Source organism: Oculina patagonica, chromosome 14 (assembly GCF_052425735.1).
Source record: "Oculina patagonica isolate OP01 chromosome 14, crgOcupat, whole genome shotgun sequence".
Classification (NCBI taxonomy): Eukaryota; Metazoa; Cnidaria; class Anthozoa; order Scleractinia; family Oculinidae; genus Oculina; species Oculina patagonica.
In genome coordinates, this window is record NC_135771.1 from 3813642 (window position 1) to 3928106 (window position 114465).

General features: G+C 39.4%; 16 protein-coding genes and 3 pseudogenes across 18 annotated transcripts; 11 read left to right on the plus strand and 8 right to left on the minus strand.

Annotated features, from left to right (window-relative positions):
- The first annotated feature begins 300 nt into the window (after positions 1-300).
- LOC144638296 (L-rhamnose-binding lectin CSL3-like) lies at positions 301-6286 on the plus strand. 2 transcript variants are annotated; one of them, XM_078497523.1, is made up of 5 exons: positions 301-353; positions 2374-2466; positions 3448-3701; positions 4519-4812; positions 5446-6286. In XM_078497523.1, exons 2-5 carry the CDS (start codon positions 2415-2417, stop codon positions 5464-5466), a joined length of 621 nt encoding a protein of 206 aa, XP_078353649.1. In that variant the 5' UTR covers positions 301-353; positions 2374-2414; the 3' UTR covers positions 5467-6286. The 2 variants fall into 2 exon arrangements, with proteins under 2 accessions (XP_078353649.1, XP_078353650.1); XM_078497524.1 differs by having other exon boundaries at positions 330-353; positions 2380-2466.
- A 1281-nt stretch (positions 6287-7567) lies between these two features.
- Positions 7568-15044, plus strand: LOC144638293 (L-rhamnose-binding lectin CSL3-like). Its single transcript, XM_078497520.1, has 5 exons — positions 7568-7677; positions 9746-9834; positions 12054-12307; positions 13514-13813; positions 14904-15044. The coding sequence occupies exons 2-5, from the start codon at positions 9783-9785 to the stop codon at positions 14934-14936; spliced, it is 639 nt and encodes a 212-aa protein (XP_078353646.1). The 5' UTR covers positions 7568-7677; positions 9746-9782; the 3' UTR covers positions 14937-15044.
- Positions 15041-16601, minus strand: LOC144638305 (histone H1-like). The gene has a single exon (XM_078497538.1). The coding sequence runs from the start codon at positions 16495-16497 to the stop codon at positions 15931-15933; it is 567 nt and encodes a 188-aa protein (XP_078353664.1). The 5' UTR covers positions 16498-16601; the 3' UTR covers positions 15041-15930.
- Positions 16602-18063: 1462 nt separating this feature from the next.
- Positions 18064-18538, minus strand: LOC144638333 (histone H3). The gene has a single exon (XM_078497563.1). The coding sequence runs from the start codon at positions 18536-18538 to the stop codon at positions 18128-18130; it is 411 nt and encodes a 136-aa protein (XP_078353689.1). The 3' UTR covers positions 18064-18127.
- A 512-nt stretch (positions 18539-19050) lies between these two features.
- On the plus strand, positions 19051-19396 carry LOC144638368 (histone H4). The gene has a single exon (XM_078497592.1). It carries the CDS (start codon positions 19051-19053, stop codon positions 19360-19362), a length of 312 nt encoding a protein of 103 aa, XP_078353718.1. The 3' UTR covers positions 19363-19396.
- A 1519-nt stretch (positions 19397-20915) lies between these two features.
- On the minus strand, positions 20916-21367 carry LOC144638346 (histone H2A-like). Its single transcript, XM_078497574.1, has one exon. The coding sequence runs from the start codon at positions 21355-21357 to the stop codon at positions 20977-20979; it is 381 nt and encodes a 126-aa protein (XP_078353700.1). The 5' UTR covers positions 21358-21367; the 3' UTR covers positions 20916-20976.
- A 258-nt stretch (positions 21368-21625) lies between these two features.
- On the plus strand, positions 21626-22230 carry LOC144638348 (histone H2B pseudogene; annotated as a pseudogene).
- Positions 22231-29435: 7205 nt separating this feature from the next.
- LOC144638265 (phospholipid phosphatase 1-like) lies at positions 29436-37569 on the plus strand. Its single transcript, XM_078497486.1, has 6 exons — positions 29436-30400; positions 33187-33308; positions 33935-34138; positions 34969-35026; positions 36441-36617; positions 37423-37569. Exons 1-6 carry the CDS (start codon positions 30194-30196, stop codon positions 37567-37569), a joined length of 915 nt encoding a protein of 304 aa, XP_078353612.1. The 5' UTR covers positions 29436-30193.
- A 354-nt stretch (positions 37570-37923) lies between these two features.
- On the minus strand, positions 37924-41877 carry LOC144638373 (protein PET100 homolog, mitochondrial-like). Its single transcript, XM_078497593.1, has 4 exons — positions 41836-41877; positions 41078-41164; positions 39582-39614; positions 37924-38583 (listed from the first exon to the last, which is right to left on the minus strand). Exons 1-4 carry the CDS (start codon positions 41866-41868, stop codon positions 38488-38490), a joined length of 249 nt encoding a protein of 82 aa, XP_078353719.1. The 5' UTR covers positions 41869-41877; the 3' UTR covers positions 37924-38487.
- Positions 41878-41945: 68 nt separating this feature from the next.
- On the plus strand, positions 41946-63508 carry LOC144638136 (epidermal growth factor receptor substrate 15-like 1). 2 transcript variants are annotated; one of them, XM_078497328.1, is made up of 27 exons: positions 41946-42021; positions 42649-42693; positions 43840-43929; positions 44778-44825; positions 45249-45344; positions 45766-45861; positions 45957-46004; positions 47236-47337; positions 47816-47989; positions 48970-49069; positions 49301-49364; positions 49883-50054; positions 51101-51198; positions 52279-52351; positions 52937-53035; positions 53456-53518; positions 53639-53686; positions 54153-54230; positions 54319-54390; positions 55048-55242; positions 55592-55672; positions 55816-55867; positions 56620-56720; positions 57440-57503; positions 58064-58137; positions 62049-62199; positions 62990-63508. In XM_078497328.1, the coding sequence occupies exons 1-27, from the start codon at positions 41986-41988 to the stop codon at positions 62995-62997; spliced, it is 2328 nt and encodes a 775-aa protein (XP_078353454.1). In that variant the 5' UTR covers positions 41946-41985; the 3' UTR covers positions 62998-63508. The 2 variants fall into 2 exon arrangements, with proteins under 2 accessions (XP_078353454.1, XP_078353453.1); XM_078497327.1 differs by having other exon boundaries at positions 57440-57527; positions 62990-63507.
- On the plus strand, positions 58554-61801 carry LOC144638258 (proline-rich transmembrane protein 4-like). The gene has a single exon (XM_078497477.1). It carries the CDS (start codon positions 60097-60099, stop codon positions 61051-61053), a length of 957 nt encoding a protein of 318 aa, XP_078353603.1. The 5' UTR covers positions 58554-60096; the 3' UTR covers positions 61054-61801.
- A 4598-nt stretch (positions 63509-68106) lies between the features above and the next one.
- LOC144638332 (histone H3) lies at positions 68107-68608 on the minus strand. Its single transcript, XM_078497562.1, has one exon. It carries the CDS (start codon positions 68580-68582, stop codon positions 68172-68174), a length of 411 nt encoding a protein of 136 aa, XP_078353688.1. The 5' UTR covers positions 68583-68608; the 3' UTR covers positions 68107-68171.
- A 423-nt stretch (positions 68609-69031) lies between these two features.
- LOC144638367 (histone H4) lies at positions 69032-69484 on the plus strand. Its single transcript, XM_078497591.1, has one exon. It carries the CDS (start codon positions 69110-69112, stop codon positions 69419-69421), a length of 312 nt encoding a protein of 103 aa, XP_078353717.1. The 5' UTR covers positions 69032-69109; the 3' UTR covers positions 69422-69484.
- A 988-nt stretch (positions 69485-70472) lies between these two features.
- Positions 70473-70938, minus strand: LOC144638340 (histone H2A-like). Its single transcript, XM_078497570.1, has one exon. The coding sequence runs from the start codon at positions 70919-70921 to the stop codon at positions 70541-70543; it is 381 nt and encodes a 126-aa protein (XP_078353696.1). The 5' UTR covers positions 70922-70938; the 3' UTR covers positions 70473-70540.
- A 303-nt stretch (positions 70939-71241) lies between these two features.
- Positions 71242-71752, plus strand: LOC144638349 (histone H2B pseudogene; annotated as a pseudogene).
- A 536-nt stretch (positions 71753-72288) lies between these two features.
- LOC144638273 (R3H domain-containing protein 4-like) lies at positions 72289-78693 on the plus strand. The gene is made up of 8 exons (XM_078497497.1): positions 72289-72476; positions 72983-73158; positions 73755-73873; positions 74411-74546; positions 74767-74849; positions 75796-75881; positions 77565-77620; positions 78053-78693. Exons 1-8 carry the CDS (start codon positions 72400-72402, stop codon positions 78154-78156), a joined length of 837 nt encoding a protein of 278 aa, XP_078353623.1. The 5' UTR covers positions 72289-72399; the 3' UTR covers positions 78157-78693.
- Positions 78694-80094: 1401 nt separating this feature from the next.
- LOC144638114 (RB1-inducible coiled-coil protein 1-like) lies at positions 80095-101792 on the minus strand. Its single transcript, XM_078497294.1, has 26 exons — positions 101403-101792; positions 99537-99666; positions 98296-98377; positions 98023-98108; positions 96996-97111; positions 94037-94123; positions 93796-93916; positions 93335-93391; positions 93150-93201; positions 92325-92562; positions 89767-89832; positions 89182-89268; positions 88475-88574; positions 88291-88372; positions 87826-87884; positions 86069-87710; positions 85336-85516; positions 84441-84501; positions 83951-83990; positions 83547-83587; positions 83388-83435; positions 82830-82897; positions 82299-82426; positions 81344-81359; positions 80980-81031; positions 80095-80577 (listed from the first exon to the last, which is right to left on the minus strand). Exons 1-26 carry the CDS (start codon positions 101468-101470, stop codon positions 80506-80508), a joined length of 3780 nt encoding a protein of 1259 aa, XP_078353420.1. The 5' UTR covers positions 101471-101792; the 3' UTR covers positions 80095-80505.
- A 2107-nt stretch (positions 101793-103899) lies between these two features.
- On the minus strand, positions 103900-106332 carry LOC144638205 (S-adenosylmethionine synthase pseudogene; annotated as a pseudogene).
- Positions 106333-106608: 276 nt separating this feature from the next.
- LOC144638097 (sodium leak channel NALCN-like) lies at positions 106609-112494 on the plus strand. The gene has a single exon (XM_078497242.1). It carries the CDS (start codon positions 106633-106635, stop codon positions 111877-111879), a length of 5247 nt encoding a protein of 1748 aa, XP_078353368.1. The 5' UTR covers positions 106609-106632; the 3' UTR covers positions 111880-112494.
- The last annotated feature ends 1971 nt before the right edge of the window (positions 112495-114465 follow it).

Sequence of the window (114465 nt, forward strand, 5' to 3'; positions counted from 1 at the left end):
TAAAGTACGGTATTTTGAATTTTGTCACGGTATTTTGAAGCGAAGATCAAAATAACAGTTTCCTTACAGAAAAACACAAAAGGAGTAATAAAGCCCCTAAAATAAACAAGGATGGTTTCAACTGACGAAGGTAAAGACAGATTACGAACGACAAACTTGAAAACAATTGCCAAGTTTTTTAAGTTGCGTTGTCTATGACGTAGCTCCTTCAAGTAATCACTTATGTTACTGGCGGACTGTCAAATGACTTTCATTTTATTGGCTGATAAAGCAATAAAGCACACGGCCGCTGTTGTGTTATTCCATTACTTCGAGAGCGCCCTGCAGCGATAAAGAACACAGATACAGTTTGGGTAAGTTGAAAGTATTAGTTTTTGCCTTACACTCGATCCGTTCACTAGAAATCGAGCAACATTAACTTAAGTTGAACAAAAATCGAGTACCAGAGTAATTTGAATCCTATTGCGTTATTTTCTACCCTTTTTTCAAAACTAAAGACGTAAGTAATTATCCGTGATAACACCAACAACAATTTTATATCAGAGCCTGAGAAAATGAATTTCAAAGTTCACAAGAACCATGTAAACTATAGGTGAAATCTCACGAAGTGTAGCTATTTTGAAACTTCGAAATTGTTTTCGATGTTTGGTGATGTAAGAAATGATTTCTTTAATTTTGATAAGGTATTTGAAACAGTAACACGGAAGTTTGTAAAAAGATGTAAATAATATTGGTACATAATTTTGGTGCCATTAATATTCGAAGTCCTGGCGGATTCCGTCCTAATTTCAAAAGAAGAATTTTATTTCAGCAGTCTCATTGGCTTTAAAGAGCTTTGTGACGGGAATTTTGCGGATTTTTGGTCTAAATTGTTGTAAAATTAGTGGTAGGCACCTTAATTAAACATTATCTTCGAAAATCAAAAGTAATATATAACCTTAGCGGATAGAAATCAAGCTACGGCTATATAATATCGATATTTCGAAGACGCGCGGAAACAACTTGAAAGACTTGAAAACGTTTGCCGAACTATTTCAATTTGCAATCCGTTTCCATCTGAGCCATCCGCAGCCAAAGATGCTCGTTAACAGTTAACAGTGCTCTAATATAGCAATTTTTAATAGAAAAAATAGACCATTAGTTTTAGGTTTCCTGCAACACGAATACAACTTTTGGCGGTTCAAAAATCAGTTAAAATCCGTGACATGATAAACCACAGCATTTGTTTTACTGAATAGTAACATTTAAATTGTGCTTCGAATTAGCAAGAGATTTTGGAATTGCAAATACAATACCGGCCAGAAAAAATAAATTTTAAAACCATAATAAATATACAACTTCACTAGCTTTCAGTACCACAATAGTCTTATTAAACACTAAACTAAACAGGCCTTGACAAAGGAATTAATTTAAAAAAGACTCATTATCTCGCTTCGTGAAAGCGTCTGGGTGTGTCCCTTATCAAAAAATCTGTAGTGCATATAGTTTCGTGCCAGAAAACATGCGTTACAAATTTAAGGAAAACTATGGTTGTTGTCGGTCTTAAGCTCGCCATTATCTTAGTTTTTTTTTGTGTGTATTGTTTTTAACATTTTCCCTATCCGTCATTATTTTGTGTTTTAGTTTCAGTTATTGTTTCTCTGTTGATTTTGTAGTTGTTTCTTCCCATGACAAGCTTACACCTACCAATACAGGCCTTCGATACAATATTTATACACTTAACTACAAGAGAACAAACTACCCAAGAGGTCAATATGTAGTGGTGTTTTTCTAGCTGACTTATGAAGCAAAATGCACGAAATATGCATATTAGTGAGGTCGAATATACGAAACTTAAATATATCGCCACAGAATTAACAAGATTTATATTTCACACGTTTTCATGTATATATTTTTCTTGTCCATTGCTTCTCTCTTAAGGTGAATATTTTGTATTGCAATCGTGGGACTTAACTGTATACTTTCTCACAAAAATGGAAAAATCATGCAAGGGCGTAGAAGGAGGATCCTGGGGTACCTGTGACACACCCTTTTTTGTGAGATAATATTTTAAAGCAACAATATTCAAAGCTTATAATTCAGGTGGTGAAAACGCGCGAATCCGAAGTACAACATTGCATCTATGTAAATCTTTCTTTACCAGTGCTAAATACTATATTTATGCAGCTTTTTTACAGGGTTGTCCTTTCTCACACGCTCAATATCTGCTCATCCGAAAAATGTTACCTTTAGGAAAACACAGTGTGGATGTCGACATGACCATCAAACTTTGGATGTGACAGAGTGTGCCCCTCCCCCCTTTGAAAAATCCTAGCCACGCCCCTGACACGAGGGATGTTTGAGTAACAGCTGATTTCCTGATTTTCATTACAGATTCAGTTTAACTGCACAACAGGTCCAAGTCACATCTAAAGATGTTGCGTTTGTTGGCGTTTTGTCTCGTTGCAGTGCTATTTGGTAGCACAGGTAAGAAAAATATAATTATTTTGAGATTGTTTTGACGTCTGTTCAATTTTTTTATGTTCCCGTCCACTATAACAGCCTAAACTCTGCAGTTTTAACTCACATCGATTTCCAAACAGCTTCCAAACATTCAAGTTAGGATAAATAGATAAAAATAATGATTATAATAATGGTAATGATAATAATAACATTTATAGTAATTTAACATTGATGATGATGATGATGATGATGATGATGATGATGAATAGTAAGCCTTTATTTCAATAGGATGACTCCATCAGCTTTTACAATAAAAACTGTTAAAAAGTCGCCAAAAGCCTTACAGTGTACCTGAAATGGAAGTTAAAAATATTAAAACATATAAGAATAATAAGATTTAAGCTAAAATTATGTTGCATGTGTATAAAATCGAAAGATTTAAAAATTATATATTATTTTGAAAACAGGTATAAATTTGGCAACCGGTATAATAACAGAGAATTTACACTTAAATCTACAATTTAAAAGCAGTTTAAAAATTAAAAACTTTTAATCAATGTATGAAAGACGACGTCAGCATACCCGCAAATCTTCAAAACTACATTCATAAGAGATCTTTGGCAATCTGCAAAGAAACTTCAACTTTTCGGTACACCAAATTGGAAAAAAGGATACTCCCATTTTCCTCCGTGAACAAATCAATTCTTTTTTAACTTCGTATCCCATTAAAAATAAAATCTATTCAACAAATCAACAAAGATCACTTTAAAATTAATTTCTGTGGGGTGGAGGTGGGTATAAATCCCATTTTCCCAGCCCAAGTTTTGCCCAAATACCATTTCACTGCCTATGTTTTCTCAATTTGTTTTCTGTGATTCCCATTTCCAGTGACCAAATTCCAGTCCCACTGACCCAAATCCCATTTTTACAATGAAAATTTACCAAATTCCCAGTTCCCGTTTTACCCCTTCAGGCCCCTCTCTGTAACATTCTCTGTATTTTCAGAGGGATATTTTCGCCGAGTTTGTGAAAATCAGGCGATGTCAATTAACTGCGGTCCAAGGGTTATCAACATCCTGAGCGCATCGTATGGACGCACTCGTCAGGGAGTTTGTGGAAATGGAAGAACCACGTACTGCCATTCCGGTACTTCAATGAGGGTAGCCATGCGAGAGTGCAATGGGCTGCATAGGTGCGTTCTGTACGCTAGAAACTCAGAATTTGGAGACCCGTGTCGTGGCACCGTTAAATACCTTGAGGTGAGTTCAAGATTGAAGTATTAAGAGCGGTTTTTTTGGTTAGTTTGAGCCACCATTCGCGGCACTGTGACACCAAACAAAAATACTTATTCTCTGAATCACACGGAAACTAACAATAGCAACCTTAAGGTATATTATTATGTAGCAAACTTTAATTTAACATTTTTATGTAAGCTTATGTTATCACCTCCCTCTTTCCTTATTCCTAAAGTGAATATTGAGAATTTCTTACAGAAAGGCAGTCAAACTTTGTCGATGTTGGATTGATCAATAGTAACTCTTGGTGCAGCAGTCTTGTTTTGGCGCGAATATTTTTTGGCGCGAAAATAAAAAATAAACGTGTTCAGTCAATTTAACGCGCACTTACAACAAAACAAAAGCAAAGCTAAAGCAAACAAACTTGAAAATAAAAGGTGCTCTATACAACCAAAATCATAAAATTTAGATGTTAAATAACCTGTGATCAGGCGAATTTTTGCTTCTCTTTACGTTGTTGTGAAAAAAATAATTATGCTCTATTTTTGGCGCAACGCGACATACAGTGATACAGAGGAATTGACCGCAGTGAGAAAAAGTTTGAAATGGGGAAATTCGGACTTGAATTGTCAGCGCCATTTTCAAAGCAATTTTTTTTCGTTTGGGGCGGAATAGCCTGCAAAGCAGGCGTATTTAGTGAGCATATTCGAATGCATTTTGATCGGGCGCCATCTTGGATTCTTACTCGGGAGAGGACGGAATGAATTCCCGCGAAAAAAAAAATAAAACTGCATGAACATTTGACAAACAAGTTGCGCTTATTGTATCATTCATTGCCTAGGTGTCGTACAATTGTGTGGTCTCATCCAGTCCAGAATACCTGCTGCGGATCTGCGAGGGTCGCTCACATGCAATCCATTGTTATGGCGGCAAAAGAATCTTCATCATTTCGGCGATCTACGGCCGTTTGACTGGTGGACATATCTGTGGTGGCCCGGTACGAACCACATACTGCGGTGCTCCGCATTCGCTGACTAAAGTGAGGGGGTATTGCCATGGAAGGCCGTCTTGTGTCTTGCAGTCCAAAAACAGCGTCTTTGGCGATCCTTGCCGTGGCACAAAAAAGTATATAGAGGTAAGATCTTTCAATCCAACGGTTTTTTTTAATATTATTGCATGTTTTTTTCCTAACGGATTGTCATTAACTGAGAATTTGCTGTTTTTCGCCCTTTATCTTGTTCTAAGACCCCTGTCCCCTACCCCGAATGTAAGCTCCCATCCCCCCTCAAAAGAAAAGGATGTAAGCGCGCCCCCTCCCCAGAAAAAAAATTTAAGCGCTCCTCTGTTGTAACCGAAGGGTAACTAGTGCTTTTTACCAAGATTTCTTTTCTTTGGAGAGATTAAAAAGGAAAAATAACGTATTAAAATGCTCTATAACCCCCCCCTCCCCCCTGGTGGGCTTATTTCTTTTTCGTACCATTGGGAGCGGATTTATTAGAGACAGGGGGCTTTTTTCAAATCGTACATCAGTTAAAGTACACATAACAGAAATAAAGTGGACTCTTCAATGTTTTAGTGCTTTTGATAACATATTTTCATAAAATAGCAACAAAAATAAGTAAAGGGGGCTTATTAAAAAAAATTGAACTTCGAGACGGGATTCGTATTAACCGGGGGGGGGGGGTTAATATCATTTTACAGTATTTCCTCGCGCGAAGAATTAAAATAAATTAAAACTAATTGTCCAATTTCTGTCATTTTGTAACAGGTTAGATACAGATGCTACTAACCCGACATGGTCTGCAGTGCGTCAAAAAACAAGAAGTTTAGTAAAAAGAAAAATGATCAAATGTAGTTTGTAGAGTTTCCTTGAAGAGATCATTAAACTTCTTTTTGACGCTAGTTTGTCTCCTTTACTCAATTTTTTTGGGCTTATTATTAATTCTTCAACCCGAACGTGAAATATCTCTTTTAATGGTAGATCTGAGAAATTTGTGCTCATCATAAACACAAGTTCTCCAAATTAATGATTCTCTTCGCCAGCTTTCTTGACAAACAGAAGTAAGATCTTTCATCCTGAATGAGAAAGACTACACGAGAGGGCGTTTTGAATGATTTAAGTAGCAATGGCGTAGTGGTTAGAGCACTTGCTTCCCACCAGTGTGGCCCGGGTTCAAATCCCGGATCCGGCATCATATATATACGCAGGTTGAGTTTGTTGTTGGTCAGTCGTACGTGCTTCGAAGGTTTTTCTTCGGGTTGTCCGGTTTTCCTTTCTTCACAAAACGCACTGAACACTGCCAAATTCCAATTCGATCTGGAAGCAGTGGACGAATAGCCCGACACTCCGTGGAAATGCCTCTGATAATTCTTACTCCCAGTTATCTATTTATTTAAACCATTGGAGGGGTTGTTAGCCCTTCAAGCTTTACGCCAGAGCTCCGTCTGTTTACCCAGTCACGAGACCGGGCTACCCAGGGTGCACCACGAGGAGGTGGAGCTGGCTTGGGGCGAGAGAGGCGATTAGACAGTCCAGGACTTACGGAATGCCCAGAAAGTCAAACGAACTGTGAGCGAACCCACAGCTCGCAAAGTTGCGCGTCATCGCCCCCTTGCACCCCATGAAAATTAGAACCAGAGTTTGAATTCTCGCCTTCTCTCTTTGTTGAGCGTTTGGCCCGGGCTTAACAATTTGTTGCTGTTGTTATCAGCAATAAAAAGGCTGCCAAGGAATGAAATGTCGAGTTAGGTTTTTTGGACTTACGCGTGTGCAGATTGATAAGGGCACGTTGAATGGGTAACTTTATTTAGTAATCAAATATGTTTAATGACTGACAATTATGGGAGGCGCGGTGGCCTAATGGTGGTCTAATGGTTAGTGCGCTCGACTCCGAGTCGAACGGCCCGGGTTCGAACCCTGGCCGGGGCGCTGCGTTGTGTTCTTGGGCAAGACGCTTTACTCTCACAGTGCCTCTCTCCACCCAGGTGTATAAATGGATACCGGCGAATTTACTGCTGGGGGGTAACCCTGCGATGGACTAGCATCCCATCCAGGGGGAGTAGCAATACTCCTAGTCGCTTAATGCTATGGAAACCGGGATAAGCTCCGGCTGTATGGGCCACTTGGCTCGGACACAGTCTAATTACAACAAATGCCGACAATGCAATAAACCTATCACAGCTCAACCATGCAAAAAAGTTAGGTTTTTATTAAGTTGTTAGATTGTAAAGAATATTTAATGAAAACCTTGAGTTTTGTTTAGAAAATTAGACTGACTAATTTCAAGGGCTGGAATTTTTTTAGTTTAAACAACAAAAACATACTTTTCCACCCACTATTCCGAGCAGGTATCAGTGTTTTATTTTCGATCTGTTGTAATACAAAAATCGAATAACTAATATCCAATACGAACAGCGAATATTTAATTACTAATTTCGTCTAAACTGATCATATTTATACACATAGCAAAAAGAAGAGAATGATAAATATGTCGCCCACAAAGCGATTAACGAGATCTCATTGTTTATATTTTATTAATCAAATACTTCATAACATATAACAGAAAAGACTTAATTGCACGTTTATTTGTTAAATACCGAACCATTTAGCCCACAACCCACCATAAAACCAGAGAAAATGAAGCACTCTTTCTAATACCCTCCTATGGCTAATTTTAAATTTAATTATAGAGAATAAGTTAATTGGATAAAATGTTGTCGAATTAATGACACAACCCTTAAAACTAAACGATACGTGAATGTCTAACGGATTATTTCTCGTTAAAAAGTCACATTATTTTTCTGGCTAATTTTAAATTTAATTATAGAGAATAAGTTAATTGGATAAAATGTTTGTCGAACTAATGATACAATCCTTAAAATAAACATTCTATAAATCTCGAACAAGCTTAAAAAGCTCGTTTTCCGGTTAGTTCCATCACATCACAACTGATCTGGTTGCGCCTTTTTCCAGCGATAAAGAGAATTCTCTTGATATAAGGTAAGAATATTGCTGTCTTTAATATATCCCCTGCAACTACTTTTAAGTTGATCATGAACAGAATAGAACCTGGAAAAAAAGAAGTGTACGACAATGAAAAAAGCTCAATGTTTGCTGTTAAAAATCAAGGATTTTTAACGGAATGAAGAAAGGCGAAAGCTTGATTTATATATGCCATTTTACAAATCGACTTCGGGCCAACTTCTTAAGACAACGTAGAGAGACATATAAGCTTACAAGCATGTGTGCATTTAGTTGAGTTGGCGACTTCATGAAAAAGATTTATACAGTTAACGTACACCAAAGCCCAAAACTAAGGTTCATGGTCGTTCATGTTATGAAGGTGTCCGCATTAGTGAGGTATAGATTACACTGTTATATAAATTCTGCCAGGGAGGGGGGTACTCCCATAAATTTCGGATAGGGGTGTGCCGCGAAGGTTCTTAAACCCTGAACCTTTTTAAGTATAAAGAAAGCGATAATTGATACTCTTTTAACGGCCCAAAACCGAAAAAATAACACCCTATTCGAGAGTGGGGAAGCGTTCCGTGACGAACAAAAACAAAGGGCTTTCGTTTGAGGGCAGAGGAGAACAAAGGAATTTGTATGAGGAAAAGGGGGATTTTATTTCAACTGGAATCAGGGAGACGATTCTATTTCATTTTGTGATGAACAGGGAACATGTTAACCCCGCTTGTGTAGTTTTTAGCGCGCGTTTGGGAAACGCGAAATTAAAGGCGACGGACGGCCACGCGGCGGGCGGTGAGAGTGAGGATCGAGCAGGCGCCTGACCGGAACCCACCTAAAGGCGTTTGCCACCCACAAGTAAAAAAAATTAAAACTACACCGAGTTCGTGATTAAACCACGGTGGTCGGTTGCTAGGGCTTTTGCTCCCGCACCTTCCAAAACTTAGAGCTTTAGGCCATTGACAGAAGTAGAATGCATCGAATGTAACGAAACTTGGCAGGGAAGTAGGTTGATAAATTACCTATTTATTCGTGTTTATTTTACCTCATGCGACTGCTATTGTGACGTCAAATATGATGTCCAAATTTGGCATCAGAAGAAAATTCAGGAAAGAAATGGTAAAAAATGATATAAGTTTTCTGCATAGAATTCTATGCTTTTTGGTGAAAACCCCATCTTAATCGGATAAAATGGCGTAAAGTTACAGGTAATTAAAGAAATTCAAATTTCCCGCCACATGACCATATATGGACAAACTTAAGGGGTGATTAAACGCGAAAACAATAAATGTATGCGTAACGGAGAAAAGACAATGCTGCATAAAATCAAAATCGCAGTTTTTTTAATTTAGTATATGTGGGGCTATGACGCGTATTTCGTCACGAATTACGTCATAATGACGTCACAATGACGTATTTCGTGACGAAATACGCGTCATAACCTCACATATGCTAAATTAAAAAAACTGCGATTTTGATTTTATGCAGCATTGTCTTTTCTCCGTTACGCATACATTTATTGTTTTCGCGTTTAATCACCCCTTAAGTTTGACCATATATGGTCATGTGGCGGGAAATTTGAATTTCTTTAATTACCTATAACTTTATGCTATTTTATCCGATTGAGATAGGGTTTTCACTGTTAATATTGTTTTTCAGTAACAAAAATATCTGTAACGTTTTGAACACTGCTTTACAGATTTTTAATGTTGTTACTAAAAATAGGTGTCACTTACGTCATCATACTTTCAAGAAAAGCCGAAATACCTTTACAATTGTAAAAATTTAAAGAAAAATTTGCTGCAATTAATATGGTCTAATGTCTTGCTTCATTTGAAATATAAACTTCTCCTCTGTGAGCCGAAAAATAAGTTTATGAATCTTGCGGGGGAAAAAGCCCTAGCAACCGACCATCGTGAACGCCTAGTATCGAATAAACGCCGGGTCTCCAAGGTGGAGATGAAATAAGGCCTTTGAGGTATTTGTTTGGGGTATAATAAGCTGTGGAAATATTAGCAGAATACATGTTTGTCAAAAATAATGAGGAATAATAAAGGAGTTGTGATTCTCTGTAACTGCTAAATTTCTTTTACTATTACAGGTATAACAGGTATTACAGGTTCAAGGTACAAGGAAAGATGTTGCGTTTGTTGGGTTTTTGTCTTCTTACAGTACTATTTGTCAGTGCAGGTAGAACCCAGTGATTCCTGTTCTCCGGGGGGTACTCTAGATATTTTTGGGTGGGGGTGTGCCGCTGGGACTCTGAAACCCTTACCCTATACTAGACCCTGTTCAGCTGATTTCCCAACTCTTTACTAGACTAAACACCGAAAATCGCTAATCTACCCCAGACTTGTCGTTTTCAGAACTGTGTATTTATTTGTGTTTTTAATGGAAAACCATCTGTCAACGACGTTGCCGCGATGATTTTATGTACGTTTTAGAAGGCCTCTTCCTCTTCCAAGTTTCTATTCCTATTCTGGACTTATTTCCTCATACTACTGATCAGTTTTCCGGCAAATTCGAGGCAAATAATACCCTATTCTAGACCAAAACTGTCTGATTTGTATACCCTATCCCAGACTAAACTGCTTCACAGCAGCACATATCTATAAAGTTCATATATGGGAGTGCCCCCCCCCCCCCCCGGACCTTTTCTATTTTGTTCACCCCTGCATCGATGCAACAGCTTTACTGTATAAACGCTAAAACCTTAATCATAATGTTTATGAAATTGTCGTACAAGTACTTTTGCTAGTTACTGAACTAAAATCACGTGATATAAAACTACATCAGTAAGAACCCCCGGGGGCTCCCATATAAAAGGAAAGAGGATGTTCGTCGCTAAGCTTAGGGGTGTAAATTTTTCTGGTTATTTTGGTGTTTCCTACGGAGTTTAGGACAGAACGCCCTTTTTAACGGTGGGGAGTCTCATTTAGGGTTGCACAGGAAGAAGTAAACGAGCGGTCATACCAATTGGGAATAAAAAAAATGATATCAATTAGTGGTCAAAAACGTTTGAGCGGCGCCCAGATTGGTTTCCTTTAGAGGTTTATAATAATTCAAATCTTCCGACGAGCATTCCCCCTTTTTCAAATGGAAGTCTTCCCCATCCCTGGCAAAAGTCAAGATCTGGGTCTATAGATCTTGGACACAACTAGTTGAAACAAACCCATTTCACATATTTTTCACAAATTTCCTCACTTGCAAGCGGGTTAAAATATTTTATCCCCCCTCTCCCCCTACTCAATGTTGTTTCTTGATGTTTGCGGTTCGAGAGGGTTTGTTTTGAAAACACTACATTATTAACAACATTAAAAAGCTCAGTATAGCTTGCTAAGATCTCCAGCCATCATATTCATCAGTTATCTTCTGTAGCAGATTTATTTGACATTTTGTAAAAAGAATTAATATAATGGAAATAAAGTTGAGAAATGGAGGAAGGGGGTTGCAAAACTAAACTAGGTATGTTACCTAAATTAGTGGAAATTTGCTAAGTGTTTCAACAGTTTTGTCCAAGATTGATCGTAGATAGGGCTTTGCACAAGTTGCTCGAGATTTCCCAAAACTTGCTGCCTCCTGTCGCACGGTTTTTTGTTTCTTTTTTTTTTTTTCTTGCTATTAGTTTTTTTGTTTTTCTTTCTTGTAAATGTAAATTTGTGTGACAAAGAAAGTAAACTAAACGAAACGAAACGAAACTTCTCTAAAAGTTGCTCCAAAAAATCTCCAAAACGTTGCCTTTAAATAAGAATATTCTCCAAATATATGCAAAAGATTGCTAAGCGTTTTAGGCAATTTTACTGCAACAGAAACATCTAAATAACATTTTAAGGCCAAAATTCGTTGAATTACAAGGATTTCTTTCACTAAAGAACAATCGTGAAGATACCGATGATCCGAAAGTTGAAGCATCCTCTGACCTTCTTCGGAAATCTTAGCTTCGGCAATTTTGTTAATCTTCGGAAAAGTTCGAAAAATGCTCGCAAAACCTTGGTATGGTCTTCGAATAACACTCGGACAATCTTCAGACTGGAGATTGTGAAAAGTTGCTCAAAGATGAAAAGTTGCCGAGCAACTTGTGGAAAGCCCTAATCATAGATCTGAGTCTTATACGTGATAAGAAATAGTACAGAAATAGAATTTTTTAAAACACATTTTCCCCTACCTATTGGCCCTTACAAAGTAACAAACAGTAATTTTAAATGCACGGCTAGTACGACGACACTTGTATTGGACAATTTATTTGGCCGATATTTCGACTAGTCAACTAGTCTTCTACAGGGCCAGAGCTGGAGTGAGATAAAACTTAACGGCTCCTATACAAAGCCCATACAAAGCCCATGCACAAAGCCCATGCTTTAAAGTAACAAAGTCCATGCTTAATTTGAATAATTATCTGTCATTTCTAGAGGAACATCGTCGAGTTTGTGAGCACAAAGTCATGACAATAACCTGTCCTGATTCAATGGAAATCAATATTCTGAGCGCATCCTATGGACGCACTCAGCAGGGACTGTGTGGAAGGAACGGAAACACAAAGTGCCATGCCGGTACATCGATGAGAATTGCTAGGCACGAGTGCCAAGGGCAACCAAGGTGCACTCTGCACGCTTCAAATACTGTCTTTGGAGACCCGTGTGTAGGAACCTTGAAATACCTTGAGGTGGGTTCAAAATCAACTTCTCTAGAAATTTACAATTTAAAGCGGCCTTCACACGACAAACTATTGGCCAACTCGTGTTGGCAAACTCGAGTTGGTGTGCGTGAACGACGCAGCAACGGCAAACAAGTTGGCCAACTGTTGGCGACAAAATAGAACTTGTCTCTATTCTCACCAACAGTTTGCCAACTTGTTTGCCAACTGTTGTTGTGTCGTTCACACACACCAACTTGAGTTTGCCAACTGATGAGTTTGCCAACTTTAGTTTGTCGTGTGAAGACCGCTTGAGGTACCCTCGTCCTAGAGGGCGGGGTCCTCTATATGAAAGGCACGGGGCGGCTTATCGGGAAACCTAAATTAAACTCCTAAAGGAAACCAATCTGGGCGTGGTTTAAGCGTTTCTTTTACTCTTAAAAGATAACCCAGACGATTGCATTTTTCATTTCTTCACTTTTTTCGAGGACTTAATGTATTGGCGTTTTGTCCAGAACACCCTAAGTGAGACAAAAAATCGTAATTCACATCAAGACGACGAGCTTCCCCGTCCCTATCACGTGGAATACCCCCACACCCCCCGGACTCACGCCCAGGGGTTTTAACTGAGAAATAGATAAAAAAGAGAATACCTCTGGAACCAGGGTACAATTGAAGCACCTGTTGGCAAAAACGATAATCATAACACGCACAACGCACACAGCACAACACACCTCCGGTGCTTGATTGTAATGCAGGCTGGCAATACGACATTTGGAACCCTCCTCTGCAGAAAACCTGGCTACGCCCCTGAGTAAGTAACGCCCCAAACGAGAGTCTGTCCGCTAAGCAAAACACTCAGCCAAATTAATTACTGTAAAACTCCGGTTGTAAGCCTTTGGCTTATACAACTTCGTAAAGGGTTTTGTGCGTGCTTATAAGCGGAGGGGCTTATATCCGGGAGGGCTTAAGCAGAGTAAAAAAAAAACGTTTCGAAACGAACCACGGGAGTGTTGATCAAAATACGTTTTTAAGTTAAAAACGCATAATAAAGCAACATTTAGCCCTGTTCAGTACTGTCATCCAGCATAGGAGGGGCTTATATCCGGGGGGCTTATAATCGGATGTATTTTTTTGTTTCCAGGTAGTTGGGCTTATAGCCGGGGGGGCTTATAATCGGAATTTTATGGTATTTCTTAAAGCTGATATGTTGTTTCATTACAAATCCATGCACAGATAAAGTACAAGTGTGTGCATAAAACAGAACTTTGTGGTGAAGGTTTGCTGCTGAGGGTTTGCGAGGGCACGAGACAGGCGATTCGTTGCGAAGCTCCAACGAAAATTAACATCGTGTCGGCGAACTACGGTCGTTTGGATCGCGGAAACTGTCCTGGGCCGATCAAAACTGACAACTGCGGAGCGGCGGGATCGCTTAGTAAAGTGAGGCGCGATTGCCAAGGAAAGCGGGAGTGTGTTTTACATGCGACAAATGGCCAGTACGGTGATCCTTGTGTTGGCACAAGGAAGTATATAGAGGTAAGAATCTTTCAGCACAACGAATTGTAATTGTATTTTGTACTTTTTACTTTGTTTTACATAGGAGCCGCGGTGACCTAATGGTTAGCGCGTTGGACTCCGGATCTCTCTCCTCCGCAGAGGCCTCTTATTTTTTCGTACGGGCTGGGAAATGGGGAGAGGTGAAAAGTAAGCGCGCGGAGCATTTTTCGTTTTTTCCCCTCCTCCCACTGAACGAACCCCTGTTGAGGAGAGAGACTCCGGATTGAACGGTCCGGGTTCCAGCCCTGGCCGCGCTTACTGTGTTGTGTTCTTGGGCAATACACTTTACCCTCATAGTTCCTCTCTCCGCCCAGGTGTAGAAATGGGTACCGGCGAAATAATGCTGGGGGGTAACCCTGCGATGGACTAGCATCCCATCCAGGGGGGAGAAGAAATACTCCTAGTCGCTAATGCTACCGAAACCGAGATAAGCTCCGGCAGCATGCGCCACTTGGCTCGAGGCTTACCTTTTTTAAATTTATTTTAAACTTTCTTTTTATCCGATACTCCATAGAAACTCGTAGATTACGTTGCCTTTGTGTCATGGACATGTGAAGATGAACGAAAAACAATTAGAGAAATGTGGTGTGAATTATTAAAGAAAGAATAAAATAACGAAACAAGATTTATTTACGTCCATAAAAAGACGGTGACGCTCGCAGGAGCCGTAAGAGAACTTCGAGTTTAATTGTAGTTTACTTTGAGAACTCAACTGTGGAAATTTCTTTTCACTTCGGTTTTTCTCAGTCCATAAAATTAGAAAAATACTTAGCTGAAAGGTTTGTGAAACACTTGCTCTGCAAACCTATGGAAGCTGTTTGTGATTAGCGCGGCGTTATGGCCAGCATTGAGGCCGAAAAGTATTAAATAATCCCGTCAATAGATCAGTTTTAGCGATATTTTATGTTTAATAGAATAGCCACTGGGTTATGCTAAAACAATAAGGCTGCTAACCCTTGGTTTCTATTTCTTCTCATTTAAATCTAATGGATAGGAAAAAGTCTTTTCATACCCTCTTTCCTTCTAGTGGTAATAAAACTAATCGTTCATATATTTCATTTTAAAACAGGTTCGATACAAGTGTGAGTATCAATATAAGTGAGAGACAACATGGTCTGCCGTGCGTCGAAAACTAAAAGATTATTAACCTTTAATGATGATCAAATGTAGCTTGTAGAAATTCCGCAATTAAACTTCTTATTGACGGTCACTGTTTATTAGTTTATTATTTTCTCTGGTCTAAAGCTCTAAATATTTACTCTCCTCGCTGGATGCCGCAAAGTTCTTTAATTGTTCGTTCTGAGAATTCAGTGGTACACCACCTATTCCCCGCTAAGCCGCCTGTTCTGTAGGCTAACTTGATGATTTCTTTCCCGTCCCCCTGCTCCCTTCCACAATCTGATTAAATTGATTAATGGGCTATAAAAAGCAACACTCTTTCTTTCCCAAACAGTTTCTTTTGTATTCTCCTTCAAGCGCGCTTCTAATTAATTCTTCATCCAAGAAAAGACGTGGGGTACTGGGGAGAGTGAAACATAACGCGCGCAAATGCGTGCGTGGTTATCTCTCCCTTTTGTATTATGGTCCATCAGGGTTCAGGCTTTCGGATCGGACGATTATCCGAACTATTATAAAATCTATATTGCTCAAAATGACCTGAATTAATTTTTCCGCTATTCGATTGGAAATGTATCAGTGCCTGCCACAACAACTTGCACGGATGTTGCAGGAAATTTAACTTTTCATAAACAGAGACGTTCAAACTCACTTTAGTTTACATGATGTTTTCCAACTACTTCAGAAACCCATAGCAAAATAAATTGGGCAAAAAAATTAAGAGCTTAGAAGAAACAAATGTTCTTAGATCAGGTAGGGTAAGGAAGATTTCGCGCTTGCAAATGAAAGTAAACGGGGGATCACGGCAATGAAATTGTTAGACTGTCCACAGCCCTCAATTTTTTTCGATCGAATGAGCGCGGGGAAAGAACGGCGAGAGAACTGGATTTTGTTCGTGCAATGTACTTCGTTGATCATTACTTTTTTGTATGTGGTGGCTCCTAAAAGAGCCGTTTTGTTTATTGAAGAATCACCGCAATTTACTTCTTAGCGGTCTTCTTGGCTGCTGGCTTCTTGGCGGGCTTTTTCGCCGCGGGTTTCTTAGCCGCTGGTTTCTTGGCTGCTTTCTTGGCGGGCTTTTTGGCTGCGGGCTTCTTCGCTGCTGGCTTTTTAGCTGCGGGTTTCTTTGCTGCTGGTTTTTTAGCCGCAGGTTTCTTTGCAGCCTTCTTTGCCGCTGGTTTCTTCGCTGCCTTCTTGGCGGCGGGCTTCTTTGGTTTGGCGGCAGGCTTCTTCTTTGCAGCGGGCTTTTTCTTCGGTTTCTCCGCCGGCTTGGCTACCTTGAAGGAACCTGATGCACCAGTTCCCTTGGTGTGCACAAGTTTTCCACTGGTGACGCCTCGCTTCAAAGCCGTCTTCAAGTGCGAGCCGACCTCACCAACCTTGTAGTTGGCTTTGATGTATTTCTCGATGGCTTGGCGGGAAGAACCGCTTCGCTCCTTCAGCGCCGTAATGGCAGCCACGATCATCTCTATATAAGGTGGATGTGCGGCTGGCTTTGCCGGCTTTTTAGCCGGCTTCTTAGCTGGGGACTTTGCTGCTTCGGACATGTTGCAATTATTAGAATCTTGTTATCACTTCGGACTGAAGACTCGAAATGTTCATTTGAATGTGCAAAGTGAAGTATATGCGCTAAATGCGGACCACCGAGGAAACAAGGCCGAAGAACATGGCGTCGTCAAATTCTGTGCTAGTTTACTCGACGTTTTGTTCAATAAAATCTTCTACTTACAACATTGATTTAATGTAAGCCTTACAATATGTAGTCTGGGTCTTTCTTGTGGTGCATTTGTAAAAATTATTGGATGAAAATCTGTCAAAGATTGAAATTTTCTGCATAAAAGATTTCAAAGCAGTATGATTCTAATGAACACTTCGCCTTAACAGCAGAATAACTTGAGTTGAGTTCATTATTCTTCATAAAATTGGGCGTTCTAAGAAAGAATTAGTACTAAGCCTTAGGTTTCTTCAACAAAATTAGACCTTCTTTGTATTCCCAATGGTTGAAGTTCTTTTTAGTTTGAACAACAAGGACAAATCTATTTTAGTCCGCCATTTGTTTATCGCTTCGTTGAATTCCCACCGAAAAATACTTTTCATGTATTTAAAATAATTAAGCATAGGAAATTTGGGAAGGTATGATAAATTGCTAACAGCAGCGTTTACGAACAGTTTTCGCAGAGATAAACAGTGGATAGACAGCAATTTACTCGCCAGATACCCAACGTTCACTTGTTGCATTCACCGAACGTCGCCGATAATCTAATATGGCCTGACCGACCAGGCTGATAATCAACTTGAACAGCACAAATCTATCTTTGCTATATTTCTTGTCATCTGTTTATTTGAATTTGTATACAATAATGTATTCTGGAACAGTTCAATGACACTGAATCTGAACTACTTCGTTCATTTCCATTGTTGTAGCGCGTGGCAAACAATTTGGCGCAATTTGCATTTAGTTTGCGCCAAAATCAGTTGAACTACTAAATGTCTATACTTTGCCAGGATAAATCACTCTTAAAGTTAGCTATACATTGTAAGAATAATCTTTCAAAAACGTACGAAACTAAACCAGCCATAACAGTATTTCTTATGCACCGTGCTTTCTGGTGATGTTCTCTTAGACGAAAATCTCAAACTGTCGATGTGTCCTGACCGCCAATTTTTGAAGTGACTTTATAGTTATAAATTGTCCGGTGTCTAATTCAAGTTTTCGGTCTGTGTGTAAGGTACATGTTATTAAGGTTACAAACATGCATGTACATGTAGTGGAGTTCAAAGTAGGGAAAGGTAAATTCTGAATGGTAGTAATGTTATGGAGAACGAAGTCCCGCGCTCGCGGTAGGCAGACACTCGAGAACATTAGCCGTTAGAACGCGCGCCAAACTGACACAAAATGATGCCGACTTTACAATTTGAAATGGGAAAAGCGGTTACAACAAAATGTTCTCCAAAACCCTTTGGATGCTTCTTTCAATTTGAGCGATGATTGAATATAAAGTGAATAGCGAAAACACTTCTGTTTTGGTTCAGATTGATCTACATCTAAAAATCGCTCGTGCTTGGAGGGAGATAAGGGAGGGTGTAGGAATGACTTATAGTAACAAGTTGGTCATTGCTTTTATTGATTTGGTGGCTCCTAAAGGAGCCGTTTGTTTTGTGAGGGATGTAATCCACTTATGCTCGCTCTCCGCGGATTCGGCGGGCCAACTGAATGTCCTTGGGCATGATGGTGACGCGCTTGGCGTGGATGGCGCACAAGTTGGTGTCTTCAAACAGACCAACGAGGTAAGCCTCGCTAGCTTCTTGAAGAGCCATCACAGCGGAGCTCTGGAAACGCAGATCGGTCTTGAAATCTTGAGCGATTTCTCGCACAAGACGCTGGAAGGGCAGCTTGCGGATCAGCAGCTCGGTGGATTTCTGGTAACGACGGATCTCACGAAGAGCGACTGTACCAGGCCTGTAACGATGAGGTTTCTTGACTCCACCGGTGGCAGGAGCGCTCTTACGAGCTGCCTTTGTGGCGAGCTGTTTTCGTGGTGCTTTTCCACCAGTTGATTTACGAGCAGTTTGCTTGGTACGTGCCATCTTTGATAACGACAAAGGTAAACGATTATGGCAAAATAGCTAAGCAATCCATTTATACCTGGCGCGGTGCTTTCTGATTGGCTAAAAACTATGAGATTTGATTGGCTCGATATGAAAACTGTGAATAATTTCACGGATTTCTGGTTATATTTCGATCCGGAGAAACTTTGAAGATACATTTTCTGAGGTATTGAACAGATTACGGTTTTAAAATTTATCATTTTAGAGTGGGACTGCAAAAATTTCCATGTGTAAGTGTTGGTATGCAACGTTATCAACTATTTTTTCAAATACATACATAAAGCAAACGCAAGTTGCTGTATCATGTCAGTATGTAGATATATGTTTTATGCTAATATTAACAGTATTAAGTTGACCCTTGGCTCTGTTGTCTATCTTGACCAATCAGAGAGGGAGAAAATAACTGTGTTTTCTAAGAGGTCATTCTTGTCCCTTTATAAAGCAAAGAACTTCGCTATGTCGGTTATTCTGTTACACAAGTAGCAATCAACATGTCTGGTCGCGGTAAAGGAGGCAAAGGTCTAGGAAAGGGAGGCGCCAAGCGTCACCGAAAGATTCTTCGTGATAACATCCAAGGCATCACCAAGCCAGCCATCCGTCGTCTTGCTCGCCGTGGCGGTGTCAAGCGAATCTCTGGCCTAATCTACGAGGAGACTCGTGGTGTTCTTAAAGTTTTCCTTGAGAACGTGATCCGTGATGCTGTGACGTACACCGAGCACGCCAAGAGAAAGACTGTGACAGCCATGGATGTGGTGTATGCTCTGAAACGACAAGGCCGTACTCTGTACGGATTTGGCGGGTAGACTGCACTGCCAACTCAAACAAACGGCTCCTTTAGGAGCCACCAAATCTTTCAAAAGTCATGATCAATATATCTCCCCAATTATTATTAGCTGTCATATTAAATAGCGACAAAGGCAGTAAGGTCGAAAAATACAGAGGTACAGCCGCAATAAAATCCACTCGGATGTTGCAAAGCGAACTACAATCCTTTGATGCGCTTCGCTCGCCGCTCTTGCGTGTGACCCAGAGGTGAGCAGTAACTCATTTGTAGCGTTCAAATATGAAGACTTGGAGTGAGTGCACGTAGGTTATTACATCCTCTGTTATTACGGACATAACTTTTCGCCAACATCAAAATGGCTTGAGTTACTTTTAAGGAATTCGCGCAGTATATAGTGAAAATAACTTGTTAAAATGCACGCGCAAAGTGGTGTAAATGAAAAAAAAATTCGCGATATCTGCAAAGAACGAAGAAATTTGTATGTACAGAGGTCGCTACAAAAAGCGGAAAGCGAGTTCGTTACAAAAACAGCCGAATTTTCAAATTGGCGCCTCTTTTATGTCAGCGTATCCCGCGCGCACTGGAAAATAAAGAAAAAGCGCTAAAATTTGCATTTGTTCAGAAGACACGAGTATATAAGTAGCCTGCGAGCAGGCTCTCTATTCGCTTCGCCAACTCACTCGCGCCTTTGCCCCGAATATAGAGCCTGCTCGCAGGCTACCGTAATGATTCGATTTAGCGCCCTCCTTCAAATAAGCGCCCCCTTCCGAATAAGCGCCCCCCTTTGAATGTGTTTTTGTCAATAAGCGCCCCTATTCCAATAAGCGCCCCCCTTCCAATAAGCGCCCCCATTCTAATAAGCGCCCCCATACGTATAAGCATAGATAAACTCATGAACATTCACCATACCGTTCATGTATATATTTTACTGCTAAAATGAACAATTTTTTTAAAAGTAACTGAAATTTCACCAACTTGTTACTGTTACAGTTTCTGTTATTGTTAGTAATTTTTTAAGTTTTGTTTTGAACATTTGGTTGTTTTGCAAAAAATTAAATAAGCGCCCTCTCCCGAATAAGCGCCCTGTCTCGAATAAGCGCCCTCCCTTGAGGTGCCAAAAGTAAATAAGCGCCCCGGGCGCTAAATCGAATCATTACGGTAGTTCATAAGCGGGGTATAATTTTAAGCGGAAAGCGAGTTCGTTACAAAAACAGCCAAATTTTCAAATTGGCGCCTCTTTTATGTCAGCGTATCCCGCGCGCACTGGAATATATTAGCATCATAAAGAAAAAGCCCTAAAATTTGCATTTGTTCAGAAATGACACGAAGTATAATTTTAACGGCGGGAAAGATAATTTAACTTGGGGTGGGATGTCTACTTTTCCCTAGGACTATTCCACTTGGAACAAGTCGGAAAATTTCTATCCCGAAATTGCCGCAATGTGGGAGAACTTCAATATCCCGATTATTTGCTATAAGCGGGTGCGATGTATCTGTATAATTAAACAGTGGTATATAAATATAAAAATTAACAAAATATTTGTCAAAAATTGAAGAACTCATTTTGTTGATCGTGACTTTTATAACATTTGGTGGCTCCTAAAGGAGCCGTTTTTTGTTTGTGAAAGCTAATTTATGCTTTAGCTTTCTTCTCGGTCTTCTTGGGCAGAAGTACAGCCTGGATGTTGGGAAGAACACCTCCCTGTGCGATGGTAACACCGGCGAGCAGTTTGTTCAACTCCTCGTCATTACGGACAGCCAGCTGAAGGTGACGGGGGATGATTCTTGTCTTCTTGTTGTCACGGGCAGCGTTGCCCGCCAACTCGAGGATCTCAGCGCTCAAATACTCGAGCACAGCAGCCAAGTACACTGGAGCACCGGCGCCAACACGCTCTCCATAGTTGCCTTTGCGGAGAAGACGATGGATACGACCAACTGGAAACTGAAGCCCTGCTCGGGATGAGCGGGTCTTGGACTTGGTGCCCTTAGCTTTTCCTTTACCGCGACCAGACATGTTGAGTTTGAATTTACCTTCACGAAAAAAATGCGCGCCGAAATTTATGTGCCGTTATTCAAGTGTGGAGGATCGAAATACACCAATCAAAACTTTCCATTTGACAAGGTAAAACAAAGACTCCATGTGGTATAACAAACCACATGCATATATGACCTCGAAGGTCATATATACATACTAAAATAGCCAATCAGTAATCGAGAATTTCGATCCGTATGTTAATCGATCTTTTACTCATTCTACTATAAATACAAGATTCATCGAGTTGTCAGGCATTCATTTCTGACTACAGACATGGCACCCAAAGTTGCAGGAAAGAAAGGCGAGAAGAAAGCCGGTAAGGCAAAGGCCTCGGCTGAAGGAAAGAAGAAGAGAAGGGGAAAGAGAAAGGAAAGCTATGCTATCTACATCTACAAGGTGTTGAAGCAAGTTCACCCTGACACTGGTATCTCCAGCAAAGCCATGGGCATCATGAACTCGTTTGTCAACGACATCTTCGAGCGCATCGCCACCGAAGCTTCCCGCCTTGCCCACTACAACAAGAAATCAACCATCAGCTCTCGCGAGATCCAGACCGCCATCAGGCTGCTTCTGCCCGGTGAACTGGCCAAACACGCCGTCAGTGAAGGAACCAAGGCTGTGACCAAGTACACCAGCAGCAAGTAAACTCACTTTGTGGGTTTCCCACCAAAACAAACGGCTCCTTTAGGAGCCACCAAATGTTATAAAAGTCAATGACCAATACAGCTCGCTATCTATCAAGCCCAAGCGCTATTAACTTCAGTATGATAAAATAATCCCGCAAGTCTTTTGCAACAAATGTTTGTGCTAAGTTAAAACCGCTCCTCTTTTTCTAGGCTTTCTCCGAATGTGCATTTTTTTACCGCTATTTATATAGCGGCTCTAAAGAGAATTCAATTTTGAATTCTCGTCCTCGATCAATGAAATGCGAAGTAATGCATGACCGTAATGATAATAATAATAATTTGCTAATTTATATAGCGCATATTTTCATGTTCTGATCAATAGCGCTTTACATCTTATGAAAATAAAAATAAAGTTATAGATTATAAAAATACTTCTTAAAGTACAGTAGAACCCAGGCCCGAGTAGAACCCCGGTAACTCCTAGACTCCCACGAAGTTACGGTGTACGATGAGTATCATGCGTTAAAATCTTGAAAAGTGACATGAAATCTGGAAAAACACGAAAAAATCTTGAAAACAAAGTGAAAAATCTTGAAAAACGCGAAAAAATCTTGAAAAACGCGAAAAAATCTTGAAAACGCGAAAAAATCTTGAAAAACGCGAAAAAATCTTGAAAACGCGAAAAAAATCTTGGAAAAAACGAAAAATCTTGAAAAACGGTAAAAAAATCTTGAAAAACGCAAAAAAATCTTGAAAAACGCGAAAAAAATCTTGAAAACGCGAAAAAGCTTGAAGATTAATAAAGGTCAAATGAGATATTGATCTCACGTGAGACGACGTGCTTGCATGTTGAATACATGTCTGTTAGGCCAAACACTACTCCCTTTGAGCTGTTTCGGTAAAAGTATTGGTTGAGATTTGCGTTTTGGAACTCAACTAACTGTCTCCATTTTTTTATTCGTTTTGTCTCGTTACTTGCATCCAACAAATAAATTCTATTACAGTTTGATTACTGCATTTGAAGTCTCCAGGATGCGGTAACGATGATCTCTTCTGGCAATTTTTTTATTCTTAAGCAAGACTCGAGTTTCGGTTCTTCAGTGGAACTCATCAGTTGCTCCTAAAGTCTCGTCCAATTATTTGAAATCATTCGATTTGCCGTTTTTGTACAAATCTCAACACCCAAGCTAAGGGGAGCTTGAAAAACTGAAATAACTCACAATGCTTTGAGACTGCATTACCCTTGAATGTGTAATGATAATACCGATATCCTGTGTTTGATTGACATGTAATTTTATACTCTAAGATAATCGAATATATCAACCACGTTCTTGTATGATTACGCCCAGATTAATAAATGCCTTGAGCTAGTCAACATTACTTCTTCATGCTTCATGCTACTTCTTCGGGGCGATGAGTGAAACATGATGTACAAGCGTCGTAGTTTCGAGCGCACATATGGAAAACACGGAAGGCGCGAGGAAAAAATCGAGGAGGCGCCTGCGTCTCCTCGATTTTTCCTTGCGCGGCCTTCTCGCACTCTTTAAATGTCCTTAAAAACGATAAGCATCCGTGGCGAGTTGCAAGAACTGGAATTCGAGTTATCGGGGGTAAATTTGACCCAAATTTTGATCAAGGGAAACGAAATTTTAGTTCAAGTAAGCAGGGTTTCGAGTTATCTGAGTTCGTCTCGACCGAGTAAAAATGACTGAAAAGTAGGGTGACCGGTTCGTAAATTTTCTTTACTTTTTTACTTTCATGAGATTTTAGAACCTCATCTGAATACCGTCATAAAAATATCTCTTGAAGTGAAATTCTCCCAAAATAAATATTATACACAAATGCAAAAAAAAAAAAAGAAAATAGTCAAAATGAAAGTGATGCCCATGTGCTTTTCTATTTCAAGGCAATCAGGGTTTTTTTTCCATTTTGGAAAGTTGGATTTTGAATGGCAGTTTCGCGAGATTGATGTTTAAACTGAAGGTGACATTAATTAAGCTGGCCAAAAAAATTTTGATGTGATTTTTTATGACAGCAAAATAAAGAAGTTTTCGAACTAAAATGATAATGATAATGCATTTATATAGCGACAAGAAGCAAGGCTGACACTAAGGTTTTTTCATTTCTACGTAGTGTCAGCCTTGCTTATCTTGTCTCTGTATTTTTATTTTTGGCTGATTAGAGCTGTCGCCAGCTCCTACGTACACTAGCAGCATTTTTGTCCGCGGTCCCTTGCTTTCTATTGTCTCATTTATATAGCACATTCATTTTTTTATATGTATGTGTTCAAATGCGCTGAACACATACTGTAATTTACTACACACAAAGGCCAGACGCAACACCGGGAGCTTCGTGCCCTTTGCGGGGGGGGGTTTTTTTCCATTCATTGCGAAAAGTGTGTGTGTTCTTTTACGTCCCCTGCTATAGGACTAAAGATACAGACGGGAGGTACGTATTTATCGTCCTTTTCCGAGAAGACTAAAATGTTTACCCATTTGCCCTCAGTGTTGGTCTGGTCTGGAGTTCGAACCCACGACCTCCCGCACAGCAGTCCGGCGCTCTACCAACTGAGCTAACCGGAAGCGGAGATGTTTAATTATTAATTATGCAAAGATGTTTAACTCTTGGCTTTTCTCAGTCGCTTAAAATAGATGTCGATTGCTGTTACTTTGACTTATAAAAAAAGTTTAACACAAAATAAAGACACCATAATACATACGTATTGTCGACGCTTTTATTTCTGCTAGATACGAAGGAAAGGAAAATATCATATTTTGAAAGACATTCCGGGCCGCGAGCACTAGGAAGTACCATAAAATTTCGATAACCCTTCAGAAAAAGGGAATAATTTTAAACCCCAGTTTCAAAAATGAAATTTTTGGGTTCATCTAAAGATATAGAATGGGTTTGTACGTTATTTTTTATTGAGGGGGAAGTGGAGGGAAGGGGGTTATTATATTTTGCGCCCAGTGCTCAAATTTATTCAGAGAGTCATTTGGAGTTTTCTATGAAAGAAGGGGGTGGGGATTATTATCGGGGGAGGGAAATTATTATTTGAAGGAATTCTGGGTTTCAACCCATTGGTGGCTGTTCTGGCCAAAATTGTTCCACTTTTGACGTCATCATCTTTGACCAAAAAAGGCATCATATAATCAATCTCTGCAGGAGCAAAAGATCTTTCCAATGAGCTTGAAACACAAAATGTAGTAGTTTGAAGCAGTTTTGGCTCATATCTGACCGGAAAATGCCAAAACTGTCGACAAAATACTTTTCAAAAATCTCCAGTCTCTCCAGGGGTCAATGAGTTTAAAGCCTGTGGGTCTAATAAGAGGGGGTGGGGGTGGGGGATTGCCTCTGGGATTGGAGGCATTATTTTAAGGATGAGGCTTATCGAAATTTTATGGTTATGATGTAACTACTAGGAACTTTAGTCACGGCATCATTTTCTAGTTATGAAGGTACAGTATTTACAGTCTAGTAGCCATGCGTCAAGCGGCTTGAAATGAAAGCCTATTTACTGCCATGCGCGCGAGCTTTCTCTCGCCTCTCGCGTGTCCTCCTTTCTTCATTCGCTCCCAAACTGCTTGGCCTCAGCGCTTGAAGTCTTCGTCATCTCCTTAGAAAGGAGTGACCTTGTTATTTTTTAATCGAAACCATCTGCGAGACGTTCTCCCGCTCTTCTGTGCGTTGGCGTTGTTTGCAACATCCACGGGGTCTTCCTCAAGAGTCTCATTCCCGGCGGTTGAACTGTAGCGTGACGCGGCAGAGGACAGCCTTGAATTCTCGCTGCTGCTGCTGCTGGAGCAGTTATCAGAGCTGCTGTCACGGCAGTCTTCCACGTCTACGTGAAATATTCTTGCAATGGCTTCGTCCGGTCGGAGATCTGCAGGACCGTTGTTGGGGTCTTTGAACACCCTTAATCGCATCGACTTTTTGATCCTCTTGGCTAGTCGTATGCTTCTGGCGCGCACCAATTGCTCAAGTCGTGATTGTAGTTTTTCTTCGGCCAGTTTCTCTTTTTTCTTGAGAACCTTGGAGTACACCTGTTGCCATTCGGACGGGCGTGGTGGCGGCAATGAAATGTTGGGTGTACTGTGGTGGCCAGATGTACCAGGACACTCATTCGCGCCCGCCCCATTTCTAGATCCACCATTACCACTGTCTTCTTGTTGGAACTGGCGCTCATTCCTCGAGCTAGAACAAGCCGGGCTTTCCACTGGTGCTAACGAGCGAAAATGGACGTTATTTTGCTGCCCCAGTCCAGTTATTTTCACATTCCTGGGCAGACATGACTTTCCGCGGACCTCAAAACTCAATTCTTCTAGATCTTGTGGATGGTCGACATCACACTCATCTTCAGACAAAAACGACGATGTACTTGGCTCCTGCGATGTGCTTGAAAACGACTGCTTGTCCGACTCGATGTCAAGAACTTCAACGCTAGAAGATACCGCCGCGGTACCCACAGGATCCTGTCTTATTTCCAACGGACATTCACATGAGCCCGCGGTTGTGGGACAGTTAATACGGATGTCAACGACTGGTGTTTCTTCTATTTCTTCACTTTTTTCATTTTTCCCGCCTTTCCCTTTTCTGCGGTTTGAGCAAACTACTGAGTTGCAGTTCCCCATTGTAACGCAAATCGTATCTCGAAAGAATACCTCTTCTCTGATAGCTTGATTGTGACGCAAAGATTATTGGCGGTTGACGTATTCTCGATTAGTTTCACGCGCGCGCTGCCTCGATTTGGATCCAAATGCGCCTTTCTTCCTCCCATCATCCTTCGCGTCTTGCAATTTGCGCTAAAGAGACGACTGGGTACGAGTCAGCTGTAAAGGTGTAAGTTATAATACATAAGTTGTACTAGCCTGCCGAACAGGCACGCGAAGAGCAAGGGAAAATAAATATCGATCCGCGCTACTCGCGCGTAAAAGATATGGGTCCAACGAGATCATACCAGCTAGGTTGGAAGAGTCTGGTGCTGACCAAAAGAAATGCAGAAATCGGATGTTCTCCTCCGGATGCTGCTTCAGCATCACACCAGCACCAGGGCCCCACCTCCCGATGTTTTGATAGGTCGAGCCACTTTGAGCGAAAACGGAAATCTAAAAAGAAACGGGTTTTAATCAAATGCACAATCTAGTATTCGCGGCCATTTTACTCCACTCAAGTTTAATGCAAACAAACTGATATCTTATAACGGTATGGTTAAACTGTGAAGCGCCTCAAAGACATTCAGTTGAAAGTTTGTCTTCGTTTTCTAGCGCTAAATGTTTGAAAATCGAGACGTTCGGAATACTACCCCTTTAATATTAAATCATTGGAAATCATATAACGTGTTTTGAACTCAGATGTGTTCATCAAACCTATATTCTCTCAAAAGCATAAAAGCGTCCATTTTCAGTTCTAGAGTAGAGGAGTCATAACTTCACAGCTTCTTCCCTCACAGAATTCACATTTATCAAGATGGCGGACTTTTCCGATCAGTGCTTTCAACTTTCACTCAACAAATCGTTCTGAGAGAAGAAACATCCATGTTAATAACGTCAAGGAACCACGCCTCTAATTAAGCCTTTTCCTCAATTTGCTTGCACTCAGTTTCCTTTACTTTTTCGGGATGGTTACGGAAGCGGCCGCTGGTTAGGAATATCCGGCATCACTCAGTATACCCTCCTTTTCACGACTTCTTGCTGTTAGATTACTCGTAGAAAAGGTTTCACGTTACAGGTAAATAAACCGCTTTTCCGAGAAAAAAAATTAAACGCGCCATTTTGCGGCCTGATGTTCAACAAACTGCCGGGAATCGGCGGCCGGGAGAATATTGTGAATTTTGCCAAGAAGCTAAAAACAATTAATCATTATATTGCAAAAACCGAGCGGTACGGGTTTGAGCCTGGCCGGGGTCATTGTGTTGTGTTCTTGGGCAAGACACTTGACTCTCATAGTGCCTCTCTCCACCCAGGTGAATAAATGGGTACCGGCGAACTAATCCTGGGGGGTAACCCTGCGATAGACTAGCATCCAATCCAGGGTGGAGTAGAAATACTCCTAGTCGCTTAATGCTACAGAAACCGGGATAAGCTCTGGCCAGCAGGGGCGTATCTAGCCTATAGCTATATAGGCCCGTAGGCCCGGGCCTACAAATATTTTTGGCCCGCTCGTATTTTTAGAGAGCAATCCTCAAGATGAAATAGAAATCAATGTGCATTGTAAATATCGCAAAGACGTTTAGAGTAGCCAAGTGATAGGTTTCGTTAAAGACAAGTGCGTTTATATATTTGGCAATAAGTGAAAGTTTGCCCATTCTCTGTACTAAAATGTCAAAATGTAGGTGCTGTGAAATTGCACTTTTGAGGGTCTTTATCGGTAGGATGTCCCCAAACGCCTTCCCCCCCCCCCCCCCCATCCCCCACCAAGAAGCGGCCAGGCCTACAACTCTTCAGAAAGCTGGCTACGCCCCTGGCCTGTACCGGTCACTAGGCTTGACGCAGACTTTACCCTTAGGGGGAATGCTCAGAATTTTCGTTAGTGCTACCCAAACAGCGTGTATTAGAAGTATTAAATGCAAAGTCATGCTGACAACTGATTAAATCGAGTCTTCCAACTGATCAGTCCAAGATAAAGTGGTTTCCTGCCTTCGACAGGTAAATATAACACAGACTACAATCCTCCGGTCCTGGTGGGCGTTTTTTAATTGGTTTAACCACTGTAGCTGTACTGGCAAAAAAGACAGCGTAGAACATTGATGGAAACACGCCCGTGAAATCTTTCAGTTTAGCGCGCCGTTTGATTTCCGAATATTTTTCACTTGTTGAGTTGGGCAAATGACACGCCTCTTTTGATGAAAACTTCAGTTTCTAACGAGTGATGACCCTAAAGTTAAAAATATCACAAAAACAGTTAAATCATTTATTAAAAATTCCGACAATTTTGCAAAGCCGTCTTATCAGAGCCACGCACTTTTTCGCAGGGTAATTTGGGCGATTTTACGTGTGGTCTCGGGTTAGAGATAAAAATCACTCTGTTTTTTTTTTAAATCATAACTCGTTGGCATAAAAAGCGGAAAACGTTTTTGAATATTTTTGCAAATCCAATCGGATATTGATCAAAGACAAGTCACCGGAAAAGAGGCAGTTTTACGTGATTTTCAGAAGTCCGTTATAAATTCAGCTCAGCTGCTTTTATTTCTAAATACGTTTTAGATTGTTTAAAGATGAGAGATCAAAAGTTGAACCAAGAAGTATGGCGACTTTACGATAAGTTTAATTTGATTAGAGTTCTGCAGAGTAAAGATAAGTTCTAAGATACGAATATTGTACTTGGTTTTGTATCACGTTTCTAGGTACTTAAAGTTGTAGCTAATCACAATACCAATACTGGTTATTTCAATTCATGTGTAAAAAGTGAAAGTGATACCAGGTATACTAAATTGTGATACTGTAATTTACGGACTGCGAAACAGTGCAATGAGCAATAAATGCCATATATCTCACCATGCCATGAAGACAAATCGCTTATCGCACACATTTCCTGGGAGTAAACCCGATATTAACGGAGATCCGGGGCGCCTTGTATTGTATTCAGGCATGCAATTTATCAAAAGGTTCCGGAATTTGTTTTCTCTGACTATTCACGTTTTATTTATTTTGATACTGTGTTATAAAACTCCGCTTGGGAAATATCAGGTCTCTCTCTGCATGCACCAGTGCTGATATTTGAGTTGCGTGCTGAAATAACGTTTGTTGCACGCCGGGGGGAGCTCTCCTATTTACTTCGTGGGGGTTGGCGTTTCTCGTTGTAACGTCCCAGTCAGTATCTCGTCATGTATTGTAGACTTGTTGGGTACAATTAGGGGTACATAACAGAGAACTTAATTTCTTATTGAGATAAGAAGGCAAAGCATTAAAACTAAATTTACGTGGACATTTGGGAGAAGAAAGAAAGACAATAATTGACCTCCTTACCCTCACCCGCTGGGGTCAACTTTCCCTCCGCTGAGGGACATTCCATGTAATCTTACATAACCAACTGTAAAAACGTGTATGTTTCTAATGATTTGTCAAAATCACTCATCAAATGTAAGTATTAACTAGTATTTGCGTTTGAGATCAACGCCACACAGCGTAAAATTTCAGAGTCCCGAATCTTTAGCGTTGGATCAGAAAAAGCAAGCGCTTGCTGGTCTCAAAATGTTTTCAGGAAAGTTTTCTCAAGTCGTTGACTTAGCGTGCTTTCTGATCGTTGGGCTTGTGAGCGCGCTGTTGGGACTTGTGATTCCTCCATTTAGACGCGGGTTTTTCTGCGATGATGACAGCATTAAATACCCGTACACAACTAAAGAAACCCTTCCCACATGGGCGTTACTTCTAGTCTCAGTGATTCTTCCAGTTGTTACGGTAAGTAACTGTATTCAATGAATTATAATAGGGTTTAATTTAAATATGTCTAGTTAATTGATGTCTTCACGTTTCATTCACAACAATAGCAACATTATTGAATCCATTGTTGATTCTCGCTGTTGGAAAGCTTGGGAGTAGAGATTCGCTTAGAAATGCATTAAAGCTTAATATCTGACTCAGTTGGCCAGTAAAATGTTTTTTTTTTCTTTTATAAGACTAGTTACACCTTTAACAATATCTGACAAAAAGACAATCGTGTCTAAACAGACGATTTCGAAAGCTTTACTCGGTTTGACATTTCCTGTAGTCAGTGTACTCAAACACATCTTTCGTTTTCCGGTTTACCCCTAACATCTGCTTTATTTTTATGCCATTGTATTCATCTAAAAACAGTGATCTTGTTTAAAAAATGTTATACAATGTTCACGAAATTAACTGAATTAATTTAAAAAGTGTGTATTGAATTTAAAATATTCATGATCACTTTGTTATATCAACATTGAACCACGCGACAGCGCACGCAAGAATTATTTATACCTTAACTATTTGAAGAATTTCCATTGCAATAAAGGCCCATTTTATAGTAAAAACGCATAATCCGTCTGGATAAAATTCTAGCTAGTGAAAGTGTCGCAGTTTAGTATAAAGACGGACACGAGGCATGAATTATACGCTTTTGTGCGCCTCGGCATGAGCGGCAGAATATTAACTACAGGGATTAGCCCGTCTGATAGTTCATTCTGTCTTTACACAAGACGTATAAAACAACAATTAGTCGGGACGGATTACTAAACATTAAACATAAAATCGGTCATTCTTTTAAAACGGTGTTTAAAAAGCGTGCAGCTATTTCTCTGGGGGTGGGGGATGGGGGTGGGAAGGAGAATTAAGGAGTCTGTCGCAACATACCAATTTATCGTATCCAACTCTCCAAAAACAGCCCAATATTGTAACACTTGATCATTTCAGTAAACACTTCAGTTCCATTACAATACTAACATAATATTGATGAGCAAAATGGGACTTAAGTTAGGGAAGAAAGCAGATTCCTTTTCCCAATTATATGGCATAATAAACAATTTATCAGCAGTGAAAAACTTTTGAAAACAATTTCTCAAACTCATTAATAATTCATCAAATTAAAACAAAGGAAATCATAACCTTGAAAGAGGTTTGGATAGATATTTACAGTTTTATTTCTCTGGCCATATACTCCGGATATATAAAACACAAGAGACTGTAACTCCGCTGCTCATGGTATTCCCAACTCTCTTCTCAGTGTTTGGATATTCCGATGAAACACTGTGTCTTGTGTTTGATATATTACATATAACGTACAGTCCGTTTTCAGACCAAATTTTAGGTGTGGGAATAAAAGGATCACTTAGGGTTTTGCCCAGGGGGGGGTACTCCGGCTTGTTAATGACGGGGATGATCGAAGGATTTTTTTGGGTTTGAAATTTTTCGATTCCGGGATTTTTTTGGGCTGGAAAATTTGGCGAGTATTTTTTTGGGTATCTTGATTTAGGGCCTGTTTACATGGAAGGCGGGTGCCCCGGCTAACCAAGTTACCCGGCTAACCGAGCTACCCTGGGTGAGCCAACTTTTCATACGTTTCCTAAGAAAATGTATTGAAGCCTTAATTTACATGCTAGAAGGGTAACCCGCCTTGCCGGGGCACTCAGTTTACTTGCCCGGGGCACCCTTCTAGGCGGGATAGCTTTTTGCCGTGTAAACGGTTATGCCCGAGCAATCCCGGCCGGGATAAGTTTTCGCGCGTGTTTTTAAACTAAATTTGAAGTTAATGGCATAAAATGTATAAATTCTGGACCCAAACAGTGCTATTTGATCAAAATTTGTTTTATCAGTCGGCTGGAAATATTTCTTTGAGCAACAGCTAATTAATTCGAAATTTTCGTGGGAATGATTATCCTTATTCACGACACAACAAATTTAATTTCAATTTGGCGGCCAAATACTGTTGAATTTCGATTGAATTTCGTCAAAAATGAATGCAGTAAATTTCTGAGAACTTGTACATCAAATTAAAATAAGTTTGAAGACGAAAAGCCTTGATTATTCAGTAAAAAGACATATTTTTCTTCAGTCATTTGGAGCTACATTTTCCCACGCCGTGACACGCTTCAATGACGCTGTCTCAACTCGGGTAGAAGGGCTGTGAATTCTGCATGTAAAGGCGGGCTAGGTTTTATCCCTTCTAGCCGGGTAACTCGGTTAGCCGGGGCACCCTCCCTCCATGTAAACAGGCCCTTAGATAGGGGATTTTTTTGGGTATTAAAAATGAACTAATGTGCCTTGGCGTATTAATGGTATGATAAATAAACAAAACGAGCGTTCTTTGTGTTATTTTATTGCACCTCCTGCCAATTTAGGGGTAATTTGACAAGGGATTTTTGTGGGGGTTATTTTTGGTTCAGGGATTTTTTTGGGTAATGTCGGAAGACTTTTTTTGGGTCCTGAATTTTGCCTCCATTCGATCATCCCCGTCATTTACAAGCCGGAGTACCCCCCTGGGGGTTTTTGATGTGACATTAACACAAGTATTGTACAAGCTCTAAAACCATATATCACCTCTCCCTCTCTTATACCCCCCCCCCCCCAATAGAATTTCATTTTTTTACAAGCCCTTTTTCTATTTAAGCCCTCTGGAGAGATAACCTAGTTTGTTAAACCATTTATGAACAGAAAAACAGAAAACAATATTATTTGCTTCTGCTATATTTTTTTGTAGTTGTCTGACCACCACATAATTTTATTTGCAGATTATCATTTGTGAAATAGCAAGACATTACCAAAGTGGCAAAAATATCAGAACTGAGGACTATAAGGATGCTGATGAAAGTGCAACATGTGGACCATACACCAAAAAACCATTATTCCAGAGGTAACATAAAAAATAAAATTGAAAACAAAAAATAACTCCTTTCCCTACAAGTTGAATTTCAAGGCATCTAAATTATGCAAAATTACTTAATAAGTCTTGTAATGCCCATGGGCGCATCAAACAGCAAAAAGAGTGAATAAATGGTATTGTACTATAAGTAGGGAAGGGCATCCATGAGTTCAGAGACGGATCTAGGGGGAGGGTGCAGGGGATGCAACCCCCTCCTCCGAGATGACTTGCAGCTTTCTAATACAACTGGTATTCGATCTGTGAAGAGTCAGTTATGCCATTCCTTAGTGGTGCACCCCCTCCTAATAAAAATCCTGGATCCATCCCTGAAGTTGTTTGAAAACTGAGGGGTGAAAAGAGGTGGTACTCCCATTTATACCATGCCATAGAAAATACAGCCAATCAAAATTCAGGAAAGCTGTTGTACATTTGACTGTATTCAACCAAACCTTCCCATTGTGCACTGCGATTTAATTCTCAATGAAATCTAGTAAGAGTATTTTCTATGGCATGGTATAAAATAGTAACTGTTACACAACACTTTCTCTTGGTTAAAACATAGCCAGGTGAACCACCGTTCTGTGTACCACTAACCCATTTCCTCCCTCTATTTTCAGGTTGTATAAACTAACATCTGTGTTCCTGTTTGGTTCTCTGGTCAATCTCCTCTTTACACTGGTTGGGAAAACATACCTGGGTGAATTGAGACCCCATTTTCTTGCATTATGTAAACCAAACATGAGTCTGGTTGACTGCAGTGAGGGATACATTACAGACTACGAATGTACTGGCAGTGATCTTGCTGGGCTTGAAAAAGCAAGGTATGTGAATGATGCTCATACTCAATCAAGAAGGGCCTAGTACTGAAGGGGTAAAATGGAAATTGGGATTTGGCAAATAATTGTCAATAGCAAAATGGGATTTGGGCCCAGGGGGGGGGGGGGGGGGGGTACTCCGGCAAATGACGGGGATGATCGAAGGATTTTTTTGGGTTTGAAATTTTCGATTCTGGGATTTTTTTGGGTAAGAAGATTTAGCAAGTATTTTTTTGGGTGACTTGATTCAAATAGGGGATCAAAAAACAAACTTAAGTGCTTTGGCTCGGCCTTGGCGTATTTATGGTATGATAAATACCAAACGCGAGCGTTATTGCCCCTCCTGGCAACTTAGGGGTAATATTTGACAAGGGATTTTTTAGGGGTTATTTTTGGTCCAGGGATTTTTTTGGGTAATGTCGGAAGACTTAAGGATTTTTACAATTTACAAGTCGGAGTACCCGCCCTGGGGATTTGGGTCAAAAAACGATGAAAGTGGGAAATGGGATTCTGAAAAATTTGGGTAAAATAGGCTGGGAAATGGGATTTGGGCAAAAATATTTGGGCTGGGAAATGGGATTTTTAACATTCTCCCCATCCTCAAGACCCTCAATAAAAATGTTCTTTTGCAAGTGTGATGGGATTTAGGTAAATAGATACAACATTTTAAACAATGTTGCTGGTTCTTGGTAGCTGGGGGTTGGTGCTTTTGTGATGGGAAATGGAGTTTACAGGGACATCATCCATAGGCATATTATTCCCATCAGTTACTCCCATTTATGTCTACTTTCTCTTGTTTTCATTAACAGCTAATTAGCATCCTTATCTTTTTTTAGGAGATCATTTCCTTCAGCACACGCATCTTGCTCTATGTATGGCATGCTCTTTTTGGTGGTAAGTAGCGTTTAGAACACACCAAAAACTCAACCAACCCAACCAACCTCAACAGTTGATGCCAAGGGAACATTCCAGTTACACATTCCAGTCCATTTACTTTTAACTGGATTTATTTCAAATCCCTGGTATAAGGTTGAAAATAAAGTTAAAGAGTGGCAGGGGCGGATCCAGGATTTTTCAAAGGGGGGTGGCTGTTTACCATTTGTTTTTGTTTTTTTGGGGGGGGTGGGCTTTTAGGCAGTTTTTTGAAAGTGGGAGTGCAAATGATTTTGGATGTGAGGCCCATATATTTAATGGAGCCGAAGGCTCCATCCCCCTAGGAGGGTCTGGGGGCATGCCCCCTCAGAATTGAAAACTTGAAGCCTCTTAGACGTGATTTCCGTGATTCTGAGCAGCTTTATACAGCTTTCAATTAAGTTATTAAACCACTGTTTTTCCTTGAAAATTTGGCAAAATATTCTTTCTTCAACTTACCTTGAGTTATATTTCCGAGAAAAAGTCTAGTTCTTATGAAATGAACAGTGATTGAAATTTAAAGTTGACAGGTCACGAACTTACAGGAAAGAACAGATATGCGTTTTTTGCTCACCCACGTGCGTGAAAAGTTTTTGCCCTTTGCAAAGTGGCCTGGGGACAACATTGGCGACTTTGCTTGTTTGTGAAATCGCTTCAATGAGAAAAAACCGGTACAAACACTCGCTAAAAAAGATGTAAATGGAGAAGAAAATCATTCCAGCAAGGCTAAAACAACTGGATAATCTAATGGATTAACTCTTGAAAGTTAAGAGGAATCTAATTTTTTCAAATTATACACACATGTTTTGTTACATTAAGCCAGAAGTTCGTAAAACAGGCTGTCGAAAATCTCCTATTTTTGAAAAATGGCCCTTCTTTACTTGACTGTGAAAGGTGGATGGACATTGTCCTTATTTTCTATTTTAATATGTTTATTTTCATTTTTCTGGTGGATCAAGGGGGGTGGCTAGCCACCCAATCCACCCCCTGGATCCGCCCCTGGAGTGGGCAACACTGTTGTGGTGTTTTGAGATTCAGCCTTAGTCTCCAGGCACAGTTATGTAATGTTCAATAAATGAGCAGCAGTGTTTTATCAAGTTTAAAACACGAGGCGCAGCCGAGTGTTTTAGACTTGATAAAACACGAACTGCGAATTTATTGAACGGCTTAAAAATCTTCTGATGTAGATCAACTCATTCTTGCACTACAATATTTAAATTTGGGTTTATTTTGGCCTAGAAAATTGGACGTAAAGTTTCGCCGTGTCTTTATCAGATATAAAGACACTCATTAAACATTAATTTTCTTTTGTATTTTCTTTATGAATTATTAATGAGTTTTTTAAGGTCAGTTTTATTTTAAAACTAATCTTTTATTTTGTGCTTTCTATTTGAAGCTTTTCTTCGAAAAACTCACAGCCAGAGACAGAGGTTCCTTTCTAAAGCCTTTCATCCAATCTGGATGTATCATAGTATCACTATTCTTTGGACTGTCCAGAATAAGAGATCACATGCATCATTGGCATGATGTTTTGGCAGGATTTTTACTTGGCGGAATCATTGCAATCTATGCAGTAAGTCACACCTAGCCCACTACATAGGTGACTTTGGCTGACTGAGGAGGCAGCGTGGCCGAGTGGTTAGTCGAGCGCCGGACTTGAAATATGGAGATCCTGGGTTCAAGTCCCGTTCTGACCACTATCTGGATTTGTTCTCAGTCGTCCTGAGTTCAAATCCTCGGTCATGCTTGTAAATAGCCAACTGGTCTGCCTCCTGTCAGTTGGGATTTTTAACCATGTTATGTTTATTTAATATATTATATTTGTTCGGTATTTGTTTCATATACACGGCCCACAAGCTTCTAGCTTTAAACACAAACCGTGTATAAATAAAGTTGCTTTACCTTTACCTTTTACTGGAGATTATGCCGCCAGCCCAAAACAAAATTTCAGACCTGTGTGTTACACCAAAAAAATCTCTTTTAATTCCTCCCCCCCCCTTTATTTGGCCCCCTGTCCACGGCTTTTGCTCTCCTCTTCTACATTATCATTTATGGCATATTTTGATGCAAATGATCTTGTGCATGATTAGGAGATGTTCAAATAAGAAAAGTGTCCTAATCACTTTTTTGAACTGATTGATTGATGAAATGCTTGTAAAATTATGATAACATAGTTTAGATTCAGTGAGATTTAATACCAGATATGAAAATGAAAGTTAAAATTTCTCTAGTCAGAGAATAAATTTAATTCCCTGTCTGTTTTTAGCTACCTAGTAACAGCTACTTCTTAGCGACAATGCTTCAGTCCACAATTTTATATTATTTTATCTTTCATGTAACCCTGAGAGTTTTCTATCTTTGCTCTTTTCCTCAAACAGGCCACTAAAGTCCTGAAGTTGTTTGACGAAAGTCAACAAACATCAAGAACTAGTATCAAGCGTCGAGACACAATCAGGAGCTCTGAGGAGAACTGTGAATTTGTCTTGCATTCCCCAGATAGACTCATACCCACAACACCACGCTAACGAGGGTGCTAAGTGACCCTCCCTTTGCTAGCAATAATTCCTCACTTTTTAGTGAGAGGAAACAGTTTCTTGCCAAAAAGAAATATTTGAGATATTTTCTAATTATTACAAGAATTGCAAGATATCCAAAGATTATGTAGTTCCCTTTGAAGCCATTATTCATGTCATGGCACAATGCTTTTCCTCACTAAGTAGAGGGCTGCTTTAGGTGATCCAAATAATGGTCGTAAAGGGAAGATGCATTATGATTGTGTTTTGAGATAACCAGAGGAAATAGCTATTAAATTGTTATGTAAATGAGCTGGCTTATTGCTTTTACACACTTTTGTAACATTGTAACACATAATTCAGTCATATTGACTGTCATGTGTTATTGTTTTTAATACACAACTCTTTGTCTTATACTTGTGCCCAAATAGGGTAAGGACACCACTAGAATAGTCATCTTAATAAAATATTAATACACAGAAATGTCCAATGCTACTTTACATAATTTAACAAAACCTAAACTTATACTAAAAATAAGACATCTGTTTGCAGTTTTCATAATAATACAAGATACTATCTAATTAATCAAATACTATAACAAAGTGGATTTTACAAAAGTTTGTGGATTTAAAGACTGAATAAGCAAAATATTTTTATACAAAGAAAAATTTCCATATAAATTATATCATAAAAAGTGCATAACCAAAAAATTATATAACCTAAACAGAAACAATAAATTTATGGGACTGGTATTATTTTAATAGTTTTATAAACAAGGCAATTGGTAAGCTAGAAAACGTGTATATTGTACATTCAACTATTATTTACAGTACATTAAATTTGTCATGTGACAAAACAAATGTCCAATAAATAAAGAGGAAACATTTTTGTGGAATTGTGTGTTTTGTACATTTTTTGGTAAAATCATGATTAAGACTCTGTCTTCTGCTGGGCCTTCTCTTTTCGTCTTTCTTCTAAGATTTTTTCTCTGGCTTTAAGCAGACCATCTATTGTTGTTGGAGGTTTCTGTGCAATAAAATGGGAAGCTTGCTGTCATAAAAACGTTTGTATTTTCATTGTCAAGGTAGCAAATTTTGAGCAGTGGAAATTTGACCTGATGGAATTCCGTATTGATACATTGCCTTAAAAACTTAACTAGAACCCTGTGTAATAACCGCCGCCTGGTTAGCTCAGTTGGTAGAGCGCCGGACTGCTGTGCGGGAGGTTGTGGGTTCGAACCCCAGACCAGACCAACACTCAGGGTCTTAAAATAACTGAGGAGAATGTGCTGCTTTTGTAATTACATCTGCAAATGGTTAGACATTCTAGTCTTTTCGGAAAAGGACAATAAACCGTAGGTCCTGTCTCCTGTATCTTCAGTCTTCTAACAGGGGAGGTTAAAGAACCCACACACTATTCGCAAAGAGTAGGGCACGAAGCTCCCGGTGTTGTGGTCTGGCCTTTACAATTGTATCTTAAATTACAGTATGTGTAAAGCGCATTTGAACATATATATATGGAAAATGCATTATCATTGGCACAACACTTTGATACAAGATGTCAACATAACAACAACACACTTCACTGTACCCCCTAACAGCGTTTTAAAGGAAATGTACAAGAAGTAAAATTAAATCAGGGTACCAGCTCCCTGGAATAACTAAAGGCTAAAAATGTCAGGGGCCTGGATTCCTGTTGGTGGTGGTGGGGGACTCCCATATATGGGCTATATAGGTGTGTGCCACGGGATAAAAATAAATTCAATGTTGATATCACACATGCAAACATAACACTAGCATCCATAAGCAGCAATCTTTTAGGATAGACCAATCTATGGAGATTGTCATTATTATAAGGAGAGATAATAGCCAAGTTCTATCTTTACTTGACAGTTTTCGAAAAAAAAACCTTGATGACCAGTTCTGAAGAGGTTTTCATGTCTAGAATACCAGACTCATTACTGATCGATAACTGTGGTGAAAACTAAGCTCTAAATCTACAAAAAAAGCTCAAAATAGTCTCACATAGCACTTATCCTCTGGTGGGTAGATCTCTTTCTGTAAGACAAGACAGATATGAATGAGCAACAAGATTAGAACAAGGTCAACATGGGATATCCAGAGGCGGTTAGATGGTGTGCTTTCATCACCATGGCTTTGTCTGGTTGACTTCATCTCATGTTAATGAATTGTCAGTTGATCTTCAAGGAGGGAGGGCAAAATTATTGGGTTCAGGGCTCGAGACTAACGGTAGCCAACTAGCCAAAGACTACTAAAATTTAGGTTTAGCATTCCTACTAGCCACTTTGGCTAGTGGAAAACTCGGAAAAGTCAACAGTTCTTGATAGAAATCAATGTCTGACTAGTGAAACATTACTTTTGGTTAGTTAAATCTGACATGTCACTAGCCAATAAACCAGTGAGTTAAAAAGTTAGTCTTGAGCCCTGGGGTTACTGGCAAATAAGATATACTGTAACATGATATTGAATGAGGCATCTCAGTTGGAGATATTTGGCTTTGCTTTTCTGTTTATATTTGAATTCAGTGTTTTGGCATTTCTACGTGGTAGTTCACTTTTGTACTGGGGAATGAAGTACAGAAGTGTTGAACTATTTCTTATGACCACACAATATGGACACTGCTATATCACAGACAGCTTTACATGGTCACAAAGAAACCAACTTGCTCAAAGCGCCCCATTACAGTATCTTGTTATAATAGGGGTGTCAAATAATAAATTCAAGACTTTGTAGGAAAGGGAGACTGATGTCTTTTCCACAAGTCTGAGGCTTTCTTAACCTTACAGAAGAAATAAATATTCCAAGAAGGCATCGCAGAAAAAATTGAGACGATGAGACCATTGAATTTGACTAAAATTCTGTGAGATGCACATTTTTTATAGAACATGCATTTCCTATTGCTGTCTTCTTAGGTTTTGTTGAAAGGAGGGGGGTGAATAGGAAAACGGATCGACGGATTTTGACTATATTTTGGCCCGGATTTCGGATTCAGAGCATACTTTTAAACGGATTTTCGGATCCTCCAATGGAATTTGGTCATTAAATTACAACCGATCAACAGATTCGGTCATAAAATTGTGGCAGATCGGCGGATTTGCCCTATTCACCCCCCTCTGAAAGAGAAAACTCTTTTTTCAAATCTACTCATGAATTGCAATGATACTGCAAAATACTGTAGTATTGGTACGAGTCGTTCGTACCACGTTGTTCTTGTTACGTGTTCTCGTCATAGATAGGAATGTATCCATTTCATTGAGAAATACACTTTAATATCGACGAGCATTCTCACTTAAGAATGACGAGAACATGTAACAAGAACAACGTGGTACGAACGACTCGTACCAGGCCCCTATCGGGCAAATCATAGTCAGTGTCCAGATCTCTCTCTAATTATATCATTCTGCTCTATAGACCCTTCTCTAATCTAGTTATTACTAATGATCGCCAAGGAAACTAGAACAACTTAACAGTGTACAAAATAACAAATAATTACTTCCCACCTTTTTCTGTGTCATGTAATCTTCATATGATCCTGGCCAATTGAAATAGAAGAATACAGCGACAGGAAAAAACACATACAAAACAATCTGTGAAATATTAAATTTTTTAGATGTGATTATTAACTGTAAGATTAACTCCTTGGCCATAACTGCAATAGCTCTTTGATCGCCATTTATATGGGAGGCCTGATGGCCTAATGGTTAGTCTGCCAGACTCCGGATAGAGCGGTCTGGGTTCTCTCCCGGCCGAGTCATTGTGTTGTGTTCGTGGGCAAAACACTTCGCTCTCATAGTGCCTCTCTCCACCCAGAAAGCAAAATTCCTATTGCAAAGTCCCCACAAAGTCACCAATTCCCCTCCTCCCCCACCCCCCACGCCCTTTTGGAAGCTGATGACAAGTGCATAGCACACTGTCAGCATTGGGAGATTTCCGCAGAGCACCCTACATTAATTATGCATACAAATATTCCATATAATCCTTCACACACGAACGGCAGTCATAATTAATGTAGGGTACTATGCGGAAATCTTGCCGAGCCAAAATATTGACCAACGACAAATTACATAATGTGCTATTAAAAATTGGCACTATCACTACTCCGACCCAGGGGTCATTAAAAGTCTCAAAATAGCTCCACTTTTTAGAGCAACATGAATATTAATTTTGCAATACCCCACCCCAAACACTAATATCAATACACAAGTAGCTACAACTCCCCATAAGGCTAAAAAATATAGGAAAATCACAAAAATCTTACCCGGCCTAGCTCTATCTTCGATCCGATCGCCATCTTGGACGAAGAGACTGGAATCTAATCGCGCAGGAACCTTTTACGCATAAACTAAATGAAAGCGAACCGCTGTGATAATGATATGGATTTGAGCCCGCGGTATCTCCGGACATAAACATGGCAGTCCCAGTCGGTATTCCAGCGCTTTCACAGGTTTGTGTTGTCTTTTCTCGCGTATCGTAAAAGAATCTCGCAATTGTAATATTTTGCGATAATTATCCATATTTCCTCTTATAGTATGACTCTGATTTTACGGGATTTCTGTAAATTTACTTTCCTATTTCAAGCTTTCTTTGATACGATTTGTAGTATGGCAGATTTGATGGGCGATTTTAGCTGTGGAAATTGAAAAGGCGCATTAGGTGATTGTTCGTAGCTCATTCTTTTCACCTCGGGATGCTTCAAACATTTTGCTTGATTTAGAAATGTGCTTTGATACATCTCGGAATCGTGAAGTAAGCTGCAATGTTGCTTATTTACGAACCATTCGGTATATTAATCGAGTATAGACACTAAGTTGTTTTCATTGCCCATTTCTTCTGAAATTTACAAAACAGACCCTAAGAGTAAATTACAGCTTATTAAAAACAAGTTTACTTACTATTCATAAATCGAGGCATATTTTCGTTTCCTTCTAAATTTAACGTGTTTCTTTCGTGACATTTGACTGTTAAAATAAATCTTGAGATCTACATAGGTAAAATATTTGAGATTTTATCTTACTTTTAAGAACAAACATGCATTTTATTTTAACTTCCGTGGCAATGATTTTATTTGTAGCTGTCAGCGGGACATGCGACTGTCTACGAGAATTTCTTTAGACAGGTAAGTTCTTTATTATATTATTTCTTTTTTTAACCGCCTCACGTACTTATTCTCTTGTGTGACTGAGTTTTATCTTGGCGTGAGTTAGTGCAGGATCTCTTCTCAATAATTTTGATTTTCTGGAAGAATTGATACATAACGCTTCTCTTTAATATTTACCAGAGTTTATACACCAAACGTTGACGTTGAAAAGGCTGAGTTACTTAAAATATAATATGTCGATTTTCTATTTAGCAAATGTTTAAGAGGAAAGCAGGGCTGTTGTTGTCATGTTGTACAATTGGGTTAAATATTTAATTAATTAATGGAAATTTAATAAAATAATACAATTAGATGGCTACATTATGCACCCCTGGGAGACAAAGTGTAAGGGTGTCAATACTTATTATGTCTATAGTCCACCCCAAGTTCAGCACCCCTCCCTAAAGGTGATGTTACAGAAAACACCTTTTATTGGAACATTGTTTTAGCAACAGTATGTCACACAAGTCGATTTTTGATGCAGCTAACTGCTTTAAAAATTTTTACAGTAATGTTGGAGGTTTTTTAAAGCAGTACAAAAACCTGCAACTTGCATGTAACCGCTACAAAATGTTACATTAAAAATCATTCAGCACATCATCTTACACGACACTGATTTTAAACGCAACAGTGTTGCGTTGTCATTAAAAATCACCCCATGTAATGTATCATTAATGTATCATTAATGTATCATCTTCCATCCCTTCCCCCCTGACTATTTGTGGTTAAATTTACATGCATTTTCCAGTCTCATATTTATTGACATAAACTGAAACATACGAAAGTGAAAGACAAACTGGTTTATACCATTGCTTGCATCTAAGCTTGAACACTCCCTGCCAAAACATGATCTAATTGGGTACCAAACCTGGCATGATTTGTCATCAAACGTTGAAGTTTAGCAGACCGTAACAGCAACTTTTGCGCTTAAAATGCTCACCATAAACACTGAGTACAGGCGAAACTTTACACCAGAAGTGATTCAAGTGAATCTGCAAATGCATATCAACACAGGTTTTCGCTTAGATGCAAGGGATGGTAAAATTTAAAGCCAAATTATAATGATTTTAAACTGTGACATATAGATTCTTAAATTATTTTTTCTGATATCATGTTTGACAACAGGCAGATGTGTCAAATACTGGTCAAATAGGAGCATCTGATGCTGCCGCCTTCCTTAAGAAGTCTGGTTTAAAAGAAGGAGTTCTACATAAGGTCAGCATAGCAGATTGCTACAGTTGAACCTACACAGTTGGTCACCTCTCATAGAATTCAGACAGGATAATCTTTGCGTATAGTAAAGTGTCTGTCATGTGGGACTTGTAGCATAACTTTAAGTCCCATTTAAATGCATACAGCAATTCTAAGGGGAAAATTAGACGGTACAATTTTGCCTACGATTATTGCATGCGGCACAGTTATGTCACGACCACAACACAAATCATGACGTATATTAAGTCAGCTACCACATCCTTACGAAAGACACGCACCATGTAAATTGGCCCAAGGGAAGTTGTTAGGTTTGATTTCGACAAATGGATTTGTGTCCTTATTAAATCATGTATTGGGAAGTTAAGTTGTTAGTGTCTCATACTTGGATACCTTCCTCAACCAGAATAGCCTGGAAGTTGTTGCCCTGCCAACACACAGACATTGTCACAGACATTAAACCAGGCTCCCATATGTGGATGCCAGTCATCTATGATGAGCCCAACCGTAATACATTTCTTTACAATTACAACTATTTGCTTTTAATAAAATGGATATACATGTATTTAGCAATTCTGTACTAAATTATTTGTGACACTGTAAATGAAGAAACAAATACTACTGACAAACAAAAGAATCCCAACTGGTACCTGGCCAGCTACAGTCAACTCTCGTTAAAGCGGACACGCTTGGGACTTCAGGGCTTTTACCAAAAATATTATTAGTGGTAGGGCTGCGGGTTTGAACCCGGGACCCCCAGATTTTAGAGGAGTTCACTATAACCATTTTTTCTTCTAATCCAGAAAGTCAAAGCTACCTGCCTCAATAAGACAATTCTGTTTTTTTTTTAACAGATCTGGGAACTTTCTGATCCACAAGGGACTGGATTTCTAGACAAACATGTAACTATGTGTAAACACTTTTTAACTTAGTGTCTTGCTGCATCCCGGGATGCAAATTATTTAATAAGTAAATCATTCTTTAATTTAATTATCAGTATACATGTGTAATATATGCGTATCATTTGGCGTGCTTGATAATTATGCGTGCCTCGTTTTGGTGTGCATCTTGAAAGTTGTTCTTTAGAGCTGTCAAGCCTAAAGTTGTGTTTTAGCAATGGAATTAATTGAAGAAATACTCTACAATGTGCATGGCAGTAAACAATGAATTTTATTATAAATTTACAAAGCTATGTTAGAAAAGGGCTTGCAGTTTGGTGCATATAATTTGTTATCAGAGTAATTAAATGTAGATCACATATTTTTAAAACTTTGCTTCAGGTAAATACTAATTATAATAATCTCAAAACTGTTTTCAACTGGCAGAGATTTTTCTTGGCCCTGAGACTGATTGCCTTGGCACAGAATGGTAAAGACGTCTCTCTGTCAAATCTTATGTTGCTTGTTCCAGCACCCAAAGTGGTAAGTCTGTGATATAGAATAAGAGCCTGCCTAAGTGCATAATCTGTTGAGTTGTATTACGCAGGAATTTTTAAGAACACCAGAGAAGTGCATAGAGAAGCATGAGGTGCAGTCAAGTGCTTCTCGCTCTTCTGAAGTGTTCTTTAAAATCCCCCAGTATTTATATTACTCAGTAATTTATAAGGAGCAAGGTTTTTAATTTCTTTTAGAAAAATGTTAAAGGTCATAAGCCACATGCATTATAATAATTTCAAAAATTAAAGCACACATACATGTGACATAAGCAGCATGCTTTATGGAACTATAATGAACTCAAATTGACCAATCATGTAGTGCGCACAATTTCTGGACATTTTGTAATTGTAATATTTCCATTATATTTATAAATACATAGTTGATTCTTTTTATTAACAATTTTTAGGGTGATGTGATACTCCCCGCTGTACCTCCCCCACAAGAGAGTACAGTGTGGGCAGTAAAGCCAGCAGAAAAAGCGAAATACGACAACATTTTTGAGGTATGTCAAACTTCCCTTTTTGTCATCTTCATGTCATCATTACTTTTGTAAATTTTGTTTTATTAATAAGTAACATTATTTTTATATGATTTTAGGGGCTAAAGCCAGTTAATGGTCTACTTCCTGGAGATAAAGTGAAACCTGTAAGTTGATGTTTTTAATACTGAATTTTCTTACTGGTCTCCATCATAGTACTAGCTGGAAGAATTTAATTAATAACATCAAATGACTTAATCGCTGTTTGAGTGCAGTGTGGGCAGGACAAAAAACCCTTGTCATGCAACTGGGAGCCATGCCAAGCCGCCCCACTCAGCCTGATGACCTTTATCAGCACAACCATAGGTAAAAAAAAAGGTAAAGTCTGTCTCTGAGCCATGAGGCTCATACAGCCAGAGCTTATCCTGGTTTCCGTAGCATTAAGCGACTAGGAGTATTGCTACTCCCCCCTTGATGGGATGCTAGTCCATCGCAGGGTTACCACCCAGCAGTAAATTCGCTGGTACCCATTTATACACCTGGGTGGAGAGAGGCACTGTGAGAGTAAAGTGTCTTGCCCAAGAACACATCGCAGCGCCCCGGCTAGGCCTCAAACCCGGGCCGTTCGACTCGGAGTCGAGCGCACTAACCATTAGGCCACCGCGCCTCCCACGCACAACCATAATCCCCTGCTATTTTCATTATGTACAACAGTACTTAAACTGGCTAAAAGAAACTGAGAACAGAAAAAACTATTGGATCTAATTTTTCAACTTCGAAAAACATCAAATGACTTAATCGCTGTTTGAGTGCAGTGTGGGCCGGACAAGCAACGGCAGATGGCAACAAACAAACTACTCCTTGGAATGAGCCATGTGGCCCGAAACCTCCCCCCACCCCCCACCCTGCGCATTAGACCCTAGACTCCCAGCTGTGTACAAGGCCCAGGGGGGGGGGGGGGTACTCAGGATTTCAAGTGAAGGGGATGATCGAAGGATTTTTGGGGGTTCGAAATTTACGATTCCGGGATTTTTTTCGGTAGAAAAATTTGGCAAGTATTTTTTTGATTGAAGTAGGGATGTTTTTGGGTATTCAAAACAATCTAAAGATTTGTGGAAGTGTTTTGTCTGCATAGTTCTGCGAATAAAGTACAAACAAATGTGTTTTGCTATTGATTTTTTTTGATCTAGGGATTTTTTTGGGTTATGTTGGAAGCCCTAGGGATTTTTTGGGTCTTGATTTTTGCCCCCATTCGATCATCCCCGTCATTTGAAAACCCAAGTACCCCCCCCCCCTGGGGTACAAGGAAATTGGTTTCTGCCTCATTTGTTCCTTGGCCGGCTAACGGCCACACTGTCATTTAGAAAACTGATCTTAATTATTTCAATTGTACTGCAGGTTCTTTTAAACTCTAAGCTTCCGATTGATGTTCTTGGTCGTGTCTGGGAGCTTGCTGATATTGATAAAGATGGCATGTTGGACAGTGATGAATTTGCTGTGGTAAGGAAAAATAAATTGTGAAATCATTAATTAATTTTCTAGGAAAGCCTGACCAGAAAATGTAAAGTGAGATAGGTACCCATTAACCTGAAGATCCAACACAAAAAGTTCAAATTTCATTTTTACAAAAATGTGCAGTTCCGTAAATTATCCATACCTCCCCCACGGAAGGGATTTTTCCTAAGAGCCCCACCCCCCACCCCTCTGGAAATTCCAATTAAGCTTCATACATTTCCTTTATGTTTTTAGCCTTTGAGACCCCCCCCCCCCCCAGGAATTTCCAATCCCTTCTGTCAAGGGGGGGGGGGGGGGAATAAGGATATTTTCTGGAACCACACAATGTTCGTCACTCTCATTCACCCCCATTATCTACCCGGCCTTGGTTCTCCAGGGATAGGGAACATGTTGTACACCGTCTGTTTGTGTTTTATATTAACGTAGGCGAGTCTATGTTGATTGAATTTTTGCCATGTTTTAGGCAATGCATCTGGTGTATCGTGCTCTTGAGGGAGATCCAGTGCCCCTCTCACTTCACGGCAAAGTCATTCCTCCATCAAAACGGAAGTTAAAGCTCTCGTCATCAGCTCCTTCCTCGCCATCTCCCAAAGGACTCACACCACCCTCAATCAGCAGTTCTGTTCTCTCTGTCACAGTGAGTTGATAATTATGATGACATTAGCTGAAATCTTTTTATTGTTAGAAGGCTAGTTGAATGGCCAATTTTGAGTTTACCAAGACGGCTGAATAAAAAGATGAAAGATGCATAAATTTGTACAGGGTTAGTCTCAATCTCAAGTAAAATATTCACAAGTACTAAACATAAAATAAAGTGCTCAATACATAGGAGTTCATGTTCTCACTGATATTTTTGTGAAAATTTTTCTTGGGATCAAGACTAACCCTGTACAAATGCATCTTTAGTGTCTTTATTCAGCAATCTAATTACTAGTTAATTGAAAACTTGACTGTTGTTGTAAACTTTCTGTTTGATATAAACGTTCTGTTTGTTTCTGGTGTTTACTCATGCAATTGTTCCATTTGCTATGAGACTAAAGTGGTTATCACCTTGTAAATATGGAAGTGTAGCCAAGTGGTAAGGGTGTTGGACTTGTATTTAATCCAGAGGTCGCAGATTGAAGACCTCTTCACTGCCCCTATTGTAACTGGATTTGTTGTTGGTAATCCTGAGTTCAACTCTTGAGCTATGCTTTGCAAGGCCTGGTTCACACTAGCGACATAAAGACATAACAGCAATGTCATGCAAATGCAAAAAAAACTTTACGTTGATGTTTCATGTCACTAGTATGAAAAACATAACATAATGACATAGTTGGAACATAATATAATGACATAAGCATAACAACATAAGGTAAGAACAAAACTTTTCTTTATGTCGTTGTCTCCATGTCATTATGTTATGTTATAGTGTGACAGGGGGGTTTTGTTTGGGGGGGGGGGGGGGGTAATAAAGTGTGAACCAGTCCTAAGAAGCTAACTAAGCACTGTGCTGTCAGTCAGGATTCTTGACATGTTATGTTTAGTTGTAATTATTATTCTATTTTATATTATAGTTTGAGTAATGGCCCCCTATTAGAAGCTTTGAGCTAAGTGCATTGCATTTTTTTGTTTCAGACTGCACAAGAAACCACTTGGGTAGTAACAAGTGCTGATAGGTTACGGTATGACGCCATGTTCAAGCAAGCTGATAAAGATGCTGATGGACTTGTTTCTGGTATTAATAATATTATTGATATTTATGTAATAAACTTCACTTTAAAGGGTGGGAGGAAGGTGCGGCAGCCTGATGGTAGTGCTTTTGCATCAGGATCCAACCGTCTAGTTTATTAGCCTTGGACAAGACACCAAATCTTTTTTGAAATCTCTGGAGATTTCCATGGCATCTGAAAGGCCTTTATAAAATATTTAGGCATGTAGACTCATGCTTTTGATTTCTGCCTTGTAGGGGAGGAGGTAAAGAGCATCTTCATGGCATCTGGATTACCACAACAAGTTCTTGCTCACATTTGGTAAGCCTTCGATTTTATTCCATCGATACCAGACTCACTTATAAATGCAAAATTTGCAAATTAAGTTTAAGTCTGTTTCAGTTCTGGGTGTAAAAGCAGGCTGTTGGCTTATCATTGGTGGTATTTTCTTCCCCAATCTGTTGCAAAAAGCAGTACTGACAAATACATGTAAACAATTTGAGTCATCTTACAACTCTGTTGCTGTTTTGCGTGGTAAGACAGATTGAATTGGAAAGTGGAAAGAAGGATTGCAACATCTTACAACTCTGAACATTATTGTTTTGTGTGGAAGAAGGATTGAATTGTTATAAGAGATGCAAAACTTGAATATAAGGAACAATTTAGTTAAGAAAATCATTGCACAAGGGTGACTTTCACTGGTTGTAACAAACAAAATATTATACATTGAATGTGTTCATTCCATTGGCATTAGATACACTGAACTTGAAAAGTTTTGCTTTACTCAGACTGTCTTGCTTCCTATAACTAATGCTTAATGATATTTCTTTGCATTTAAGGGGGCTCTGTGACATTTCTAACCAAGGCCGCTTGAATTCCGAGCAGTTTGCATTGGCCATGTATCTCATTCACCAAAAAGTTATGGGTGTTGATCCACCTCAGACCTTGAGCCCAGAGATGGTACCACCTTCCATCAGGAGTGGGGGTGCTGTTACACCTGCTGGAGGGGAGGTAAGGTCCCGTGTTTGTTTAGATAGGTTTTTCATGTGCAGTGTACTTTGAGGATCCGGGATTTGGCTTATTCAAAGACCGAGATCTGGGATTTTAAATGGAAAAGGGAGCGAGATTTGGGATTGAAATTATGAATGGGATACATGAATTGGCCATTTTATGAAGCAGGATTTGGGAAATGCCACTTAAAAGAAACTACTCAAGATCAGGAAAGTCGGGTGACAAAAAAATAATTTACTTGTAGAGAAAATCAAGTTGTGATCTCCGTGAACGTCGCAAAAAAAGCTGCACAAAGCGTTTATTGTGACTTGCACAAGTTACCTGTGTTTTCCACATGCCAGTTACATGGAAAGAAAGAAATAAGCTTATTGTCGGTGACCGAAGAATTCAAGACCAGTGCTGGAAGGGAATATACACTTGTCCAACTGAAAGGCCTTTTATCGCCGAGACAAGGAATTATTAAGAGACAATAAATGGTTGGGATTGGGATTGGGTGATAAAAACCTTCAGGATTACAGGATTGAGGCAAAATTTTAGCCAGGATGGCATGATCGAAAAACCCTGTTGGGGACCCTCTACTTTCAGTTTTCAGAAGCGTGGTGACTTTAATTAATGGTTAGCACCCAATCCCCAGGGGGGGGTACTTGCAGTATACATGACGGGGGGGGATCCGACGGAGCTTTATATTGCGAACCCAAAAAAATACATGAGCCTGAAATTTTACACCCAAAAAAATACCTGACATCAAAATTTTCTACCCAAAAAAGTACAAGACCTAGCACCTCTATACTGATTTATCCAATAAAACAGACTTTAAGACCTAAAAAAATATATGACAGATCTCTTGACCCAAAAAAATACAGAGGGTGTAAATTTTCATCCGAAAAAAATACGTCGGACCTCCCCGTCATGTATACTGCAAGTACCTCCCCTGGGACCCAATCCAGGGGGAGTAGAAATAATCATAGTTGTGAACTTATTACTTGTCTGTTGTACATTGTATTGAAATGGTATTGATTGAGAAATAAGATGATTTTATTTAACAGGAAGGTACAGCAGCAGGGAGTGCAATTTCAGCCCTGAGTGATTTTTCTGCCATCAAAGAACTTGACAAAATACAAAAAGAAATTGAAGATCTCGGAAGGTTAGTGTGACAGGTTATGTATGGTATGTTCATGGATTATAATAATAATAATAGTAACTTTATTTATCCTGGTAGACCGGTCACTCAATCAAAGAGATTGACTGGTATCAATCGGTGACCAGTATAAAATTACAAGCATAAAATTTACAAAGCATAAAATTTAAAAGCATTAAAAATTACTAGCATAAAATTTACAATTACAAATCTAAAAAGTGTGAATTATATACAAAAATTTAAATTTAAATTGTACACGTGTGATTTGCACAATCCATGTTCATTAGATGAGTGAATGTTTTGCCTTTAAATTGTGCAAGTGTTGTGAGCTCGCGAATCTGTCTTGGCAGTTTGTTCCAGGCACTCGCAGGAAAACTTGGCCACATTTGGTCTTAACTTGTGGTAGATCTAATAGTGTTGGATCTCTAAAAGATCGAAATTCTCTCGTCGTTTTTGTTCAACTGCTTAGGGCAGATTATAAATTATTATATGTTAAATGGGGTAAATGCAATTAAACATAGTTAACCAACATGCAGTCAGCTGTCTTAGTAGTTAGCAGTTCCTAGCTCTTAAGGCCTGGCCAAACGGAGACGCAAGTGAATGCAAGTTGAAAAATTGCGTTTACTTGCGTCTCCGTTCGGCCAGGACTTGCGTGCACTTGCGTTGACTTGTGATGACTTGCGTTCACTTTGGTCGAGATCAAATTTGCACGCAAGTCAACGCAAGTTTTTCACTGTTTGGCCACCAAACGCAAGTCAATGCAAGTTTTGCTGCTTACTTCAAATACTAAATTGCAGCGCACGCAGTAGCATTTAAATGGCTTTTTCAACAACGCGTGCCTTGCGATCCGCGCCCCCCGCCGGGGGGGGGGGGGGGTTTTCGCAATGTTATTGTATTTTACCAAAATAAAATCTGACTATGTTTTATTTGGCTTTGACCTTTATTCTCAAACAGCAAAAAAATAGACTGTTTTTTATATCCCAATCTGGATTCACTTAAAATATTTGTCTTTTTCTTTTCTTTTTTGGAATCTCTGCATTTTGTTACATGCAAGTCATACTAAAATCAGTTCACTTCCTTTGACAGGGAGAAAGCCAGCTTACAGCATGAAATTGAGGAGAAAGAAGAAATGATCAGACAGAGAAATGGAGAAATACAGGTGTGAAGTCATGTTTTTGATGCGCCTTTTCTGTAATGTCTTAGAAATTCCTAGTATGTGGTGCACCATGTTTCTGTGGGAGGCGCGATGGCCTTATACTTAGCCTGATGGACTCCAGACAAGTGTTCCAAGTTCGAGCCCTGGCCGGGGCATTGCATTGTGTTCTTGGGCAAGACACTGTACTCTCATAGTGCCTCTCTCCACTCAGGTGTATAAAAGGGTACCGGGAAATTTAGTGCTGGGGGTAACCCTGCAGTGGACTAGCATCCCATCCAGGGGGAGTAGAAATACTCCTAGTCCCTACTGAAACCGGGATAATCTCTGGCCTGATGGGCCACTAGGCTTGAACAGACTTTACCTTTTACACCATGTTTCTGCTTGAGGGACTCAAAAGAGCAGGGTCTAAACAAAAATGTCTTTTAAATGTCTTTTTAAAGAGAAGGGGCTAAAAGGGGGGCTTGCATGTACAAAAGGGACTCAGTTTATAAGTTTAAAAAGTTTTGAAAGAAAGGTAGAAAGTGAGTGATTTGAACATGGAGGCTAGATAGAAAAGTTACAGTATTTCTTTATGTTCTTTATTTGCAGAATCTACAAAGTGAGCTTGAGAAAACCAAAATAAAGTATCAGGAATTAGAAAAACAAAAATCAGATTCGCAAAGCAAACTTGATGATTTAGACAACGAGGTAAGACTGTTAACTAAACATTCAAAGGTCGGCATTTGTTTTGCAGTTTCATTTATTTCAGTTGTGCAATTTATTTATCATTACAAAATCAGCATGTTGTAATTAGTTTAGTCATAATTCAATTTTAGAAATATTACGGCAGAACAGGGGAAGATGGAAAAGATCACTGTATTATCAGTATTTACCCTGCAAAATTTCATTTGTTTGTCTCAAAAAGGTTTAAAGCAGCTGTGTTTCGATTATTAAAATTTTTTGCGATGTTCTGTGAGGAATAACGTTGTGTGACGACTCTGTGAGGAGTAGTGTTGCGTGACGACTTAAATAACGGTTGTGAGGAAGCTGTATGTTCCCCAGCGTCACGCAAACGTAGGAACTGTTAAGCAGTCTAAATGTTTTTTCGTTTACTTCTTTGTTTAACAGAAAGCAAAATTAGAAGAAATGCTGAAGGAATTGAAACAGAAATGTGATGAAGAAACAAAAACGGTGAGTTAGTTAAATAAACTTGCTACCACTGTTTATGGTGGAAGATGAAAAAAAAAACCTTGAATGCAGCGTTCTGGAAGGATATAGACTTAATTTCTTTTTTTGCACTTCTCTTTTCAGATAAACAGTTTACAAGTACAGATCTCGTCATCAAGAAAATCAGCCTTGGTAAGTTAGTGGATATCTCTCATTTCTGCAATCTTCACCAAAACGTCAAAACAGCTACCTCCACAATTTGTAATGAATGCCCAGTATAAAGTACAGTAAGTTGACATAGTTTGTTGTTGGTTCTTATCCTCGCTCTAAGGATTTTTCTCCCTGTTCTTTGGTTTTCTTCCCTCCACAGAAACACACACAAAACACACTTCTAACACAACACTTCTAAATTTCAATTCAATCAGGGAACAGTGGATGCAGAGCCACTTTGTGGAAATGCCACTGCAAATTTTAATTTATGTTATGGGGACTGGCATTTTAGGTTGTGACTTTTTAGCCCGTTTTAATCTCTTCCAAACTCTATCATGAGCTTATTTATTTTTATTGAAATATTATACATGCACCCTTTCAGAGATGTGTGACTGATATAAAGCTTTAAAAAACGAAAATGATAAATTATATATTTTAACTTTGTCAGCAACAAGAAGAGGAGCTTAGCCAAGCGAGGGACGAATTGAACAAGCTTAGAGAAGAAGAAACAAAACTTGAACGAGAGGTAAGTTAATGTTTGACAGGAAACAATAAGATTTTTTTGCTTTTCATTGAAATTGTATTTCTTTACAAACTGAGGCATTTTTTCACAGATCGAAGGAAGTAAAGAGCACTTAGAGACGGTACAGAAACAAATTAAATCTGTTCAAACAGAAATTTCGCAGGTACGTATTTAACTTAGATTGAAAAACAAAGTTTAACCTTGCAAATTATACGCAAAGAATAAAGCAAAACAACATGATTGTAACACAGAAGAATTGTTTGTCATGTGTCTTGTGGACCACTCATTGATATGTTCCTGAGTCCTTATAGCTGTGTTAGATTTTAAGTTTTTAGTAGTCAAAATATTGCTTTATTGTTATACACTATTCACACCCTACTTATTTTTCAACGCAAAAGAGCACCGAAGAAAGAGCGAGCTGGAAACACGAGGGGGTAGGGGTGGGGATCCTCGTTTACACCCATGCCTCTTCTACGTTAATTTAAGTCGTGTTATTTTTTATGAGCGTTAATTTATAAGACCTTAATTTCATTCCAAATACTGGACACTGTCCAAACACATATAGGAACTAGGAAACAATAACCTCTTTTCTGTACACTATTTTCAGTCTTTTTCAATGTTATTTCCAATTTATTCTTGATTTCAGAAGAGCGGTTCATTTGTATGTGGGTCACTCGCTATTAATTTAATCTTCGCCATGGTAAATTAAACGTGCTACGAACATCATCAAAGTTTCAAGAACGTTCAAACCACAAACCTTACGTAAACCACGAATTCATGAAATTCACAATTTTGAACCTGACTTTTATCTCTTTCTTAGGCTCGATCCAAGGTGTCCACACTGGAAGAAGCAAATAGTAGTTTAAACGCCAACATAGCACATTATAATTCACTGATGAACTCTAACAGTTTATCCAGCGGTCCTACCCCCATTCCTGATTTTAGTCCTCTGTCTGATGCGTTCGAAATGACACCAACCCCTTCAGAAGCGGATGCTATGAGTGTCAGAGCGACGGTAAGTCGTGGAAATAGTTAACCGTATAGCTTAATTACTTATTTTTTTGCTACCTGATGTCTGTTGCAAAACGAAAACCAAAGATTACACTTTGTCGGCTAGTGGCGCAGTAAACCAATCAGAGCACGAGATTTTCACGTGGAACAAGTGGCAAGCGCGGGAAAAATCACGAGAGCAAAATCACGTGTTTTATTGATTTGCACCTGATTGGTTAATCTGAACACGATTCACAAGTTTTGTAAACATGTTATCTCAGTAACTGCAAAACCACAAAAGTCCTAGGCTTAAAGCTGCACTCAATCTCAAAGTATCTAAAAGTGTTTTCTTTTAATTTTCTGATATTTTTCAGGCTGGAAGCAGCCCTGTTAGTAGTATAAGCGGTTTTAGTGTCGGATCCGGCCGTGTAGACGAAGCTGTAGATGATTTTAAGGTAGGTTTCAATATAGTAGAGGTTTCGATTAGGCAAAGTGTATCAAAGAACCCTTTGGTTAAAGTTGCCATTTTAAATTTAACACGAGTTTGGAGACTGAGTAATTTTAACACTTGCCTAAATTGTCCAATTTTCTCTTTTAGGATTCAGATCCCTTCAAGAGTAAAGAAAACTTATTTAGTTCTTCAGAAACAGGTGAGCTCTCCCTGTCATTCAATTTTCTTTTATTAATCTTTCATTTCGCTTTTCTCTTGTTTCTCAACACTATTTTTTTTTCGCTTTATCCGTTCAGGTATTCCAAACTCAGAGCTACCAAAATTTCTTTTATTCTGGAGTGGTACACGGCTTAATCGTTCAAATTGTTGTACGACGAATGTTCCGACTTGCAAATTGTTTGGCGTTTACTTAGTATGTTGTTCAACTAGTTGAAACGTTCGGACATCAAAATTCAACATTTTGTGTACTCCTTTTACATCGTCAGCCTCCTTTCAACGTTCAGCATTGCATGACACGGTCTAACATTTGTTGATGCGTGTGTTAAGGTAAAAGGTTAAGTCTGTGTCTGAGCCAAGTGGCCCATACAGCCGGAGCTTATCCCGGTTTCCGTAGCATTAAGCGACTAGGAGAATTTCTACTCCCCCTGGATGGGATGCTAGTCCATCGCAGGGTTACCCCTCAGCACCTGGTTGGAGAGAGGCACTGTGAGAGTAAGGTGTCCTGCCCTAGAACACAACGCACCCCCCGCTGCCAGGGCTCGAACCCGGGCTAGTTCGACTCGGAGACAGGCGCGCTTACCATAAGACCACCGCGCCTACCACAATGCGTGTGTTATGCAAAATGTTATTTTTAATGCAGATTTTACTTCTTTCAAAAAGTTTACTTGTACATCATACAATACCGGTAACTCACGTAACCCTAACTCTATTCATCCCTACGTTCTCTTTCAGAATCTAATGATCCATTCCACGTAGACGACCCTTTTAAAACAGATCCATTTCATTATAAAAGTGTTTCCTTCGCAGACCCTTTTCCTGGAGATCCATTTGAGGTGAGAATAAGTTTCTAAAAGTCCACGTAAGGGAGGAAATTGGGTCGGGTAGCAGCTCTAGCATGGTCGCACATAAATGACTCGCGCTACTCTTCGAAAGAACAATAGAACATACAGCAGAAACAATGCCCCTAGCCTCAAAACAACAGCAAGTACTGTACTAGAGGACCAGTAGAATTACAAGCTTACGAGAGCTGGTACACTACTGAAGAAATTACCGTTGCATCAAAGCATCTCCTGAAAAAAAAAATTACGAAACTTAAAACTGTCGCCTTATCGACATCAGTTATGTACACTTTGCCTCGTCAGCGTCCATAATTCCACCTCTGAGATACAAACAGTATTACAGGCGAAAAGTTAAACTTGCCTACAAGTCGAGCTCACAGAGCGCGAAGCGCGAACTGAAGCGAACGACTTTGAGATAGTCTAGCGAAGAAGACAAAACGTGTAAGAACTTAGACCAAGAGTGGTTATCTGCTGACCAAATTCCACCACCTCGCTAACTGATTCAATATGGCGGATGACTGCGAATCTCAACCAGAACTGTCCCAAATCGTGCACATGGGCAACTGGTGTCGTAGCTTCTTTAAGACAATTTTTCCCTGTTATGTTGTGGGGGGGGGGTATAACTCATTTTATTCGACTGCTCTGTAAACTCTTTAACTCGTAAACGTATCAACTGGTTTAAAATTGACTTAGTTTTGTGTTCTGTTCTCCAGGGCGAAGACTTGTTCAAAAGTGACCCTTTTAAAAGTGATTTACCAGCGAGTGGAGAATCAAATGGTACTGGTTCAGGAATAGCGAATGGTGAATTATAGCTGGTTTTCGGGCGGTTTTTGTGTGTCCTTGTTAACCGTTATTAATAATTATTATTTGATGATAAATAAATTTCATTTGTTTCAATCTTTCATTTAAATATATAGAGCATTTTTATGGGATTTTTTCGACTGTTTTTCTCCTTTAAAAAGCTTTTGATTTGCGCAAGCGACCAAAATTACGAGAAGTTGACTTGGGGAATATAACGGGCCTTTTTTGTAGTTAATCGATTTTTGATTAAGGATTATTTAGAGGGTGGGGATGGCTGGTACAAATCGCATTAGGGGGAGGGTCAATTATTTTTATGCAGAAAAAAGAAGGGTTCACATAAATTTTTCATGCTTTATAGGGAGGTTTAAGGGAGTGAGCGGGTACAAGGGGGGGGGGGGGTCAGCACAAAATGTGCTTCATAAAAGAGGAGGGTCAGGAGAGTTTGAACATAGCCTTCCCTCCCCCTCCCCCTCTAAATTCTTTCTTAAATAAATAACTTGAGGTATTTTTCGTTTGGTTTTTTTGGTTTTCCTAAGGTTTATCGTCTTCACCTAACAAATCAGATCCTTTCGCGATGGATCCTTTTCAAAGTACATTCCCAAGTAGCAAAGTAAGTGTAGCGATTGTAATGATTTGTCCTTGAACATAATTCTATCACAGAGTAACATAGCACGATATTAAGTAAGTAGTAAGATCGTACGATAGCTACAGACAAGACATCCGCTCTGCTTATCTCTTTATTTCTCCCATTGAACTTCCTGTTTACAGTCATAGCGAATACATTTCATCTTTTAATATATTGCGTATATTTATCACATGTAATTTGTGTAACATATCTCTAGGGTTACTCCTTTTTAAGGCACTTTCAAGGGTAAAAAATATCTGCCTTTTACATATTTTTTTTTTTGCATTTCTGCGTAGTAAATCTATTGTAAATTTTTGTTCTAATTTTGTTAGAGGGAAGCATAGATCTTATGTGACAATCGTTCTTGGAGAACAGATTTCGTTCTCTTCCGGTGCTACGACAAACTGTCGTGATTGACACATTTTTCGCATTCCGATCGTTCTTAGTGGAAGAACAAAATTTTCAACTTCCGTTTTCTGTTTGCCTTTTATTAACGTGGCGGGCACGCGTACAAACGCAATCCGCTGAGTCACTGCCAAGATTAGGGTAAATATTTAATCACGAAATTTAATTAGAGATGTTTGAGGATTTTCTTCTTTATAAAACTTGATCTAACGAAGCGAGACAAGTGCAAATTGAGCGAGTTCTTGAGAATGAAAGTGTATGGCTAAAGCTTCACAACACTATCATTTTATATACGTCAGTTCTTCACTGGGTTTTGGTTATTCTCGTTCCCAGATCTCGTGGGCGAAGCCGAAGGCGAGATCTGGTCAAATCCGATTTGCACCACGTGATTGACTGTCAGGAATGTGGCAGGCGAGTCAATTGCGCATGCCCTAGACAATTCTAAGAAAATGGCAATCAAATGAATATCCAATCTTCAACCAAATGAATAACGAATGCTTTACCATTCTCGTCTTTCCTGGAATGATATCTAGCAGAGTATTTTACTAAAGAATTAAGCAGAAGGCAATCATGAAAGCTTTAGGTTGGGTAAAAATATTTATTTGATTTAAAAAATTGTTCATTTGTTACTGCCTCCTCCACAGGCTTTTTACTTTTTTCAAGGCCGCTCGGGTTTTGGAGAGAGGCAGGGATTTTGAGCGAGCGCGAAGCGCGAGTAGGGGGATTGGGAGCGAGCGCGAAGCCCGAGCGGCGGGTTATGGGAAGGGGAAAAATATCAATGATTAACTAACATTTCTTCCAACGATCGCGAGCGACTGGGGACGAGGAAGTAGCGGTTACATGCAATGACTGAGACATGTCTAGATTTTATGCAAATTTGATCCGGTCACGTAATCAAACGTTAATATTCTTTATACGGCGGATTCTCTGTTTTTAAACATTGTTATTCGTCAGAACTGAATAACTTTATAATGCTACAAACAACTAAAACGAAATCTTCTTGTCTTTCGAGCCCGACTGTAAACAACGAAACGTCTCAAAAATAAATATATATTGTGATTGCGTGCATGATCTATAATTTGCATAAAAAAGACATTCCGAGTTATGCTTCATTTCTGTTTCAAAACGAGTCTCAGTGCGAAACCATTCATATGAAAATGAGTTTTGCCTACAGGTCCATTTTCATGCAAATCAAACTCATTTTCATTTGAATGGTTTCGCACGTAGACTCGTTTTCAAACAGAGGCAAAGGATAACTCGGAAATGGCCTATTCCCTTGGGGCCGCATCGCACGTTTTGAAACAGCCAATCAAAAAAATTGAATTTTCTTACTCGGCCAGATCTCGCCTTCCGGCTTGTCTACCTGCGAGATGTGGGAACGAGATCAGGTTTTGGTTCGTCAAAATTAAGCTAGCTGTCTGCAGCTTTTATTTATAGTCAGTATTTCTTTACAGCATACGTGTTGATTTACCCGTTCCTATCGCTTAGGCAAGTATAAATTAAATTGAAGACATCTTCCGGAGAAGTTTTGGATGTACTATGTCAACTTTGTCTTCCCCGATCGCTGATGAAACTTCCGCATCGCAACTTGCCGGAGTAGCAGAGCCCGGGCCTAACTGGACTAAAGCAATACAGGTTTGGGGAGTCGCTTGGGAACTCCACTGGGCTGGATTTGGTGGTCTGTTCAGCATTTTAGCTGTACTCTCTTTGCTTGCTTTAGTACAAGTAAGAAAGAAGAAAGGATTTGGTCCAACGCCCTTGTTCGTAGCTATAAACTGTTTGCTTGTAACTTTAGGAGCAACACGAGCGGTGTACTTGTTTCTGGATCCTTACGAGTCTGGGGAGAATGGATTCAAAAGTCCGCATTGGTTGGCGAAGCTAATTTACGGCATTGCCTTGCCTTGTTTAACCTCGTCGTTTTGTTTGATCCATTTGGCGTTTCTTGAAGTATCCAAGATCCAAATTGGATTTAAAAAACTTTATAGTGTACGCGTGTTAGCCGGTGTGATCACCGCTCACTTTGTTGTCGTCATAACTGCAGAAGTAATAACCGCTGTTAACGCGAACTTTACGCCTTTTCTGATCGTTTGTCAGGCGTTTGTCGTCCTCTGGGGCTTTTTTCTCTCGATAAGCTTTATTTACAGCGGTTTAAAAGTCATCCTCCTCGCTGAAAGAGTACAGCAACAACTCGAGCAAATCGAAATTGGAAAAGCTGTCAGAGTGACTGGAACGCGACGAAAATCAAAGACTGTAAAAGTGGCAAAAATTACAATTGCGACAAGTGTTTTGGGACTTGTTTGTTGTGGACTGCAGCTTTATTCACTGTTCGGTGTTTACAGTCTGTATAGCAAAGTTGAGCACCCTTCTCCTTGGCCATGGTGGGCTCTTCAGACATGTTATCGGTTGGTGGAGTTCTGCATGGCCTGCACTATAGCTTACACTGTTGTGCAACGATCTGAGCCGGCAAACAGCACTGACAGCAGTAGCAACACTTGATGGAACATGAAATGCATAGAGGGAAAAGTCAACATACACCTTTTTCCATTATGGCAGAAATTACATTATTCTTTTAATTTCATGGTCTTTCATGTTAATTAGCCTTTGTGGCCTCGATCGCATCTGCAGAATTCAAAAAATCTTTTGCCTTAGGCCATGAAGGCCAATTAACATGAAGACAAAACATACCTACAGATAATTAGGGTGCCTCGGTTTAAGAATTAAATCTCTACCTTGTTAGCGACACTGGATAACTACTGACTAACATTAACCCTTCCCCATCCCTCAAGAGTGCCCGGCTGTGAACATTTCGCGTACGTTATGCCCAGATGAGAACAAATGTGTACCGTAGAAGCTCTCTAAAGCCCCACCCTCACGTGTGTGTGGGGGGGAGGGACATAAACTGTCTTGGATCACCGTCTTATGGGGGAGTGGGGCGGCTTAAAAGAGCTTTTTACCGTGAATTATAAATTTAACTTGGAATTTCAATATCGGATTAATGACGGTTTCAGTTCGTTGAGTATACATAATGGACGTAATATATTCAAATCTGGTTTTTGACAACAAGATCAATTTTTTTTTTGGCGTTCACTGCGGCTTTATTTGAGTGCATGAACTGTAGAGTTAGAGTCCTAACTGAAAGTTTTGTTTAATATTACTATTGCTTTGCTGTAAATTGATGGTGTTAGTGGCTTAGGATATAACATGTATTCAAATGGGTAAACTGAAATAAAGAAATTAAAAATAAGTCATTATTGTGTCATTACTGCTATCGACTTTACTGATTTTAAAGATACAATTCCGAAACCATAGAATTATGCTCTTAATTGTACCGCAAAATGCAGCTATTCTTAGTGCATCATAACAGTAAAGCACTCATAACTGAAAAAGTGGCTTGTTCACATGATCTTTGCTGTGAACTTTAAAACGTGTCTTGTGTGTGTGTTTTTTACGTCTTAACATCACGTCTTGCTCTCTTTTTTTTGTTGTTTCAGAGTCCAACAGATAACTTTTTCAGTTCAGATCCGTTTAAACCATCTGGAAGTGGTTCGGATTCCAAGAAAAATACGGAAAACACGCAAGGAAAGGATTCGAGCTCTTCAGTTAAAGATCCTTTCAGCAATCCCTTTGGTTCTGATCCGTTTGGTGAGTTTGTTATTTACCGTGAAATCTCTTTTATCCCCCCCCCCCCCAAAAAAAAACTTTTTTAGGGGGTGGGGATTTAAACACAGAACAAGGGACTAATTTCAAATCATTGCCACAAAAATAGTAATAATACAACGTTAATGTAGTTCATGGATATTTTTAAAAACATTTGATTGTCTCAAAAGAATTTTTTTTCTTTTCAATGATTACCATCAAGAGAAAGGGGATGGTTACCCAAAATTAAAACCCAAATAGGTTTTGTTGGGAAAATAATCCCCAGTTGAACAAGATTGGTTTTTGCCAAGAAATACCTCATGAAAAATTTCTCTCAAAGAGTTTCAGAGCTTCTACATTTCAGAACCCCCTAGCAAGACCTTGCTTCGTCTATGGCAACGATCTGGTTGTGGCCCTGTTATCATTTAAAAATTCAAAGTTTTATAACAATGCATTAAGTCTTAGTACTTCAAGTTAATAGTTCCTAGTTAATGATATCCTATATCAGTGGCGGATCTAGGGGAGCCCCCCCCCCCTATTTTTATAACAAATAGAGACCCGAAGGGCCGAGAATTTTATTTTCGAGAGCGGGCCCCTTCAACACCCGCACTTCCCCCCCAGCCCCCCCCCCCCCCCTCATTCTAGGGTCTGGATCCGTCACTGTATATTCTCATCACTTGTCTGCTTGTTAGTGTATTGATACTTTGAGGAGAAATAAGATTTTGGTCCCTCTTGGGAACTCAACAAGTTAAAGAAGTGTGAAGGTGCTATATCGTTTTATTGTCATTTCTTGTAGGATCTTGATGAAACGCGATGAATCGAGATTACAAAAAAAGACGAAATGTTTAAAATCAGAATATCAAGAGACGAAATGGCAGATGAAGAGAACTGTATGGCTTATAGAGATCTCCTGCTCAACAGAGGTTTTGTTCAAAGATACCAAAAATAAAATATCAAGTATATATACCGGAAGAAAGTCGCTGAAACAAATAACTTTTTCAGTCGAAATCCCGTTTGGGGGAGGCTGCGCCAGCGATTTTTAAGGTAACTTAGGTAACTTGACGTATCCTTGTGACGTAAGAGGTTGCTGTGTAACCAGGTGCATCTTTGTGACGTCAAACGGACGTTGCAGCTTTTAGTGGGTGGCGAAAAGGTTGTAAAATACCGTAGAAATACGAAAGAAATGGCCCTCTTAAAGTCACGACCACCCGAATGCATGTGACGTTAATTTGTAAGTTGGCAGATAAATAACGATAATGGTTATTCGAACGACTTTCGACCGTAGAAATACGGCAGTTGTTTGTGTGAAACCAAACCAGCCTTATTTTCCTTTCCTTTTTTTTGAAGATTATTTATTTGTGCAAGTGCTTATTCGGGGATATTCCCGCAAAAGGAAAAAAAAAACTGGAAAAAGGTTATGCTCCATACACATGATCAGGTGTGTGCAAGACTATGCAAATTATAAATCTGGTTAAACTTCAGTTTCTTTTCTAATAGTATAAAGGATACTGATGACTTAAGATGGGGGGGAGGTGGAAATTAGCGACCTTTCAGTTCTTTCGCAATTCTACGGTATTCGGGTTATTGTACATACAGAGGCATGCTTCCCAGCTTATTTGTTGTCAATGTTTCTCTCCGTAATCCTCGGTTAACCTAAGCAACATTGGTGTTCCTTCACAGAGTGTTGTTCGTCCTTAGAAAGTAATACTGTGATTGACCGAGAGTTAGCTTTAGATTTGTGTTCCTCTAAAACTGGTTCAAAAATAATTGTGTAAGTCAGTCACGCGAGTTGCTGATTTCGCAGCCAATCAGTGCTAAGAACAACCGCTAAGAGGCTCCAGTATTTCCAAGAGGAAATAAGGGTATTTGGTATTTCCAAAGCTAAACTTGTCGACCAACCATAACCCACTAAATCTGGATATGGAAATTTTATGGCCGGGAAGGTGTCGCGAAAAACAGTAGCATTCTGGGTGATGCAAAACCAATTGGGATTTAACTTGAACTGAGAATCATATAGAGACTTCAAACGTCTTGTTAATAAAGTTAACTTCGGCCTTACTAACCGAAAAACAGTGGTGGTGCACTCAGTCGATTCTTGTTGGCGCGACAGGTCAGTTTTTTAGCACATGTATTGCCACATGCCCCGCCCTTAAACTTGCACACTTTTGCACTAGCTGTTGCAGTTTATTTTCTTTCTTTAAGTTCTTTGGTAAGAAAATATTTTAAGAGTTTATTTGCGACCCCCACCCCTAAAAAGTTTGTTTTTAAGTTCTCGAAATTAATTTTTAGAAATAATTTTTTGACGTAAAAATCAATGTAAAAATGTTTCATTGCTTAGCCTTGTTTAGCACAATTTTTTTTAGCTGTAAACAAGCGAGGTAATGAAATAACTTAAAAAATTGTTTACTAGGTATTAAGTGCAAGAGAAATGTACAAAGTAGAGTAGCTCGTCTGGTGTGTCAGGAGCTTACAATATTTAACCTCTGCGGCATTTTATTTTACGCAACAATTACAAAATGTATCAGCTGTAATATTAAGAAATTTTATTGAACAACGTAAATGCAACTGATTTTTGTCTCGATTTAACTATCTTGACGTTAAAATGTGAAATAAACTTGAGTTAAGTGACTGAAGCGTGTCTTGTTCTTATTTGAAACAACGGACTGGAAAATTGCACAGGCTTCGAAAAGCGTAGAGCTGCGCGTGTACAATGTTTCAATCGTTGCATCAAGTTGAATGTCCAAGACAACAAGCGATCTGTCCTTAATTTTAAAAGCGTATCTTGTCCTTTATTTGAAACATAACAGACTGGAAAATTACACAGAGGAACGGAAAGCGCAAGAGAGCTTGACACACGTGGTTTACAATTGTTTCAATCGTTTGCATCAAGTTGCATGTTACAAGACAACTAGAATTTCTTCTTCGCTCTGTTGCCTTGACGCCGGAAGCAAATTGAAAGTGTTCAGAGTTTCTTTAGTCTTTGTTCAAAGTTAAGCAACAGTAAAAATTGGCGAATCATTTTCAGTTAAATTGAATTCAGTGGGCGAATCAAACTTCCTTGAATCAGCATGTGAGTCTACGCAAGCAATACGTATTAAGCAACCAGTTTTTCGTAGAAAAGCGTTGATTTTCCAAAGATTGATTCCATTTCTGCTTCCATGGCTTGTATACAATCAGACTGGTCTCAAGATGTGTTATGTTGGATTCTTTCATGCTCGCTCTCCGCGAATTCGTCGGCCCAACTGCATCGCATCTAGCATGTTCGCGATCGGACTTTCTCTCTGATTTGGTAACTGATAGCGACGTATTTCACCGCGAGCCACTGTCCCAGGTCTGTAGCGGGCTGTCTTCACTCCCCCGTTAGTAAATCCGTTCATGGTAGTAACATTTTTGCGCTGTTCTTCATCGTTCTGCATTATTTGCACCATCTTGACAGCAAAAACACAACACCACGCGACAGTTGATCAAAATGTTTAGATTGCGGTTTTTAAAAATCAGACGCTTTTAAAAACGCGTGGTTGTCGATGAATGAAGCAATGTGATTGGTTGGATGACTAAACCAAAACATATTTGATTGGTTAGCGAAAACATCAAACAGTTTGCTGAAATTGATTGGTCTGGGAGAATAACAATCGACCCTATTCAATAACTGAATGAATAAATGAATGCTGGACTGATCGAAATATAAGCAAACCAGTAAACTCTCTAAGCTCGAAATCTCAAATTTTTTTCCGATTGTTTTAACATTTCTTTAAATGTCAGCTAGTAGAATTTAGAGATAAATCAGTCTGAGAACATATTCCAGTTGATGATTGTTACTTTTTGCGTGGCGTAAAAGGAAAAATTACATTTTGATTACCCTTGAGACTGAAAGGGATTCTTGATGAATCATCTTTGTAGACTCGAGCTACTGACGCTTCGATCTAAGAGAATAGTAATCTCTAGCTTGTATTTTGTGCTCATACTCAAACTAACGCTCGAAACGTCAGTTTCCTGGCTTGGCGGCTTCGGACTTTGTCTATCGAGTGGACACCCACGCTTTTCCCCGAACAACGGCTCACTTATGCGTCGGCCACGCCAAACAACAATTACTTTTGTCATAGCGCAATTACTTTTGTGATAGTGCAACCCTTTTCGGTGGTCCTTTTGTTACGGTTATTGTGCCCTCAATTTTGAATTTAACACGGATGCGTGCAGTTTGCACACTAGGGTTTGTTTCTCAATCATCTTTGTAAACTTAACCCGAGTCACTGCTAAAAAAAACTCCTCCTCAGTAGAGGCCACGAATCAGCTTTATATTTCACCAAGCTTGCATCCAGAGCTGGAGAGAAACTTAAAGCGGAAAAAAATGGCAAAATCTCTGAAATCTTTGATGTGCAATGAGATCTATAGTTCATTAAGAACTAAATAATTAACTAAAGTACCGCCAAAAAGATTGCGTTCTAACGAAAGGCGGTGCGATTGAAAAAGACGACGCAGCGTGTGCAATGAGATCGATAGTTCATTAAGAATAGAATACTAAATTAACTTAAGTACCGCCGAAAAGATTGCGTTCTGAAGGTATGTCGGCGCGCAAGTGACACATTGCTAGCTGGAGGAAAGCTCTAGTTGTCTACTCAAATAACGGATTTCGAAGGCGAAAAAAGAAACTGACGTTTTGAGCGTGAGTCGATACGTCAGTAATCGAATTTCTTTGCGAACTTTTTTTTATTGCCATGCCGGTTTCTTTGCTGCGGGCTTCTTTGATCCAGCGACCAACTTTGTTGTTAGTAAAAATGGTTGATTTCTAAAGAGACCGTCGTACGTTAATTACCGCCCGATAAATTTGGAGAGCTGACATCTCGAGCGTTAGCCCTATGCTGAAGCAAGAAAGACAAGAAACACACAAAAACGAAATAATGATTTAAAGAAAAAAAGTCAAATAATGATGTGTCTGCCTCCACTTTCTTTCCGCTTTGAAAACTTGAAGAATGCGGAAACACAAACACCTCTTTTTGAAGCCGCCAGGCGGAAACACGGTCTTCAAGAAGTGAATAAAAAGACTGCATTACTCTAACTTGGCGTAGACTGCAAAACAGTCGTACTTGCGAACGCGCTCGGTGTTGAAGAGAGCGAGAGGCAGAGCCAATGTCAAAGCGCCCGCGGGCGGCGAGGCCCAAGACGATCGGCGCTTCGCGCCCGAAAGCGCTTTTCCAACGACAAGAGAAAAACGACTGTTTTGCAGTCTAAACTTGGCGGTACTAAAAAGGCTCGCTATACATCCACTTTACAAGAAGAGGGACAACGCGCCTAATTGCAAATAAGAGATTGTCCTAAACGTGACTCCGTCTTTTCTGAAGGAGACAGGAACAATTTCAATAATGTCAATAATAAAGTACCTGTTTTCATGCACGCAGGTTGACAGAATAAACAATTAGAGATTTCGGTTGAAACATAAAAGCGAGTAAGTCAGTGTGTCAGGTAAATTGCCTAAAACACACACAAAATGTATATATATTGATTCAGGAGACTGAAACCTTTCCAGCAAAAATTAGCGCGCTTAAGACGAGGAGGATTTTATAAATTAAAAGGTAATTTCCAACGCCCAGATTGCCTTTAGTTTTTCTAAACTTCAAACTTCTATTAACTTTTCCAAAGCAACTGATCATTGAAAGAATGAGAAACTATAGAATGCAGGGCCACTTCAGTACACCGTGTCGGCGCGCTTTATAGAACGAGGCATAACACAATAGATCTATTCTTATTCAATAACATCTTGCAAATAAGTCGCCCTGTTTCTGTAGTTTAGCCAAAAAATGAATCGCAAACGCGTACGCATTTCTACAAGCTTATACACCTGTATTGCTGTTATAATAGAAAGATTGAGCTTTGTCGCAATGCCGGAAATATGAAGATTCGTGATTTATACGTTGGTCATTGCTTTTATTGATTTGGTGGCTCCTAAAGGAGCCGTTTGTTTTGTGAGGGATGTAATCCACTTATGCTCGCTCTCCGCGGATTCGGCGGGCCAACTGAATGTCCTTGGGCATGATGGTGACGCGCTTGGCGTGGATGGCGCACAAGTTGGTGTCTTCAAACAGACCAACGAGGTAAGCCTCGCTAGCTTCTTGAAGAGCCATCACAGCGGAGCTCTGGAAACGCAGATCGGTCTTGAAATCTTGAGCGATTTCTCGCACAAGACGCTGGAAGGGCAGCTTGCGGATCAGCAGCTCGGTGGATTTCTGGTAACGACGGATCTCACGAAGAGCGACTGTACCAGGCCTGTAACGATGAGGTTTCTTGACTCCACCAGTGGCAGGAGCGCTCTTACGAGCTGCCTTTGTGGCGAGCTGTTTTCGTGGAGCTTTTCCACCAGTTGATTTACGTGCAGTTTGCTTTGTACGAGCCATTTGAAATTTCACGGGAGTATAAAACAAGAACTACTTTCCGTTTTAGCGTTTGATACTTGCAAATCACTTTATACGTTGGCGGGCTTAACGTTGATTGGTTGAAATGGGAGCGATTTCATTGGTCGAAAAGCTACTATACAAAATTTATATTCATACTTCGATCCGATGAGGGCAACTTTTCCATGCTTTTGGTAAAACACTCAATCAATGGCTTATTTGTGAGATAATGAGTCAAGCTTCTTGGTTCGAGGTGTCAATGTACTTGTTTGCAAGAGCGAAAGATTGTCTATATTCAAATACTTCTTCAGCTGTCTGAGCTGAGTGAGCAAAAAAAAAGTTTGTTGCGCTCTGACCACGTGTTTGGGATCAGTTAAGTGAAAAATAATGAAATATGCATGATGTAGTCTCTGTTGTCTTTGTTCGACCAATGAAAGTATTTCTACGTTTCCTGAGAGGTCGTTCATCTGCCTATAAAAAGCAGAAACGGCAGTTAGGTCAGTTATCAGTTACTCTAGTAGCAATTCAACATGTCTGGTCGCGGTAAAGGAGGCAAAGGTCTAGGAAAAGGAGGCGCCAAGCGTCACCGAAAGATTCTTCGTGATAACATCCAAGGCATAACCAAGCCAGCCATCCGTCGTCTTGCTCGCCGTGGCGGCGTCAAGCGAATCTCTGGCCTGATCTACGAGGAGACTCGTGGTGTTCTCAAAGTTTTCCTTGAGAACGTGATCCGTGATGCTGTGACGTACACCGAGCACGCCAAGAGAAAGACTGTGACAGCCATGGATGTGGTGTACGCTCTGAAACGACAAGGCCGTACTCTGTACGGATTTGGCGGTTAGACTGCACTTCCAACACAAACAAACGGCTCCTTTAGGAGCCACCAAATCTCTCAAAAGTCATGATCAATAAAAGGTTTCTCCCTTTAGACTACTGGAATGTTGAGTATCCTGAGAAATCAAGTAATGATGTTGTAATTTGGAGTAACGAACAAACTTGGTGGCTAAAGATAAAAACTGGAATATTTCACGTTTGTGACAACGAATAATCGCAAAGTAGGCCCTATTCGGAATTCACACTGATATAACAAACAACGTTTCTGAAAAAAATTAATCACTTTCTACGACCGACTCACTCCGCGCGCCTTCTTCGTGCCTCGCGGCATATGATAAAGACTCCTTTCAATTTAACCTACGAATACAGCCGCCTCTCATCGCTCCCGCGTTTTATTTCTTCATTCGCGTTTAGCTCGTTGTAGCGGGAGCGGTGAAAGGCGGCTACTTTCAAATCAGCACTGAAAGAATGATCAAACTGTCATGTTATGGAGACTCTTTTAATCTTCATTTGCGTCATTTCAAATAAGGAAAACCTGTGCCACCAGATATAGCGTAAAAATTAGCGTTACATGGGGGGCAATGTAGGACTTTGGCTAAACGATCAAATTTTCAATTTGGCGCCTTTTCTACGCTATCGTATCCCGCGCGCTCACCCGCGCGCAGTGTCGCGTGAACTATATTAGCATAATAATGACCAAAAGCTAACTGAATTTCAATTTGCATGTCGAGTAACGTTGACACGAGGACTGAATAAATGATAAACCGGCTTTCTAACGGCGCGAATTAAAGCAAAAATCTCGGCTCCGCGCATAAGAGAAACAGGAACTGAGCTACTTTTGCTATCCCAGAAACGGGCGTTAGAGTCGTAGAGGCGTTAAAATACTGTTTTGATTTAGCCAGATCATTGGGGTCACAAAATCAAATAAGTTACCAAAATTAAACCATTCCACTGCATTCAACTTCTGTCTTAGTTAGCGCGTCGAGGGTTTTGTATCGTAAGAAAATAAAGTACAAAATATGCTTTGCACTGTAATTCTGATAATGTAACAAGCATTTTGTTGATCGTGACTTTTTTAACATTTGGTGGCTCCTAAAGGAGCCGTTTTTTTGTAGATAAAAGCTTATTTAAGCTTTTGCTTTCTTCTCGGTCTTCTTGGGCAGAAGTACAGCCTGGATGTTGGGAAGAACACCTCCCTGTGCGATGGTGACACCGGCGAGCAGTTTGTTCAACTCCTCGTCATTACGGACAGCCAGCTGAAGGTGACGGGGGATGATTCTTGTCTTCTTGTTGTCACGAGCAGCGTTGCCCGCCAACTCGAGGATCTCAGCGCTCAAATACTCGAGCACAGCAGCCAAGTACACTGGAGCACCGGCGCCAACACGCTCTCCGTAGTTGCCTTTGCGGAGAAGACGATGGATACGACCAACTGGGAACTGAAGCCCTGCTCGGGATGAGCGGGTCTTGGACTTGGTGCCCTTAGCTTTTCCCTTGCCGCGACCTGACATGTTGTGTTTGAATTTACCTTCACGAAAGTTGTGGAAAAATAACAAAAGTCGTGCAGACCTTGAAATTTATAGCTTAATTTTTATGCAAGAAGGATCGAAAAGCACCAATCAAAACATTGTTCAGGATCGATAGCAATTCAAAGAACTTTTGTATTGTCATGCATACAAAAGAACATTGACCTCGAGGGCTAGTACAAATATTGAAATACAGTTTACCATGTAAGGCTGACCAATCAGTGAGCACAAATTTCGATCCGTATGTTAATTGATCTTTTTGTTATTCTAGTATAAATAAAAGATTCATCGAGTTGTCAGGCACTCATTTCTGATCTACAGACATGGCACCCAAAGTTGCAGGAAAGAAAGGCGAGAAGAAAGCCGGTAAGGCAAAGGCCGCGGCTGGTGAAAAGAAGAAGAGAAGGGGAAAGAGAAAGGAAAGCTATGCTATCTACATCTACAAGGTGTTGAAGCAAGTTCACCCTGACACTGGTATCTCCAGCAAAGCCATGGGCATCATGAACTCGTTCGTCAACGACATCTTCGAGCGCATCGCCACCGAAGCTTCCCGCCTTGCCCACTACAACAAGAAATCAACCATCAGCTCCCGCGAGATCCAGACCGCCATCAGGCTGCTTCTGCCCGGTGAACTGGCCAAACACGCCGTCAGTGAAGGAACCAAGGCTGTGACCAAGTACACCAGCAGCAAGTAAACTCACTTTGTGGGTTTCCCGCCAAAACAAACGGCTCCTTTAGGAGCCACCAAATGCTATAAAAGTCAATGAGCAATACAGTGTGCTATCAAACAAATACCCAAACTAGTAAATACTTTACTATCCCATCTGTCCTGAGTATTTTGTCCTTTATTTTAGCTTCGCGTGTCTTTTTCGAAACACGCTCCGAAAGTGAAATCGATTAACGATTGATGTACCGGTAACTATTTACTTAAAAAGCTCGCTGACACGGGAAGCCGAGGGCACCAAAGCTTATCAACATTTTTTCCAGAAAGACGAAAAATAACAGACTCGGTTCGGCAAATGCAGATTTTATTTGCGAAATGGTTTTATAAATATGATCCGTTAAATATATACGCCCTCCACCTTTTCAATACAAACCCAAGTTCCCCCGAAAAATTATTGCACATTACACTGACATTAGCAACATCAGTAGCTACTTTTGTCGTCTCCTCTAAAATAACTTCGTTGTTTCTTGGTTGAAATACTCTCCATTTATATAAGACAAAATGTTAATTTATTATTACTCGAATTTCTCAGTTCAGATTTGAAAAATTTATTTTCCCGAAAGAGAACCCAACCAAAACCAAACAAAGCGCGCTTTTTCGACCAATCAGCTTGCCGCTATTTTTAATCATTGATTGCATCACCAGTTGTAAACTAAAGTCCGCCATCTTTAGTTTGGCGCCCATATTTTTGCAAACATTTCAACCGTATTAGCGGCATAAAGCGATCTCAAGCCGTATTATGGGGGTCTTAAACGTTCAGGAGCAATTGCGACATCGTCGTAGCAGAGATATGGTTGAAAACTATGGCAATGATCAGTGAGTATCGTAAAATAATTCATTTTGTTATGATTTATTTACCCGCGGTTTTGAGGTAAAAGCCGGTAGATTCTGTTGTTCGTTTCATCCTTCCTCATAAATCAGCTGGATTTTTACTTACCAGTAGAATTTTTCATTTTCCCTTTGGGTAAGATAAAGGGTTTTAAACTGGAGTTACAAGCTCATTTATTTGTGGATCTCGAAGCTTAAAACCATTTGATCGCGTTCATATATAAGCTTAAACAGAACGAGATGACGTTTTGCTTGGCAATCCTGAAATGATTTTTCAGTTTGTCTGGTGCAATAAATCTTAGCAACGCCGTAGTTAGCGCATTTTTCCCTCGTCACTGCTTTCCTAAAGAAATGTTTTAATTAACAATCATAGCTGTACTATTTCCTGAGCAGGGGGTTTGGTTTTTTTTTTTTTTTTTTTTGTTCCCCCCCCCCCCCCCCAGCTGAAAGCTGCCTCGTATTATTTTAGAATCGAAGCAAATTTTATATTTCAGTGTCTGGGAAGAAGAGGTTTTAGAGCCCGCCCCCGTCCAACCTCCACAACAAGAAACTAATCAAAGGAGACATTCCCGTAATCGATCGCAGAAAAACAAAATACAATATTATAACAGCAAGAATAACGGACGAAAAGTGAAAACTGGAAACAGACCAATGAGGAGGCATGAAAATAGTAAGTTTTTATCTGGGCAGGAAGGGAGGGGGGGGGGGTGTTAGGGGGAGGGGTATCTGGGTAATGAAAGTTGTTGTAATTCAGTGTTCTGTGTTTCAAAGAAAATTTTATTTACACACTGCAAAAAATGCAGCAATGTTGAAGTTAAGTGTGTGGTGGAATACACCAGGTAAAATTGATTTTTTTTTTTAAAGTCCTGGGGACCCCTCACTATTTCACTGCTAATCAGTCACCTTTAGGGTTAGATTTACCATCTGATTGTCATTGTACAAGTCAAATACATGTCAAAGTTCAAAGTAAAATAAAAGTGCTCACAATCTTTGGATTCCAAACTACCCCCTTCCCCCCTCCCCCCTCCCTCTCACTTTCCAGAATGGTAACACATTGCAAATTATGTGTATGATGAACAGGGAAATGAATTGTTTTGGAGTAAGCTGCCTACCACTGTTCCTTTTTCTTTGTAGCCATGATCATGTTGTCCTATTTGACCCACCCTTCTTTTGAGACACTGCACTCCCTTGGAATTCCCAATGACGTGTAGTTACTTGCTGGAATTGCACATGGTTTTAAACTGCTTATCTTTATTCATATTTCAGTGTGCTTTCTTCTGAGTTTGGTTGATCATGAGGAGATTGGAGAATTTGATCTCTCTGATCTGGTCAACAACAACAAATCTGTGTTTGCTACACTTTTCACAAATGAGGAAAACATGCAGGTATGCCCTTGATTGCTTACCCTGTGAGCAGAGTGACCCTCCATCTTGGTAAATTGGAGGGAACTCTGCTAGCAGGATAATTAGATTTATGTTTAAAGCCTGATTTTCACTAGTGACATTATGCTGTGTGCAAATGAAACGGCCTTGTTTGCCCAATTAAAAAACTCTTTTCAGATTCCCTCTGCATCTGAGCCTTGTAACTAGTAAACATCATGCTTAGATTATGCTTGACTGAGCTTATGCTTATGTCGACTTTCATTTTCACTTGGCACAAACTACTTATGCTTGCATCGCTAGTGAAAACAAGGCTTTAGAGTTGAACAAATTGAGGATAACACTTAGATTTCCAAGTGATCAAAATGTAATTTCATCAAATTACACATTTTGAAAGCAGACTGGTGAAGAAAATAAAGAAAACTGTTGGTGAAGGAAATTCTGACATTAATTCTCGGAACTAACATCAAAAGAAAGTGTATGACAATATTAGGGAGAATTTACACTTTTAGCTTGGGGCTGATTATGTTTCTATATTTTCAGATCTGGAATAAGTTTGTGAGCCTTTCTGAAGAGGAGCAGGAAGTCATTGTTGCAGGGAAGACAAAAACAGCTGCTGTGGGTAAGGACATTGACCGAGGAAGTACAGATGATGACAGGAACATTCCCACAGAGCGAGGTAGGTAGCACACACCTGCAAGGAATCAGTTGTTGTATTCATAAAACCATGCGTGAGATATAGCAACGATGAATACAACTACCATGATTCCCTGCAGGCACGTGCCATAGAGGCAATCAGCCATTCCACTAATAAGCCAACTTGTATAGAAAATCAGCATACATACAGCGTGGTTCAAGGAAACCTTTTTTTTGTAAAAAAGTTTTGTTTTGTTTTATAGATGCTGTGGCAGTTGCAGAGAAGTCTTTTAACAGAATTGAAGGACGAATCAGGGGAACCCTCATGAACAGGCGTTTTCCAATGGTACTACAACAATTTTATTTTTTGAACTCTAGAAAAAACATGCACACAGGTTAAGTCTTTTCGAGGGTATTAAACAACATTTGAAAAACTATCTGCACTTACAAGATACTGTAGACTGAACAATCCCAGTGTATTTTTTTGTGTTTGATTATCAATCTGTCAACTTTCGTTTCATAATTTACTGTATTTATTCAATTAAGGGACCGTTCATTTTTTATGGGGTAGGGGGGCTGGTGGGATTTGATAGATAGTCACTGTTATATATAATGACCCCCCCTTCTTCATCGAAAATTTTTTTTTTTTGATGACCCCCCCCCCAAAAAAAAAAAAAAAAAAATTAAAATATATCGAGCCTTGTGAATAAAGAATTTATCAGTGTACAAAAAGCACATCCCAAATAGCTGGCATTGCCTCAACTGTTTATTGTGGATGTCGTCTGTTAGTATGGGTTGTCTGCACTTGTAACCAATAAGCTGTTGGGTTGAGTTAATGGCATTTGGTACATAACAAAGTAGGGGGGTTCGGGGGCATGCTCCCCCGGGAAAAATTGAATTTTGAGAACCTCAGGAATGTTATTTTAGGCATTCTGGCAATTTTTTTTTACTCTTACAGAAGTACAATTATATTTAGTGACCCCCCTTACAGGCCATATTTTTTTGGCTGGCCCCCCCTTTAAAGCCAAATTTTTTCGGATGGCCCCCCCTCAAATCCCACCAGCTCCCATAAAATGAACCGTCCCTAAGCGCCCTGGGCATTTATTAAATTTTTGGACTGAGTACTCTAAGATTGAAGGCTTGCCTCCCACTGTTAGAATTTGGAGTTCAGTAGGTAATGATCAAACAAATAATAAATTTTGTTTTGTAGTAATTAAATTAGTTGTAATAAAAAAACTAAGTATTTTAAAAAAAAATCTATGAAGTTCATGGATTTTTTTCTCTTTATTTAGGGTGGGCTAAAACATCATGAAGAGGAAGTGATCTCATATTTTTCTGTTGATCCCAGTGCTGTCATGAGCTCAACTGTACCCTCCAGGTATTAACATACAAATTCTACTAGTTTTTTCGACGTTTTTGCTTGTTTACAAGCTAAAATGGTAGAATAGCGGTTAGTGGACAAGATTTGGAACCACTCTCAAGGGACTTTTTTAATTTCTCAAGGGACTGTTTTAATTTCTCAAGGGATTACTTTCCGCAGTGGGTGATCACTTGCCATCTCGTGGAAAAAACGTGACTTGTCACATTTACAAACGTTATATAACAATTTTAAAAGTGACATGTCAGCTTTCTTATCTCAACGCACGTGTCTGAAAGGCAATCTATAAAAAGCGTCGCACAAACAATGGATTGCGTAACTAAAACACGAATAAATAATCACTAGCACTTACATCGTTTAAAAATTACAAACGTCAAAAATAAACCATACCAAAAAACTCGCTCTTTTCAAAGATATTATTGAAGTTAAAACAAATGCAAGAGATGGGGGCTTCTTTTAGCTTAGGAGCGGTTAATTATTTGTGACGTTGTCGATGTTTCCGGTAGAGACAAAAATCAAAATAGAACGTGTCTGGTTTCAATTGCTCGTTCTTGAGAACGGCGTTAGTGACTGCGTGCCAATTTTTCGAGGCGATATTCTGCGCGAGAAGGATATTCTCACTTACATCTGGTGTTCGAACATTTGTTTTTCCACTGGGCCACAAGATCCTACTCTGGGACTGTGAACTGCATCTTCGGAACTTGGCCGTTGGCTGTCAGAAGAAACGTTCTGTAATTTTTAGCTCGCAGGCGAATGACCATTATTTGTTTTCCTTAGTTTAAATTTGATTTCCGGCGTGCGGTTTAAATGCTTTTGTTTAAATGTGACAATTGACAAGCTAAGCAATCTGCGGGGTGTTCGTGGGCGGCATTTGCGATTCTCAGAGATGCGTGCAGGCTTTCCCCTCCATTTTTGCCCCGTCGGCCGAGCGCTCTTCAGAAAGCCTGTTCGCAGGCTAAGAAATACCCGGCGCGGACGAGCCATTTTTGACAAAATTATATGGCTGCATTTTCTCTGCGAAGATAGGAAATTGTTAAACTAAACTACAAAGAAACTGTAATAATAAGTTCGAAGAACAATGCACAGGATAAACCTTCGACTCATACTTCATGCAAAAACGTCGATATCTCGAAGAGACTTTGATTAGAATAAGGGTTGAAATGGTTATAAACATTCTGCATCATGCAGTTAGTCATCAAAAGATCAATCTGCAAGCTGTAGGAGCGGGGAGTCCCATAATAATTATTTGTCCCATAAAAGGACTGGGATACTCGTCCCAATGGACATCTAAACCACCAACACAGTATGAAGACGTTTTTAATTTCTTCTTGTGAGACAAGAGTCCTTAAGTGAGACAAAAATCTGTAGTTAGCACCCCAAGTAAGATCACCAGAATCCCTCCCATTCATGGGGGATTCCCCCCCTGCCCCCCCCCCCCCCGGGACTGCAAGGCACTTTTCATCAAAACATTTAACTCCAACGGAAGAAATTCCAGAAGTTAATGATGAATGCTTTGCTTTGAACTCACGTTTGTACAGGGTTAACAACTCCTTGTGTTACATTGTAACATTGACTCTTTTCTTTCCCACGGTTCAGTGGTGTACGAGAGAAATTGTTCCTCTTCATTGTTCCGTTAGCCAGTGAAAAATTAACCTTTGATCGTTAATAATATTGCCATTTCAGTTTTGACAGGTTATTGGTGCATGGAGTATGTCAGTTTCTGGATTTGAAATCAACTAGTGAGTATTGAACATGCAACTGTTATCATGACAATCCCAATAGCGAATACCCTTTCATTTTATGCAAGGGATTTGTTTTTACAGGATTTACAAAAAAAAGTAAACCTGCAATTAAGGTTATTTTAAGAGATTGAACACCAACTAGTGAGTCTTATTTCCCAGCTCACAGAAGTTTTATCTTCACTATATTACCAGTAAGGGTGTACCTCATGTGTCCCTCCCTTCACTTTAATTTTACCAAAAAGCATTTTTATAATAGTAAATATCAAAAGTTGATACAATGGCCTTTATAATAAAATAATTTTTTAAACAGTAGTCAAAAGAATGTTCTATAAATACTAGCCTGCAAGGAAAACTCCCTTCCGCTTTGCTGTTGCTGCACACTAATTCAAGGAGTCTTTTCTCACTGTTATTTTTTTCCATCACTCTTAGGTATGGACCGCAATGGAAACCGCATCATGGAGATTGAAAACAACCATGAAACGTTTTGCATTCCTTCTCTCCTCCTCTCCCAATATTTAGAACAACACAGATAGCATCGCATAAAAAAATAACATGACGACACATATTGGCAATGAAGTCCCTCAATAAATTATAGAAATTTCTTTTCCGTAGAAAGTGTTCTTGGGTTACTCCATAATATCATTGTTTTTAATAACAATGAGAATTACATTAATAAATTAACTCTGGCTACAGTTTATTTGATAATTACTGTGACTAAAAGAAAAGAAAAGGAAGATTTCTATGTAAAATAAAATTACAAGCTATTTTTTGTTAAGCATAGAAAAATCAGTCCTAAATCCATTTCTTGCTGTTTTAAACAGCATTTAAAAAGTCATTCAATACTTTTTTTTTCTTTAAGAAGTGAATTATTTGATGTGAAAAACTCAAAATGAGAAAACAAGACAGTTATCGAGGATCATACAAAATAGAAAGTTGTAGTATGGAAGAATGTAGTACTATTTATACCATGCCATAGAAAATACAGCCAATCAGAATACAGGAAAGCCGTTGTATATTCGACGGTATTCAACTCAACCTTCCCATAGTGCGCTGCGACTGTATTCTCGACGAAATTTAGTAAGCGTATTTTCTATGGCATGGTATAAAATAGTTACACAACACCTCGTGGTATACTATGGAATATCCCACTTTCACTTGTATTTTCTTGGCATACACACTCGCCTAAAGGCTCGTGTGTATACCGAGAAAATACAAGTGACTCGTGGGATATTCCTAGTATACCACTCGAAAGCGTTGCATAACTAGTATGTATACCGTAATTAAAAAATACAAGACATATTTTGTTGCTACTGGTCTTTTTAAACTCTAAATACCTTAATTTAGAACAGTTATCCCACCAGTAGACAGTTTCTTGGTGGCGATCACCAATGACAAAACAAAAGATTCAAATACAATATGATACCCAAAACGCAATGGTCAATCACCAATAGCAGCACCAAGTAATATCCCACATACATGATAAGCATGCATGATTGCCGATATTGGATAACCAGTTACAAACCTACATTCATAGATGAAGAGGAGCATGATGGCAAAAACATTCCCAAAAACATACCCTAGCCAGCCTTGAACTCTTGCTCTCTGAAACCTCAGGCCACCAGCTCAAGGTTTAAATTAGAAGGCTAAGCCTCCCACTCTCCCTGCCTGGATCTCAAGTCAGTAGGTCACAACACTCCCCCCTCCCTGGCCTGCCTCCACTCCACCCAAAGATTTAACCCCGCCCTGGCTGGAATCCCAAGTCAGTACTATTAAAGGCCAACATGCTCCCTCCTACACAAAGCTTCTAGCCAGAAGGCGAGCATCTCCATCCCACATAACACAGTCATGATTGTATGACATCAAACACTTAGAAAAGTACAAGATTTAATGTTTGAAACAGTAACAGCTGGAGTGTTTGCCAACTTAAACCATCTACTGTTTCAAGGACAACTGACAACAGAAAAAGAATGTTGATTTATTGGTTAATATTAACAACAGGACTGTGCCTATGGATTCCAAATTTTACGACACAAAAATAGCTTTTAGTATACATCCTTAAGCACTGATCTATTAATTATGTAAATAAATTAAAATTATTTTCCTCTACCTCAATATTTTAATAAAATTTATGTAACAAAAGCCACTTCAGTACTTGGTTATCAATAGCAAATTTCCCTTTACAAAGTTGAAGTAAATCAAAGCAGGAAGATTATGAGAATCCAGTACATGGACCTCTTGGGGAGAAATATAACATTCTCTAAAGGAAAATTATGCAACTATATACAAAAAAAGAAAGTTGAGAAAATACTGATATGAGAGTTAGAGAATATTGCCTGATTGTCCACAGTCATGGTTAAACCACTTCAAATAAATAGAATTTAACAGGCTAGGGAATAGCTCTGAGAAGGGGCAAAAGTGACAAGCAACATGACCCTGAATGACCGGGACACAGGAGAAGGATTGGGCACAGCAACACAATAGTGGGAAAAACGACAGCGCCATTTACAGCTGTTGGCTAGGCTCGGTTCTCAGAAACATGCAACATGGCTATCCCCCTTAGGACATAGATTATAAAATGATTTCAACAGAATGTCAAATTGAGGAGTCCTTTTATGTAAATTGAATATTATCTTTTTTGCTATAATTTCAAAAGCCTATCTAAAAATAGTTTACCAAATGAATGACACTCATATTTCTGATACATGTATTTCTTGCACAATAAATTTTATATAAACCTAACACATAGGCTTGCAAATCCATGCACTGCTCCATTCTACAAACTTCTTTTTTTATGAGCGGAAATATAAATAAATTATATCTCCTGGTCCTTTAGGATCCTCCTTTTGCCGTCTTCTAGTAATCTCTGTAAGTCAATTTCTATGTTATCGCTGACAGGGTTTGGCTTGTATCCTGTAAAACTTTGTTCCAACAGGAACATGAAACCTGTTGTGTGGCTACAAAAAAGAAGAAACTCTGAATTAACTTTCCTAGCATAGTAAAACCTTCCAGCAATTAATGAGGTTTTATTTTTTTAAATCTGGGTGAAATCAGCCACTTTATACAAAAACTTCGAGAATTCTAGCATGCCCATTGGTCGAGATCTGGATCAAAGTATAGACCATGAAAATGACACAAACGGTAATGCAACATTAAGGTAAATTTTGGAAATTTGAGAAATTGATGTGGCTATTCTAAAAACAGAATCCAGTGTGTTGTTAAAATTCATCAGCTTCAAGTGCAAAAAATGTGACCTTAAAAGCTGTCACACATGCAGATTATTTCAAACTTATTCGCCAGAAACTTTTAAAATACGAGTAACATCATGTCTTCCTCCAGAAAAAAACAAAGCCTTATACCTTTTTAGCTTGACAGTATTCCTTATCTGTCATCTGTGCCAACATCCATGGTCTAAAGGCAATAAATGAAACTGTAAATGAAGATCGCCATTTATTATAAGAACATTAAAGGAACTTTTTAAGGGGGGGGGGGGAATTTTTTAGGCCACACACATTGAGCTACAAATTTCCTTTCCACCAACCAGACAAATTAATTTTTGCTCAATGTCACCTGTTTGTTCATGTCTAGTATTATTTTGACCACCCATGCAGCCTTTTCTTATTCAATTTTACAACCAATTTGTAGGTTAGGTAACAAAATCATGTAGTCCATAGTGTGACCAAGCTAGCCCATTAGGAAAAGATTATTGGTTTTAGACCTTACCGTCTTTTTGGGCCACCTAGAAGAGAACCAGAGAACAGTACATTAGCAATATTAAATGCTCTACACGTCTTTAGGTAATTGAGGTTTCATTAGGCCAAATTTTATTAGTAGGCTCTATAATATTACAATTCAACAGTTTAATAAACTACTAACAAACTAAGAATATTCATCATTAAAAAAATAATACTTTATGAATGTAAGGGGCTTTTTAAACTAATAATCAATCAGTAGCAACTTTAAGATCTATTGCTATGCTGCAATCAAAACAAAAAATCACTTCAAGGACAAGGAAACAATAATAATATAAGGATAAAAATAAAGACATCAAACTACTGGTACTGTAACTCTACCTTTAATCGTTCAAGCAGTTAAAACCCCAACTTAATTAAATTAAAGTGAAATAATTGGCTTTATTATTGAAAAAAAAAACTGCCATGAATGTCACCACAGAAATCAAAACAAAAGTATCATGTTACAGCATTTGTAAGGAAAACAAAAAATATTTAAACAACATAATCACATTAACTACAAATAATATTACCTAAACCAAGAATAAAAATAAAAATATTATTTTGTTTAATAGTGCTAATTATGACTCAGTACTACTTGTGACTTAAGAATCCCAAAATTGTTTAATGAACAATTTAATAAACGTGCTTACAATAATTGTTTTTATATCACGTAATAATTAATATATAAAAAATTACTGCAAGCACATTTAGGATTTTTTTAAATATACCTTTAAAACATTGTTACTATTATATTACTCTATTGTTCACTAACAGTATTTTGTTCAAAGTACCCTATTTGTCCATGAAGTTGTAGAGTTTGACGGGCTGCCATCAACCAAGATGGCGGCCCATTGAACTCAATGATCGCTCTCTACGACTTCACGGAAAAAATAGGGGACTGTGAACAGTCTTATTTTGTACATAAGAGAGAGTGTATTACTCACTTGTTGCAAGATCAAGTCCAGCCATGGAATCAGGGTGTAAAAAGAACAATGTCTGTCCATTACTTAGAACAAGATAGTTCTCATATCTTTCATCGAACACCAGGAGAATCAGGTCACCACTCTGAAAGCTGCACAAGAAATTGATAAACAGTGTATGTAGTTAGACATTTGAAACGAGACCTCTAAAATGAACTTAAAAAATTATTATTTTAAATGAAATGGATAAACCAACTAGAAGGCATTCTTCTCTTTAAGTACTTAACTTACATGTGGAAACCTCCTTATGCACCCCTTTGTTATCTGTAGCACCATGAGGTGACAAGAGTTCGGCCACTGCAGTATGACTTAGTCAGCAGATTACTAATCTCGTCCCTTGCCCAACTGCAAGTGAGCATGAAAAAATTTACTCGCCCAGCAGGACAATCTAGTAGTCCCAGACGACCGGACGACACTTTTTTTAGCCCTGTACTTGTACAATAGTACAACTGGACAGTATAAACAAATTATTCAAAAAAAAAAAACATGTCTTACTCTCTGAGGGAGATTTTATCCATCTTGGATGTTGCAGCAGTAGCTCCAGCTAATTGCTGCATCTGACTCTGTAGAACATGAAGAGTACACAATTCATACATCTTAACCCTTTTTTCTCAAGCTTGAAATATTAATTCTCCTTATGGGTTCCCATACATTTCTTTTAAAATTAGTTCTGAGAATTTGGTGGTATATCAAGACTAAAAAGTGATCCCTAGTGGGTGATTTTCATCAATCTCTTCACTGAGTGTCTACTTGATAATGTAACAACTGCAAAGGGAAGTCAGATGTTAGTGACTTAAACTTGCAATGGGTGGTTCCAGAAAATATCTATAATACCCTCCCATGGAGACTCATTGGAAATTCTGAGGAGGAGGAGGGGGAGGGGGGGGGGGGGCAGAAGGGGATCTAAAAGACCAAATTTTTTTAAGGAAAGTGTGAACCTAAACTTGGCTTTCCAGAGGAGAAAGGGGGTTCAAACCCAAAAAAACTCTGTGTGGGGGGATGGATGTTTTCTGGGACAACTAAAGTTCTTCAGTAGAAATGGATTTGACTTACAAGCTGATGTTGAAGAATTTTTATCTGTTGATCTTTTTCATCCAAAGCCTGTAAAAATTAGGTAATATATTTTTGTTTTATAAAAAGCTCAAAGAAAAGAACTCAGTCCACAAAAACAAATGAAATCAGATCTAAGCTGTAATTAAAATTCTGACTTACTCGTTTCAGATGTCCACCTTGCAAGTCAGAGCTGTCCCCAGCTAAAAAACAAAACAAACCCAGTAAAAAAGAGATCAACTTGAACATAATAACAACTTTTATATACATATATACTTAGTTCCACTAATATGCATAACATATGAAATGGACTCCAAAAGCTTTATTAAAAATATAATAATAAAGTAACCACCCTCAACCTCCCCTTTAGAGCCCCTCTGTAGCCCCTCTATATGACTTCTGGGGGATGAAAGCAAAAATTAACGAGAAACATTACTTAAATCCATTCGCTTCTCACATGACCAGTGAACAGCAATAACAACCATTTTTTTTTTTTTTTTTTTTTTTTTGTTTTTTTTTTGGGGGGGGGGGTTCAAAGGATCAAACAGATAAAACTTCCAACTTACCAGTTTGTTCTGACAACTGTTCAGTCAGTTTCCTATTCTCCTGTAAAAGGAAAAATGTCATAAATCACTAAAGTTTAATCCAGTTGGATACCACATCTCACAAGGTCTCATATAAATTGCTCACATGCACTACCCTTCAAGAGAACAACAGAATAAACAACCAGCCCAAAATGCCTCTGAAAACAGTAGCAACTGCTACACTAGAGGACCAGTAAAATTACAAGTTTATGTGAACTGCTACACTACTGCTTTTTAAATCAATCATTTAAAAAGACAAACTCTGACATCAATTTCTTGTAAATTTAATTGACTGTACATTAAAAAAAAATGACCAAGCAGGGAGCACGTTGACAAAGAAAGCATAAGCAAATTATATCTGCCACTTATCGCGATAACAGCTGGAAAATAGGCAATGAACATGTGAAAAAGTTTCTGAAAAAATGCTTGAATGTACAGAGATTACAAGACTTTACAGGATAACAACCCTGACCTCTTCCAGGAACTGAATCCTTTGTTGATAGTCTTCCTCCAGTACTGCATCAGTGGCACACCTGTCAACAGTGATTATAATTACTAGTACACTGTACATTCAGGTCAAATTTATAACAAAATAACTCTGCACAGTTTTCATGTAGCAGCGTGGCCGAGTGGTTAGAGCGCTGGAGTTGAAACCCGAAGGAGGATGGAAGCAGCATGGCCAAGTGGTAAGAGTGCTGGACTTGAAATCCAGAGGATCAGGCCCCATTCAGACTACTAGCTGGTGTTGTTCTCAGTAGTCCCAAGTTCAACTCCTTGGTTATGCTTGTAAAAAGCCAACTGGCCTGCCTCCTGTCAGTTGGCATTTTTAATCATGTTATGTTTATTTACAATTATATTTGTTTCAGTGTTTGTTATATTGGCCCTGAAAAGCCCCCACTGGGGGAGTGGTCAAATAAGATACTGGTACAGTGGAACCTCGATTTAACGAACCTTTATATATTATAGTGAAGACCTCAGTAATAGTAAAATGTACGAGAAAGTACCTCGATATAACAAAACCTCGTTATAGCGAACAAATTTTGCCAGTCCCTTGGCCCTTCGTTATATCGAGGTTCCACTGTATATATATTTTTATTTAATTTAGCAGACATTATATTTCTAATGTGATTAATCTTTAGTTGAACACATTGCGTAACCAGTTTACACATAGAGGATAATTATTACACAGTGGCAAGACGATATGAATTTTATGTCCGAGTGGCAAAAACAATGTCTCACTCTTTTGCGACATTGTTTTTGCCATGAGAGTGTTTATTTCCAGGAAACACTCACATTTAATAATAAATCAAATTCATATCATCCATGAGACACTGCAACACCACAATATAATATTCAAGATCACTCACTCAGTTTCTTGTACTTTGACTACTAAGTTCTTGCTCCTTTCTGCTTCCCACATTTGTCGCTCAACTTGCAGCAGAGCTAACGTTGATGCTTTCTCTTGTTCAATCTGTTCTAAGAACGCTGCTTCTTTGTTTTGCATTAGGATTTCAGCTTCTAGAATTTTGGATTCTTTCTCTTGCAAAACTGATGATCAGAATTTGAAAAAAAAACTGCTGTCAACTCTTGGAACTCTTATAATTCCTTCAGCAGATTGTACAAATTTTGCCATGGTCTACACTCTTATAGACCATAGAAATGACACCAGAAAATCTGAACTGAATGTCCAAAACTTTGCATTGAAACCACCATTTCTATGGTCTAAAAGAGCCTAAAAAAAGGTTAAGTCTGTGTCTGAGCCAAGTGGCCCATATAGCCGGAGCCTATCCCGGTCTCTCTAGCATCAAGCGACAGGAGTACTGCTACTCCCCCCTGGATGGGATGCTAGTCCATCGCAGGGTTATCCCCCAGCAGTAAATTTGCCGGTACCCATTTATACACCTGGGTGGAGAGAGGCACTGTGTGAGTAAAGTGTCTTGCCCAAGAACACAATGCAGCACCCCGGCAAGGGCTCGACCCGGGCCATTCGACTTGGAGTCAAGCCCACTAACCATTAGGCCAATGCACATCCCATTACAAATTATTAAGAGTGTAGATCACTGAAAAATTTGGTTGATTTGTAAAAAAAGAATAACTCACCTGCCAATAGCTCCTGTTCTCGTCCACAGAAGGCTTCACGTGCCTGTTCATAATCTCCTGTAATCCTGTCTTTTTCCATCACTAAGGATTTCATATCATTCTCTTGTTGCTCCACTAGTTGCCTTAACTCCTTAATTTTCTCTTGCGCTTGTAAGACAGCATGCTCCTTCTCTCTCTTCAGTTTCATCATTATTGCATTGAATCTGATTTGCTGATCTTCTTCATAGCGAGATTTGCTCTCTTGAACTTTCTGCGCTGCGCCTTCATGTTCTTCCAGTTTAGCTTTACATTCACTCACAATCAAACTCAACTTTTCATTTTCTTCTCTGTGCTGAGTTTCACTTCTTTCTTTTTCGGCTTGTACTTGTTTTAGCTCATTTAGAATTTCACCCTTCTCAAACTCAAGTTTAGATTTCATTTCAAGGAATGAGCTTTTCTCTTGTTCAAACTGAGAGTTCAACTGCATCAGCTCTCTTTGAAATTCTCCTTTAGTTCTTTCAGTGACATTTTGGGTTATTTGTTCCCTAAACAAATCCCCTTTTTGCTGTAAATTACCAAGAGCTGCTAAAACATCCTCTTTTATTTTTGAGTCCCATTCTAAGATCAGTTGTTTACTATCATTTAAACACTGACGAAGAACCTCAAACTCACCCTTAACACAATGTTTCACCTGAGTGCTCAATTGTTGAAGTTTTTCTTTTTGAGAATTAACTTTTTCCAAAGACCCTTCAGTAGTTCTTAATTGCTCTTCCAGCTGTTCTAATCTTTTAACCATTTCATTTGTCACAGATTGACCAGTTGTCTCAAAGCTTTGCTGACTTGAATCAGGTGTTGTTTTCTCACCAAATTCCTCTAAGCCAGTCTCTTGAACTGGCCAACTGCTGTCAGAACTACACTCTGTTTGAGTGCTGTGATCAGTGCTCTGAGTACCAGAGCTAGCGAGAGTTGGTGTTTGGCTCGCATCATCAAGAAGCGCAGCACAGTCTTCTTGAATCTCACCTACTGGTTGGATATCAGGAGGGAGTTCCTTCTCCTCAAGATCGCCTGCCAAATCAGCGTCAAAAACAGTGACATAGTCTTCATGCGCTGATCGGAAAACTAAGTCACTATCATCAAGTGCTGAGCTCTTCTCTGATGCAGTATCACTATTACTCTTTTTCCTTTCATTAGACTCATTGTAATCAGAACCCTCCGTGGTCTCTTGCCTAATTAAGTTAGCTTGTTCATTTATATCTGGAACATTCTTAGTACAGTCCAACTCTGAAGAACCTTGCGACTCTTGAATGGGAATGCTATCACTCTCGCTGCAAGTCCACTCAACCTGTGTTGAAGCATCCATACTCATTTGTGTAGCTTTGCTCTCAGATGATGACATGTTGGTGACTGATGATGTAACTTTCTTGTCTGTGACATTTTCACTAGTTCTTCTTACAAAAATTGCAGGGAAGTGAGTATCACTACTAAGATTCTCAAGTTCCTCTGATTGCAGGAAACTAGTTTTTCCACTTTCATCTTTCATGCTGATGTTGATGGAGCTAGATTCAAGATATGAAGCTAATTCTGGGATTTGATCCATCAGTTCTTGAAGATCTCTGTCTGTTATAATGGGAAGCTGCTCGTCAAAAGGTCTGGGTGGCTTTTCCTGCAACAAGAACATCATTCAGTTTTGTTGATAATTTGTTTCTCATATTTATGTACACTCGATTTTTTTTGTGTTTACATCACTTCAATGTACCATGTGAAGGATCAAGACATACCGCAAATCTTGTTGGCCTGTCAGACAAACCACTAAACAAACTCTGCAAAAAATGCTGGCCTAGAAAGATAAAGGAAAAAAACACCGGAAAATATATTGTCAATGATCGAATACATCATGTAAAAAGAGACTTTCTGGGCAAGTCTACTCCTAAAACCCTAAAAATAGTGTCAACTGGAAGGACGTCTTTAGATAATACATAAAGTTCTGGACTGTGCAGTGAAGACACCCACCAGCATACAGTGCAGCTCTCCCCTAAATGAGAGCGCAAACAATGCTCATAAGAACTGGAAATGTTGAACAACCTTAAAAACTATAAACACCTGGATTATCAGATGTTTGTCCAATTTACATTTTTAAAAAACAATATGTCAAAATTTGTGTAAATTTAAAGTTTGATTCAATCGTTTTTTTTTTTTCTTTCTTTCTTTCTTTCATAACGATATGTATATTATAGATTACCAACCAATATGCAACTCAAATTCTTCTCTCCTTGCAGTTTCTTCTGTTCTCGCTTGTACTGAGCTCTCGCATAGCTTACTAGCCCACTAGAGAGGAGAAATGATCAAAACAAGGATTTTAGTGCAGTCCTGAATATTAGAACAGTTTATAAGACTGGTTTACATTACTGTGATGGAATAACAAATTACCTTCTGAAACTGTGAAGAAAATGATCTTCTCCTTACAACTTCTGCCACAGCTAAGATGTACACACGAGGTGCTTCATTCACTTGCTCAATAATTTCCAATCTAAAACAAATCAATGTAATATCTCATAACAGAACTTTGCGCACAACATACTGTTTGTCAACGTAGGAGGACATGACACAGGACGGCGATGGAACAAGTAAAGGTGATCTTCACTCAAGTGACCTTTTACAGACCTGTATATGTTGTGGTTTAATTTTTCTTTGGTTTAAAATTTTTCAAACCAGTTTGATTTTTATTTCCCTTTGTTTCAGATTATGTTAATGAACATAAGACAATGAAAAATAAAAATCAAACTGGTTTGAAAAATTTTAAACCAAAGAAAAAATTAAACCACAACATATACAAGCCCTGGCCCGGGTCATTGTATTGTGTTCTTTTGGCAAGACACTTTATTCTCACAGTACCTTTCTCCAACCAGGTGTATAAATGGGTACCAGCGATTTTAATGCTGGGGGTAACCCTACGATGGACTAGCATCCCATCCAGGAGGGAGTAGAAATAATCCTAGTCGCCTTATGCTACTGAAACCGCACAACCTTTAAATCCTCATTTATCTGCCCTTTCTTTTCATGTATCACCTGTACTGTAAAGCTCAGTACTAGTGAGCCACTTGGCCCAAGAAAACACTCAACTGGCTCTCTCTTACCTTCGCTTGATTCTTCTGATATTTTCATGGTACATTATTATCGTTCCATCACAATCACATATTTTCTTCTCGACATACATGATCCATCTGTACAAAAACAGATTATAAAATTCAAATAAAAACTGTTAATCTTCGCCTGATAAACCATTTAAAACCAAGTCAAAGTCATAGTTATAGCAATTTTTCTTGGACAATTCTGTCCAAGGGAGAAAGGTGCAATGAGGTTAACCCTATGTGAAGCACCAACCTGTGAAACAAGGCAAGACTACAACACCAGGAACTCTGTGCCCTAATAATCTTTGCAGTAAGTGTGTGGGTTCTTTAACGTCCCCTGCTGACCACCACTATATAACAGAAGAGCAGGAGACGAGGCCTACGGTTTACTGTCCTCATCCGAGAAGACTAGAACATCTAACCATTTGCAGATGTCATTGCAAAGGCAGCACGTTCTCCTCAGTTATTTTAAGACCCTGAGTGTGGGTCCAGTCTGGGAGTCTAACCCGAGACCTCCCACACAACAGTCTGGCGCTCTACCAACTGAGCAAACCGATCGGCAGTAAAATCATTCAAAACATGTTAACTTACCTTAATCTGGTGTGAAGATTAGCAGACAGTTCATCCTTTGCTCTTGCACATTTTTTCCTTATATCCCTAAAATGTGAGCAAATGTATTTCTTTTCAATTTTCTAGCTTAGTTAAGTATTACCAAGGTTAATTTTGAACTCATGCAGTTAAACATAAACTTCTTCCAGAACCTGGCTAATGGCTAAACCTGTAGGTTAAGCTGAAGTCTCCATTACTGTAGGATGAAGTGCCTCATACCATCAAAGCTTAGCCCAGTTTGCCTGCGATTAAGTGACAAGGGGTATTTTTACTCCCTTCCCCCATGGGATGCCAGTCCATAATGGGGGTAGCTCCTAGCATTTATTTTGCTGGTAACAATGCCTGGGTGGAAAGAAGCACTGTGAGAGCAAAGAGTCTTGCCCAGAAAAACACCACATTATGACCCTGGTCAGAATAAAATTATTGTACCCAGTCTGCTTGATACAGAGTCCATGCAAGCAAACTAACCATAAGGTCACTAAGTCTCTCACAGCTCATTTGTACATACATACTTTATTATCTTTCCCCATGGGGGGCTTTTCGAAGATAATATGCTACTAAAATCAAAAATATTACATTCTACTAAAATTAAAATTAAAATTTTGGTAATCTTATAATAATAATGATAATAATAATCTACCTTATTATAGGAAATTAACGCGTCATGAAATTAATGCGAATTTAAAACTTTCACGTTAATTTAAGTCGCGTTAATTTTTGTTAACGTTAATTTCCGCGCCGTTAATTAAGTGGAGCGTTAATTTCCATGACGTTAATTTCCATTATTTTGGCCCCAATTTTTGTTACAGTACAGATGTTCTTGACTCCAAGGAAAAAGCATAATTTTATCTGCCACTATCATTGATACTGTGAAGAACGATCCCCCTCAAGAACGCTCAAAGTGGGAAAAGTCAGTACCACCAACATTGTTTTCGTTTAAGATTATACGCCTACAAGTGTTGAAATAAACTTGTTCCTGTTGCGTACGTCGCGTTAATTTCCTTCGTTTTGAAATGTTACTCCATCTTTCGCGTTAATTTCCTTTATTGGGAAGTAATTTTTCCTTCAATTCGCGTTAATTTAAGTCGCGTTAATTTCAAATACCTTAGTTAATTAATCAAAACTATAACAAAATTCTCGAACGTGATTGGTTATCAACAGCCCGATTTGAGCACTAATAGGACAGTGTACGCGTCATGCTTGTAATTGGACAGTGTAATAGGACAGTTTACGCGTCATGCCTGTGTAATTGGACAGTACGCGTCATTTTGCGCGCACTGTTGTTGTGCATTTTGTTGAGTAAACTGTTATGTTTTTCAGTATTCATTAAGACTTATAACCATTTCGCCGGTAAAGTTTGTTTGTTTCTCGAATTTTGTCATAGTTTTGATTAATTGGTAACAGGACTTCGTTTCGTCCAATTCTGTCTGTAATCATACTTGTGATTAAACAAATCGGACTCCCGCTTCGCGGTCGTCCGATTTTGTTAATCACTCGTATGATTACAGACCGAATTGGACTCCACTCAGTCCTATTACCATTATTAACACAAGCGTTAATTTCCTATAATAAATTTAAATAATCAAGAATTTTAAAACTCTTCTGCCAATCAATTAATTTACGTTTCAATGCCTTTTTAAAAATTGAAATAGATCTACTGAGTTTTAAAGTAAGATCCAATGAGTTCCAGATGGTAGTTGTCCTGTAATAAAATGTTCTTTGGCCAGTAGCAGTACTGAATAGAGGAATGTTTAATTGTTGAGAGCTCTTAGTGGTACGCGTGCTTATGTCTGCACAATTGATAAAAATAGAGGTCAAATAGTCAGGAGCACATCCCGTCATGCACTTGAAGGCTAAAGTGGCGCTTTGATAGTAAAGCTGGCTTGATACTGGTAGCCATTCTAATTCTTTTAGTATGGGCGTGACGTGATCGAATTTCCGTGCACCACTTGTGCCAGCTCCTTACTATAAATGGTACTTGTACCTGTAGCATGGAGTGATCAAAACCCATCAAAACTGGAATGATCAAGTCCCATGGGTTTCTGCCAGACTTAATGTCTGCTTGCTTCCAGGCTAGTCAATTTAAAAGTCACCAGGAAACAACATTAATTTTTTTTTTACGAATTTTGCTTGCAGCAGGCCCCATGGGGGGTACTCGCGATTTCAAGTGACGGGGATGATCGAATGGGGGCAAAAATCAAGACCCCAAAAAATCCCTAGGGCTTCCAACAAAACCCATAAAAATCCCTAGACCAGAAATTACCCCCAAAAAATCCCATGCCGAATTTCTGACCTTTATATTTCCAATGGGGAATGACATAACACATAGAAAAACATAAGAAACACGTTATATACCCAAAAAAATACTTTCCACATTTTTCTACCCAAAAAAATCCTTCTATCATCCCCGTCACTTGAAACTCTGAGTACCCCCCTGGGCAGCAGGCTCATCAAGGAGACCTTTGGATTTGAGAATCTCTCAGTTACAGTAAGCTCTAAATTTTCTTTGCACTCTGAGAAACCTTAATGACAATACAAACCTCAAATGTGAGTGATTCTTTAACAACATCATGAGCTGCTTTTGATGACTAGCACACAGATCAGGAAGTACTGACGGATCACCAATATTTTGAGCTCGGGCCTGGTTCTGCTGAAAACCCTTTGACATGTCATCTTGAGACTGTGTCAAGGTTTGCACATTCTGTAGGATCTGTTGCAGTCCTGCTAATCTCTCATCCAGCCCTTTGATCTCTTTCATGTTTGTGTTATCAAGAGATTCTGTTAAAATGAAAAAAAAAAGAAACATGCAAGTGAGAAGTGGTGAAGTCACTCATTTCAACACCAAGGCCTTCCAAGGGGGTTTCTGATGTCGCTTTGTCACTCCTTTCCAACTCACCTGTCGCCTATTTGGTGAGGAGAACATTGTCGCTGTCACAAATATATACCCTTTCAGTGTTTAGTTTCTGTCAGCTGTCGGTGATCTGGAGCAAGATTGTCGCTACACTATTAGCTACTTTGGAGCAATGTTGCCTGTCGCCAAAACCCCTTGGAAGGCCTCACCAACACCATATACAGTAGAACCCCATCTTATGACCACCCTGTTAGTGTGGCCACTTGATCGTTACATCCACTTTTTTTTTTCACCCAAAGAAGAGTTCAGACAGTCATTTTCTTTATAACTTAATAACAACAACTTTAATATAGCCACCTCACTGAATACAAGCAGATTTTTGTAGCCTGTTGATAGCTGGAATAATGGGGTTCCACTGAACCATACATTACAATAACTGGCATTTTACTAAGTCTGTAATAATTGCAGATGACAAAGTGTAAGTAACATATGGGGAAAAACAGCTTTTCCATACCTAAAACTTCCCTAACTTCTGCTGTGATCTCAGTCAGGTGTGATTCATCAAACTGAAAGTAAATGACAGTATAATTAACAGTTGTTAATTAAATACTTTTGGTCAATGATTGATTTTTAAACAGCGTGACATAGATAAACGGGGCCATTGCAAATATCAATCCCAATTGTGAGAATATCGTATACCTGCTCAACTGCCTCAATACACTGTTTGACCATATCTTGAAGAGTGTTCTTGTTGTCCTGCCAGAAAAATAATATGAAATCTTACCCAATCGCAGATCAATTTTAGACATTCTTGCCCCAATAGCCATAATCGCTTCTCTTAGCTGATAAGGCTTGACACGAGAAAGGAAGGGCTCTGGGGAATATGATTTTAGTATTAATTTGAATTTTTTTGATTGGCTGTTTTAAACAAAGACTTCTTGAACAGAAGTCGAAAAAGGAAGTCCTAGAATCTAGGACTGGAAATCCTGCATCTCCAGAGCCCTAAAAGAAACAAAAAGTGCTAAATTCTATGTTGACACTTGTAATTTAATTTTTGAATGGTATGCACCCACAAGCATCAGCAGTTCATCTAGTAAAAACGTCCAAGTGAGGTTAGTGGAAGAACATGCACTTTACAAGGCTTTTATAGTTGTTGTTACCTGTGCACTAATCCAGTCCAGAAGACTAACTGCACTCTGTTGTTTATCTTTGGAAAGCTGTCTTGTCATAAGACATGGAAGCACAGGTACCCTGGCTAACAGTGGTAACATCTGTTTGAACCTTATAGAATAAACCAAATCATCAGCTTCATTGCAAAGGAATAGAATAAGGACAAATTTCTCAATCATTAAATTAATAAAGATAACTGAAAAATAGGAAAAGAACAACTCAAACTGATACCTATCCAGAAGCTCTATATATCTTGTTCTTGAATCCAGGAACTCGGAATATATTTGATGAACACTGCTTGATCTTGCTTCAAACTCACTATAAACAAGCAATACTTAGCTGTCAGTTAAGCAATAATCATGGAGTCTGGATATACAGCTGAATCCCAAAACTCAAACCCTTGCTAACTCAAACCTTTATTCAATTCCCCACCAGGTCATGTTCTTACTAATTTTACCCTCGATAACTCAAACTCCCGATATCTCGAACCTTTTTCAATTTCCATTGAAGGTTCAAAAAGTCAGGATTCAACTGTATTTTAAACACAATGTGATTTTTTAGAGTAGCAATCTTCCACCCTCCAGAAAAAAGAAGCCAATCTCCCTAACTGAGAGGCAAAGCTTTCCCAGAAAATAGGCTGCTCCCCACAAACTAATGCATAACACTTTGGTCGAGCACAAATTACATGTACATTTAACTCTCAAGGAAACAACAATCTTATTCATAATTCAAAGAGAAATTGGAAATGATTTAGAATAAAAATCAGCGAAAATAAATGATGTTTCGATGTTCAAATCGCGATTCATCATTATCAAATTCTAAAAAGTCAGATTCTGATAAGTTTTCTGATAAGAACTTATCGGAATCTGACTTTTTAGAATTTGATAACGATGAACTGCAATTCATTGAAACGTCATTTATTTTCACTGATTTTTATTCTAAATTGTATAACGAAAGCCTCCGTTATTAAATTGGAAATGGTAAGTGAAAAAGTGACATCTCTTTTCATTTTCCCAAACAAATGCAAAATGAAACTTCAATCCCATTTAAGGTGGCCCGCGGCTAATTCCGGGAGCGAAGGTGCTATTTTTTAATTTGAATTTTGGGGATGAAAACCGTAACCGATTTCTTTGATTTTTGGTAGTCGTAATAACAAATGTTTAAATTTTATAAATCTTTACATTTTAAAGCCCAAAATATAAACTATCGCGAGAAATAAGCACTTTATGGAAAACCTTTTTTTCGAAAATATACGAATATTTTCAAAACGCGAAGATAGATTTTTTTCTAATTAAGGTCAATTACTTCAAGTAAGCCTAGGTTTCATGTAAGCAAGTTTCAACTAAATCGGCTGGGTAGAAATTGCTGCACAGTTGACTGTTTATTTTTCGCATAAAAATATTGTAATTGGATATTTTCGCCAGCTATTGCAACAATGCTTAATTAATGCTTAGATCACTTCTGTCATTTGAAAGCTCAATACCTCCTAAAAAGTTGCTGAAAAATCTGAAACGATCGGATATTCTCCGCAAAAGTTATAATCAAATGAAGCATAAGTGGTTTACGGTGCGAAAATTGCAAATTAGAAAAATTCAATCTTTTTCGAATTAAAAAAAATCGACCGATTTTTTTTCTTTTAATTTTTAGTATGCAAAAATACAACATATAAGCAAACGCCCTCATCTAGTTTCGAGCGTGAAGTCACGATATAACTCGTCAAATTTGGCTCTTCAAGATAGCTACCTCTCGTCCATCAGTTTAAAGCGCTTTGGAAACCCCTCAACTAACAGTAAATTATTCAAACATGCCGCATTCTCAAGATTATTTAGCACCTGGAAATGAACGCCCGTTTATTTCAAGGTGCTAAAAAATCTTGGGAATGCGGCAAGTTTGAATAATTTACTGGAACACAAGGGTTTCCAAAGCGCTTCAAAATGGAAGACGAGAGGTAGCCATCTTCACGTACTAAATTCGGCGAGTTGAATCCAGTCTACACACACGAAACTAGATAAGGCCGTTTGTGTACATGCTGGATTTTCTCATACTTAAAAATAAAAGAAAAAAAATCGATATTTTTTTTGTAGTTCGAAAAACAATGAATATTTTAAAAAATACACTTTACGCACCGTAAACATCTTCTGTTTTATTTGCTTATAACTTTTGCTAGAAGTTTCCGATCTTTTCAGAATTTTTAGCATTGTTTTAGCTGGTATTAAGCTTTCAAATAATCAATGCAATCAAAACATTACACAAGCTTTGTTGTAGCAACTGGCAAAAATACACAAGCATAATATTTTAAAGCTAAAATCTAACGGTCAACTGTGCAGCAATTTCTACCCAGCCGATTTCTTTGAAACTTGCTCACATGAATTCTTGGATAATTTGAACGTATTGACAGCAATAAGAAAAAAATCTATCTTCGCGTTTAGAAAATATTCGCGTTTTATTAAAAACTAGGTTAATTTAAAAGTGCTTATATTTCGTGTTCACTGTTTTTGTTTGTTCCAAATTTTAAAGCTTTATTAAATTTAAACATTTGTTTTTTCGACTACCAAAAATCAGAGAAATCGGTTAAGGTTTCCATGCCCAAAATTCGATTTAAAAAATAGCACCTTCGCTCCCGGAATTAGCCGCGGGCCACCTTAAAGTTCATTCTAAAAAGACTGAAAAATTAAATTTTGCATTTTTCAAACTTATGAAAATGAAATTCTTAGCCTTCATTAATAATTTCTGGTATGCTAACTTCCATAACTTAAGATTTCTTTTTCAACAAAATGAAAAATGAAATCAAACTGGTACTTCCATTTTTCATTTTCCAGTATATTGGCACCTGAATGTGTGAGTTGCACATAGAGCAGTTTTCAATTGAGTATCATAAAACCAAAACCAAAGTAATTACTCTGGCCAATCACAAAGGACACAGACAAACCAGTGAACCAATCAAAACTCGAACCAAATACATGTAGCTGGCGCGAAGTGCGGGAAAATGTGCGCAAGCGAGTCACAATTGGTTTTGGTTTTACTCCTGATTGGCTGAGAAAATGGCGCGAGATTTTTAAGCCAATCACTAAGCGTAGTAATGCAAAACCAAAGCAAACGCAATTTACTTTCGACACTCAAAAAAAACCGCTCTATGTAAGTGCCGAGAAGTACAAACTAATTCAATAGTAGATACTTTCTCTACTGACACCTTGCGATACTTTCCAAGTTAGCCACAACTGCTGCCCAACCCTTCTGCTGAAGCTTCTGTTCATAAACTAGACTTTCACAGCTTTCTGCAATTTCTACTGCAAGTGAATGGAAGTCCTGAAATAGAAAAAATAAATGTGTATATTCTTACAACACAGTGTTATCATTTTTTTTTTGAGCCCTCAATTTCTTAAACTACGCAATAACTTGAACCAAAAGTAGTTTCCTCTTCACTCAGTTGCACACTGCAATTCCCCCCCCCCCCCAATTCTCGAACCAATTTTCATTTCTCTTGGAGGTTTGCGAAATCGGGATTCCACTGTACTTCACAGAATCTTGAGTGAAAAATTAGTTAGACCAGTAAAAACAACATTTAATATCGCCTTCGATAACATAACTTCAACATTTCGACAGACATATTTCGACCTCGTGCTTCAATCGTAGCTCGCGAGTAATCCTGGGTAACTACTAGTACAATACTCTTGGCCAGCGGCTGCTCCATCCTCCCTCCCAGTGAGTCGACAAGACGAAACGAAAAACCTAGCGAGCCAGGCTAGTGTCAAAAAAAAAAAACCTGTACTTCACAGAATCTTGAGTGAAAAATTGGTTAGACCAGTAAAGACAACAATCATTTAATATCGCCTTCGATAACATTACTTCAACATTTCGACAGACATATTTCGACCTTGTGCTTCAATCGTAGCTCGCGAGTAATCCTGGGTAACTACTAGTACAATACTCTTGGCCAGCGGCCGCTCCAAAAATATCAAGGTGCCCTTTGTTCTAACATTGCTCAGTTGCACTATATGACCAACTGTTTTCTGGCGGAGAATAAACTTTCCCAGTAATTTTTATTGAACTGACTGACTCCCTGCTAAAAAATATTACTATTATCCTCACAAAAAGGAGACTCACAAAGGGTAAAAGATTGGAGACCCAAAAAATGATCAAAAAATAGGGCTTATCTATCTCATTAAGTTGCTGAAGAATGCTAAGAGTATTATTGGTGAATTACAAGAAGAACTTACAGATGCTAGCTGAGCTCTGGATACAAGAGTTTCATATGTTGGTGGTAAATTAAAGGACTTCTCAACTTGCTCCTTCAGATTTTCTTCTGCAAGGAAAAGAAACAAAATAGCTGTTATTACAGTTCTCAGCAGTTTGACATACAAACAAGGCAAAAGGGTCATTCTGCGTTGTTTATTTTATTATTCTGCATTGTTTATTTTAATATTTCATTTTCACCCATGCGTTGACCCTTTTGCCTCCTTCACATACTTTCTTTAAAAAAGAATACTCACCTGATCCCAAGTTGAGGCTGGGTGATGGAGGGATAGAGGATTCAATGGTGGATTTACTGAACAGAAAGATAGGGTTGGTATCCTGAAATAGAAAATAATGTGTTGCTTAGCTACATCCCTGAAAACCACAGTGTTTTAGGTAATTGAAAAGAAGGCACTGTGCAAAGAAAAGAAATTTTAATTGATGGGAACACCAATGTGGTCAAATGTACAGTGACATCATGTAAAAAAATTCTGACATCCCTCACACAATGAATTCATGAAATAAGAGCCCTGTTATCAGGTGTCTGTAAATGACTGCTTTTGCAATTAAAACAAAAAATATCTTGAGATTCTTGTTAATGTAAAAACAATTGCAATTGAAAAGTTTAAACAAAATGAGAAAAGGACTTTACTGACTCATCAAGTGTCACTTTAAATAGATTCCGTAAGCAATGTGATGTAGTATGTTTCCAGGGTTCAAAATAAAATTTCGTTTTTAGCCTGAATTTGTCGGCTTTTTTTGTCAAGGCTCATTTTTTCCCGGCTGTTAGAGAGCTATGCATTTTCAAGGGACACAATCCATCTGCATACATGACGTACCCAGATGCATTCTGGGGCGATTTCAAACACAGTCGGCCATTTGTAAGTTTTCCGAAGTGATACAATATTTTACGGCAAAGCAAAAGAATGGATTGGAGCAATGTGACTTCTTTTCTTATTTTGAATGTTTGCATTGGCGACTAAACCGTAACTGAACCAGAAGTTTTCGTCGACAAAGATGAAATTTGGTCGCATTAGCAACTATTGAGTCGCTCTTTCTAGCCCTGTAGCTGCTTTATTTTCTGATATGGAATGTTTACTTCAACATTACCACAACTTTTATTTCAGTTGACCGATCAAGGCATGATATTTTCTATTTCTTCGGTGAAAAGTAGCCAGCAAGTGTCGTCAGAATGCCGGCTACTGCCGACAGCCGGCTGCTATTTTGAACCCTGTGTTTCGTAACAAATGTAACTTATTGTTAATTAGGTAATGTAACCGGCATGTGAGTAATGTATGTAGTGTAAGTAGTGTGAAGAATGTAAGCAATTCTAATGCAGTGAAATGTAAAAATGTAAGTAATTGTAAGTTAAGTCATGTAGGTAACCTAAGTATTTGTTCTGTAAGTAGGCTTTATATTATTTTTTTCTGTGTGTTGCAATAAAAAAAAAGTGTCACTTTAAATATTACTATTGTTCATAATTTTGCGCACTACTTACAGTTCCAGCACTACTGTAACTGCACACTCTCTCTGTTGGATCCAGTGCTTCACCATTAGATATCAACAGAACTTGTTTGTCCTCGGGAATCCCAGTCACAGAAGCTACTGTACTCATCAGCACCTGGACACTGGTAAATTGTTTATTTCTTATTAGAAATTAACAAATATATCAAGGTAAGTGGATTATGCAGTCAGCACAGGACTTCAGTTTATGTACTTTGGCATGATATGAACAGCTGATCGAATGAGGCAAGCACTCCTAACGGACACTCTCATAAGCAGACAGCTCTACTTATGGCCAAATTGACAAAACCTAGTTCAAACTCATAAAATCTCTGATTTACACATTCCTCTAGGTGGCCATTCCCATAAGTGGCTGTGAAAACTTTCAAAGGGTACAATTCATTGAGACTTTTATTTTGTTTCTAAGCTCCCATAAGTGGACTCCCCAAAGACAAAAAATCCTAATTAGCCTCAATCTTCTTTACATCTGAAATCCACTGCACTGACTTCACAGTGCATGGCAAGTGGCCTCTTACAATGATCATTCCAATAAGCAGCTCTTGTAACAGACAATTTTCTCCTTTCCTAGGGTGCTGCGTACCCATGGGGGGTACTTGCAATATACATGACGGGGAGGTCCGACATATTTTTTTGGGTTGAGAATTTACACCCTCGGTATTTTTTTGGGTCAAGAGATCTGTCATGTATTTTTTCAGGTCTTAAAGTCTGTTCGATTGAATAAATCAGTAACGAGGTGCTAGGTTTTGTACTTTTTGGGGTAAAAAAAATTTTGATGCCAGGTATTTTTTTGGGTGTAAAATTTCAGGCTCATGTATTTTTTTGGGTTCCCAATATGAAGCTCCGTCGGACCCCCCCCCCCCCCATCATGTATACTGCAAGTACCCCCACTGGGGCTGCGTACAGGAACTTTGACTGTAGATAAATTTCTTGCAGCGCAGTGGTAGAGAATCAGAATGGTGTACAGTAGGCTACACGTTTGACTTTTGTTAGGAGAACATGGAAATATATTATGCTAATGCACAAAAAATGTCATTCTCAAAAAAAGTTGCTTTTTGCCTAATTTTAATGATCTGGCTTTCAGAGTTAAACCTGTTTTATCAGAGTATAAAATATAGACTTGTAATAACCAATTGTTTTTCATGCACATAGATCTGTTCAATAAAGCATATAAAGAACCCAAAGCTATACATTATAAAGTATCATACTCTATACCCTGGGTGCTAGAGGGTTTTTTCTTTTGCCAGGATACATACTCTGTAGACTTATTTGACAACACCTCACAAATCTACTCTGCTGTGTTCTCCGATGCCCATCATATTTATGACTGTGAATGAAACCCTTCAGAAGATTACCATTCAAAGTTCATTGACCTTGAGCTGCATTTGACATTTCATAAAATGACATTTAGAACATTTATATGTTTTTAAAAAATGTCAGGCTTCCCAAAAATCTCCTCACAGCATGGAGTAGACTAAAACATTTTGCACAATAGCAGACAATGTATATCCTCAATAAGTCCATTTTTATATTCAAACATTCAGTTTTTCCTGTGCACTTTTAAATTAAAACAAATAAACTTGATATCCCAAATGATTTATTCATGGCACTTGGTGTCATATTGAAATATTGTTCAACTGGTCACTTGGGACAAACGTGCTCCTTCTCTCAGCCATGAGATTAGAATAGGCAAACAAAAGGAGCATCGTTTATTATTTGGTATTAAATACGTTTAGTTGAATACAAGCAAACTGCCAAGTCACGTTTCGATGAAAACGTAATGCAATGTCACTGTACAAGTTGTACAACATATTAAGAAACTTAAGCTTAATTTTTTCCTCACCTTTCCATTGCTAGTTCCATTTGGAAAGTATAAATCGTCCCCAGGTCGACGTGAAACACATGCAACATTTTGACAGCGTTTCCTCCTTCTAGGTACCTTTCACCGTCGTTAAAATGGGCAAAAGCCAAGCAGTTAAAAGGCTATTCTGCAAAAATTTGGTGGAGTAGATGTTTACGAGCTAGGACACTTCGGCCGGCATGCCCAAGATGACAGCGGTAAAATAGCCACGTTTTCTTCATTTTTCCTTTGAATTGTTGCATACTCTCCGCGAGGGACTCTTTACCTTCATTTCAAACGGCTATTTCTGAGAAAACAGGAAACCATTGTATTATTTTCGTCGACTGTAATGCTGATGACTTCACTCTCTGTCTTGCAAAAGCCCAGTCATAAATAACATCACGCATATGAGCATGCGTGACAGCTGTGTCTGCTGGCCGGAAAAACACTTCGCAGATTAGCTGGGAGGGGTGGGTGCGAAATCAGAAGTGCGGAGTAAAATTAATTTGGTGGATTTGGGTTTTTTATTTTCTCGCATGTTACAATGATTGACTGAATGGTATCAAGAAAATAGTGATCTTGGACCAGAAAAAGCAATTTGTAAATAATATTTTACTTGTTAGGGGAGGGGTAAGGGACAAGAAGGTTGGGGAAGTGCTGTCCTAAAATATCTATCTTTCTAACCTGTCCTAGTCTGGAATGACCTACCACTATCACTGAACGACCTACCACTATCACTTAAGAAAGCCGAAGTAGATATCTACGCAGACGACACAACAATCTGGTCAAGTGGTAATACTTGTGAGGAGATCCAACAGAAATTACAGGATACGTTAGACAGTGCAGGAAAGTGGTTTAAAGCTAATGGTATGATGCCAAACACAACAAAGACCAAACAGTTACTAATTGGTACAGCCCAGAAGGTCTGTCATGCAGACAAAAACTCTCTGGATCTGTTCCTGAACAACACCAGGCTAGACGAAGCCACTGATGAAAAGATTCTCGGAGTGAAGATTGATAAACATTTAAAATGGGACAAACACATTGACTATCTAATTAGTAAACTAAATTCCAGAATTTGTCTCTTAAAGCGTGCAAGATGTTATTTAACAACTCATTGTAGGAAGCTGCTATATAATGCCACTATCAAGCCTATCCTTGAGTACTGTTGCACTGTCTGGGGTAATTGCTCCAATGAGAATTTAATTAGACTACTAAAAATCCAAAAACGGTGTGCACGATTAATACTTGATGCTAAGTTCTCTGATAATTCTGTGAAGTTATTTACTAAATTAGGATGGCTCCCCATAGACGATATTATACGTAGCAGAAAGCTTTATCTATTACATAAGATTAGTTTTGGACACTGTCCAGATTATTTCATTCCATATATACATCATCTAAAGGACACGCATAGCTACAACACCAAAGCTACAACAAAGAACAACGTAGTTATTCCTAAATACAAAAGAATTTCAGGTGGCAGGACCTTTCACGTCAGCGCAACCCGCCTCTGGAACAATGTTGACGTCTCTATTCGTAATGCTGCATCGCACAAACAGTTTACAGGAAAACTACACCAAACGCTACTAAAACAAAATGCTGGACTAGAACATTTTAAAATCAGTAGCACTTTTTAGCTTTTAGTGTATTAAATTAAGTTTAAATTTTTATCATTTAGTTAGGTTTATATAGAACATTTTAAAATCAGCAACATTTTTTAACATTTTTTAGTTCTCATTGTATTGAATTGAGTTTAAATTTTTATCACTGTCTTAAGTATATAACATGTAGTTAGGTTTATAATATGTAGTTAAGTATGTATTATGTAATTAATTAGGGAGGGCCATATTGCAAACTACTGGGCCACCAGTAAATTATGTTACCCTCGTTAAATAAAGTCTTTATTATTATTATTATTATTAATTTAATTTTCATAGCAGTTTTTTTCTCTTTTCTCCTAATCCTAATCGTTTTACTTCATTAACGAAATCTATGCAAAATAAGATCATAATAAGCTGAGTGATGAGAGTTGCAGCCACCTCAGTTCCAGGGAGAGGGGGAATGCTGGGAAAAAAAAACCCTGGTACTCTGGGAATTTTTGGGTGATAATGCGCTGGCTACTGGCACTCTGAAACCCCCTTCCGTATTCCAGACCATCTTCAGCTGCAATTTGCAACCCTTTTCTTGTAGGATAGACACCAAAGGTTCCTACCGACTATTCCAGCCATCTTGAGGGGCGGTGAACGGTCCTTCAAAAACTGCGGGTCTGCAAAATTTAGCCAAATTTCAGGGGTCTCACCGTCGAATTTTTCTTTGACACCTTCTCGGAGTCTCAATTTCTTTTGCAAGGCTAAAAAGGTCTCGGGCTCGCAGAAAAGATATCAGTCTCGCCGTCACGGAAAGTCTCGCATTAACCATTTGACACCGCTATCTTGATGTACGCAGTACCACCAAATTCTCCAAGTTAACAACAAAAGAAATGTTTGACATCAGTTACAAGAGTTGATGTTTATTTCAAGAGAAGATCTTGTATATAATGAACAGTTTGCTGAAGGTATTGAAAACTTGTTATAACTGAACTACATATGTAATGAACATTAGAATAAGATATATTGAAACCGTAAAACTGAGCAACTACATTGCATAAGGGTTTTACTAATTAAATAAACAGTGTCAACATGAAGCTACTCTGTACAACAATGATATGTGGATTAATGTTGATATTATAGCAAGTAGGGGGGGCCTTATTATGAAGTACAGACTTTTTTATTTTTTTTATTGCTGTTTAATACCACTTCTGCATAAAAAGTAACAATTTAAATTGGTCATTTTAAAAGCATCCTGTTACAAAATTAACATACAGTTTTAACTGTTCAAAGATTCTATTACTGTTGTACAGTTCAAGGTAAAACTATTATAAATTATGAATTATCACAAAAACATGTTTCTCTCTTTGATTAGCAGTGTCTTAAATTCCAGTTATCTACAAACAGATCATTGCTTTTTTGAAATACCAGTAGTTTTAAAATTGGAAGTATTAGAAAATTGCCTGTATCTCATGTTTTTAAGCCATGGAGGAATGAAATTAGCAATTTCCGCATTTTCCTTTTTACCAGATAGTCAAAAAATTTTCCTTGGTATTTTTACACCTAAGTAGTGTTCAAACAAGAGGGATTTTTACTTTTCTTTTTAATATATCAATTTTGTTTGTTCTAGGCTAAATGAATTAAAACTATAATGGTGCTAAAAAGGATATCATATAAACATGTCAATCCACCTACTACACCAATCCGTTTTTCCCATTTATCTTAATTTTTTCCGTATAAAAAATGATTTTTTCTATTGATTAAATTACCTTATCAAATAGTGTCAACTATAATATGCACTCAGATTGTGCTTGCTATTAATGACAAAAATATGTTGAATGTCTTGCATTTTGGTAATTAATTACATGTAACAGTAGACAAAATTTTATTTTGACCTATTTTGTGTTTTTAATTATTTTCTTAAGTTTCCGTAGCAATTAAAACTCCAATTTCTTCGGAACTTCCCATGGAAAACCAGGCTTAAAATGGCCAAAGACACTAGTTGATTTGAAAATAGGTTTACGCAAGTCAAGATCCCTTATGATTGCCCCTGGCCTGAGATCAAAATTTTTCGTGATGATCTGCAAAAGCTCGTCATCAGAAATGTCTCCACTACCATAGCTGAAAACTGACACTGACAAAGGCTCAGAAATGCCAATTGCATATGCTACTTGCACTAAAGCACGCCTACACAGCTTTGCCGCAACCAATGACTTTGCAATCCACCTGCAGGCGTAACTTGCTGACCTATCCACTTTTGTGGCATCTTTACCTGAAAAGGCACCACCTCCATGTGCGCCCCACCCTCCGTAGGTGTCTACAATAATTTTGCGACCTGTGAGACCAGCATCTCCCATAGGGCCTCCGTAGAGAAATTCTCCTGAAGGTAACATATGAAAAACGGTTTGTTCATCAAGGTATTTTTCTGGGACGACACCTTTTATGATGGTCTCCTTTAGATGGTGTCGGATTTCCTCCACAGGTACACCTTCTGCGTGCTGGGTCGAGATCAAGATAGTGTGAACACGTTCAGGTATGCAAGCCCCGCCTTTGAAACTGTACTCCACAGTCACCTGCGTCTTGCCGTCGGGTCTAAGCCAAGGCAAAGTTCCATCTGTTCTACAATCTGATAGTCTTTTTGTCAGTCCGTGCGACAGTACAGTTGTCAACGGCATCAGTTCCTCAGTCTCATCCGTGGCATATCCAAACATCAAGCCCTGATCCCCTGCCCCTATCTCCAATTCCTCCTTGTCCAAGTGCACAGACCGAGCTATCTCGCCAACTTGCTCCTCAATCGAAAGCAAAACACTGCATGTTTTGTAATCAAAACCTTTGGAGGAATCATCATAGCCGATTTCTTTAACAGTATTCCGTATAACGCTTTGGTAATCCACTCTCGCTCCAGAAGTGATCTCACCAAAAGCCATTATCATTCCAGTTTTCGCAGCAGTCTCGCAGGCGACTTTTGCATATGGATCCTGCTCTAAGTGAGCGTCTAAAATCGCATCAGAAATTTGATCGCACATTTTGTCTGAGTGCCCACGGCAAACGGACTCTGAAGTGAAAAGGAACTTGCTGCGATCGGTTGCACTGTAAAGGCCGGTCACACACGAGCGATTCAAGCTCAAAACAGGAGCAAACTTTCTTGGTATCAAGCGAGCCAGCATTTTCGCCTTTGAAGCCAACATTTTACACCGGGAAGATATATAGTCTTAGCAGTGGCGTGCTTTGTCTTCTCGTGACTAAACGAGCGCTGGAATTGAATTATGTTAACTGATCAGTCAGCAGGCTTCAGGCTGCGTAAACAATGGCATCGTGGTGCAACACTTTCAATGCACAGGTAATCGATATCTGGTCGCTATAATTAGTTTAATTACCTTTTACACGGAAAACCCAATATTTCGAGGTTAAACAATCAGCTCAGGTGATAATAACTGCATTGATTATTACGTAAATCGTAATGATTTGTATTCCTAATGAATAATTCTTCAAATATATTGGCGGTATTGCATATCCAATATACGATCACTGACCAGTCGGAAAACTCCGGAATCATTCGGCAATCCGATCTGGGGTGTCGGAAATTCTCGTGAAGCCACAGTGCTTACTTATCAACAAAGCGTATCTCATTTCCGCTGTGCAAAATGGAAGCAAGAGGACAGTCCGTTGTTATTGAGTCCGATCACCATTCTTCTTCGCAAACTTTATGGCCTCTTCGGCAAGCTCTTTACGCCGAGTCCGAAGAAGAAGATGAAGAGAACGAAGACGAATTATCCCGAACGTGGTGGGTAAAAACTCCTTGGTTTCAACGGCTTGTTCAAGTGTGCGCGATCGTTAGCTTGACTTCTACAGCGATGAATTCACCAGATACATTTAAAAATAACAATTCGCTGAAATACATAACCCTCGTTCTAGACATTGTGGTCGCCGTTGTTTTTACCACGGAAATGATCGCTCAGATAAGCATGTGGGGTTTGTGGCGAAAACAGAAGGCATACCTCAAGAGGCCACAGTGTATTTTTAATGCGAGCATGGTTTTCTTAATTATTCTGTCGATCTTATTTCAAGTGATTGAAATTTCTGGCTACATCCCGGGAAACTACGCAGCATTTTCTATTCCAAGAGCACCGAGAGCGCTTATAATCGTTCGATTCTTCAATGTACTCATCACAATCAGCTTGCCAAAATCGGTGGCTCGCCGCTGTAAACGACAAATTTGGGCTGTCACTCTGTTTTTATTGTATTTTATGGCGTTTGGATCGATTATAGGAGTTCAATTATTCGGACGAAAGAATTATTACTGTGTCAAGAATGGCGCTGATTTGAAGAACCTGACGTACAACGATATGTTATTGACAGATCACCGATGTAACAATATCACTGGTGAAACCGGCTATTTCTGTCCGAGAGGGTTTAGTTGTGTTTTCGTGGATCTCGAAAATCAAGACAAAGATTATTTTGGAGATTTTCTGCTTGGTATTTTAACCGTCTATGAAAGCTCTACACAAGAAGGCTGGGTTCTCGTCATGTATCGAATGATGGACTTTCGATCGCATCCTTTAGTTATCATTTATTTTGTGTTGCTCATTTTCTTCGTCGCTTGGCTTGTAAAGAACGTCTTCATCGCCGTGGTGTCGGAAACCTTCGCCGACATTCGGAGCTTGTACATGTACAGTCGGAAATCTTCGAAGCGAACTTCGGCTCGGCTGGCGTCTCAAGTTATCAGAGACGGAGGAACCGGCTGGCATTTGGTCTCTGTGGACCACGAAGCTGCAAAAGGCCATGCACCACTGGGCATCAGACAGATAGTTAATTCTATGTACTTTAAATACACAATGATCTTGTTTGTTGTGGTTGATGCTATTGTTCAAGCAACGGTCCAATATGCGTCCAGGAGATACGTGCAGTTTGGCTTCACTATAGTTTTCGACATAGAAGTTCTCCTCAAGATTTCATGCATGGGGTTTCGCCCGTACCTTCTTCGTAAAATGCAGCTAACCGAGTTTATATTAGCTGTTGGAAGCACTGTTTTTGCTCTACCGATTCTGATCTCCGAGAAAGCGGCTTTCCTGGCTGTTTTTAACGTTATGAGAATAATCCGGCTGATTGGGGCCATTCCGAATCTTCAGGAGTTCTGCGAGAAAATCTTTGGAACTGGAAAAAAGCTTGGAAGCGCCATTGTGTTCACACTGTTCTTCGTAATGGTTTCATCGGTGATTAGCATGCAGTTCTTTTTAACTTTGGTCCCTGAGCGTTTTGGCACGTTTATGGGTTCGGTGCAGTCCATGTTTCAAATCATTACCCAGGAGGGGTGGGTAGAAGTTTTGGATGACCTAATCCACGCAACTAACAACACAGTTGCAACGATCTGTGTCGCGATTATCATCTTGGCGAATCATCTGTTCTCGTCTCTGATCATCATGAGCGTGTTTGTAGCCGTTATTTTAGACAATTTAGAACTTGACGAGGAGGTTAAGATCATGAAACAGAAGAAATTGGGCGGAGAAAGCCGAGAATCCACCGAAGAGCTTCCGTTACGTCTTCGGGTCTTCGAGCGTTTTCGGGACGACCCGCTCCTGGTAAAGATGAGCAGAATAAAGACGAACGCGGATTTCTCCACACCAAAGATTCGTGACAGCTTCATGAAGAAGTTTATAGACAGCTCGAGTGTGGAAACTGCAATGAGCGCCGACGCGAGGCAGAAAATCGATGAAACTTCGCAGCTGAGAAGACGTCGCACTGCAATTCCAATGAAGCTGCTAAACTCGACGATATCCGAAGTGGATAAACTTTCAAAGTTCGTGAGAAAGCAATCGAGTATCACTGCTCTTATAAACGACTGCAATCGCCGAAGAACCTACGCGCTGCTTTCGCCCACCGAAATTTCTCCGAGGAACGCAGTCGGAACAAAGCAGCCTGTCGGAGCAAAGCAGCCTGTCGGGGCTTTCCGATCTGCGTCGAGGCGTTTCCGAAGTCGCCCGCCACCGTCACCGAAACAACCTCAAGGTGATGTCAAACAAGTGATGAGGATTGCCAGCCAAGCGACGGGTCTTCACTCCCAGTTGAGTCAGGATGACAACAATACTGGCCGTGACTTTGACATCCAGTGGGTACGAGTCAAACGCGAAGAGGCTCAGAGAAAAAAGAAAGCTCAAGTAGAGAAGCTTCGTGAGAATCACCCCTACTTTGACCAGCCACTTTTCTCCCTTCAGCGTGATTCGTGGTTCCGAAGGTTCCTTCAGAGCATGGTTAACGTGCGTTACGTTATTCCTCCCGGGCACACAGAGCGGGCGTCACGCAATCACATTATCACTATGGAACGGCTTCACAAATGTCTCGCGTCACAGACGTACCTGGAGTGGATTATGATAACTGTCACGCTTGTGTCATGCATAGCTATGATGCTGGAGACTCCCACCGAGCGCACATTTGTCAGGTCCTCAACAGAAGTCATTGAATACCTCTTCGTTGTTGCTATGAGTTTGGAGCTGGGCGTGCGAATTCTTGCCAATGGTTTAATTTTCACACCCCATGCCGTTATTCAGAACTTTGGAGGTGTCCTGGACGTGACTATATACCTCGTGGCGCTTGCTTACGTTGCCTGGCAACCACATCCGATACCCGCTCGCTCGGGGGCTCAGGTGCTGATGGTACTAAGGTGCCTTCGTCCCTTGCGCATCGTCACATTGGTCCCGAAAATGCAGAAAGTGATCCTTGAGCTCGTTGGTGGCTATAAAGAAATTCTCAAAGTATCTGCAATGCAGTTCATGCTTATGTTCATCTTCGCCAGCTATGGTGTCCAGGTATTCTCTGGAAAGTTTGGAAGCTGCAACGATCGAACAATCAGCACACAAGAGGAATGTACAGGAACATTCGAAATAGAAATTGCCCCGCCTCGTGAACTACGCGGGCTCACGGGATCGTCACAAATTCTTGTCCCGCGCGTGTGGAAAAACCCGCGAAACTTCGACTTTGATAACGTCATTAACGCGTTTCTTGCACTGTTTGAAGTTCTGTCCTTAGAAGGCTGGCTGGAAGTACGAGATGTGATCCAGGCAGTAGTAGCCCCGGAGTACAGTTTGTACGTTCATATCTACGTGCTTATTGGAAGTATGGTCGGGCTCACCTTGTTCGTCGGTGTGATTGTCATGAATTTCAACGAGAAGAAAGGAATTGCGTTACTCACTGTCGATCAACGACGCTGGCAAGATTTGAAAAAACGCCTCCGCCTGGCACAGCCTCTCCATATTGCCCCAAGACCAAGGAAAGAGGGGATCCGGGCTGTTTTGTTTGACGCCACGCAGTCTAAGATCTACAAAGGTATCGAAATCTCTCTGGTGGTGATTGACTGCTTGACAGTCACGATCGCTCAATGGACTACAGAGGACAATCTGAGATTGCGTGACGGGCTGACCAGTACTGCAGCCGCTTGCTCACTGTTGTTTGTGGTGGACATGGTGCTGAAAATTATCGCTTTCACCTTCCGAGGATATTGGCAAAGCCGAAGAAACCGGTTTGACCTGTTCCTGACCAGTCTGGGGGTGCTGTGGGTGACGCTGAATTTTTCTTTGAAGGGAAGTGGTGGCACGCCTTATACAGTGACTACTGTGTTTGGGATGGTGATTATTTTGTTTCGCTTCCTAACGCTCTCCGGCAAACACGACACGCTTAAGATGCTAATGTTGACTGTGGTCATGTCGCTGCTAAAGAGCTTCTTTATCATCGCCGTACTGATTCTTCTAATGATCAGTTACTCTCTTGCCGGCGTGATTTTATTCGGAACAGTCAAATACGGAGAGGCGTTGACCCGACATGCCAACTTCAAGACAAGTTTTAACGCCATGATCCTACTTTTTCGCATCACAACTGGAGAGGACTGGAACAAGATTATGCACGACTGTATGCTTTCTAAGCCATACTGCACGGAAAATGAGAGAACGCCGAATTTCTGGCAAACTGATTGTGGCAATAGCGCCGCAGCTTTGATCTACTTCATCTCGTTTTATGTCATTGTGACTTTTGTCTTTTTGAACCTTTTCATCGCTGTTATCATTGAGAATTTCTCGCTTTTCTACTCCAGTGACGAAGATTCGCTCATTAGCAACACAGATCTAAGAGACTTCCAATTGACGTGGAACTTGGTAGATAAATACCGTAAAGGAGTTTTATCAGTCAGACAGGCTAAGCTTGTTCTTCGCTTGCTCAAAGGCCGCTTAGAAGTAGACAGTGGCTCGCTGTTGTTCAAACACATGTGCTGTGAGATTGAAAAGCTTCGAAACGGCTGCGATGTTTCTTTTCATGATGTTCTAGGCGTGCTTGCATATCGTTCGGTAGACATCAGTCGGAGCTTGCAACTTGAAGAGCTTCTGGAGCGAGAAGAACTGGAATATCAGATCGAGGAGGAAGTGGCTATACAGACCATCCGTGATTGGTTCATCAATCTCCGCAAGAAACGGGCCGAGCGGGAATGGATCCGACATTTGGAGCAAGGTGGGATCCCATTGGCTGGAGGTTTCCAATTCGGCTCTGATAAAAGTCCTGGGGCATCAAGCGCAGAGAGCCTGGAACATTCAGCTAATGAAGAGCCTGACCGCGAAGATCGTGATACCGAACGCGAAAATCGTGAACACGACAGTAGCGAAGATGATGATTTTCCAGTCTCGAAAGGACCAGCGATTCTTCTCTCCGCTCCACCGCCTGCCAGGAAAACCTCTGGGCCTCGTAAGAGTTCTGTTACGTTTCCAGACGAAGCGTCAATGTCAGTAAAACGAAGAAGTCTGCCGGAAGGACTGGCTACTATTAAAACGCGAAAGAAAAGTATTCCCGAGATAAAGGAGTTTGCCGGAGAAGTTCGTGATTGGTGGACGAGTCAGGTGAATGACGGTTCCTGACTGGTGGACTAATTAGTTAATTGACATTTTAGACTGGTAAATGATTGTTACACAAGGTGATTTTTATCGGCTAACTTTTAATCCATATTCTACAAGAAAACTTGTGTAAGGCAATACAGTGAACTCTCTCTAAAACGAACACCGTCGAGTGGTGTCCAAGAATATTACGTTTAAAATTTGTCGTTACGTTTAAGGGGCTAGGTCACGGCATTTTTTTTATTTTCGTTAATAAAGAGCTTTAAACTTCAAATTGGCAGAGCAGAAGTCTTTGTTTGGCAAAATCACGGCCACATAACAAACAAGGATGATTTTCGAGCATTGTATATAAATGATACTTTCATACAATTTGAGATAAACTTGAAGAAAGTCAGGCCGACGTTTTTCAAGTTTACCCGAACGCAATCCGTTTTCATCTTCTCGAACTTTTCCCAACCATGCCCCCTTTTGGCCTTTCTGTACTTGTTTTGAGTTCTTCTACAGTTTGAAGCCGTTATTGTGATATATCACAGTTAATTCCAGGACCAGTTGGTCAGTGCCGAAACTGCCTATAATTGCGTGACATAGCCCCTTTAAACATCACATGGCCGTCATAAACTCGAACTAGATTAATCACGGAGCAAATCACTTTGGGGGCGGTGCTGTGCGGGGGGGGGTAAAATCAACTAGCTTGAGAAAACAGTCAGAACTCTGAAGTAAACTGAAACATGTAAGAGTGTGATATGCGTGGTAAAATTTACCCAACCAAACGGTTGGTTTTGTATCTTATTTAAAGCTTTCGTTAAACAGCAGTTTGCAAACTACTTCTGTAAAACCAAAAACGCAACAAAACTATGCAACTAGTGCGGGGAAAATATCCATGTAACTGGTGCCAAGTGCAAAGCGCGGGAAAACGCACGCCGTGCACGTGTGCCAAGATTGTTTTGCTTCTGATTGGTTAAAAGATTGGCACGTTAATTGTGATTGGTTAAACCATGTCACCATAGAGCTCATTGAGCAACCTATAACCCTAGCACAGAAAATGTAAATTGATTGGTCGATGAAATTTTAAAAATTATATGATATTACATCTAGTGGAGAATTCTGTATTTTAACAAATGGCTGGTTCCAAGGGTTTCTTTCGATAGACGCAGTTGTACTGCGCACATTCACGTCGTTTATGATATATTTTCGTTTTAATTTATGTGAACCATTTCAAGTTTTTATGGTACAAGACGTTGCCAAGTCAATATAATATATGTAAGATAACCGTGTACATACAAGGAACGAAAGAAAAAGTGTTTCACATATCTCTAATGAGAAGTTCATAATTATAACTGTATTCATAATTATACCATTGACTTTTACTTATATCCATATTTTAGCTTTTAAAGAAAAACATTGTATCGAAAACTTTAGCTACAAACACTGCGCGTGTGTTTGTAATGAGAATACAGCTTATGAAACTCACGATTTGTCTTCAAAAATTTAGTGAACATAATTTTGACGTGCGGATGTCCTGAGAAGCGTGTAGTTGAGTTTTAGAGGTCTTTTCTGTTTTCCTAAAATGGGAGGCGCGGTGGCCTGTTGGCTACTGCGCCGGACTCCGGATCGAGCGGTCCGAGTTCGAGCCCCTGCCGGGGTCAAGTGTGTTGTGTCCTTGGGCAAGACACTACTCTCATAGTACCTCTCTCCACCCAGGTGTATAAATGGGTACCGGCGACATAATGCTGGGGGGGGGGAACCCTGCAATGTACTAGCATCCCATTCAGGAGAGAGTAGAAATATTCCTAGCCGCTTAATGCTACGGAAACCGGGATAAGCTCCGGCAGTGTGGGCCGCTTGGCTCGTGGCTTCTCCTTCAAAGAAAAAACTCTAAAACTCAAATACAGTCGAACCCCTATTAAGCGGCCACCCCCTATTAAGCGGCCGCGGCCACCTTTCTGCCGTCCCGATGAGCGTTCTTCTATTGTTTTTACCTCTATTTAGCGGCCAATAGGAATGTATTATACGACATTTAAATTAATTTCCAACAAGCTCAGACCGTGACGGCCGATAAAATTATTCAAACACAGGTTAATTGTCGTCTTAATGTGATTCCGTTATTCCTTTTCACCTTATTTTGTATTGAAATAATGTAACGTTTTAAAAGGACCTCCGCTTAATAGGGATTCTACTGTACACGCTTCTCAGGATATGTACACGTCGAGATTTTCCCTTGGTAGCGCGGAGGCCTAATGGTTAGTGCGCTGCTGGCTCGAGCCCTGGTTGGGGTCATTGTGTTGTGTTCTTGTGCAAGACACTTCACGCGGCTATGTTTACACGGGACCGGCCCGGAACGGAAATCGGATCGGATAGGCCTTCTGTTTATACGGGACCGTTCTGGAACCGGTCCGGAACGGATCCAAAACTGGACCTGTTATTTTGCAGGTCCAGTCATCGAACCGTTCCGGACCGGTTCCAGAACGGTCCCGTGTAAACACATGGATCGGTTCCAAACGGTTCCGTGTAAACAGAGGCCGATCCGGTCCGGTTCGGAACTCAGGTTCCGGTCCGGTCCCGTGTAAACGTAGCCTCACAGTGCCTGTCCACCCAGGTGTATAAATGCTG

Excerpts from the sequence above, each read along its gene's own strand:
- LOC144638296 (XM_078497523.1), top strand. The coding sequence starts at position 2,415 with ATGTTGCGTTTGTTGGCGTTTTGTCTCGTTGCAGTGCTATTTGGTAGC. Across the intron at positions 2,467-3,447 it reads AGTGCTATTTGGTAGCACAG|AGGGATATTTTCGCCGAGTT; the intron begins GTAAGAAAAATA and ends CTGTATTTTCAG. Across the intron at positions 3,702-4,518 it reads GCACCGTTAAATACCTTGAG|GTGTCGTACAATTGTGTGGT; the intron begins GTGAGTTCAAGA and ends TTCATTGCCTAG.
- LOC144638293 (XM_078497520.1), top strand. The coding sequence starts at position 9,783 with ATGTTGCGTTTGTTGGGTTTTTGTCTTCTTACAGTACTATTTGTCAGT. Across the intron at positions 9,835-12,053 it reads AGTACTATTTGTCAGTGCAG|AGGAACATCGTCGAGTTTGT; the intron begins GTAGAACCCAGT and ends TGTCATTTCTAG. Across the intron at positions 12,308-13,513 it reads GAACCTTGAAATACCTTGAG|ATAAAGTACAAGTGTGTGCA; the intron begins GTGGGTTCAAAA and ends ATCCATGCACAG.
- LOC144638305 (XM_078497538.1), bottom strand. The coding sequence starts at position 16,497 with ATGTCCGAAGCAGCAAAGTCCCCAGCTAAGAAGCCGGCTAAAAAGCCG.
- LOC144638333 (XM_078497563.1), bottom strand. The coding sequence starts at position 18,538 with ATGGCACGTACCAAGCAAACTGCTCGTAAATCAACTGGTGGAAAAGCA.
- LOC144638368 (XM_078497592.1), top strand. The coding sequence starts at position 19,051 with ATGTCTGGTCGCGGTAAAGGAGGCAAAGGTCTAGGAAAGGGAGGCGCC.
- LOC144638346 (XM_078497574.1), bottom strand. The coding sequence starts at position 21,357 with ATGTCTGGTCGCGGTAAAGGAAAAGCTAAGGGCACCAAGTCCAAGACC.
- LOC144638265 (XM_078497486.1), top strand. The coding sequence starts at position 30,194 with ATGTTTTCAGGAAAGTTTTCTCAAGTCGTTGACTTAGCGTGCTTTCTG. Across the intron at positions 33,309-33,934 it reads AAAAAACCATTATTCCAGAG|GTTGTATAAACTAACATCTG; the intron begins GTAACATAAAAA and ends CTCTATTTTCAG. Across the intron at positions 36,618-37,422 it reads GAATCATTGCAATCTATGCA|GCCACTAAAGTCCTGAAGTT; the intron begins GTAAGTCACACC and ends TTCCTCAAACAG.
- LOC144638373 (XM_078497593.1), bottom strand. The coding sequence starts at position 41,868 with ATGGCGATCGGATCGAAGATAGAGCTAGGCCGG. Across the intron at positions 41,165-41,835 it reads CGAAGATAGAGCTAGGCCGG|ATTGTTTTGTATGTGTTTTT; the intron begins GTAAGATTTTTG and ends AATATTTCACAG. Across the intron at positions 38,584-39,581 it reads CACCAGAGGATAAGTGCTAT|AAACCTCCAACAACAATAGA; the intron begins GTGAGACTATTT and ends TTTATTGCACAG.
- LOC144638136 (XM_078497327.1), top strand. The coding sequence starts at position 41,986 with ATGGCAGTCCCAGTCGGTATTCCAGCGCTTTCACAG. Across the intron at positions 45,345-45,765 it reads TTGTTCCAGCACCCAAAGTG|GGTGATGTGATACTCCCCGC; the intron begins GTAAGTCTGTGA and ends AACAATTTTTAG. Across the intron at positions 53,519-53,638 it reads GTGATGAAGAAACAAAAACG|ATAAACAGTTTACAAGTACA; the intron begins GTGAGTTAGTTA and ends TTCTCTTTTCAG.
- LOC144638258 (XM_078497477.1), top strand. The coding sequence starts at position 60,097 with ATGTCAACTTTGTCTTCCCCGATCGCTGATGAAACTTCCGCATCGCAA.
- LOC144638332 (XM_078497562.1), bottom strand. The coding sequence starts at position 68,582 with ATGGCTCGTACAAAGCAAACTGCACGTAAATCAACTGGTGGAAAAGCT.
- LOC144638367 (XM_078497591.1), top strand. The coding sequence starts at position 69,110 with ATGTCTGGTCGCGGTAAAGGAGGCAAAGGTCTAGGAAAAGGAGGCGCC.
- LOC144638340 (XM_078497570.1), bottom strand. The coding sequence starts at position 70,921 with ATGTCAGGTCGCGGCAAGGGAAAAGCTAAGGGCACCAAGTCCAAGACC.
- LOC144638273 (XM_078497497.1), top strand. The coding sequence starts at position 72,400 with ATGGGGGTCTTAAACGTTCAGGAGCAATTGCGACATCGTCGTAGCAGA. Across the intron at positions 72,477-72,982 it reads GAAAACTATGGCAATGATCA|TGTCTGGGAAGAAGAGGTTT; the intron begins GTGAGTATCGTA and ends TTTATATTTCAG. Across the intron at positions 77,621-78,052 it reads TCTGGATTTGAAATCAACTA|GTATGGACCGCAATGGAAAC; the intron begins GTGAGTATTGAA and ends CATCACTCTTAG.
- LOC144638114 (XM_078497294.1), bottom strand. The coding sequence starts at position 101,470 with ATGTTGCATGTGTTTCACGTCGACCTGGGGACGATTTATACTTTCCAA. Across the intron at positions 93,392-93,795 it reads TGGACTGGATTAGTGCACAG|GACAACAAGAACACTCTTCA; the intron begins GTAACAACAACT and ends TTTTTCTGGCAG. Across the intron at positions 88,575-89,181 it reads ATCAGAAGAATCAAGCGAAG|ATTGGAAATTATTGAGCAAG; the intron begins GTAAGAGAGAGC and ends GATTTGTTTTAG.
- LOC144638097 (XM_078497242.1), top strand. The coding sequence starts at position 106,633 with ATGGAAGCAAGAGGACAGTCCGTTGTTATTGAGTCCGATCACCATTCT.